General features: G+C 40.1%; 1 protein-coding gene and 1 long non-coding RNA gene across 2 annotated transcripts; one reads left to right on the top strand and one right to left on the bottom strand.

The window, feature by feature from the left end:
* Positions 1-1,039: 1,039 nt before the first annotated feature.
* Positions 1,040-94,851, bottom strand: fgf11a (fibroblast growth factor 11a). The gene is made up of 6 exons (XM_067524984.1): positions 94,442-94,851; positions 92,991-94,064; positions 51,975-52,085; positions 34,364-34,467; positions 9,607-9,805; positions 1,040-9,388 (listed from the first exon to the last, which is right to left on the bottom strand). The coding sequence occupies exons 2-6, from the start codon at positions 93,181-93,183 to the stop codon at positions 9,246-9,248; spliced, it is 750 nt and encodes a 249-aa protein (XP_067381085.1). The 5' UTR covers positions 93,184-94,064; positions 94,442-94,851; the 3' UTR covers positions 1,040-9,245.
* Positions 94,418-106,178, top strand: LOC137138078 (uncharacterized). The gene is made up of 3 exons (XR_010915883.1): positions 94,418-94,533; positions 102,449-102,623; positions 104,126-106,178. It is a non-coding gene; the product is annotated as an uncharacterized lncRNA (long non-coding RNA).
* The last annotated feature ends 15,718 nt before the right edge of the window (positions 106,179-121,896 follow it).

Below are 121,896 nucleotides of genomic sequence, written 5' to 3'. Positions count from 1 at the left end.
GTAAACATCTAGGAAGTGAGGAGTTTTAGGAGAGGAATGTTGTCCCATTCTTGTCAGATACAGGATTCTAGCTGCTCAACAGTTCTGGGCCTATGTTGCCGGATTTTCCGTTTTATGATGCGCCAAATGTGTTCAACTGGTGAAAGGTCTTGACTGCAGCCAGGCCCGGACTCCCGGACTCTTCTCCTGCAAAGCCATGCTGTTGTGGTGGTTACAGTATGTGGTTTAGCATTGTCTTGTTGAAATATGTATGGCTTTTCCTGAGAAATTGTCTGGATGTGAGCTTGTGTTGCTGTAAAACCTCTTGATGGGGCCTTTTCCAGATGTGTAAGCCGTTCACACCATTGCACGAATGTCAAGTAGATAATCATGTCTCTTTTTAATGGAGTGAGGGCCCAAAGATTACATACATCCAGTTTTGACCTTCTTGACCCTTGTGCACAAAAACCCTCCTGATTCTCTGAATCTTTTCAGAGAATTACTTTTCCAGCCTTTTGTTGCCCCTCTTTCAACTTTTTTGAGATCACATTCAAAATGAGCTAATATTTCCATGAAATGGTAAAATGTCTCAGTTTCAACATATGATATGCTCTTTGTGTTCTATTGTGAATAAAATATGGGTTGATGAGATTTGCAAATCCTTTTTTTATTCATGTCTTCCCAACGTTTTTTGGGATTGGGGTTGTAAAATGATGGTGGTTATAACATCAATAGCTAATTTGCCATATTTTTAATGGTTGTAATTTGCAAAAAAAAATATAATTTGCTAAACTACAGGGCTCAAGGCAGAATCGTAGACGATTCATGGGTTTCATTTAACCTCGATGTTAAAATACTTAGCTGTACCAGTTTATACTATGCATGATGCAATATTTTGCAAATACTACTGTAGAGCTTTCATTCTGTTAGTGATTGCACCAAGACTTAGAATGATGGTGGCAATATTTTACTTACTGTTTACATCCCCTAAAGCATTATCCAAACTGTAGTTTAGGTAGGAGCATCTTTTTTTCCAAAAGGGTTGAGATTCACTATTATATATAAAAATATTATATAATATAGACTCAAAAATGACATGAACACACGCAGATACAAAAAACCCAGGAGACCAGTGTTACAATCATACAAATATATTAGTTGGTTTTATTCAATTATATCCAATAATATGTCTCCCTTGACTTTGTGTAAGTTATTATAGAAATAAATACAGATCATATTGCAAATGCAGAGACAAGAGTTTGGGATAATAGTGTTGAGGAGGGAGCGATCAAGGGGTTAAAGGGGTCAAAGAGTAAATACTGGGTATAGACTTTTCCTTTGAAGGTGTCCAGTACATGATTGGCGCATGCATGCTTGTTGTCCCTCCCGTCTGTGATCCTCTACCTCAGGCCAAGTTTTAAGTTGCAAGTCCCACGACTCTCTGTAGTCATTCTCAGCTTATTTCTCAAGTGACTGTGGATCTGGATGGCATTTGATTGTAGTGTTAGTCCACCTCATCAGCAGTAGGGAGTGTTATTGCACCCCAACCATATTTGCATGGACGTATGTATATATAGATATATAGAGAGATATATTTTTTGCCCTGGTTGAATACAAAAATTGTCACACTGTGGCTTTGAAAGCTGGAAGACTGAAGCATTCTTTTTGCATTTGGAAGACGAGAAGGAGAGTAAGTTTATGGTGTTTCCTTAAAATCATTTCTGGAAGACTTTTTGACAATAATTCGGATCGTCCATGCAGTACAAAGACAAACCAAAGAGTCAAAAAAAATCCTTCAAGGATTTATCACAGAATCCCACACAAAGTTAATGTTTGTGTGTGTATGTGTGTGGCTGAGTGAGAGACAGATGGCAAAGGAGCAGTCCACATGCTGCTGGTGAGCCAATTAAAATCCCGTTAAGAGATCAATGGTCAGAGGTCAGTCAGTCAGTTGTTGGATTGACAGGTGAGTGCTGGAGGATTCTCATGGATCGGGAGAAAAAGCTTTGGGACCTTTATGGTGTTGACGTTTTCCTCTTTGTTTGTTTGACTTTTTTGTTGTCAGTTTTCCACATTATAGGAAACACACATGAATATGAATTTAAACTGTAAAAGACACAAATCAACAAGCACACATGAAAAGACTAGCAATGATTTATAAAAGGCATTACAATGAATACCACTAGTCACAGTTTTTCCACTGAGAAACACCAAAAACACAATCCATACTTTCCACTTAAAACCAGTTCATCATGTAAAGTCACCCTTTAAACATTGTTGCTGCACTAGCTTGTAAGAGGTGAAGTCCCCTCTATGATCCGTTTGTAAAGGTCACGACAAGTAGCCACATCTGCGCTGGCTTGCTGCAGGGTGCTGTGTGCAATGCAGATGTGTCTAAGGTTTGTGGGCGTGCCTTAAAAAAACACAGCCGGATTTATTTATTTATTTTTTTGGGGGGGAAATTTGAAGTTAATCTGTTGGTTAATGTAATACAAGGTATCAATTTAGGTGCTACAGGCTTTGCATTTTAATGTAAAAGTCATTTTAAAATGAAGCTGCTGAAGTAAAATAAAAAGGAGAGAAAAACAGTCTGTGGACGGCGTCACTCTTTTGTCGAAGCACGTGGGACTCTCTCTCTCTCTCTCTTCCTCCCTCTCTTTTTTGTGTTTTGTGCTGCATTGCAGATGTGGTGAAGGGACTCCACCTCAAAGTAATGCACACACACTTAAACAGCAGGCCAGCTCACAAAAAAAAAAGGGCAAAGTGTTAGAAAAATAAAAGCTTTAATAAAACACGCAGTTGCTTTCTGCATCAACAACAATCCCACACTTTTTTTTTCACACCCTCCCTGATAATGTGGCTGCACCTTGTTAATGGAGTTTATTGCTTTCTGCCCAAGGACTCGTGCTCATTGATTTGGCCTCTGATTTATCTTCTATTTTCCTCTCTCTCTCTCTTTCTCTCTCCCTCTCCACTGTATTCTCTCTCATCTTGGACACACATAATGAACATTCACTGATGTTCGATAACACATCACACAACAATTACACACAAAGACCAAAGCTGATGAATGTGATGTAGCAAATCGGCACACATTCTGTACTGTATGTACACACTGCACATACACACTCACACACTGACATACTGCCTCCCGGTTAAAGGGATAGTAGATAGAAAGTAAAACATCAAAGGAGGGCTGTGAGGGCACAAGTTAGCTACACTACAGCTTGTGAGTCCTTCACAACCCAACAGGACCCTCTCTGCAGTTGTAATTTGCTCAGTAAGCAGGGGCACTGACTCGGGAGAAATGGAAGAAAGGGGGTCCCCAGGGAGAGAAGAGTGCACGATGTGTGAAGCGTGCAGCTGTATCAGATATACATCATTTAACCCCCTTCGATATCCACAAACACACGCCCATATTCACACCTCTCGCATCTTTTTCATAAACTGTGAAGACATGGGGATGAGAAGCTCTCAGAGGGGCCGGTGTTTGTCATTTAGAGCTCCATCCTGACACATTTATCAGATATTTTAAAAAGCAGTAATTTCAACCACGGGTGGGAGATTCCCTAATCGGACATGCGCTCATAGCTACGCTAACACCAATGTCACTCTCTATATCACGTAATTCACACAGAATCCTTTAAAGTGAAGCCTGAAGGCCACAGAGCAGAGGAGCTGATCAAAGAAGACTCCCAGCAGAGAACTAAAGGGAGAGCATCATCACAGCAAAACACACTCTCATGGAAACCATGCAACAATAACAATTCCACCTTTGTGCAAAGTCAAACCAATAACAATGCAAAATGAGTGGGTTGCACATTTACACACTTTAAAATCATTACCTTCACTTCAAATACTATCTAATTGCAAAATATGTCTATTACAGCTTCTGCAAAAATGCAATAATTAGATTATAGATGTAGATTAGAATCTAGCAGAAAAGGGAAAAAAACAACAACATATTTATCTGCATATTTACAGTGGAAAACTAGACACATACTGATGATGGATGCAACTTAAAGTGGTTGATGGATCACTTGTGATAGATTACATTTAATTGCTGACTTCACACAGACAGTAAATGTCCCAATAGTGAACAGAGATAATATTCCATCACTCACTAGATGCCACTGTTGACTGACACTCAGTAGAATTGATATCCTGATGTCTTGGTGTTTAGAAATGATGTCTTTACAGTAATTTTAATGAAATGGCTATAGCCCCACAGAAATTCCAAAGAAATAGAATCTGTATCTAAAATGCCATCTCATGTCATCATTTCATCTTATTTGGCTTCTGCACAGACACACTTCATTTAACAATGTTACCTACATTTATGTTGAGGTTTAAAGGAGCACTCCAACACTTCAGTGTTATGTTTTCATAAAGTTGAGGGGGCTCACAGGTAACAGATTTTAGGCTAAATTTAAAGTAGCAGAGGTTGAGATCCCCTGACATATAATTGGAAATATAGGTCAACTTAAAAAAAACAAAACAAGTATATTTCCATAATGTTGTTGTTGGGTGCTACCTTGGTCTGTGTATTTGGATTGTAAAATAATAAATCAAAATCAAGAAACAGTTTTTCAACTGCCAGGGAAACATCCACTGTGGAATGAGAGTGTTTTTTTTTCCCCACAGTAATCCAGTTTTCACTCAATGTGTCTGGGCTATGTAGTGGTAAAATTGGTTTAAGGGTACACAGGCCATGTTGTGACCCTGCCCTGATTTTCAGTTCAAAAGAAAAAGTAAACATTTTCCCACATTTTAATTATCAATTCCTGTCAATAGGCACGTCAAATACATTATTACAAATAATAAAAAAACAATGTATTATTTGTTTCATATTTCAAAATAAAGATCTTTTGCCACCAAGTACACAGACCTACATGTAGCTTTCTCCTAAATACTCACTTTGTGCTTGCTGTCTTACCCTAATGTCATAATTAAGGTTTTGCTTTTTTTTAACGTGTGAATGGTTGTCTGTCTGAATATGTCTCTCTCTGGCCCTGAGATAGGCCCAAGCCTCTGACCTACATAGGATAAGCGGCGACAGATAATGGATGGATGGATGGATGGGTGTTGAGGCTGCGAATGCACATTAAGTCAATGAAAAAACACGTATAAGTGCAAATACGTGGTGGTTTACTGAGGTACAGACGTGACAGAATGAATTAAAGTGTTAAGTGCTTATCCCAGGATTTATGACTAGAATGTGAGCGATATCCGTCCATTATCTGTACCCAGTTACGTATAGGTATCCTGTTCAGGGTCATGGGTGGCTGGGGCCTCTACCAGCTCTCATACGTACCCCACCTCTCGCTCAGGACCTAGACAGGATCCTAGACAGGTCTCTAGTCTATCTCATGGGTGACACAGAGAGAGATACACAGACAGACAACCACTCACACTCGCATTCACAGCTACGGATTAGAGTCAAATTAGAGTCACCAGTTAACCTAACATTCATGCTTTAGATGTGGGAGGAAAACCATGCCTGCACAGGGAGAACATGCAAACTCGAACAACAAAAAATAAGAACAACATGCTGTTAGCGTTCGGTGACGGGCATTTGGCTCCGAGCAGTGCTGAAAGGCAACTGAGTTACTCTCTGTAAAGTCTGTGAAAGCCTCAAACACACCAGATGAACAGTGAATGGTAAATGACATTTGTCTTTAAAAACATTCAAAAATATTATGCAGTCTTTATTGCATGATGCCCAAAGTTTGTTTTCTGTCTGAAAGCTCTCTCTGAAACAGAGTTTCGGTAAATTAAAAATCCTTGGAGTGCCCCTTTAATTATTCTCGTGTACATCATTCTCACATTTACTATTGCCTGTCTCTCTGAACTTTGTTCGTCACTAGTGCCATAATCCACTTTAAAGCTATTACTTTAAAGTTTCAGCCCTTAACTTTTGTCAACAGCCTTTTGTCTCTCGATTCGAATCCTCATTACATTCCGAAAGCAACAAACATGACACATACATAAGAAAATATTGCAACATAGATTTCCCAGCCTTCAAATATTTGTTACAATATCACAGAAACCATGGTTATATGCGTGTTTGTTAAACTTCTCTCCATCTCACATTATCGCTTTATCAAGTCCCAGACACTATAAATTCCATTCTAGCAGGCAGGAGCCTCATTTAATTAAGCATTCGTGTAATTACTTTGCAAGTCAGAGTCAAACATTTTGTTCTGGATTTAGCTATCCATAAGGGGTGACTGGTCAAACACACATACCTGAAGGTCTATTTAACATTTTAATTAAGTCTTCAGTGTGACAGCGAGGTTTTAACTCTAGCTTGTATGGAGGAAATCTAAAAACAATGGGAATAATTTAAACTGTTTTTAACTGAAATTGCTTTAATTTAATTCCCTCATTTACTTGCGAGCTTTATCGAATGTCTCTGGATTTTTTCTTCCTTTCTCAGTAGAGTCGTTTCTCCAAAGGAAAGCGGAGGTAAAGTTTGCTCCATCTCTCAGGTAGCTGTTTGCTTTGCTCAGCAGCTTGCTTCAATTCCACACGAGTTATCAGCTCTTATTTACAACCACTGGTTACAGAGGAACAGGGGGATTGTGTGGAGAAGTGTGTGTGTGTATGTGTGTGTGTGTGTGTGTGTGTGTGTGTGTTCAAGGAACGCTGTCCACATTACCATAATTCCCTCTTAAATCTTGATTTGCTTTACTCCTCACCACAAATATTCCTCCCTAAGAATCTCACCTTTTCCGTTTCCTTTTTCTTTGGTTTTTCTTCACCCAATCATCAATCTAGCCTCACCTCCACCTCCTGGAAACAAAGGACTCAACTGCTTCCCAAATACAAACACTGGTTCAAAACAATTACCCACCTGACAGATTGTACCGTAAAGGTTTGCAATAAAAAAAATGACACATGGAATAGAGAAAACAAAAGTTAAGAGTGTAATTTTAAATATTAAAATTGCTATTTATTTGTTTTATGAAGGGTAATACTTCTCTGATAAAAATGTGATCAAAAACTAAAATAGTTATCTATCATACTTTTTTAGAACATCACTGTTATAGTATTTACGCATATACAGTTATCAGTTTCATCATATGACTTTGGTTTATTATTGTTCCTCCTAAAACAGAGTAATCAGACTCAGTGAATGTTTAATGATAACAGCGATTTAGCTGAACTACTATGTTGCAAGAGGTGGAAACTGATGATGTCTAGTTTAATGTGTGAAAGCAAGTAGGTCATGTGAAGCATGTTGCTGTACATATCCATGAGCAGAGACTTAAAGGTCCACTGCAGCGATGTATTATTGCATTTCCATAGAGTTAGGGAACTTCCAGGAAACATGGTCAAAATAGGAGCAGCAGAGACTCATACATCCTGACCTTTAATCCCAAGTATGAGTCTGCACATCTTGAGGACTTTTATAAATCAAAACAAAAACTGCTATAAAGTTTTATTTCACCAAGTCTAAGAGGTGCATGGGCTGGATTTAAACAATGACAAGTGTGAGGCTATAAGACCTTGAAACAACTGGGGGCTACTTTAGCCACCAATAACACACTTGAACCTGAACCCAGTTTTCAGTCAAGTGGAATCATGGGTAACAAAAGATCCCGATTTTGACAAGGGAAAAAAAAGCATAAAATAAGACATGATGACTGATTCTGCTGCATCATTTTTAAACCATTGTGACAGCAGCAAGGCTGTTTCACAACTATCTCTGATGTTTGCCAGCATTTTCTCTGTGCATTGCAGTTTTCAAAAGTTGTGTACATTACCATAAATGTGATAATCCAGAATGCTCAAATTAGCTCACTATAAAGTGTGTTTGGCAAGTTTCTGCTGTGAACAAAACATATAACTGAAATATTAATTGCATTCATTAGAATTATGTAATATGAATGTAGGACACATTTATAGTGTAGCCAGTTGTCACTTTAACCTTACATAGAACAAAACTATAGTCTTCTGTCTTGGGTTGTGTTTGGATTTTCAATCTTGTAGTACTAGTTGTGTTTTGGTAGCAAACTATGGATCCATATTTTTAAAATGTCTGGTTTGTGGATATTTCTAGAGATGAATACCGCATTGAATAAAGCAGGTTATAAAGCTTCTGTGTGGGCAAGCGACACGATCAGGCTCTGTCACTGATCATATCCTATCATCTCCCAGAGCCTGCACCCACACACTCACTGCCACATTGCCATGTGTGTGCTAATGCCTGCCATTGTGTTCAGTGTGTTACATTGTAAGGTCTTTTAATGCAGTCGTTGCTCATGGATATCAGGGCACGGAGACCTCCACGTATGTGTGTAAATGTCAGTGTAATAATGAGTGCGCGTTTGAGTGTGATCATGCGGCGGACCAGGGGAGCTCTTGGCCCCTCGTTTAAGGGTTGAAAGATTCTGATCAGCCCGAGACTCTATTAACAGAGCCCGAGAGGATGATAGGGATTTTCTTGTGCTGCTGAGTGGAAAATTGAGTGCATGTCACAAACTAATCAAATTGCGCTAAAGGTGACTAGAAAAAAAAGAGAGGAGCGTGGACACACATACACACGAACACTCATAAACAGGGCCAACAAGTATGCAGGCTATCTTGCAAAGTCGCTGACACACACAGAAGATGTGAACAGACCAGATGGCTGCAGAACAAAAGTCTGCAAGGGCCTTTGTGACTGCCTCGCATAAGCATGGCTCTGTGTCAGGCTACCATTAGGAAGGAAGCCTTTAGGGAAATAAGAACATAACCCATATGTAAAGTATGTGCTTCAGAGGGATGGGTCTGACAGCTGCAGCCGTTGTGGTGAAACCAGGAAGACTTTGCTGGGGTATTTGGTTGACTGGAAGAATGCTGATGACCGATAGAAGGCGTTTGGGATTTCCCTCCAGCTGGTTAAGCACACTGCGGCCACAGGCTTTGCAATGCTAGGTGACTGCTCACTTCTTCATGGAGTTATTGCTTTAATATCCCCGGCTGTGATAATCACAGAGGTGATAAGAAAAAGAAAACAAGAAAGTGGAGGGCTGGTGTGGATGGGGGTCTGTGACAGTAAAAGGAGGAGGGTCTCCATTGGCCAGCTCCACTCTTGCCAGGCCTGCTCCTCCTCTCTCAAGCTTTACACCAGTGCATTGTATGATGCAGAGTTCTCGTGGGGTCAGTGTTTCAGGCAGCAGGTGTGTGTGTGTGTTGGGGGGGGGGGTAGCCCTAACAATCCTGTTTAGGTGTCCGCTGGTGCCTCAATCCATCCCTCCTCCCCCCCGTGTCTCTGAGCGCTAGGAGGAAGACGTTTTAGTTTTGGATTGAGGGTCCTTCTTGCCGTTCTGGAGCACGGGCGAGTCACTGGAGGTCTTGGGCGTTTTTCTGGGTGGACTCTGCTCAGCAACATCATGTAGAGAGGGCTCCCTGTACATGGCCACTGTGCAGGGAGAGAGTCACAGAGAGTCAAATTTGACTTTGCATTAATACAATCTTAGTCTGATAATTGTGATCTTGTACCATGGTAATGGCCTAAGATGGAAACCACAACCATCTTAGTGTCAAAGTGTCAAATTAAATTAATTTAAACGTACATTATTTGACTCTCAATTGCAGTGAAGATTGGATGGTTCATCTACATGTCTTAATCTGTAGTACCTTCAATGAGTTTGGGCAGAAAGTGAGCAGCTCCCTTCGTCTTCTTGACGCGGTTCCCTTTCATGACCTGTCCGTCCCTGTTGATACCGATGTACCAGGCCCGGCCAGACTGGGTCTGTCTGTACAGGATGGACGAGTAGGTGACGTAGTAGTTCTCAAACACAGACTCCTTGAACTTACACTCTGGCGTAAAGTGTTCCTGAAACACATACAAAGAGAAAGAAGAACACACACATCAGTTCAGTTCTGTTATTTACACGTTTACTCTCCAAATGTATTTCCTCAGCTGGGAATGGGAGGAAATGTCTCCCACATTTCATAGTGACAGGGTTATTGGAGCATATGTGGCTGCATCAACCAACTGCATGCAACCACACACACTCTAACAATCTTATTCGAAAGACTGCACACACCTATTTGCTACATGGGCAAAGTGGTATGTGAGCCAGGATGTCATAACTCACCCTGTGCTGCCCATGGGGGATGGACTTTGTTGCATATTTTTGGACTTTTTGGACTTCTTGCAGTGTGGCTTTGTAACAGGAAGTACTAGAAACTACTCAGAAACAAGCATGGGCGTAATAATAGAGCTCAGCTATACGAACTTTGAACAATATCTGGAAAATCAGGTCCAGAAGCTTTTCAGGTGTTAATTGTGTTGCTTAAGTCCTGCTCTGTCCACAGATGGGCTCTCTCGAACAGTACCTGAACTGTGTACAAGGGGTCTTGCAGAATAAAGTCCGAGTAATGTCCTGGCCTTCTTACTCTGACATTTCTCACATGCATCCCCTCTGGGTAAAGTCTAGAGAAGTTCGGGGTTACCTTGCATATGTGAAAGCAGCTCTAGATACAGCACAGCCTCTCAACACTTCAGCCATTTTCCCGGTGCCCAGTTAGGCTACTGCAATGAAAATTACAATTTGGCCAAACAAGGATTTTCTCCATTAACTAACATGATAAAATAGATGTCTGTAAAACTATTGGCAGGACACCTTGAGCCCAAATAACCATATTTACCTCATATTTTATCTGTAAAAACTTGCATTAGCACCTAAAGATTTTACTTTTATCACATCATCAGAATTTAAAGTCTGCTGACACGGGGCGGCAGTGGCTCTGTCTGTAGAGTGGCTGCCCACCGACAATAGGCTCAAAGGTTTGCCTCTGGCTCACCCAAACTGCATATCAAAATCTCCCTGGGCAACACATTGAACCCGAAACCGCCCATCCCATCCCCAGCAGTGCCAGTTCCAAGCCCGGTAAAACTGGGGAGGGTTGTGTCAGCAAAGGGCATCTGGCCTAAAAATTGTGCCAAATCAACATGCGAACCGATGATCCGATGAAAACAAAAAAACAAAAAAGGGAGTGTGAGTTCACAGATTGGGCAGTAGGCGGTAAATATGTGGAAGCCAAAGAACTTTTTTTTCTTTCTCGCCAGGCAAGCAACATGTTTCCAACTATCATAATCAAAACAAACTGAGATTTTTCCTTCTTGCTAACATTTTCTTCAGTCCCTCAAATATATATCTATAAGTACAAAGTGTTGTGTGACTTGAACACTGGGGTATCCCACCTACCACCCGTGGCATCTCTTTCTCATTTCCGCTCACATATTCCCTCTCTCTAGCTCATATTCTGCCTTTCCTGTACTTCATTCCTTCCATCCCTCCGTCATTTGGTAACCTTGTTGAGGAACAAACCAATTTGCAGGATTGATTTGGAGCCTTGATGTGACAGGTAAGTTGAAAAGGCCTGAATAAGGAGTTTGCTCTCTCTCTCTCGCTCTGTCTCTCACCCACTGCCCTTCTGCTGCTCCCTGTCTTCTTTTTGTTCTCTCTCTCTGTCTTCCACTGCAGGCGCAGGGCCTTCACAGCCGCCTATATCCACTGTGCCGCACATAAACAATCTAATTACACTGAGTGTAACACCCATTCTTTAATTACATATCCATTCACTTAGGCAGCTATTCATTTCCTCACACACCCATTAACTTAGCTCTAATAGCACAGAGTGAAATCCAAAGGTCCCGGGTCTCTGGTAAGGTGTCATCAGACAGCTTTCATTAACTGTGGTTGTACTGCAATGTGATGCATCTCATCTTCTCTGCACTCTCTGTTTAGAATTAAAGTTTGCCTCGAAAAACCAGAACACACAAGCACCAATAAGACAGACATTTTCAAAGTTTAATTTGTTTAATTAAGTATTAAACAGAGTCTGCACATTAAGTAACCTTCTGCAAAGGAGACTTTTCAATTAGCAGTTACCATCCTGGGAAACCACTGTGAGGAAGCGAGAGTGCAAAGATACACAGGCTAGAGTTTTGCTGCCAGGCGAGGTCTAATTTTTTGATTAATATCAAATGCATATTATTTTCTGTTGCCATTATCATAGTTTTTCAATGCAACAGAATATAGAACAGTTCAAAGAATGATGTGATAGTTGCGGACTAAATGCCAAAAAGGAAAAGCTCAGCCAGGGATCATTTTTGATGAGAAACACATTTGGTCATGAAATGCCACTAAATAGGAATTTAGGAAATAAAAAGTATATTGGTGTTTTAAAGTAGTTTTTTGATAAATCCATATTTAAGTCTTAAATGAAATTAACTTTGCCTTCCATCATTTAAGAAAAATTAAATACTTATGCTCTTAAATGATCTGGAGTATATATTCTAACTCCAGAATTGTTGGATCTCAATTTTTCCTGCACCTTTTATAGTTTTCTTCTTTTCAAACTTTGGAATTCTGACTCCTAACCCATTGAACATTTGAGCGTGTGCCTTTGACAGCCACTGTTAGGAATGAGGAATTAGGTTCAAACATGGGCACTATTTTTGTTTTGATCTTTGTGATTAAATCGAACATCAAGATTTCAAGGAGTTGAGTTAATGTAATTATTTTGTGTGTGTGTTTGGAATTTTGTCTTTATTCTTTTGACATATACTTTTTATTTAGGAGCTCAGCACAGCAGGACACAAGCTTGCTCAAATGTACAACTTGATAGATAACAAAATAATTTTTGACAATATAAACAGAACACGGGGTGTTTTCAGTCGTGAATTAATATAAAGGAAACAAAAAAGATGATAAAGAGGCAACTGAAATAATAATAATATTGATAATAATAGTAGAAATATGTGGATGGAGCAAATTAAACAAGGCAAGGGCGTCTCAGGGAAATATATTTCATCCACTCCTTTCAGGTTTCTTCAAACTTTCTGGAGCCTTATGAGGAATGTGATTCTTTCCATTCTGAAAATTTTGTAGATAACATCATACCAGACTTCTTAGATGGTGTATCTGGTTTTAACCACTTCTTTGTAATTGCTTTTCTGGCAGCTACACTCAGTTTTCCAAATAGCTGATTTGATTTAAGATTTTTTGGTGTTGAATGTGGGAACCTGGGGAGAAGTTTGTCCCAATTGGGATTGAAGTGTACTCTAAATACAGTGACTAGTTCTGCATGGATCTTACACACAAAAGGGTTTCTTTTTGGGCAGACCCAGAGCCGATGAAAGTGACTGCCCTGAATGGCCAGATGTCACGATTCTGTTCCCTTTGTTTAGTTTGTCCCTACTTTCCCGGCTTCACATCCTGTCCACAGCTTTTACTTTGTAGCACCTTAGCCCACTTCCTGTCTTTAGTGTCGTATGCCCCTGATTAATTATACCGAATCCCCTGTCCTTTTAAACCTGCCTTTCCCCTCAGTACCCTGCCAATTCGTCTCTGTTGTTGTTTTGCGTGCTCCTGGACAGCAAGCCTCCGGATATGTTCCCTGTTTGGACTCCTGTTTGTCTGTTCTGCCTGTTCCCAGTTTTGGTTTCTGCAATTTGGGTCTAAGATTTGGTTACTTCTTGGTCACTGTTTTTCTACCTCTGTTTTACATCCCTGTAATTAGTTTTATGTTCCGATTCATAGTTTTTGGCCTTTTTTGCTTGTGTTTTCCAGTCCTCCTTGGGGAGTGATTTTCAGTAGTGTTCACCCCCCCGGCTTGATACCCTGTACTGAGATTTTCAATATTTGGTCCTAGTTTCCTCTGGAATATGACTATTAGTTTACTTTTCCCACTTTTCTTTTAAAGAAGCTGTGCTTGCTAATTATCTCTCCTGAAAGCCCTTATATAACCTTGAAATTATCTTAAGCACACTTTTTGGCTTTTTAACATAAAGGTATTTATGTGGTGTAGAAACCTAACAAAGTCACTATTAGTTAGCCCGTACAATTTTTTTTCAATGTCTGAAAATCCTTTCCCCCTCTTTAAAAGTGCAGTGAGGGGAGAGACCCTGGTTCACCCATCCTTTATAACATGCATCTGGTTTAGGGTAAAGTCCAGGTCGTAGGTTGCCTATCTCAGGGTCTTTATCTGTTCAGACCAGCCATTCTTAGCAATGCACCAACATATTAAGCTGCTCAATTGAGCTGAAATGTAGTAGTCCTTCAGGCAGGAGAGTGCGAGTCCCCCTTGTAGTTTGCTAGCTGAAGAGATTCAAATCTTATCCTCGGCTTCATCTCTTGCCATATGTACTTTGATATTAATTTGTTACTTCAGTTGGAAGAATCTGCAACAAATATAGTACCCTTGGTTGGATATTCAATTATACAGACTCAATTTGTGATTCAAAACTTAGTATTGGCAATAAATTCCAACTCTTTATCTTTTAACGTCATCCTTTATATTTTGGTCCAAAAAACTGAAATTCAATGTATATACATTTTTTTAAGGTCTTTTGGGATATTTACTCCTGGGTATTTCATATATTCCAAATCACAGTTTGATTTGATATTAGCGCTTATAGAGGAACCTTATGGGTTTGTAATTAAATCTTAAGATTTGGGTCTTTGCAATATTCAATTTGCATCCTGAGTTGCAATTAAAAGAGTCTAAGAACGACAATAATTGCCAAATGTAATTCTCAGGGTTTGACAAGTAGATTAAGATGTAATCCGCAAATAAGGAAATTTTATGTTCCTGACACAGCACTTATATTTCTCTAATATTTTTTTCCTGGATTAAGCCCTGATATCTGACCTTCCATTTTTACTGAGCTTCAGTAAATATTGCAAATAACAATGGGCTCAATGGGCAGCTTTCCCTAGTTCCTCTTTCTAAGCCAAACGAGTCTGATATGGAACCATTTTTTGTAATTCTTGCCTCTTGTACAATACTTGAGGTCTGAATACTTTTTATTTGCTTTTAAATATCAGTGCAGCATTTGACAGAATTTACTAGTACTTTACTCTTTTATTTAATTGTAGTAACCTTATGCCTTTATCTGCACCTGAGTTGTGTGGCCAAATTCCAGTTGGCAGAGAAATATGGTGTTTTAAAGGAACATATACATTTCTACATGTATACACATGTCAACATGTGTGACAACATTTGGTAAAATGTTATCACACATGTGTGATAACATTTTACCAAACAGTCAAATGCTGTTAACAACTAATTGGCTGATTCTAATAAAACAAAGATCCTTATTTCTACTTTGCTGTTTTTGTTGCGAAGGTGCAAGGTTAAAATCTCAAGCAGAAGTCTTAGAAGGTTCGCTTCTCTGGACTAGCGTGTAACAATATGTATATACATAATATATATTAGAATCTGGCCCCGGATCTAATTCAGAATTCAATTCAAGCTCAGATTTATGATTCTTGTATTTACTTTTGCAGCCCTACACCTTCAGGCATCTGTGTACATTAGAGATGTACTCCAGCTTTTACTGTTCTCTGATCAGAGTTCAATGTATGTTTCTCAGTCCAGACTTAAATCTGAGGGACACTTCATATTTGAAGGTATCCTAAACTTTGAGCCTGAGATCTCATGACACCAGACCCCTTTAGAGAGTAGCAGACATGGTAAGTTACTTAGTACACTTACCCAAGCACTGTACTTAAATACGGGTTTGATGTATTTTACTGTACTTTAAGAATTTCTATATCATTTTACATATACTCCATTGGAAATGTACTTTTCACACCACTACATTCACTTGACAGCTTGAGATAAAAAAAAGTGCTAAAAAAATATAACCAGCTAATTAAGTAACAGCCTGTCAGTAGATGAAGTAGTCCCACCTGTCCACCCAGAACATGTACTGAAGTAAAGCCTTTGTTAATGTACAGAAAGTGCTAAAACTACAGACTCTGTCATGTGTGTCAAAGAAGCTGTTTAAGCATTTCCATCACCTGAAGGACAAACTACCTTTACAGTAAAATAAAAACTGGTGCAGTTCCTCTTGTGTTCAGCAGGTGCTGCTGCAAACACACAGGCATTCTGGGTTTTTTTTCTGTCCCACTCCTGCTGCTGTTGATGCTTGACTCATATCTGCTTACCTCTCCATAACACTCAGCTTCATCCAACAAAGGCTGTTTAAGCATGACAAAAAACAATTAAGCTGCAGAACAGTCGCACAGACAGAATGTCTTCCATGTTGTTATGTGCACACTTTTTCAGGCTCTGAAATGTCCAATTATACTACATTCTCAGATTTGCAGAGAGGCAATACGATGTTACTGTTGTGTAAATTGAAGAAAATGTCTATTTTGGAAAAACAGAGACATGTTTACAAAACAGCTCTGGACTTTTGTGGCACAATATCTTAAAATTTCTTCCAGACGCAGACTGTTTTAGTAAAGACAAGATGATGTGAAGGGGTGCGCAAGTGTATGTGTGTGTTTAGTGTGTGTACATCCACTCATGCGTGTCTGCTGTTGTGACAGAGAGACATGACAGATCCCTTTTACATCAGTAGGAAGCCACCCGGTGCCAGATGACATGCATACACACACAGACAAACACACACACTTACACAACATCAACAGTGAGGGATGGACTGGTCGCCTTTCTCATCACTCACTCTCACAGACAGAAAGGAAAAAGAGAGGTAGGGAGGGAAAATGAGGGAGCAGGGGAAATGTGAGAACAAGATGAAACAAGGGAAAGAAAAACAGGCAAAGAAAAAGAGGCGTAAAAATGAAACAGCAGCTAAAGCCGTGACAGATGGAGACACAGAGACAGTACAGAATGATTATTTTCCCCTAATGACGCGCAGACCCTCATCTTATTTCCATCAGTCGACACCTAAAGACATTATTCATCCCTGTTAGCAGGGCACATCACTGCCATTAACCACTGAGCCTCCCATACACTCAGCTGGGGAGTCAATTCCATGTGGGACGTCTGTGAAATGCAATAAGCATTAGGCCAGGGAGAAAAAAGTGGATTAGGTTTTGATTGGACGTGCAGAACAGCAACACAACTGAGTGTGATAAACTAAAACACGTTCCAAGCCACAATTGGTCAACCACAGGTTAATCCTGGGGTTAAATTTAAACACGTTGTCCCAGGGGACTAATGTAATTTCATACTGTCAGTAGCACACATTTATAAACTGGGTGGTGTGTGTGTATGTGTGTACATGAGTGGGGAAATACATTCAGGTTTGTCTATATTTGGACAGAGACACAACTTTACAGTTTGGTTCTGTACATCATCACGGTGGATTTGAAATGAAACAGTCAAGATGTGGTTTAAAGTGTAGACTGTTAGCTTTAATTAAAGGGTTTGGTTAAAAATAATGGTTTAACTAGTTAGGAACTATTGCCATTTTTATTTGTAGACCCCTTTATTTTTTGCGTTTCATAAACTGTTGCACAATTGGTTGCTCAGCTGTTTTACATCCAGGTGTGTGTTATGTCCCTTTAGTTAATTTACAATTAAACAGATAAAATGTTTACAGTTGATTTCTATACAGTCTTGCATTGGTTTTTGGAACCTGTCCTTGTTGATAACCTTCAAAATGAGGTCCAAAGAACTGTCTCCGCCATACAGTAAACCATCAGAATCCGAGTATTTCCAGTGTGTACAGCACAGAGTGGACAGTAGCAAGTATGAGGTCAGCTGTTAACAATTGTAGTGGCCGAAGGATTGATACTGCTCCGGTGCCTGGTGGTTTTGACAGATAGAGAAATGTAGCACCTGCCAGAGGCGAGAAGCTGGAAGAGGTTGTGTCCATGTTGAAACAGGTCGATGGTGAATGTCTTTGCCTGCCTCCTGGTTCTCGACGTGTACAGTCCAAGTCCTGGAGAGGAAGGAAAGCACCGGTGATTCTTTCTGCAGGTCGCCCTCTCCACTGCAGTCTGTTTTAGTCCTGTTTGGTGGCTGCCCTAAACCAGACTCTGATAGAGGAGCACAGGACAGAGTCTGTGATACCAGAGTAGAACTGGATTAGCTGCTCTTATGGCTGGTCAAACTTCCTCAGTTGCTCCAGGAAGTACATCCTGTGCTGAGCCTTTATGAAGACAGAGTCAATGTTGTTTTTCCACCTAAAGTCTTGAAAGATAATTTACCCCAAGAATTTAAAGACTTCCACAAGTAACATAGGGGGGTATGACGAGGTGATGCAGTGTACGAGGGGCTCGTCCTGAAATCCATTGTCATCTCCACAGTCTTGAGAATGTTTAGCTCCAGGTTGTTCTGACTGCACCAGAGAGCCAACTGATCAACCCCCGGTCACTATGGGTCCTCATCATTATCCTGGATAAGCTGATTTGTGTCATCTGCAAACTTTAGGAGCTTGACAATCAAGTCACTGGATGTGCAGTTGTTTGTTTAGACAGAAGAACAGAAGGTAGAGGACACATCCCTGAGGCACACCAATACTGGTTTGCATGCATGTATGCATCATCACTGGGCCGAAAAAACAAAACTAATCTATTAATGTGATAATGAAAATATAAAGTGTTGACAAAGGAAGTATTTGGAAAAATGCACTATGAGCTCAGCAATTTAAAAGGCTGGAGGACCACACAAGGCAGCTGTGATGGATGACAGAAGATTCTTACCCTGGTGATGAAAAATCCCTTTACAACAATCAAGAAACACCCTCCAGGACGGAGGCGTGTCTGTGTCAAAGTTAACAATCAAGATTTTACTAGAATAAATACAAGGTGTAATAACACATTGGTAAATCTCAAAACCAGGAAGACTAAATTATCTTTAGTCAAAAATCATGTTTAAAAAAAATCTTTTCTGCAACAACATCCTGTGGTAGCTTTACCAAGAAAAGAACCCCAGAATGTGCTCATGTCTATGATTTCAGGACTTTAGTCAGTCACTGACTGTAAGGATTTGGAAGCAAATATTAAAATAGACTATCTAACTTTATTTGTCAGAATATTTCTGAGCCAAAATTGGCAGTGTATGAATAAAAGTGGCTGTGGTTCCTACGCAGTTCATCCACTATTATCAACAGTCCACAGTTTAAACATGTCTTGATTGCATCATTTAAAATAGTTCCGGCAATGTACAGAGCCAAAAGAATGAAAACTGTGTGTATACAAACCTGACTGTGGATTAGATAAGGTGAACTATCACTAAATTAAGTGATGTGTCAGTAATAACTAATAACTGAAAATGCTGTAATTGGTACCAAATACACTCTGCGATTGCTTATGGACTCAGTTCAAGCAAAAATGGGCAACTGTAAGGGAAATACCATTCCTTATGCTATATTGCTCTGGATCCAAGCCCAAGTTTAGTTTTTTTTTTTTTTTTTTGCCAATTTTAACCTTTAAAGATCAGTATAATACTTTTATTAAAATAACATAAATTGCATTTATTATTGCAAAACTTAATTTTATTTGAAAGCAAAATCATAATATTTGCCCCAGTTTGAGAACTGAGTGACAAAATTATGAACAAACAAAAGGAAGTCAATCTTCATTTGTTTGTAAAGTTGTAAAGTTTTTGAAATTGTTGACCGAGACTTCTGCTGTTTGAGCGTTGACTATGAAGTTCACATGTTTTGGGTCTCTTGTAGGGTGGTCCTGTGTTTTGTGGTCCCATCCAAACTCTTCAACCTCCTTACAAAAATGGGTTGGTCTAAGGCAAAAGCATTATGTTCACTACAACTGCTTGATGTTGCCAAACACTGTATTTTTTGGTCACTTTGCTGGTAAAAACAATCTTTGTGGTATTTTATATGAGGACATTCTCAAAACTGTGGCTCGTGATGTTTGCATATAAGGAGAGAAAAAAAAAAACATTAGTTTGCAGTTGTTATGTTTTCACACAGCAGCAGCCACAAACACAATAAACTAATAAAGTGAATTAGTCATTTAGTGCACAGTGGATTGATAAAAACTGTCTGCTGTGCCTGTAAGTAATACTACAAGGAAAATGAATTTATGGGAAGAAAAACTGAGCCTATGAACAAAACACATAACAATTTTGAACAGTTGTCAAAATAAAAATATCCTTCATGCAACTTGAAAGAAACTATTAAAATCAGCATATCCCCTCTTTGCAAACCGGAGTTCATATTTGGATAGAGATGAGACAAAAACTCAAGTTTGTTTGTAGGCTTCACATAATTCAGCTGCCTGACTGTCAAATGAAATCTTCAGCCTCTGTTTCTCTGATCTTTGCTTCCTGTCTGTTCACTTCACAATCCAATAAAACTGAAACTGTCATAAAAATGTCCTAAAGGAAAAAAAAAAAAAGAAGTTTAACACAATGGCTTGAGTAATAAAACTATATTGAATTGATCGTGAAGTGAGAAATGTTTACTTTCCCTCAAGAAGCACTTCTTTTAGCAGGGTTTTGTTAAACCGTGAGCTGACTTGGATTAATGTTGTGACATGTATTGGCCCCAAGAATAGATTCTGTTTATGATGGGATTATATATGCATGTGAATTGGTATCTGTCTCTAGGTGCCCTGAGGAAAAACTGGTAATCTGTCCAGGGTGTACTCTGCTTCTCAGCCTTTCACAGCTGGGATGGGCTCCAGAAGCAACAGATAATTGAGATGATGGATCAAAGCAATGATGTGTACAAAAACAAATTCTATGATAGGCCAGTGGTAATGTTGTGGCTCATCAGTTTTAGATAAGATCTTAACCTATGTGATAAACATTTGGTTAATAAAGCTGTAAGCTAAAATTTAAGCCATGAGAAAAACATTAAGCCATGAGAACAAAAGATCTTAACTGAGGATAAACTTAGAGAAATAAAGTGGGTCTCGAATAATGAATAATTAAATATTTACCTGCAGAGGCAAGTCTTATCAGAAAGATAAGAATCAGCATCAAAAGCTCACAAAGCAAGGTTAGCTGTGCAAAAGGTTGTTTACCAGCAAAGCTGATTTATTATTTCAGCAAACGAGGGGAAAAAACACCTTAATTGGGGGCAAACAGCTGAGGAAGTATCACAGGAGCATGCAAAAATAATTGTCTAAAGACTGAAGTAATTATCATTTTTTAATTTGAGCGTGGACAACACAGTTAGCCCCCACTGGCATTGTCTGTAGTACTTTCATCAGCAAGGCTTTTCCAAATTCTGCATCGAAACTATCACTTGGCATTTGGAGACTCTGAGAATAACCCCAACATTCAGAAGGACTTTTTCACGTCTTATAGTAGCACCAGAAGACACTTAGGTTACTATTTGAAAGCAGCATTTTCCTGATTGATTTGCAGTAAGACAATGATGTAACAGCTGCTGTGTCTAAATCAGTTGTATTAGTGCAAAAACGATAGGCAGCAGATTATTTGTATTTAGTCTAGTTTGGTAGACATCAGTAATTCTGACCAGGATTCTGATGAGTTTTCCACATATATTTGGATTTACCAAAACGCTTTAAACACATTTAGCACATTCACATAATCTTCATTTACCAACTTACATGACTTTAAAACCAATTTTTGCTGGCTTTAGTAGCTTTGGTTGCTATCTGTGCTTTGCATGCGTTAACAGTATTTATTCCTGAATAGATCAATTATTAACTTCAAGCATGGCTACAAGAAATAAAGACCCGGATGTCCTACAATTTTCTACTTATAAACTCTGGCAAAACTGAAGTCATAGTATTTGGGCTTAAAAATCTCAGAAATATTCTGTCCAACCATATCGTTACTCTAGATGGCATAAGTCTGGCCTCCAGTACTACAGCAAGGAACCTTAGAGTTACCTTTACCTCACATATAAAACAAATGTCTAGAACAGCCTTCTTCCACCTACCTAGAGCCTGCAATTAATCCAAAATAAAATTAAATCTTCTTTTCCTTTCAGCTGTCCCCTTTCAGGGATTGCCAAAGAAAATCATGTGCCTCCATCTAACCCTGTCCTCTCCATCCTCTTCTCTCACACCAACTAAATTCTTGTCCTCTCTCATTACATCCATATATCTCCTCTTTGGTCTTCCTCTAGACCTCCTGCCTGGCAGCTCCAACCTCAGCAAAATCTAGAATAGAATTGAAAACCCTGCTTCTTACATATAAAGCTTTAAACGGTTAAGTTCCTCATAGCACCATATCATCCCAGTAGACCACTTTGATCTCAGAATGCAGGCCTACTTGTGGTTCCCAGAATTTCCAAAGGTAGAATGGGAGGTAGAGCCTTTAGCAATCAAGCTCCTCTCCTGTGGAACCAGCTCCCAGTTCAGATTCGGGAAGCAGACACCCTCTCTACTTTTAAGTCTAGGCTTACAACCTTCCTCTTTAATAAAGCATATAGGTAGTTATAATTATGCTGCTATAGGCTTAGACTGCTGGGGGACCCACTCCCTAGAGCTCATGTACTCCTCTTGTCTCTCTCTGTTCTCCTCCGACCCGACAATTGTCACAGCTGTAAAACATTAACTTTGTGTCTTCTTTCTCCCGTAGTTGTCTTTCTCCTTCTTTGTGTCCCTCTGTCTGTCCCTTTCTGCGGGCGTCCCCGGCTTTGGAGCTGTGTGTTTCCAGTTTGCAGCTACTAGTCCTACCAACCTGGCCGATGTTTTGTTGTTGCTTTTTTGTTGCTCTCTTCTTTTCTCTCCACTTTCATTATTAAATAGAGTTTTTCCTCTCCCCTGTTGTCTATGTCTTACTCATTGGGGATTTGTTGGGTTTAATGTATATATCTTTATAGTTTTGACTTTATGTAAAGTGCCTTGAGATGACTTTGTTGTGAATTGGTGCTATATAAATAAAGATGAATTGAACTGAATCATACAGTCATAATGCAGTCTGTTCTGTTCTGACCAAGAAAAAAAATCCACATGGGTGAAGGTAAGTAACTACTTGTAATCAGCTAAACGGTGTGTGAGTGTGTGTGTGTGTGTGATTGTATATAGCATAAAGTATATAGCATGTACTCTACTTTCTGGTAACAATTCCACAATGCACTGCTCCCTGTTTTAAAGATGATAAAATTACCGTTGCGTGACTCAAACAGCTGTTAGTGATGACACAAGAGTAAATATTTAAAATGTCAATTGATTGCTCATTATGGAGTGAGCTACGTAGTGCACATCGTATAGGAAGTAGTGAATGACATCACATCCTGTGCATCACATCACTGGTTGCATCAACAGCAGCAGCAGTGATTTCAGATTGGACTTGAACACCCATCTCCTGTGTGAAGTCCTGTGTAAAGTGACACTATGTACAGTGTTGACTACAGCTGTTCGGTGTCTCTAAATAATAAAACCTGTTGGTAGGTTTTGGCTGCTGCTACAAACTACATACTCTGTCAAATTGTACAGGAGAACAATTTCATTTTATAAAGGTCACAGTTGTAGATCAGTTCTATGCCATAGTAGAACAGTAGAGACTGAACTCTTGTCAATCCAGCACAAAATCACTGTTCGTGTGTTATTTGTTATTAGTTTTTCAAACTAATTCTGTTTTTTTCTCTTCCCATATCCATCAAATTTGAATGATTTAAAAAACTTTTTAGTCAAAACAAAAGATATGCAAGTTATTTTAACCCCTGTAGCAGGCACATACTACGCACTGTAAAGTACGACTTTACATTGTCTGCTGGCTCAAGTCTCATATTCACCGAACTCCCAATTCTCCACCAGCACGTGGGAAATGTTTGCCTTTTATTAGCTCAATGCTTGATTGTTCTCCCCTATTGTAGTTAGTTGCCAGCTGTTTCATGCCTAACAGCAGACATTTGTGGCTGGAAACAATGCTTATGAGAGTAATTGGTCACTCAGTAAAACTATGGTCCTTAAAACGAAAACAATGAGCTGAAAAGACAAACAAATGCTCTGTAGAGCAAGATGATGATTCATCACAATGAATGCCCCCTTTCACAGGAATTTGATCCACAGTCAACATCAACACCTTGATTATAGCAGCTTTAAAGCTAAAATGTGCAACTTAAGCAACAGCACAAGACTCAAATAATCTACTCATTAAGAAAATATTCAAAAACAAACAAATGTAAAAGTTCCACAACAGCTGTCAGATTTACCCTAAGGTGGGTCTGTTTTATCAAACGCTGCATCTCACACTACTTAGTTACCTTGACCACTGTGTGTCCTGTTATTCACATACTGTATGTAGGATTGAAAAGTAAGACACCACATCCATATTAAAGTTGGAAAATGGCTCATTTCTCTTTATAGCACAATGATTTTTGAGAGAACAGGCAGTTCCTTCAGCCCACCATTAATCACAGACCTCACAACAACCCAACTGCCGTCTTGACAGATCTTTTCTCTGTCTTCTTCTGTCTGATTTTCACCTTTCGGCCTCTCACTGCTCTCGTGAACCCTCGTGGGTGTCTGAGAGTTGCTGGCCGACAGAGTTTCAGTTTTTCAGGCGGAGAGGGGCCCCTGTCTGTGCCGACGTTATGGCATTTACAGGGGCGCCCTGTGGAGAGCTGGAGCTCGACCAAGGCTGATGGGCTTTACAGCATCCAGATAGCACAACCCCACACAGCCATATGTGTGTACAGGAAACATACACAAAAGAAAAGCAAAGAGGAAAGGAGCCTTTGACACAAACACACATGCATACAAGTTGGCGGAGACACGCATTCATACACCGTGTAATGAGCACAGCTGGAGAGGTTGCAGGAGGGTGAACAAGGGGAAGAAACAGAGAGGGAGGGAGGGATGTCCTCTGCTTCTCACCTTGACTGCCAGACCCTTGCTGTGCGTTTGGGGATTTTCCAATGAACACCTCACCTCTGTATTACCATTTTCACGTCTGCTAAATTCTCCTCTGCTTTTTTTTGCCGCTTTTCCCATACTGTCTTTCTCTCAGCAGCCATTCTGTCTGTGCCTCCATTCTTCATATTTCTTCCCAATTCCTTTGCTTCCTTCCCCATGTGTGTCTGCATAGTTTGTGCTGCCACATTAATGGAGGAGGGTGTGCATCTGTATGTGTGTGTGTGTGTGGGCGGGGTCCTTTAGAGTGGGAAATCAAGATAGAGAGAGAATGTTAGAGAAAGGTAGGAGAGTCAAGGAAAGAAAACAAGAGTGCTGACTTAAAGAAAAAGACAAGCAGCTTCTAAATCAATGGATGGAAAAGAGTGGTCAGAAGAGGCAAGAGGAGATGGATGTGAGGGGCAAAGAGCACGTGTGTGTATGTGTGTGTTGGGAGGTAGCTCAGTTGCACTATGGAGAGTCTTTGATGAAGGCTTTGTTGAGTGGGCTGACTAATTGCCAGTTTCTCATCTTTAAGGTGTTTGTGTTAAATAGATAGAGGTTTTGTTATTTCTGTTTTATCATTAATATGCATAAAATATGGCCCAAACATATATGAGTCATGGTGAACTGTGCTAAGTTGAAGACTTGTAGAACAATTGTGGAAGTAATACACTAAGGAAAGTAACAATGTAGGAAAAGACTAATTATTTTTAAAATAAACAATATGTTGTCAAACTACTATTATAGTGACAGGATCGTGCGCTCTCCAAGGTACTGATATGGCTGATCAGAGCCTGTCAGAATGAGTGGGAGACTACTGCTCAGATATATCATTTCCAGATATTAAATTAAAGGTGTAGGTCCATAATTCTGAAGCAGTACACAGTCTGAAGTTTTAGTATAGGGGTGTCAGAGCCTATCCCAGCTGTCACTTAGCAAGAAGGAGGTACACCTAGGACAGGTTCACTGGTCTGTCAGTCACATAGAGAGACACGCAACCAATCATGCTCAGATACCTCATTTGTGCACAATTTAAAGTCACCAATTAACCAAACATGCATGTCCTTGGACTGTGGGAGGAAACTGGAGTAACTCCACACAGAAAGATCACAGCCAGTAGATTAAAACAGGGAACCTTCCAGCTGTGAGGTGCAATGCTAACCACTCCACCACTGGTGCTGCCCATATTAAAAATATATGAAATTGAAAAAAAGAAATTGCTATAAAGCATCAGTTGCATTAATGTGAATCTTTACAGATGCCTTTTGTCATAACATACTACCAACACTGACTTCTTCATCTGTTAGGGCTTTAAAGCTAAGAGTATTAAGTAAAGCCTTATCCCCTAAATACTCTTCACAGGTGCTGTGTAGGAAAATCAGAACTATATATCTTGACAAGGCCATCCCCACTTACGCTTTCACACACTCTTCCTCTCTGTTTGCTGTTGCAGAACATTTTGTGATGATGGATGGAGGTAACTCTCTATATCACCGAAGAGCATTCATTCCAATTAACTGTTTTTTGTGCTACGTGGCAGCACAATGCCACAGCATGAAATTTATAAAGAACAAGTCACTCACAGGAATTTGTTTACAGTAAAAAACATGTGTACTTGAAGGTTCGCTACCCTATAAATCATCATAGAAAATGTATCAACACATACACAACACACCTCTACATCACTGTCTTCTTGTGGGTTTGTGACCCTGTTCGTGGAAGTTTATGGATCCTTAGTACTGATCAGAATGCAGAATGGGGCTCCACCCTATCAGAGCATTGGGACAGCTATAACTCTTGTCAAAATGCAGCAAGGCTATTGTCTTGGCTCTGGATGTAGCTGCAGCATTTTTAGGGGGATATGATTTCCTTCCTTCCTTCTCCTTCATAATGTCCCACATCTTCCTTTACTCATCCAGCTGCCCCTCCCTTTTCCTCTCTGCCTCATATGTCCCATCCCTTCGTATCTCCCACCTTTCCTAGGTTGGTAATGTGAGCAGAGGTGTTCCCCTATTTAGCGGCTGGTGCCTCTGTGGAATCCCCTGTGCGGAGCTTTGAGTAGACCACAAACAGTGCTGAAACCAGGTTGTAGAGGGACGGAAAAAAACACGGGGGAGTAAAAGTGAAACAAGCACATTTTAGATATAATAGAATAAGACTAGGGATGAACAACAGAGTTGAAGTAATGAGATGCTACAGTTGATGGTAGCAGTCCAGTCATGGGGAAACACTTGCAGGGATCAAAGTGAAACTAGAGCCTGTAAATGTCACCAAAGTTGATTTGACACAGAAAACAACACTAATTTACAACCAAAACTGGAAGCAAAACAGTTTGATTCAAGGAGAAGAGGAAACATTACTGCACCTGCAAATGTTCTGAACAACAATGTGCAGTATATGTAAAATATCGTTACATCTTATACATTTAAAATGTTTCCTCAGACTTTTCAACACTCTACCCATCCACAATCGCATCTGTGTGTCTTATCTTTCTGTGACTGCATGAGACAAAAGGCTGAAAATGGGTTTCATTTCTGACTCCCTTCCTAACTAATGTTTCTCAGTACTGGATCACAAGTGGAGCAGTGTTCGTTTATCCTCTGAGCATAGATCCACAATGTCATCTGGCAGAATAAAGTTTTACTTTCTCCAACTTTCCCCTGTTAACTGCGAAGAGTTTGAGCTAGTCCCAGGTATTGGAGTCCGGCCCAATTATGTCTGCCTGCCTCTGTCAGATTGTTTATACCTGGTTGCACATGTGTGTTTGTGGGGATGTGGAGGTTGGCTAAATTGCACAGTGGAGTATGTGTGTGTGTGAGTACACGGTCATTTTCAACAGAATGTGTACACACACCTTCTGACCGTCCACACATCACTTCTTCCTCCCTCTCCGCTGCCATCTCTCCACCCGGGAGGCTTTTCCTGAGCACACAGCTAATAAAGTGGGCCAGGTACACGGCTGAGCCCTATTTTTATCAGAAAGCAATTTACAGGAGGTGCCCACAGGTAAGTGTGTCCCAGCTCCTCAGACAATGGAGGCATGACAAGGAGTTTCCCCCTGCCATTAACCTCTGCTGAGCTGCTCCCAAATGCCCCAGTGCTCTAGGAGCACTGCACAGTCACTGCATGGTCCTGCACAGACCCTCTGTTTATGTTCGTGTATTCATATCAATATCTCCAAAAAAATAAAAAAATGTAGGGCATTAGACATGAGATCGAGAAAGACATGTATGAACAAAGACAAATGTGCAGTGACTGGATAAATAAAGGTACTGCAGAGGTGAAGACAACAGGGAAAGGATGAAAAAGAGGAGAGTACTGTTGGGGATGTCTAAAGACAGATGGCTCCACGTAGCCCATCTGGCCTCTTTCCTCATACAGCTGGACTTTCTGGCTCGGCTATGAAGTGGTTTCTGCTTGTGTGTGTTATCACCACTGAGTAAGGGTATAGTTATTACTGATTGTTATCATTATCAGTGCACTGCAGCCAGATAACATTTTCAAAAGATTTAGGCACCTTAGTGGCTGGAACAGTGAGGACTGTATGGGAAACAATGTGGAAGACCACTGATTTACACAGGTATATCCTGTTATTTGTGAATTAAATAACACCATCCCCCAAATCACAATACTTGTGTCTACTTCCACAAGTCTTAGATTACACTGCACTCTAATCACTGGAATGGATTAACTATTATTTAAAAAGTGTACAGAGGTCCCTTGAGTTGGTAAGCGAAACAGCACTTGAACAGCACTTGAACACCCATCTCGTTAGCTCAGCGATGCAGCTAGTTAGTTTATATAACCTCAGTTAGAACAATGTTAGTATTGTCTTCTTCCTGGTTTTATAATGTGATGTGTGGTGGTTAGTTAATAATAATCTAAGCATAGTTCTTGTTCGTTGTGCCGGCTCACGGTCATTTGCTAAAATTAATAATGTTGATCATGTTGCATATTATATTGTTTCACACCAGTTGCAAAAATGAAAGAGTCACAGCTAAATATTTTGCACCTCTTGTGCAAAATATACTGTGAATACTGTGAGCTTTTAAAGGGCTGATGTATTTGGGGCTTTAACCTAAATTCCCCTTTTAATATTTTCAAATTGTGTTATTTTTATTTTGCCTTTGAATACTCTCTTTACTACTAACTGTACATTCGTCATGTCCAACTGCTTTACTTCATAATCAGTGGGTGAGTTACATCACCTTCATGTATCTTAGACTCACCTGATTATAATTAATTGCTAAGTCAGCAGTAGCATCTAAGACATCAACCAACATCACTTGATTTGTATCCTGGGAGTCAAACATTCACAGAATATACTTTAATAGAAATAGATTTATTCATTTCCATTAGATTAAAAAGGTCCTAGAAGAAAAACAGACATTAATATCAATCCAGTTTCTCCAAACAAAGACTGCAGGAGAAATGAAATTGCCAGAGCAGAGCAGTGGCTGTGAACAGGAAAGGCTTCAGGACAAGGAGGTTAAGGACAAACAGAGAGCTAGGACAAGGACAGCTGACAGGGGACAGATCGAGACAACTATTGAGGTTTATGAGGTGACAGAAAGCATAGGCAGTAGGACAGTATGGCGGAGGGGGGAAAAAAGACAAACCAACAAGAGAGGCCAACTAAGAGAGCAGGACAGACTGACAGGCGAGTACAAGCTGTACAAGTGAGACAGGAGGGGGATAACTGGGAGACAGAAGAAAGATGAGCAAAGCAGGGGTTGCTGCCCCCAGTGGAGACGTTGTGTTCACGTCTTTCCCTTCCAGCAGCTTTGTCTTCCTGTCTTTCTGTTTGTCCTCCTCTCCAGCCCGTCAGTCAAATTGTTCTGCTGACCTTTAATCCTCATGTTTGATTAGCACTGACCTTGATTATGGCTTCACATGTGTGGTATTAATTTCCAACAACAGGAGTTAATTTCTTCTTTAAAATATTTAGCTTTATGGTCCAATTTAAATCATTTTAAAGTTTGGGTCCCAGCAAATACCTCATTTTAAATCAAACTCAATTTCCTGCACACTTTTATGTAAATGCAGCACAACTGCTGGCTCGACAGTGACACCCCTCTACGCTCTTTTCGCCTCTATTACCATCTTGTTTCATCGTCCTGACACAAGAGATGGTCAGGACAAAAGGACGTTCATGCCATCATTTAGCCTGTCACTCGCCTTCACTTTTTATTTAACTTCTGCAAAATGCAGAGACCCACCAAGTGTTTTTTAACTGTTGAAGCATGTTTCTTTACACTAGATTACTTTATGGCTTTGCATTGATTTTATGTGTTTCTTTCCCCTTTGCCATTTCTTCAGGCTGCTAGAACAAGCAACAAATTATGTTACCTGGGTTATAATTAAATAGAAAGACATGCTTGTATCAAAAACGTCACCATTAACGACATTGTGTTAGACCTGCTCCGTCTACTGTACATATCAACTGTTCTGCATTTTCTTTACCTGCACACACGTAGCCTACAGCATGTATATATTAACCCTGTCTCAGCAATCCTGTGTCAAATTCTTACTTCATGGTAGTAAGTAGAGATATGACAAATAATATATAAAAAAATAGTTATGGAGAGGTGTTGAGAGACATTCACCTTTAAAGGTTTTAGAGTGAAAAGATTAAACCCTGTGTGTGACATGCTGACGTGAATGGGCACATTGGGAAGCTACAGGCTTTGACTCATTGCACTTTTTTAAAGTCTCACAGAATCTGTCTAGTAACACCAACGTTATTTTGTTTGTTGGTTTTAGTTATGATGTTGAAGTAAAATAACATCAAGCTTTTTATTGAATGAGCAAAGGGACCCTTTAATTCTCAGGGCAGCCTGGAAACAACGAACTTGAAACCAAATCCGTAGAAGCAGCTTCTCCTGACCACTGACCTTCCTGTGGCAGAGACAGGAAAAAGAGAATTTCTTTGTGACCTTGAGCAGACATTGCTCATAAGGCTGTGCCATCCTCTGCCTCACTGTTTTCTTTAAAAGCCATTCTCATGTCATGTACAAAAAAACAACATCTGAACTGCCTGCTAAGCTTGAAAAAAAAAGAACATGGCCCTGCTTGCGTGGGTTTTCTCACACAGTCAAAAAACATGCATGTTAGGTTAGTTGGTGAATCTAAAAAATTGCCCATAGGTGTGAATTTGATTGCGAATGGGTTTTTGTCTCTGTATGTCTCTCTGTGGCCCTGACATGGACTAGTGACCTGTCCAGGGTGTTCCCTGTCTCTCACCTGATGACAGCTGGGATGGGCTCCCAAATAGGATAAGCGATGACAGATAATGGATCGATGGATGATGTGGCTAAGGAAGAGCAGTAAAAAACCTTTTTTCCTTTCCTCTTTGCTGTACAACTAGGAGGTTTTCCATTTTCAAAGGAAATGTGTGTGTGTGTGTGTGTGTGTGTGTGTGCGTGTGTGTGTGTGTGTGCTTGTGTGTGTGTGTGCTTGTGTGAGGTTGCTGTGGGGAACACGCCTGCCACTGAGGCCCATAAAAGGTTAATGCTGAGTAGGCACAGGACCAGCTGAAGCCCAGCGGAGCCTTTTTCACAAAAAGAAAGGGAAACACCTCCACATCAGTAACTATTTTACAGGTCTAAACCTATTTCATTCGAGTCTCACATCTTCCTCAAATACATTTGTTAAAGCTACAGTAATGGGAAACATTTTTCTTAATTTGGAGATTTGCTTTGCTCTTCTAACCAATTAAAGGAAATTTTCAACAAATTCCGCTCGACTACTATGTTTTGGCTCATTCTTCTGTCTTGTAATTTCATCATGAGCATGGAAAGCACTGGGTAGAGTGTAGCGTGTGGTGTAACACAGCAGAGCAGGGAGAGGGAGGGCTGTGAGGACCAGACCATATTGATTTTGAGTCTCATGCGAGTGCTAGCTGGAACTACATATTCTGAACATATTTATCACAATTTATAATGTTTTGTGTTTTTAATTATTCAACATATTCCATTTATTTTCCTACAATATCCTCTTCCTATACAATATGCACTGTAAAATCGTGATTGAACCTTTTATGGTTATGTTTCAAGCCTTAACATTTAAGGATTTTATAGCTAATTTCCATATCAGACATCAAACAACATAAACATTCATTCGTATTGGTGTTTCTGTCCACATGATAAACGGTTTTCCCTCAGTTGTGTTTGCCAGTTCTTGATGAATCTGAAGAGGACTCAGTATGAAGACATGGTAATTTGACTGAGTGTTGATTAGCAGTAATAGCAAAATAGCAGTAATTGTAGAGGTTTAACAAATGTATTAACCCCATTTTTGTGACTGTTCAGTCCATACTGCAGACAAAAGAACCATCCACCAGCTAAGAGCCTTTATTATAAATTGTCCCTTATTATAAATCTGGTATGAAAACATACATACCAGTTTACACCCTCCCCTTCTCCCACAGTCTCACACCGCACCACTAAAACAAAACAAAATTTGGCAACCTTGACCTTAAAATTGCATGTTGTACTAAAACTATTTTGACACTTTTCTGCCTACTCATAATTCATTTTTTACGTTGAGGTTATTTCTTTGCTTGCTAAACTTTCCCTTACCCTTCAGAGGATGACATCCCTGCACATGCTAACACTTACATAACAGTGAGTTAAGGCAGCCCGCTGACTCTCTCTGGATCCCGAAGGCTACAAGAGATGCCTTCATCCTCTATTTCTGTTCTCTATCGTTGTCTCCGATGCCCACATTCGAAGAGAACAATGGCAGGCAGTGAGAAAAAACTCCTCCTTTGTCTTTCCTCTTTCCCTGTATCTAAAAGGGATTTTCCTTCTTCCCTTCTTTCTTATTCCCCGTGGTTCTCTCCCTTAGTGAAAATGGGTCACCTTTCTTCTGTCAGGAGACGTCTGAGTAAATATAACCTCCCTGTCCGTGTGTGTGTGTGTGTGTGTGTGTGCGTGCAAGTTTGTACGGTCTAGGGGGGGTTCTAAGCCCTGAAAAAGTCATGTGCAAGGCACCATTTTCTAGGGCTCATTAGGGGGAAAGTTTAGTTTTTTCCAGGTTAGGGCTCCATTAGGGTTAGAGTTTGGTTAAAGAGCCGATTTTTGACTTTTCAAGAAGTTGGAGGGTTAGATTAAATATTTTTGTCCCCCCCCCCCCCCAATAATCCACTATGATCTCCCTTTGCATTATGATGCCTGCTAAGGAGTCATCATAAAGTTTTCCAAGCAGAAATATGCATGTGTGAATGTTAACCATTTCCAACAAAAGCAAACCCAAAAGGTCTTCCACTGTTCCAGCTGACAGAATCCCTGGATCTCTGCCAGTGTGCACGCAGGTAATCTTTGATGGACTTTGAAGTTAGTGCAGCTATGTACTTGAAACAAGATCTCACACACTTTGCTTGTGTGCTAAGAGGAAAAAAAGCTGAAAGAAAGTTTCCCTGTGCACCGTGTGCACTCTGATCCATCCCTCTGACTCTTCATCTGTTCTTCCATCTACCCCTCAAATCTGTGGCTCGGCTCTGCCGCTCCTCTCTCCTCTGTACATCAGTGGGAGACAGCTCTCACTAAGATCTGTTTCACAAGATGTAGCGTGCAAGTGCTGCTGTGACTGAGTGTGGCAGACCATTTCATGAACAGGTGCATGCTGGCTATGCAGTTTGAGATGTCACCACTCCAGGTTTCCACTGTCAGTGTGTGAATCCAGGTTGTGCGAGCGTGTTTATTACAGTATTGTTAGACGGGCATATAAGGTGACTGATATTACACCATAATAAAAGGGTATGAGCACCAATGAAAATATGATAAGTTCTGTGTTTGTAGTAGTAGAAAACTGCATTACATTTTTTTAATGCCAGTGCTGCAAACACACTTTCATACCCAGAGACGTAGTTTACAGCAGTTTTCCTATACGTTCATTATTGTGATATAAAACTCAATAAAAGCTAAACTCACAATATCTTTACACTAGCGATTTTAACTGAGATGTGTATAGTGTATATTATCTTATTATATCCCCTGTGTTCAGACTGTACCTGTAAAACGATTAATAATTTGTTCATCAGTTGTCCTGGCAGTGTGGCAAAGCCTTAGAAATGCATTCAAATAACATTTATACAAAAACCTAATCTGTATATGATAATAACATACTATTGTTTCCAAACAATTTATTAACAACCAGTGTTATCATTATTATTTATTAGTTTTAAAGTACAAAACCTATAAACTTATAAGGACAAGTGTTAACTTCACATTTCCAGCTGATCTACAGGTAACCAGCTGACTTTTTCTAAAAAGCTTTTTCCTTTTATTTGCTTTCAGGACTAAACCACCTACTGTATAGCAGTTTTCACAAAAAACAGACTTTCTTAATGTAAACTAACATTTACTGTATTTACTGTACAAAGCCAACATTTGCATGGTTAATTATTATTTATTGTGAGCTAAGACTATGGATAATTCACCATTTATACATTGATGAATTTGTCAATTGTGTATTCTACAAAAGCCAAGCCTAGGCAAGGCACATGGTTCACCAGCCCGTTCTCATTCCCGAGGTGCCTTAGGAAGTCTGGGATGAGAACATGTTGGGTCCACAAACCTATGTTGTCATACACTACGTTGCTTCTGCTTGATTTCAAATTTAACTTTGACTTTCAGGACTTTCAGATTAAAGTTATTATAATTTATGAGTGATGGCAACACTATTCCTTTTACTGCAGCAGTGTGTGGTAATGCACAGTGTAGATTTCAGCTCTAAGAATAAATAATTAAGCACTGAGGTGGCAGTTTTTCATCCAGGATTGCTGTAATAAAGTCACAAGTCAAATCTTTGAGGCATTTAGGTGCTGACCGTACCGATGTGTAGAGGTAGCCCTCGCTGTTCATGGCAATGTACAGCCCTGTCTTGGTGCTCTGGATGGCCACTATTCTGAGCCCCACAGGAATCAAGTTGAACTGCACTGTAAAAAACAAAAAGGGGGAAGTGGTGTTAGAGCAATCATTCTTTCTCCCAAATGCTCACAGCGCCTCCTCACAGCATGAAAAGACAATAGCTTTGCAGTTGTATCCTATTTCATTCTCCCTGTTGTACGGTATATCTGTCAGAGGTAAAACGGAAAGTGTATGAAAGAGGAGACAGCATGAAAGGAGGGATTGATTAGGTGATGGTGATTTAGGGGGAACACCAGGGGTCAGACAAACCCAGCAGTGACCGCACAGAGAATTCCTCACCTCTAAAGAGAGAGAAAGAGATGAGATGAGAATGAGAGCCAGAGCTTTCCGAGTACAGTACATTACAAAGTGACATCTCCTGAGCCTGCTTTGAATCCATTCCCTCCATCCCAACACAGTAAACAGTTTCGTAATGCAGTTTGCTGAATCCCCTCCTGTGGAACCTTGGATTTCCTATGTGCATAGCTCTCCATATAAACTATCTTTAACCTGGCAAGTGGAGCAGCACTCACTGTGTGTGTGTGTGTGTGTGTGTGTGTGTGTGTGTGTGTTTAGAACTGTTATTGCAAGTGGGTGTGCCTGCATACTGTATGTGCTTGTAATTTGTTTCTGTTCATGCATACGAGTGTATATACTGCGTGCAGTATGTGTATGTACTTCTCATATGTCTTGAGTGTGTGTGTGAGTGTGTGTGTTTGTTAGCATACTATGCAAAACAGTTACTTATTATACATGGCCTAATAACCTGAGTGACAGCGGCAGCCTGTAACTGTCACTTAAATGTATAAAGTGATAAGAAAACCAAAACAGATACATATTTAAATGAATTTATTGTCATCTAGTCATTTTCATGAGTTTAAGCAGGTTTACCTGACTTTGGGCAGATCCAGGTTATCTGGGGCCCACTGTTGGATATTTTGGCGGAAAAAAGTACGTTGTCTGGTAACATTTTATCTGTATGTTCAGTATCAATGTACTCTACTCTCAAAATGTTTGGGATATTCAACTTTAAACTGAAATTTAGGGAAAATGTAAAAAGTTCATGCTACAGTGATATATCATAATTGAAGGGCATTTAAGTGGAATCAAGCAATGCTCATTTCTTTCAAAAATGTCAATGTCTCAATAACTTGTCGATTGTTAGGCGTCATCTTGGTGTCATGATATGAAAATGTGAACAGCACGATGACAGAGGACTGTTTTAAATACAAAATGTCATTAAACCATTACATTTAGTGGTCGATTATGAATCACCTTGTTAGAGAACAGCTTCTTATGACATAAGTACGTTGCGTACGTTGTGCGTTCAAAAGTTTAGAGAAGTTCACAAGTTATAGTGCATTGTAGGTGCATTCTGAAATTTGAATATCCCTAACTTTTTGTGACTAGTGCATTTGCAACTCAGCTTTTACGTTACATGTCAGCATATCCTTATTATGATCCCGGGAAGTTTAATCTCGTTGAAATTGTATGTACATGTATCATAATATGCAAATAATAAGCATAGAAATAGTGTGCGTGTGTATATATATATATATATACATATATATATATATATATATATATATATATATATACATATATATATATATATATATATATATATATATATATATATATATATATATATATATATATATATATATATATATATATATATATATATATATATATATATATACACATACATATATAAATACATATATATGGCTTTCATCTGAAGCACTTTAGAATGTTGCTTTTTATTCTCCAGTTCACACACACTGATGACAGCTGCAAGGTGCTCTTTTGACCCACCAGGAGCTACTTGGGGTTCAGTGTCTTGTCCAAGGACATTTTGACATGTAGCCAGGGGGACCAGTGTTGAGCCAGTTGACTGTTTTACCAGTGAAAATAACAGTGGGACAATCAAAAAGACAGAAACAGCCTCAAAGTTTAAAGTCCAGCTCACAGACATGGCTTATAGTACAAGAACAATACTTTTAAATGAAAAACAAGTTGGGTTTTGACATAGAATCTATACTGGCTGCTTAAATTTTGATTAAGATGCTCAGTGTGAGTCTTGTAGGACAACTTGCTTTCTAACCAAACTAGTAGATATTTACAGTGCCTACAAAAAATATCCACAATCGCTTTTTGGTTTTCTTCTTTTATGTCTTTTAAACATTAAATCATAATCAATGCAATTCTGCCTTTTTGGCATAAATTTACAAACACAAAAAAATAATAATAACTAATGTCAACAGAACATGTGACATACAAAGACACAAGTTTTAGTGGCAGCCCGTATAACAACAATCAAACTTAAACACTAAAATAAGCTCAGAAATTCTCAACTAGAGTTTGTCAGATGGCATGTGGCAGAAGTCAACTGTTAGAACATTCTTTGATCTGATGAGACCAAAATTCTGCTTTTTGCTCATCACACTAGATGCTATGGTGGACACAATTATTGAGGCAAACGTGACGCAGTCTGCATGAGAACTGTGAGTTGGGAGACAATGTTTTGGACACTATGAACCTCAGCATACAGCCAAATCTACACAGACGATTTAATTGTATTAATCTATGAGGGGAAATTGCTTTACCTTATTACAGCTGCTCTCTGCTCCAAAGAAAGATAGACAACAGAAAACTAAATAACCACATCTAGAAGACGTACCACACCAACACAAAACCACCAAAACGTCCAACATCTGTCAATAAGAACAAAGATAAATACAACAAGGTTTGCAATAAACAGCTATGGTACGCAGTGACATGAATATCACCAATAATTAGATGATATAAATGATGAGGTTGGTCAGAAGGTGGATGTGTAGATAAATGATTAAACATTTATCCTCAGAATATTTAACATACTGATTAAACATATACATCACTCCACCCCTGTGCTGGCCCCTATCCAATGACTTTCACCTATTTTACATTTAAATGACTTAAATTCTAAAGTTGAATAAATTGCCATTACTTTGTGGAAATAAATTTTTTATTTTATAAATGTATTATATTTAGTATAAAAACATGATAAAAACCATCTGCTTATATCAAGTCTTGGTCGCAGGCAAATACAACCTCACATGAACAATATATAACTTTGTCCACCGTGCAAATATTTATTTAAAAGGAACATGTGGACAACACTGAGACGTGCCTTACTGCTTCCATGGCATTGAAGAGGGGACATTGCAGCCAGCTGCTGCTAATCATCAGCTCTTGTTTACCTATAAACGTCTCTAAAAGCTGATGTTTTGGCAGTTTGTTGGTCTGGAGCATTCAGGTGTGTGGTAACACAATGCTGGGAGGGAAAGACATAAGCAATGGTCTTTGAGAAGAATTTGCTGCTGCACATCGATCTAAAGCGATTGTAAACCCATTTCCAAACAATGTGGAGTTCACTGTTCTACGGCTAGAATCATTATTTAGAAATCAGACAGAGCAATGCTTAGAGAAATTAAACAAAAAACCCAAAAGCTACTTCTCAGACCCCAGAGGCCTCACGGAGCATGTTAAATGTTTAAGTCAATGACAGCACACAGCAATGTAGCAGAAAGTCTTCATACCTGCTGTCAAGCACAATGCTGGACGGGTGATGATTTGGGCTGGTTTTAAAGCCACAGGAACTGGGCACCAGTCATTAAGTCGAGCATGAACTCCTCTGTACAACAGAGGAGAGGCAAATGTGAGGCCATCTATCTGACAGCTGAAGCTTGGTCCAAACTGGGTCACGCAAAAGGACGAGGATCTGAAGCAGACCAGTAAATCTACATCAGAATGGCTTAAAAAAAAGAATCAAGGTTTTGAAAGGACCTAGTCAAAGTGCAGACCTCAGCACAATTGAAATTTTGTGTGGACCTTTTAAAAGAGCTGTGTATTAGCGAATGCCCAAAAAAACTCAACTAAAACAGTTTTGTAAAAAAGAATTCTGAGACAGTGTTGTTAGATAAATAATGGCACAGTAAAGTTTTTTAGTTTGAGGTTGTGTTTGTCTAATACTAAGACCTGCAACGATCAGAATTGTAATGATCATAAATGTATTATGTTTTTAGACAAAATTAAAAGAGGCTTTGCTAACTTTTGCACATGTCACAGGTAAACAGAGTCTCTGTTTATGCAGAAAAGTTGTGGTAAGCTTCCCAAGAGAAATGGTCTAGGAAAGGAGGGTGTCTGCTCTCCTTCCTCTCAAAGTCAGAGCAAAGGTCAGTTTTCTTGGCCAGAATTGTGCAGCTTTGTGTGTGCTACACCTGCAAAGAGGCAGTGACAGTTAGAAACGTGCCAAGAAACGTGCCAAGACCAATATAATATCCATCAATCCATTTTCTGTAACCGCTGTTCTTGTAAAATTCTGTGAAGGACCAACACTAAGCATTGTTCTGATGTGGTTTGTTTTTTTCTTTCAAAGTGAAAACACAGTTGTCAAAATGACAGTTCTAGTAAAGAGTCTCAGGAGCCTGCTTTAGATTCATTGAGTCATTAGCTGCTATTATACAAATCAATTTCAAGTCAGACTTTCTGCCAACATAATGGATGGAAGTTAACAGATGTTATCAGATGATGGGAGAGATGGGAAATCAGTAATTGCCATGATAAGAGAAAAAAAGAGTTGCTGTTTTAATGGGATTTAAGTTTTGTCTTGTTTACTTTTATCCCGTTTATTAATACAACTTTGGCAACTTCTGTCAAGATTTATGACTACGGCTTCCAGTTAAGCTCACAAGTTTTGAATTCTACAATGAAATTTGTAAATGTGCTATATGGTGGGACCTAAGATAATAAAGGGTTTAAATTTCAGCTTTTACAACCATTGTTAGCGAGACTTATTAGTGCTATCTAGTCACATTGCAAGAAATTATATCCACTGTTTAGTAATTATAAATGAAGAAAAATACAATACAAAACCTTATCTGTATCCAAATTGAATGTGGAAATGAAAACTCCCCCTTTCTTTCTAGCTTCAGGACCCTTCTTCTATTTGCTCGATTGATCGCTGCATCTCAAAAAGTCAGTGAGAGCAAATGAACAAGATGTCACCAAAGACTACAACCAAGATGACAAATAGAGCATGAGCGTGCACGTACACACACACACACACACACACACACACACACACACTGTCGAGCACACTCTTTTCCTTCTACTCCTCCTTCTAACTCTCTGATGTATAATGGCACAATCAGAAGAAAAATACCACGTAGCATGTATCACAGTCAAAGATCGAGGCATTTGAGCTTGTTCTTTCAGGAGTCGCCACAGCTGTTTGTGCTCACAGCTCCCATTTTTATCCAGGCTCGGGGCCGGCACCATGGTGGCCCTGGAATTCGAACCTGTGTACTGTATGAATCCTCTACTTGTCTGCAAGAAAAATTAAAAGCAGTGAACCTATGAGGCTGCAGCTTACGTAATTATCCAACTTGCAGCTCAAATGACAAAACTAAAAGTGAGTGCTGAAAAGGAGGAGATTAAAGTTTGACTAATGTAACTAATGTGAAGCTGCGTACAGTGCAAAAATGAATAGTTTTGCAGGCACTAAACAAGTTTAGAAAATGGTCCTCTACGTCTTACTTTTCAAATCTCTCCCCCTTGTCCTTTGTTTCCTTCTGTGTCTCTTTCTACTTATTATTTCTTCTTCCTAAAAGGCTCCCTCTCATCCACGATCAAAATCCGCTTTACTCATCACTTGGATCAAATCATTTTCTTTCTCGCTAATAGAAGCATCCTGTCATTTTTCCTTTTCTCGGAACCCCCCACCTCTCCGTCCTTACGTTTTTCTCTGCGACTCGCAGATGAGCTGCTTGAGTGTTTTGAGGGACAGACAGAGGGTGAGGGAAAGGAACAGAGGGAAGGGAAATGAAGGGGAGGGAGAGAGGCGTTGCCAAATCAATCCCACAAGTCAATTTGAGCCTTGAGATCATTTAAACAATAAATAAACAAGGAGAAAGTAGGGATGTGATGAGGGAGAGGAGGGGACAGCAGTAACGGGACAGAGTTAAGCTGTGCAGAGGGCGTCTGCAGGCCGACACTGTGCTGCTGCTCTACAGTGTTGTATTGTCCAGCCCAGTTGGTCTCTGCTGGAATATGAAGGGGATTATATTCATCTGAGACAGCACACAGAGCTGAACTTCTGGACCATTCTTTATTTTGCTTCCTGTGTGAGTAAAGCTTGGTAGAAAAACCCTACTGATGTAACAGCAGAGAATCTGTGAATTGCCTTTCACACAAATGGAACACATTAAAAAAATATCCATAATTAAAATTTTCTAAGGTCATGCTGTGTTTCCTAAAATTAATGTGATAACTATTATACTAATTCTTGTACTGACGTGTATTCAAGTAGAAAAGTGATGCTCAGTCTTCACTAAGTTCAAATGAACTAAATGTTGTTAGCAAAAGCACTGATCATTATCAATATTGTACTGTACCAACTCATTTGCTTAGTAGGGCAACATTTGTTTAAATTACAGGGACATCTGTTTTTGAAATAATGAAACATGTCACCCATTGGAGCTGTGTGTGTGTGTGTGTGTGTGTGTGTGTGAGAGAGAGAGAGAGAGAGACTGGCATTTTTAATTAGGTTTGGACAATAAGGGAGGACTATTGCACAGAAAAACAAGCTAATCCAGGTTTATGACCGACAAATAACAAGCAGAGAAGATTTGTTTGGTTGTAATAACTGCTCTGTGGTTTTGGACAATTAATTTAGAAAGTGACCAATTGTGTCTTTTTTAAGCTGTTTAGATAATGGATTGAAAAGCATATTTATTTATCAATATTTGCATGCACAGTGACAAAATTGGTCCCAGGAAATGTAAAAAAATATTTTATTCAATTAAAATGTGACATTTTATTTTTCTTAAATTAACTAGCTTGAAGAGTGGAAAGACAGTTGGTCCTGATGACAAACCTGTGGAGGTATGGAAGTGTCTACTAGAGGTGGCAGTAGAGTTTCTGACTAGTTTGTTTAACAAGATCTTGGAGAGTGAGAGGATGTAAGAGGACTAGAGGAGCTGTGGTGTATAAGGATGTCTGCAGTAGCAAAGAAGTATGTTAGAGTGGTGCAGGACATGTATGAGAGCTGTAAGACCGTGGTGACGTGTGCTGTAGGTGTGACAGAGGAGTTCAAGGTGGAGGTGGGTCTGCATCAAGGATCAGCTCTGAGCCCCTTCTTGTTTGCTCTGCTGATGGACAGGCTGACAGATGAGGTTAGACAGGAATCTCCATGGACTATGATGTTTGCAGATGACATTGTGATTTGTAGTGAGAGCAGGGAGCAGGTGGAGGAAAATCTAGAGAGGTGGAGGTCTGTTCTGGATAACAGAGGAATGAAGCTTAGCCGCAGCAAGACAGAATACATGTGTCAATGAGAGGGACCCAGGTGGAACGGTGAGGTTACAGGGAGCAGAGGTGAAGAAGGTGCAGGACTTTAAGTACTTTGGGTCAACGGTTCAGAGCAACGGAGAGTGTGGAAAAGAGGTGAAGAGGCGAGTGGAGGCAGGTTGGAACTGGTGGAGAAAAGTGTCAGGTGTGTTGTGTGATAAAAGAGCATCAACGAGAATGAAAGGAAAGGTGTTCAAGACGGTGGTGAGACCAGAGATGTTGTTCGGCTTAGAAACAGTGGGACTGAAGAAAAGACATGAGGCAGAGCTGGAGGTAGCAGAGCTTAAGATGTTGAGGTTCTCTTTGGGAGGGACGAGGATGGACAGGATCAGGAATGAGAACATCAGAGGGACAGCTCATGTTAGATGTGTTGCAGATAAAGTCAGAGAGGCCAGATTGAGGTGGTTTGGATGTTCAGAGGAGAAACTGTGAAAATAACAGTTCTATTCTAGATTTTGCTGAGGTTGGAGCTGCCAGGCAGGAGGTCTAGAGGAAGACCAAAGAGGAGATTTATGGATGTAGTGAGAGAGGACATGAAGTTAGTTGTTGTGAGAGAAGAGGATGCAGAGGATAGGGTTAGATGGAGGCACATGACTGTGATGACCCCTAAAAGGGAACAGCTGAAAGATAAAAATCAAGTGGGATATATTTATCAAATAACATATCACCTACTCATGTGCCTTCTTAGAATTATGCAGGGTTTAGTACATATTCAATATCAGGTACAGATAGCAAAGATTTCTGTGTTGACAACTTGTGGACATTCAAGTCAACTCAAGATCACTGTATATAGTAATTACAGAACTGGACGTGTGACAGTTAAGAATAAGTTGAATGAAATAAAAACTGTGTGTATTTACATGATATTCTTGCTGATCTGTTTTGCACATTTCAAAGTAAAAAAACTGTTTTACATGTGATATTTACCTAAAATACATACAACTATCATACATCATACATGGCTTTATCCTAATATTTCAAATTGTCCCTACTGCGTTACTTGTGTAAGAATCTTAAATAACATTTTATGTACTGTGATCAATGAACTGAGTCTTGATTTAATAAAGCTGCAGAAATCGGGTTGAATTTGCATTGGGAACAAATGACAGGTCCTCTCTCCATTCACACACTGTCATTTGTGTTGTAAAAAAAAAAAATGAGCCTTAAACACTCAATAGTGGATTAAATGACTTTCAGCTGAGCTTCATGCCTGATTTCCCAGGTGGTCGATGACTCTGATGACAAGACAACTACTCTCACTCTCCTGTTATTTAACTTCTTCCTCTTCCCACAGGCTTTCCTCTCCTTAACTGATTTTGCTGGGCCTTTATCTGTCTTCTTTTTAGTCCATCTTTCTTCTCTTCTGCTCTTCCCCGGGTGTTTTCTTTTTTCACCCGTTCTTGTCATGAATTAACAACATTTTTCGTATCCCACTGTGTTTTTTCATGTCTCTTCATTCTTCTTTACTATTTGTTCCCTTTCTGTGTGTTGCCTTCTGCTGCTGTTCTCTCAGTTCTCTGAAACTAGTTTGTTCCTAACCAGAGTCCATTCATCTTTGTCCTATTTTACCCTACAGCCCTCTCTGTCTCTTCTTTAATGTATTCCCAATCTCACTTTTCCTCATTTGGTATGCTTTTCTACGCATCCTCACTCTGCCACTTCTCCACCTCTCATTTGCTCATTTCCTCACTTTCGATGATCAAGTTTTTTTTTTTCCCTCCTTGAAGGCTGCAGCTCTCACGCAGAGTGATGTTTTCATTTGTTTTTTTTTTTCTGCAAAGGATCGTTGTCGAGCACTAGGGAAAACTAGCAGACTTGTTCCAGAGCACAGACAGAGATAAGTAAAAATTTCCCTCCAACAACAGGAGATAGTAATTATTGTGCATTACAGTCAGGGTTCCAATGATGTCTTTCCAATGTACAAAATGACAATCATCAGCATTTTTCTCCACTTCTCATTTTTTTTGGCTTCCTGTCTCATTTTGGATTCTTCTGTTTTCCTCATTCCTAGGAAACAGAATTCTGAAAAAGACTAAATTCAGTGACAGCCACATCAGCAGCTCATTGTATTTCTTCCCTCCCTGCTTTCATTCATGCACTTTTAAAAACTTCCTTTAGCTCCTTTGAGGTCTGCTTCTTTCCCTGTCTCCTTAGTTACAGAACTTCGATTCTTGTTCTGAAACCTTGTTCTGTCACGTGTCTTATTGTTGCTGTTGTAGATGTTTTGTCTATCATGTTTGTTTCATTTACCCCATATTTGGGACAACAGCATCATACATATTTAATTTAGTTGGTCAGACACTTAGGTATGAATATTTTAAACTTTCTTAGTGGAGTAGCACATAATTATCCTATGGAGGCTTGACATGTCAATGGACAACCCGCAAAGAATGTTCACTTCTGTGAAATACAGTACAGAACACGCCTGCATGTCTCAGCAGGCCACGCTTTCAAGGATCCATTTCTCCCAGGGTCTGAAAAAGTTCATCAGGTCCATTTTATTGTTGAAATCTGCATTTTGTTTATACAAAAAACAGGCACATTCACACTACTCATAAAAAGTTAGGGATATTCGACTTTTGGGTGAAATGTATGTTAAATGTAAAAAGTTCATGCTACCGTGATATTATATCATGGAAGTAGGGCATTTAAGTAGAGGCATGCAATGGTAATTTCTGCATCTCAATTTATTGAAACAAAAGCTAACAGTGGTGGGTATAACAAAATGTCAACATCTCAATAACTCGTCCATTGTTAGGTGTCATGTTGGTCTCATGATGATGTGGACAGCATGATGAGAGACGACTGATTTAAATACAAATTGTCATTAAACCAGAATATTTAGTGGTTGATTCATGGATCAGACATGATCTGACCCTGATACTGACCCTTGTGGACATGTGTCTCTACCATGCAAGTATGAAAGACACACGTGAGAAAATATCTGAATGTATGAACACAATATGCAGAACACAAATGAAATTGCGCCTTAAGACACAAGTGTCGGTCATATCTCTAAATAAAAACAAATGACTTTAATTGTTTCTTATAAATACTTTGAGGCCAACTTTAACTGAAGCCCCTCCGGGTCTCAAAAAGAGGCTTTTTAGATTTGGCAGTGGCAGTGCAGAGACTGACAGCAAAGGCAAAGCTCATTCATTTTAGTTTACATGCTTTTTTTTATTATTTAAACATCAGAAATGGTTAAATAATAAACGATTATATTAACTGGACATGTTATCAGCACCATAGCTATGAGCCAGTAGCAACCGGCTCCACGTGCTAGTAAGCTCAGTAGATCATTATTATGTATTATGCACTGTTGGACTATTTGGTTTTCACAGAAAAGTATAAGCCTATTTTTAGGCTTGGGCTCAAAAACAAGATGGCAATGGTTAGAGAAAGACCTTGGTTTGGCTTAAAACACACAAGCCATTTCAAATGGGAAATGAATCATTGTCTCTTAGTTTAATACCCACATGGCCTACCTCCCTAAAAGGAATCTGTGGCTTTAAAATGACACCACCAACAATCCTGGTAGGTATTAGTCTTGATAACACTAAAGAAAAATTAGTAGGGTCTCACACAAATAGAAATCAGCAAAAGCGAATGATGTGACATGTTGACATTAAAGGCTCAGACTAAAATGTGTTGGATGTGTCAAGTGTTGGATAGTTTACAATGCATTTTGGCGCAGATATCCCTCTTTTTAAATCCCCTGACTTGTCTTTTAGCATCAGCATTTTAATTTTTCTAACTCTTTGATGTAAGTATCAGCAATATATTTTTAATGTCAACATTACTGCCTAAAAATAACATGGCTTTGATGGAAATAGAAGGCGACACTTTGAGTATCTTAAGTGACTTTTTAGTCTTTAAAACATTTTTTTCACAATGCGCTGAAGTGAAAGGAGCCCTATGGCTGCCTGGAAGTTTGAACACTATTTAAAACAGGTTAAACTCTACATCGCATACAGATGAATGGCAAAAGAAGAGTAAAGTGAAGTTAGTTGTTGACGGAGCTGATGAGAAAAGATATGTAGATAGATAGATAGATAGATAGATAGATAGATAGATAGATAGATAGATAGATAGATAGATAGATAGATAGATAGATAGATAGATAGATAGATAGATAGATAGATAGATGGGGCAGCTGTAGCTCAGTTAGTAAGACAGTTGTCCACGGACCACAGGGTCAGTGGTTCGATATGTCGAAGTGTCTGTGGGCCAGACACTGAACCCCTAACAGCCCATTCCCATCCCCAGCTGTGCAGTGCCGGTCGAAATTGGGGAGGGTTGCGTCAGGAAGGGCATCCAGCGTATAAACAGCCAAATCAACATGCAGACATGCAGGATCCGCTTTGGCGACCCTGAACTCACGGGAAGCCGAAAGGACAAAAAATTAAAAAAATCACAAAAATATATATATATAGATAGATGTACATACATCGATATATACATGCACACACCCCACATTTGTCTTTTTTCTTTACTCTCATTATTGTTCTATCAGATTTATTAGATAACAGAGTGGAAGAAATAAGTACAGGAAAGGAGACAGAAGCAGCGCAGGAGGACGGGGTGTCAGCTCCTCTGACCTCCCACCAGAGGGGGGAGACACATTGATTGAGGAGCCATCAGCAGTGTGCCAGCTGCTCCGCCTGCTCCCCATCACTCCCTCCTCTCTGTCTTTGTTTTTTCTCTTTTTCCTCTCTGTCACTTTCACCTCCCTTCCTCTCTCCTTCTCTGCCAACCCAGGGTGTCTCGCTGGCTCAGTTTTCCTTGTCATGTTCTACCGTGCCCTCATCCTCTTCTCTCTGATCCTCTTTTTTCTGTTTCTTTCCCTTTGTGGCTTTTTACTTTAGTATCCAGTCGCTCGCAGCTTTGTGACAGTTTCCTCTATCGCCTAGTTATGGAAGTCCTGGGGGAACCAAGTAGAAAAAGTGATAAAAGTATTGCAGGGCCGTACAGAAGCCACTCTTGTCACTGTTTGTTCAGCTACATTCCCTCAGGGCTTGCATAGCTCCTTCTAGCTCTTGTCCCAAAAGCAACATTTCACTTCAATGTATTGCTGCCCTGACACATTTCTGTCTAGAAAAACCATGAGCTCATGCAGCTGGTCAGGGAGAGCTAGGAATCCCACGAACAGGGGTGACAATTAGGGATTAAGGAGGTTTTTCTCCTTGCTTTCACCTGTTCCCCTGGAGGTCATTGGTTTGCTGTCACAGCAGCTCATAGATAGAAAGGAGCAGGAGGACAAGTCAGGGTTAAAGGAGTCATTGTGTCAAACCATTTGTGTGTAAACCACTTGATCGTTAACACAAGTTAATCCGATAGACGAGTGTACGGACTGACAGTCCGTCACAGCAGGGGCCTCAGATTTGAATTGCACTTTTCTTCCATATGCTGCTGGATTTGGTCTCCTTGGTGTGTGCTGCACTGGGCTGCATAATTACTGCACACAACAAAGGCAAGGTTGCAAACTTCAGGATTCTCTGTGAAGAGGAATAAGACTTTGCACTTTGTGATGCCATATCACATGAGCAGAGACATTTCTGTGGACAATGAGGCAGAAATTGTTTTAATGAACCACAGTGTGTATCTGTTACTGCTCATACTGTAATGACTTTTTGTGTTTGTGCCGAAAAGGAACATGCTGAGTCCTTTAATGTTTCCTTTTTAACACTTTAGGAGTCCACTGACATTGCACTTTAAATCTTGTGGGTTATTTCCTTGAACAAAAATCTTTAAAAATATTCTAGATTTAAATTCCAGAAACTGTGGAACAGGCCTAAAAAATCAACCAGAGACTGCTCAAACTCTAAGACATTCCTACTGATGAATTTTGAATATCCCTATTTTGTGTCAAAACTGCTCATTGACATTTCTGCCTCAAGAAACCTAAGCAGGTTAAATGGTCTCCACTTATATAGCACTTTTCTACCTATTGGCACTCAAAGCGCTTTACACTGCTTCTTATTCACCCATTCACACTCACAATCACACACACACTCATACACCGGTGGGGGAGCTGCTTTGCAGCTGGCCAACACTCACCGGGAGCAACTAAGTTGGGGTTCAGTGTCTTGCTCAAGGACACTTCGACAGGAGCTGGGGATTGAACCAACAACTGTGAGATTAGTGGACAACCGCTTTACCTTCCTGCACCACAGTCGCCCTTAGTCCTGCACCACAGTCGCCCTCAGGTTAGTCATCAACAAGTGACTAATGAATCTTCTGACTATATCAAGAACCCCTTTGTTGAAACAGTTATTGTGACTGAAAAAGCATAATCTTTTCTGGGTTGAAAAAGGATAAATAAGTCTAAAGTGAAACGGAAAGCTATCTGGATGCAGGTCAGTTTTCCTTACACAGTAAAGGTCTCTGCTTCTATAGGGAGACTACTAAAGATAAGCTGACATGCACCCACACATACCTCTGCAAAGGTACCTCACACACAGTCGTGTCTACTTATTCAATATCCTCTGCAGGCGGATTGCGCTGCTGATTGATACACAACGACTCAATGAGACCTGCATAAACAAATAAATAATCTGGGTGGAATAAAAAGTGCACAATTTACTGTAACCCTCCACGTACACACTGTCGCCTGAGAATGCAAAGAATTCCGATTGATGAAATTATAGTTGTTATAAGATGAGCCATAAAGCAAACCCACGCAAACGCTTAGCGGGGTTAGCTACCCTGACTGATGCTTAATAGCCCGACACACCAGGAGCCCTGTTACGCAATTGCATTCTTTACATCCGCCTGGAGAATGAGCTGTGCTCGCTTTTGGATGTGCCCCACGGTGTTATGTGATGAATATTTCACAGCGGACACAAGAATGTTTAAAGTTCAGCATGCAGCAGTGTTTACCTCAGTGTAGGTGTTTTTACTGTTACATAAGAGGGAAAAGGTGAGAGCAGGTCTAATCTGTTATTGAGGAGCTTTGTGGAGGTGTTGTGGGTCTAATCAAACAAGCAGATGTGATCAGAGGATTCATAACCCTAATGAATCCGTTACACATCCACATCTAGAGTAAATGAACACAAACACAATGGTGGTCATGCTTCTTTCCCATGAAAAACATTAAATCCAAGGTGATCTGACCTGGTAACACAGACTGTTCTGACATCTTCATAAACTGCTGAAAAACTAACTTTACTGAGGGAACTACAACTGAAAGTCAAAAATGTGAAAAGCTTGTAAATCCAGAATTTTGCAAACTTCATGTTTTCTACCCAAACTGGTGTTATGACCATAAAAAAATGCTGTGCTGCCACATCAGGGATATCTTGTAATACAATATTGATCTCTCAGGGAGCCTGGAGGGAGCCCAGAGCCTCTGGGGATCATGGGATATGATGTTTTTGGTCAGTAATCACCCAGGTGATGATTCCTTCCAGGGTGGGGTGTGTGTGTGTGTGTGTGTGTGTGTGTGTGCGCGCGTGTGTGGAAACTCAGTAGCAAAAGAAAACGAACAGGTTGTTGTACTAATGGGCAGAGCCTTAAGGTTTGATTCAGATCCTTCGAGGATTCGCTGCTGCCATTAAGTGGTTTTAAAATACTGCAGTTATAAGCTGAGTGAATACAGTTGCAAAATAGTGCTAAGTAAGAATGTGAGACTAGAAATTGCTATGTCTGTTGAATTAAGGTTCAGGCAGTGACTGGTTTCTACTGTATCTGTGGCATAGCAGAGTTCCAAAAGGGTGACACTGGCTGTAAAAGAAGACCGTAAGCAAGTAGGAAAAACAGATAAGAGGAAGACCTGGGAACTCTGGTTCACCACAAACTGCCTATATCTCTATTTTTCTTGCTAAAAACTTCCTCCAGCTGATGTCATCTGGAGGAAATGTTTTCACTCCTAACAACATCGTCTTGGTGCTCATGCCCCTTAGATTGTGGTCTTGTTCAACCTGCTCCTCCGAAGGTCCTTCAGAAGACATCATCTGAACTAAAATGGAGGTATTTTAATGCTGGGAAGGTAGAAAAGGGTTTTTACTATACAATGTACAAACACAGTACATACAAGTACTGCCCCAACTAAAACCATCAAAGTGAGTTGAAAATAATAGTGAGTTATTACACAATGAGTAAAACAAGGGCAGAGGTCTTAGCTAATATTTATTTTTATGGCCACTAGTGTCTCTCCGTAAAGATAAGGACACAGTTACTGTATTTCCCCCAAATAAATCCAGTCATTTAAGTCATCTTAACAAATCGGTGTTTGCATTTTAACGTTTTATTATTTATGAAATTATGAAGAAAACTATAAAAGAATGTGTTGGCTGTGATGACAGTTGTGAGTGGCAGCTTAATTAGTGTCCACAACACTGCAGCTAAAATGTGAAAATGAGAACAGATTGAGATTAATTCATCCACAGAGAAATGTCTGCGCTTAAGATGCTCACGAAGGTACAAACATCGATTGGAGGTCAGGAGGTAGGAGTCAGCATGGGCACTCTGACCAGTCTGCAGCTACCCCCGGTGGGTCAGGTGAACACCGTGGCAGCTGACATCACCGGTGTGTGTGTGTGTGTGTGTGTGTGTGTGTGTGGGTGAATGAGAAGCAACATTGTAAAGTGCATTGGATAAAAGCACTATGTAAGCAGACCATTTACCATTGAACGTCACTGCTAAAAAACATCTAAATATATCCACTTGAATATGATTTAGAGGAGAAGAAAAAGTTGTATTTATCTTTTTTTGGCCAAAGCATTGTGATATGAAATTGACAGGTTTGCCTGAAAAAGTATAAAATACAGGGATAAGACAGCTTTGTATTCACTGTTGCCAGTCAGCACATCAGGTCCGTCAGTTCAGTTCAGATATGGAATATTGTTAAAGGTATTTGGTGAGCAAAGAAAAGTTTGCATTTGGTGATAATTGGCATTTGTTGTCAAAAAACAAAAATGCATATGGTTTGTACATTTGCACCTTTTTATAGCTTTTTTCCAGAATCAAAAATCAGAATTTGTTTTATTGGTCAAGTATCATTTGCTCTCACGAGGACTTTAACTCCTACTAGAAGGTAGCTGTCGCCGAACATACAGGATTCACACTGACTAAATAACAAGAAAAGATACACACTGACACACACAAGCATGAACAAATCGTCTTCATGCTTGTAGATGTGAGTAAATGTACAGTGCATACAGTTTGTATTTGTGTACGTATTTACCTAGTAATATACATTTCTTACACATTTTTCTGTTAATGTTATAGAAATATACACGAATGACACAGTGGTTCAATGATGTTGTTGCATAAATGCATTATTTATGATAATCCATGATAATTGAAATATCCAGCTGAGTGATGGCCCTGTAGAAAGGACCTGTTTTTGGGTCTGATTTTCTGGTGTAAATTGTTCATAATTTATTTATATTGTTACCAATTCAATTTTGATCATCACTATTGGATAATTGCATTGTCTGTTTAATTTTCCAACATTAAGGATGCTCTGACCTTTTAAACACAAACAAAGAGACTACAGGCAGCAGTAGAAACTTTTGGCTCCAGTTCAGATTTGAATATTTTATATATATATTGATTTTGGCAGTATATCATGAAAATTTTCCAGAACTCACAACATCCCACTATCACTTTCCGTGCCTGATTAAAGAACATGATCTACAGCTGCCTTACACAGCTGAACACAGCTACTGAAATGCGTCAACTAGAGGTTAGACTACACGCAAACACATCCACAGACGAGTTATTTAGAGATACACGATTCTTGGAACTTAAAGGTCAGTGTGATTGTAAGCGAACCAATTAGAAACATGCGTCTGAAAAAACAGTGCCAGGAATCTGTTGTGATACATTACGTGAACAAATCCCATTTAGCTGGCGTGCACCCAGTGCACCATGCCAACTTTGCATACATTTTAAGCCTGATTGATCCTAGTGTGAATCTAACCAGAAAGCATTGTAATGTTGCTGTGTATCTGTGTGCTGTTGAGATGCTCACATCTCACATACATCACTGTCCCACCAAAAACCCCTCTTTAAAATGTCCTTTGGCCCAGAAGCAGGAAAAACTCCCAGTGGTGCATGAACAGACTGAGCCATCAAACACACTCCTTCATTAAAGTGCCTGACAACATCTCTGTGTGTTTGATTGTTCACTTACAGAAGGAGCTGCTTTCGTCCTTTGTGCCTTCCATGGTGCCATCTGGCAACATCTGCAGGTAGAAGCCGTGTCTGCAGTAGAGCCGAGTGACGATGCCCTTCAGCTGAGGCTCTGCAGAGCAAACAGAGTTTTAAATACATGTTAGCTGCCAGGAATGCGCATTTATCGACAGCATAACACACACACACACCTGCCTATACGTGTGCAGACTGACTAAACAAGGGGCAATTCTTGAAATTTACACTGTGAAATAGTCAAATAGTGAAGTGTGTGTGGCTGTGGCCTTCAGGAAGATTGATGGGTACTTGTGTGTCTGCTAAGATGAAGCATCTTTCACAAGACCGGTTCAAGGCAGGAAGGCAAGTTGTTCATTATATATATGTGTGTGTGTTTGTGTGTGTTTATGCTCATGCACAATGTTTGCTGGTGACTGCAGCACTTTCCCGTCAGACTTGATGATGTGAGAACTTTAAAGATAGAACTGTGAAAAGGTCAGCCAGTTGGGGAAGATTCAACAACACGCTAGAAGTAGGTTTGGGTAAACATTAGTGTTGGCATCTGTAGGTTACCAAAACTGTTTTTGTCTCTATTGATATCTGTTGATCTTGTGGGGATATAGATTACTGTTAAACTAAGTTTTAGCCTAGCACTATTTTCTATGAAGTTTTGGTCACTTAATTTTTCATTCATTAGTCATTATTCTCAAATTGATAAGTTGAATGAATGAACTGCTGAAAGTTCCCTCAACTTATCAATTGGTTATTAGACACTTGACTAAAATGGACCTGTGTTAACTGTAGATCTGGTTGAATCAGTTTCACGATCGATGCAGTTTTGGAACGGGCCTGGTGGCTCAATGGGTAGAGCATCGGGTTGTGATGCAGAAGGCCGCGGCCATCAAGGGGCCACCCCGGTGCCAGTCCCGAGCCCGGATGAAATTGGAGGGTTTCGGCAGGAAGGGCAACTGCCGTAAAACACTCATGTCAAATCAATTCCCCAAAAGCCCATGATCTTGATTAACAAATATGGACTAATAAACCCATTTTAATTGTGTTACTGCGATTACTTTCATTCAATCAATTCTATTCCCCAAGTAGAAATACAGTTTACTTTTAAGTATTATTTCTATAATATTTACATATTTTCCCTCTGTCTAAAACATCTGAGCTAAGAAGTGATTTCTGTAAACTTTCAGAACTACCATAAATCTGTGTGTGTAGTCTGATGAAGCCTCATGTTGGACTTGGAAACTGACGGTGCTATTTGAGCCTCTGATGAAATCCCTGGGTGTCTCGGGTGACAAGATTTAACCCTCCGCTGCCATTTGCTGCCTGCCAGGAGTGAAGTGAGTTTGGAAAGTGGGGGGCACATTTGTTTAACCTTCCCTGGGTTTTGACCCTGCTGAGGAAATGTACATCCCAAAATGTTGTACAAACTTTTACTCTTTAGGGAAGATTCATAGATTCATAAATGGAAAATGTTAGGGTAGATTGTTTTTTGTAATTAGCTGTTATTTTTTTTCTGTGGTGTAGCCACACTCAGTTTTGTAAAAAGGTAAAGTAACAAGTGAAAATGGCCTTTGTTAAACCGTTTTTTAATCCATGGCATTGGTGAAATGCTTTTTAAATGTAAATTTTTTTATTGGTGGTAAAGATGGTATAACGTGGGGTTTAATAAATAATTTCCTATTGTTTGTTTATCCCACTCTGTAATGAAAACTGCCATCATTTCCTCGACTCACTCTGGGGCATTATAGACTACAGTTTGTGTCAGTGAGCCAATCAGGCATTTTCATCCACTGCTGCTCATGAGATAAGTTGTCGAGTTGAGGCCGTGCACGCATCACAGTGGGGGCTCTTTCACTGCAAAGTGCTGAGGGAGACTAAATAGTGGATCAGAAGGAATGTCAGAATACTGAAGTGTTTCCACAATCAAGTTTTAATGAGACGTATCAAATATGGATGAGGACAGAGGAAGACAGGGGCAGCTGGCCCTGTTAGCCGTCAGTTGACAGCATGTGTGTGTGTATGTATGCGCATGTGAGAGAGAGTAATCCATCCTGGCATTCACATTCATACATTGCATTACAATTATCGCTGAAGTACACACAGAACAAAGGTGTTTTGTCAGTTCAGTTGTTCCGCGTTCTTCCTATTTTAGGACAAATGTTTTTTCTTCTGCTTCTTTTACCTGAATTGTATTTATTCTGTAATAAATTTACAACCATATCTTGCCTTAGGAATCTACTGGCCATGATAATTTCACCAACTCAATGTTAAACCACATTCTGCACATATTATAACAGCATGGCTCACTACGAAAAGAGTCTGGGTCCTAAACTGGCCTGGCTGCTGTCCAGACCTGTCACCCACTGAAAACACTTTCAAGCATTATGATATGAAAACTATGACAAAGGAGGCCCTAAACTGTGCAGAAGCTGAAAACCAAGCGAGAATGAGGAAATATTTTGCTTTTAAAATTAAAACTGTAGAAAGTGATGCAACACAGTGGTAAACCTGCCCCTGCCGGTCTCAATTCAAACTGTGCCAAACAATTTTCTCATTTTAAACATTTGATATGTTGTCAGATCAATGAATTCTTTTTAAATTGACATTTTACACTACATTCCACATTTTCTGGAATTTGGGTTTGCAATTAAACGATGGTTATTCCCATGGTGAGCCTTGTTATCACGACAGACACAGCTAACACATCTTTCTGCAAGCTTTTGAAATGAAGCTCATTAGACTTTAGGTTAAGCCGTGATTTCTGTAAATTAGTCAAAGAAATACCACTGTGTAATCCCCTCTTTCATGCTGACAAGCGTGACACAACATGTTTGGGAGCTTTTTATCAGAGGTTCAAGCCTCAGCACTAAAACTGAATCTCTGAAACAACGATTAAAAAAAAATAAAAGCTCATCCATCCATTACTGGATGACTGGACATGGAAGGTCAAACACAGAGTGTGGTAATCTGTAACATTCTCAGTGTTAATCCCAAATTAAGCCTCAGGCCACACAGCAGGCCATGTGCTGCTCAACACATCCGTCACAGTGCGGAGCAGAGCAAATGTGCAAGGAGGTAGCAGATGTTGGTCTTTACTGTGCCTCTTCGTCTGCACAGCTCTGTTTGATTAGACAGTGTCCTGATCCAAAATATTGAGCGGACATGAAGATTATTATCTACAGTATTTGATGAATGGTGGTAAAACAATACTTTCAAAGTTAGGGGTGCTCAAGAGACAAACTAAAAGCAGTTTTTTTTCTATTTCGTGGTCCCAAGTTGAAATTTTGGTGACAACTAATAGGACGTTTGATGGTCACCAAAGACAGATCCCCTCCAGACGGCCTATGATCTTAAATCATCAAGCTTGGAATTGGGACCTACAGTAACACACTCTTGGGCCCAAACCAATGTTTTTTTTGTTTTTTGTTTTTGTCGATAGTGTGAATAAAGCGGTGACATGCGTAATACATATAAAAAACTAAAACAAGACATTAGCAAATTAATGCCATAATTTACAGCTCTCAAACATTCTGAGCAGCAATGAGGATCCTGCTGGGAGAACTAATCATTCTGTATTTAAGTAAACATGCATTAAGATCGAGTTGTGGTTAAATAAAAAAAATAATAAAACATTAACTTGTATTAATGTCTAGATTTAAGAACAAAGATGCATTCAGTCCAACTCAAGTCTCAGTCCAGAGACATTGGTCCCTCATAAATTTCTGGACATTTAAAAAACTTAAAAACAAAGGAATCTCGACTAAAATAAACCTAATGCTATTTTCTAGTATCTTTAGTTTTTGGAAAGTACCCATATCTTTTTTCCACATACACAGCAATTGTGGCTGCATAAAGTCTTGCTTTGGGGCTTTTATGCAGTTGTGGGCCCCTTCAATCATTCACCCTCCCTTTCAACCAGCAGTCCCGTTTAAGGGGTTTGACAGAGGGGAAATCACTGATCCTGGGTTGAGGGTAAAACATAGGGCTGGAGTCTGAATCTAGCTGTAGGGTTTAATTGAAGGAGGCTTTGATAAGTCATATGGACACTTTGGGATTAAAACTGCCAATTTGACTATTTTAATGCTTTTTTTCCCCTCAAATTTACAGCTACAGTTTCCCTCAGAGTTTTAATCTTGGCAGTGTAGAAAAGCCTTTGAAAGAGCATTAAGGCCATGGAACTGAAACAAATTCATACTTGTGGGGACTGAAAATGCATGATTACATTAGAACGTATCCTGCATGGGAATATTAGAGCATAAGACAAAAAAAAACCAAAGGATCAGTTATCAGAGTGCATCATGTCCCAAGAGAACATGGGTTTGTGTGTGTTTATGCATGAGGAGGATTCGTGCTCATAATCCCACAGACATTCAAAACCAATTATGGAGTGATCTTAATAAAGACCAGGATTAATTTGACTTATTAAGAATTTTAACCGTTAAAGTCACCCTGAACTCTCCGGCTGCCTGACGTCTCAAGTCAGATGACAACTGGGCAGAAGCAAGTGTTATTTTCACCCCCATTACACACTGCAATTCTTAATGTGTGTGTGTGTACGTTGATCACCTCCAACAGAATGAGCTTGGCTGAAGAAGTTGACGTAGTCTGCCAAGGGCAATGTCTGTCATTACACACAGACAGACACACACAAACTTTCCCTGTGTCCAACGCTGTCTTTTTTCTCTCAAGTGTCCTCTCACCATTTAAAATAGAGCCTATAAATAACAAACACATAGAACTATTGCAGGGGACACAATTAATGCCCAGTGCCAACAATCAGAACCAATAATGACAGGACTGTCCACTTTACGGTGGACAGATATGTAGTAAAAAACATACTGAAGCTAACACACTGCAGTGAATTTGTGGTTCTAAAGAAACATTCAATAATAATAATAATAATAGCTTTATTTATAGAGAATTTATAAAACAAAGTACAACATGATGTACATTAAAAGGAAAATAATTATAATTAAATACATAAAATCATAACTGTTAACATGGTTGTATGTTCAGTCATTTAATATGTTTGAAAATCAATATAAGTTGCTATGATGAGTCAAATTCTGTTTAAGTTCAGTTTTACTAATGACAACATGTTGTGCTGTGTGAAAAAAAGTCTTTCCTTTCTTATAAAACACTTGCAGAGCCATTTTTAACTATTCAATATGACTGTATAAAAGGTTGCTCTGTAGTCATACTTCTGGTCAAATAATTCAAAAGTACCTTCATTTTTCTTATTTCTTGGCAGTTTAGAAAGCAATTAATGGTCATCCAGCCTTGTCAAACTAGTTTTCATGATAAACATGAGAGTGATTTGCAGTAATACATCAAATAGTCATATATTTTAATGCCTCACTGGTTTGTGATTTTTTAAAATGTACATATTTACCCTGCAAGTCAACAAAAGCTTGATCAGTGGTGGGGATAAATTTTTATATAGAGAATAAAAAGCAGTGGGCCTAATATTGATCCCCGACGATCAACCTTATGTGAACATGAATAAAATACCAATTATTCTTCCATTTGACTCTCTGAAAAAAGAAATTCTACCCCTTTTTGTAATTAGATTTTTTTCTAGATTTTACGGAGAATGCAGCACAACACAAACCAATTCTGGTTTATTAGGCCATTTTATTGTCATTTCCTACAGAAGGGCCCCATGTCAATCTGTAGTTTAAAGAGCTTTATTGTTAATTGAACATTCATATTATACTTAAATGCATTTTCCCCAAGAACCGTCAGCATCAATAAAAATACAGTTCAAATATAGTAGTTCTGGTGCATCTGGAATTTCTGTGGAGGTCATAGGGTGCATAATAAACAGGCGATGACAGACGATGGCTGAGGGTTCCTCTCTTTATTTTTCCCTTTCTTTGCTCCACTCATTCCCTCTTTCTAACCTTTGTTTTGGTCTTTTTCTCCGTCTTTCCTATTTTATCCCTATCTCATCCCAAATAGTGCCTTAGTCAGCAGTGGAAGTCCTTACTTTTGCTCTTCTGAAATACTGAAACACGATAAAGAAGTGAGGCCGCAATAAACAGATAAGGAAGAATATGTGTTTGAGCAGAGCATTAATGAACCATCGCTTAACGGCAACAGAAAGTCCTCTGATTGACTGACGTGTAATTCATCACAGGAGGATGAGACAGAGAACAGGGGGTGAAAAAAAGAGGGGATGAGATGAAGGCGAGAGGGGAGTGATGATTGTGCCTCTGTGCATTTATACTGAGGTAGAGTTTTTCTCCCCAGTAATCAGTTCATTTTAGCAGCTCTGGGATACACTGACGACCTGTTATTGATGTTTCAGCGAGCGTGTGCTGTAATTCATATATTTTTCTGGCAATTAAGCCTGTCAAAGCATTTGAAGCTGATGGCACGGCGACAGTAGCTGATTATTATACTTCCATCTGTTTGTCGGGACATCATCTTAAATGGCCTCCGTTCAGTCTATGTCAGCACCATTGCAGTCAAACTCCAGGGAGCACAGATTTGCTACGTCACTAATGAATTATGGTCATTGTAGTTTGTGCTTGGCAACTTTAAAGCCTGAAACCGTAATCAGAGAGAATCAGCAGCTTTACGCATCACAAAACACAAAATCAATCCACAAATACAGCAGACGGACTAGTGATATAGAGGAAACAATTCTCTACTAAAATACTTTCAGTCATTTTTAACTGTAAACTATGAATACTACCAATACCCTGAACACCTTAGTGTTACAACGCGTACTACAGATGTAAAATTCCCAAACGTTGCATCAGTTGTCAAAACAGTGACCATGACATAATTACCACAAACAGCTGGCCTTAAAGCAGCACATAGTCTTTGTGGCAAACATGTCATGAAACATCTAGGTGTTTCAGATATGGAACAAACATAGCATGGATTTCAAAAAAGTGATGCACCTGTGATGATATAAGTAAGTTACTTTCAAGGTACCTTATTGTGCAAAATCAATTTGTGTACGTGTGTGTAGACATGTACAAAATGTGTGACACCCACCCACCCTTATACTTTTCTGCTTTTTTACGTCTTTGTGGAAAGGTGTCCTAAGCAGGCTATTTAGAATCCTCTTCTTTTGTGAGGTCACAAAGGGAGTGATCTCCATAGTCCCTTCCCTAGCAATACAGTAGCCCCCTACAGAGGCTACTTGTTCTTGGAAGAACAACATTTATGTAGTGAATTCCTTTATAATCTACAGAGAATTAGATAAGAAGCAGCAAGAACACAGCAACACAACTTTATCAAGTGCTGTATAGATGAAAGGTCATGTTAATTTCAGTCGGCTGTCTTACATGTTCCAATATAAAAAAACAAGTACGGTTAAAGTAAACGTTGGATTTAGTAAGTAAAGTCTGACTGTACTCTCAAATGGAAGTACACTGTTACTTTACCACTGATTTGAAGTCAAAATCGTATGTTGACCTCTATAAGCTCAATGCTGAAATGACCACGTTAAAATTAAAAATGCAACAAAATGACAAAATATTCCATGGAAAGTCAAACTTTAAATTGCTTCTGTTCTTTAAGCTATCAAGCAGCACTGAAGAGGCATTTTATAACATAAAACTTTCTTTCACTGGCTGACAGGTGGAAACATGAATATCATAAAATTAACCTTTCAAGTAATTACTCCAACCGGTCCAAGCAACAGAACAGCAGTAATTTATTGATGCATACAGTTAGGAAAAAAAAAAGTCCTTCTAGTTTGTACCTGCACAGCTCCCACTGCTTAATACAAAGTGTGTGCATGTATTCAGCTGTGTTGTACTCTGGTACCGTTGCCTAAATATCAACCTTTATTTCAGAACATCTCAGTTTTTTCATTAGCCTGCGGTCAAAGGTCATTTTAGTGTAATTTTCTTTTATCATATTCAGCACTGCTGCCACATTCCTGCATGCCACACCTCTGAACAATGGTCCCAGAAACACTTCTCACTTTTCTCCAGTGTTAATAAGCTTGTTACTCCCCATTGATTCTAATATCGTCTTTCCCACCACTAGCATGAGAGCCTCAAGCTATTAATACACGGACATATGGATTTTACAACTGCTAGTATTTCATCTCCCAGCATTTATTGCATCCAGTGGTAAACGCTCGATGGCAGCCACAAAACCAATAACACATCCTGTATCGAAATGGGAACAAGTAGAGTATGATATGTAGATTTCTTTTCATATCACGCTGAACTCTTTCATTGTTTTGAAAAGCTCACAAATATTGATTGTTGATCCAAGATGAGAAAGCCCTGCATAGTTTTATATTTTTACATTTCTTTATCCACACAGTGCACAGCTAAATTGCAAGAAATTGGGGGCTTGCAGTGGCACCAGTTGACAATGAATAATGGGGATAAAGGCGGGGAGAGCCTATATGGTAATTGCCATATTTACAAGGACCATCAATCATCTCCAGAAGCCTCATTCCTTATAGGCTAGAGAGAGAGAGGGGGGTGGGACACCTGCAAACAAACTGCCTTTCCTTCTTTCTTATTCGATCAGCTCTCCTTCTCTTACTCTGACGGCATTCTTATGAAATCAATAGTGATGAAAGTGACAAAGTGAAACCTTGCTAAAAGTTTAAAGGGTTAGGGTGGATCATATAGGGAGGATCTTATGAATTACACAGCAACAAGAAAAACTTGCCCATGGGCTTGACAGTATCGTGAGTGGCCGAGGAGAGGCAGCCACAGAACAGTGGACACATTTCTCGGGCCTGTGCCTGGCTAAAGTGGAGGAGAAAAATAACTGCTTAGTAAAGGAAGATCAAGTTGACATTTGGGAAAATCTAATTCCGATGTGTCAGACTCTTTATTCCAGAAAAAAGATCAATGCCACCGCACTAACAGCAGCAGAAAGGCTATAAAGCTGAGCAGAGAAGAGCCAGTGCCTCTATGTTTATATCATTGTGAAGGCTCTGTAAAAATACTATTATTTTTCAATTACATTGTGATTATTTTATAAACCTGTAGCCTATATGATCAATTAGTAGCCACGAGAAAACATGATAAATGTTGACACTATTAACTCTATCGCAAGACAAAATGCTAATATGAACAGTTCTGCAAAACCCATCTATTCATCCATTATCTGTACCCACTTATCCTGTTTAGGGTCACGGCAGGGCTGGAGCCTTTCCCAGGTGTCGTTGAGCGAGGGGTGGGGTACACCCTGGACAGGTCTCCAGTCTATCTCAGGACCAACACAGACAGACAACCATTTACAGCTACTCACACCTACAGGCAATTTAGAGTCACCAATTAACCTAACATGCATGTCTTTGGACTGTGGAAGGAAATTGCAGTACCGGGAGCAAACACAGGGAGAACATGCGAACTCCACACAATAAGTAAGTGGTGGAGTAGTGTCGACTCTGGGGTTCAATGTCTTGCCTAGGGACACTTCAACATGTTGCCAGAAGGGCTGGCCGTCCCAGACGACTGCTCTACCATCTGAGCTACACCACCCAACAATCATACAACTGACAGCTTAATCACATTATTATTTAATATTAGTAATTCCACCAAAATAAAAAACATTTTTAAAAAATTCAATAAAAATATTTTAAAAACCTTCACCAACATGCTTTTAATACCTAAATCTTACAATAGGTATAGTTCTGCATGTGAAGCCCATTTTTCTGTGTCAAAGTGTTAAATGTTACGCACATTCGCTATAAACAAATTTTTATGAAACATGTTGCACTAAATTCTGGTTGATACTGGGATGAATACAGTAATTACAATAATAACTCATTCACTAGTGGCAAAGTAGCCACACCTGGACAAACATACATTGATCAATGAACACGATTGGATAAAAATGTTCATGTTGGGAACAAAAACCCATTTGAACAAAAATTCACAAAATACACACCAGGGAGAGAGAAATGTTTTGGATTAATTAGATAAGCAACGGGTGAACTTTTTTCAGTCTGTGCTCTAAAGCTTAATGATTTAAAGCCCAAATGAATGACTGATGATTAAGTCAGAGAGAGAAGGCAGGAGACAGAAACAAAAGCAGCTGTCTCAGAAAATGAGTGAGAGAGTTTATGGAGAAGACGATAAGGAAAAGGGATAAAGAACGGGATAAAAAGGGGATGAGAAGAAGAGAAGAGAGACAAAGGCAGTGGGCATAAATCAAGAAAGGAGCAAAGACGAAGGGGGGGTGACGGCACTTCAGCATAGAAAATGAAATGATCCCCTTGGGGGCTCTTGTGTTTGTAATAGGCAAACAGACAAAGATGTGAAAACCAAGAGTGAGAAGGAGCAAAGGAATGCCTGAGAGAGAGATGGAGAAGTACCCGGTGAGACAGGCCTAAGCAGGATCAGAGAGGAAAAAGTGGGTAAGAGAACAAACCAGGGAAAAAAATTAAACAGCGTGAGATTAGAGGCAGAGACAGAAACAAGGGACGGACAGAGCAAGCGTCAAAGAGAAAATGTAAGAGAGACGGGAAGAGAAAAGGAAACGAGAGAGACACCGGGCTAGAACAAATATTTTATAAAGCGCCAAAGCGAAATCTCATGTCCTTACATGTCCTGTTCAAGCACTTAAACAACTTATACTTAAATCCTGTCCAACATACTGTAACATTGCCAACTAGTTGCATTTTCCGCCTTTGTTCCTGACAGACTGTTTGTTGAACACAGTGTTTCCTAAATATTACAGCCAAAGTGCTAAATATGATAAAGCTTTACTTCAAAAAGGATTCTAATTCTAAAAGCACAAGCTGGAGCAGGTTCTGGAAAGATTTATCTTGTAATAAAGTGAAGTCCTGGTATGGCTGACAGCTTACCTGGGGTAACTGGCTAAGGCACATTACTAACCTGTGCCCCAGGGCTCCAGCAGCCCTGAAGGTCTGCACTGAAATCAGAAAAGCACTAACAACTCTCACGACACGATTCCTGTGTCAGGTGATCTCGAGGTCTTACTGTATATTCAAGAGGGTTCCTATGTCATCTAGTCTAATGTATCCTTAGGGACTACGCAGCATCGTTAATGGGGGCCCTTGGCCTGGCCTGAGACTCCTTGATTTATGGAAGCCTCCTCTGTTTTTGGACAGAAGCATTCTGTCAAAGGCCGGTAATCTCAGGGTGGTTTACAATTGGTTAAGTTGCTGAACATTGGAGTTTTTACTCTAGCACATAAAACCTGTACACAAAACAGAAGGGATGTGGGTTTATTGGGGTCAAGCAGCCCATTTTTCCATAGCTGCATGATCCAGTCCTATTTCTAGGAATTATGTGCATATTCAACAAATCTGCGTCTAACTATTGTCATCCAGTGCCTGGATCCAATGAAATATTGTGCCTGATGTGTAGCCCGGTTGTTTTGAACTGGGCTGGTGGATGCACATGTAAACTTTCTCTGAGCTTGAACATAATTCAGGCATTTTAATGTTTTCTAAATGTCATCATCCAGAGTTTTGCATGATTCAGTATGGTTGTTCTTGTCTCACCTTAGGGCTTCACTTCTAAAAGATTAATGAAAGACACTCAATGAGTTAGAGAAACAGGAACATAACAGCAACTGGCCCCATCTTAATGTACAATAAGACTTTAATTTATTGAATGTGAACGAACGCAAAGATGGAAGCTTGTTCCAGTGTTTTATCTTGACTTTGAAAAGTTTATTTTACCAGAACATTGCAGAGTCCTGATCGAAGGAGAAAGAGACAGAGATAGAGAACAGTGTGAGTCAGCCAGTGCAGAGGTTTTCAGTATCCCAGGATCCCTCTTTACTGATGTTAATTACACTAACGATCAGCGGGCAGACCCCTCCCACCCGGTACAGAGCCAGTCCAAGACTCGATACCACCTGAGGGGGCGGAAGGAAGGGCAAAGAGACATGAAGGAGGAAGAAGAACAGGACAGGATTAGGAAGGAGTGAAAGGAAAAAAATGGATCAGATGAGTTTGGACAGAAGGAGGAGAAATGATGATTGATGAATGGAAGTAGTGTGGAAAGACAGCACTGGGTAAAGAAAGGAAAATACAAGGACAGAAGAGGAAAAAAAGGAAGGTGGAAGAAAGTCGAGGAGAGATAAGAAGGAAGAATTAGAAGGAGAAACAGCAAGAAAGGGTGGGGAGGAGACAAAGGTGAAAAAAGTGGACCTAAAAAGGAGGTAGGGAGGACAGCAAAGGAGGAGCATTGTGGGTAAAATGTAAGAGGGAGGAAGGAGGATAGAGATAAACTGTGTAAAAACATTTGCAAAGGGGGGTGGGTGGGGTGAAAGCAAGCGAGTGAATCAGCAAGAGACGAAGCATTGGAGGGCAATCACAGAGGGAGAGAGAATGGTGGGAGGCGAGTAGATAGATCAATCACCAAAGGCCCTGGCGTTGTAACAGTGAAAAAAGTCAGTGGCCAGGAACCAAACTTTCCACCCACACACGTTTTCTCTCTTCATCTCCAGCGTCTCTCTGGAAATACCTCGCCTCCTTTTTATTGTCTGCGTATTCGCGGTTTATTGCTTTCTTCCACCTCTGTTAACAGCAACTTCCATCTTTCAGCTTTTTAACACAGTACTATATTTCGGCTCTTTCTGATAAGTGCTGACCCACGCAGAGATAAATAGGAATATTCCCTTAAGCACTGTTAAAGGCAAATACAAGCCAACTTCCTGAAGCTCTTTAGATGACACTTAAAGAATATTACACCATAAATCACAGCATCGCACAAGTGGAAGGAAGAAATATCACACATGAAAATGTGAAAGTAATACCAAATTGGCTAAAATCTAAAAGCTTACAACTCTGTGTAGAAGGGGCAACAACTTTAGGGTCTCGCCGTCATCAGCACTTTATTTTGTATCACTAATTACAGTACATGTCTGCTGTAAATGGACATAGAAAGTGGCTGATAGGAATGAACTGTAAACAATCAAACCTTAAACCTCAATGCCAGTTTTCCCTTACGCTCTTACACAACCTGCAGAAGCATTTATTGAAACCCACATTGCCTGGTGCACCAAAATGTCAGCAACCGTGTCCACGTCTTGTAGCGTATAGTAAGGTTACGTTTAGGAAAAATGCAGTGGGTACATTTAAAATCACTGCTAACTTAATGTTAACCAACTAGTATTGCATTTAGCATCATGGACATAAGGTGATGTCGTGTACTTTACCAGCTCATCCTCATTCCTGAGGCGTCTCAAAGCGCCGCTTTTGTCCCGTCTCCTTGCATTACATGCTGACGCTTAGGGTACATGAGAGTTTCATTGTAGTTCAATGGACACTTACCCTGAAGCGTTTCTGCCTAACCATAAGCGATATTGTCATTTCACATAACTTAATCCTGAAGTTTTTGTTTATATATAAAATTGTTCACATGGTGTCAGATGGTGGCGCTTCTGGAGCAATCGATAGCACCCGCCAAGTGTATCTGTAGTGGAAATATTAGGAGCCGGTGTTCCCATGGCGTCAAATAGTGGTGTTCCAACGGTCATAAAAAGAGGTGTAATTTGAGGAAGCACCATTATCTGACACTGTAAGAACATGTTGACCTGTGCGTTATATATCAAATCACCAACCCTGTATTTTATTTACATCTAAATTGCAATTGACTTCATTGCAATTTCCAATGAAGTCAAACTGTAAGCACAAGTCAGGAAGCACTTGAAATTGTTAAATCTGGGCTAAAACTGAAGGTGGACAGTGAAAAACCAACCCAAATCTGATCAATTATTAATAAAAAAAGGGCCTAGTAGGCAGCTCCGAAGGTTGTTGTATAAAAGAACATGTCATCGACATGTTATTCATTCTGATTGGAAATCAAATAAGTGAGCAAAATGGTCTGACTCAACGGTGGGATCACAGAGCAGGGGAAGATGTTTTAATATGGGGATCACAGCAGAATCTCTCCTACAAGGCCCTCACTGTGTTGCACTGTTGATGACATAAAAAGTGACAGAAATAGATGTGTCATGAATAAAAAGAGACCTTGAGACCTTCACACAGCAGGTCAATTTCTTGCTATTCAAACATACTAATTCTAAAAGCTAGAAGCTACAGCATTTATTGTTAAAAAGACCTGGCTTTAGGCTGTCTTCCTAATAAGTGAGGAGTTACCCTAAGAGGCCGTATTATACATTTTCATGATTGTGTTCTTGTGCCTGTCCGTTGTGATGATGAGTGTCTACATAACAAAATGCCAAAGTTCCAAAATGTAAGCCGAGCGTATGTAGCGGAAATATTTCAAAAGCTCCATCTTGTGTCTGCTTTGTTGCGAGACTTTCTAGTGGATTTGATTGACTTTCTGTGGACCCAACTGCCATTAGTCCAGACAAAGACCTCCACCCACAGCGTACGTTTGTCAACTGTATTTTTCACTGCTCTGTGGGCTTCCACAGGATGGACAACAGGAACACAGTGGACCAAGGGTGATATAATATATAAATCTGACATTTTACATAATTTGGCCCTATTAAATTCTGGTGTGACCAAGTCAGAACTGTATGCTGGTGAAGGAGGCTGCATTTGATCAAATATTGCATAAATACCTGGGTTAAAACATTTGCCTGGTTTCATATTGTAGCCGCAGCCCATAAAGCTGGTGTAGGTGACAAAAGACACATCAGTATGAAGATGCTCAATGGCAGAAGGATGAGGTCTTTTAATACTTCTCACAATAAAACTGTCGGGTTCAGGGTGTTTTCAGCCTGAACATAAAGCAAATCTTTTTATTGCATCGTTTTGCACAAACTGGACCACAGGGTTGTTTTTGCAATTGTTTGCAATTGGTGTTTCAATTTTGAGATTATTGCAACAATAAGCACAAACAAAACAGCTCCTTGGACACAATTAAATATCATCAGGTTTGTTTTATGGATTTCCATTGTTTATATTTATGTCCTGTATGTGTGCAGCTACAATTCTCTGTCCATAAGAACAACTATAGACCCAACTATACCTACAAACCTCGGTACTCATTACAGTCAGTCTGTTAGCCACGAGAGTGCAAACACAATTTTTGAAAGTGAAATGTAGTGCATTAAGGATGTGTGTCCCTGCTTTAGCATGTGAATTTGAGCCTCTTGGCCTTCCATATGTAAGCCAACACAACAGATGCATAAGTATGTGTACCTTGGGGTGTATGTCTGACACGAGAGCTGCATGTTTAAGTATCCACCAGAGAATACCCACATGTGTTTCTGTGTGTGTGTGTGTGTGTGTGTATGTGTGTGTGTGTGTTCTTGGCTGTGGCTCTGACAGAGATGGATGAGGCAGAGCCAGTCCTGCAAGGGACTGGTGTGCTTTTGCGTCAGTGACCTCTGACCCCAGCAAGGCCGACAGCGGCGGTCACACTCTCCCACCGTGCATTAGTTAATGACCATTTGCTTTGTCTCCGCAAAAACACATACACACACACACACACACACTCAGGTGGGTTTTTCGTCCTGAAGAAGAGACATTTGGTATGTTTGTGTGTCTGTGCACTGGAGCAGATGGGAAATAAGCTGGAGGGAAGGTTGAACTGACAAAGACTGAATTTAAATAACCCAGAAGGGCTTTGCACAATTCTGCACTCGGATCGCATCCATATGCAGAACTGATCGAAGAAGGAACAAATCAATTATCGCTGATCACAGGAGGACAAATCATTTTGCTTTAACATTAACAATCAGAAATGTAGGAAATAACACATATGGTTTTAAACATCAGGGTTTTATTGTAAAAGATATTGTAGTTTCTTATTCTTATAGTCTTCAAATATAATTGTGTCCATTTTAGTTTTTTTATATAATAAATATTATGATGTGCATAGTTACTCCATTAGAGCATAACGTATATTCATTCGCAGCTTAAAATAGTCCCCAACAAATGTCCCATTTTCTCCCGTTTTTTGACATTTTTGCTAATAACTACAGAACCCACATGTTTAAGGAAAGTATTGGGCCATTTGTGAGAATGAAAATTTACATATGACCTGTTTTATGTATTGAAATTTATCTTCAGTTGGCCTTGAGACTGAGTTGCACAGGCAGTACGTTTTGAGAGACCTTTAGATTAGATTCACTGACAGTAGAACATAACAAAAATCAGCAGCCTGAGGCTTTAGAAGGTCTGTACTTACATTACAGACCTTCCAAGTAAATAAGTTGTTTGGTTTATCAGTTATTGTGAAACCTGTAGAAATGCTAGATAGTTTTACTATGTGACGTTAGGTTGTTTTACTGTTATATTTAGCAGGGAGGGGGAGTGTATGAGGAGAAAAAGCTGTTCCCACTGAAGACATTAACCTTTAGTAATTGGACAGAAGGAATAATGCATTCACTGGGAACTGGTTTTTGTTGGATAAGTGTTTCATTCATTTTGACTCTAGAACAGAGATGACGTAAAGTTGTGCACAACTCTTCCTCTGTGAACGTTTGTTTTACACGGCCGAATTTTTCCTGCATCTGGTCTCAATCCTCTTCAACCTCCTCATTCTTTTAAAAAACCTGGTTCATTCATCCGCGGCCTCTCACTCAGCCCCTCCCGTTCCTTGTTCTATTTTGCCTCCACTTCTTTCTGACCAACACAACTCCAATCACTCACTCACCTGCAACTCATCCAGTGCAATCAGCTTTAGCATATAAGCCCCCAGCCATCACGCACCCATTGCCAGATTGTTGCAGAACTGTCAGGGGTTCCTTTTGTGCAGTTTTTCCTCTCTAACCTCTTCTCTAGGTTACCTATTTCCCGGTGGCTGTATCATGGAGAAGGATTAGAAGCTTGTGTGCTATATTAGGATCATTTCAAGTTTCTCTGCATCACAAACGTGGCTCACTTTTACTCAGGCTAGGTCACCAAGGTAACTTGTGTTGCTGCTCTGAAGCAGGTTAACTTCAGAGTTACTTTGTCCTAAATGTTTCTCTCTTCCCACACTCTCCTCTCACCTCTCACCTCCTTTCCTCCTCTTCTCTCTTTCTTTTTGTACAATGCTGAGCCAGCACTTTTGCCTCCTTCATCCCTCTCTCCAGCAAATATTCTCACTCGCAGTCTCTCTTGCTCCCGTTCCCTTTTTTTTTTTTTTTCTAAGCCGCAGCAGTGTAACATGGAGCACAATGATAATCAGGCTCTCCCACTGTTTTTACACCTCCTTCTGACAGTGTAACACAAGTGCAAACACAAAGAAGAGATAGAAAAGTCCATCTTATAAGTGTCAAGACTCCCAAATGAGACTGCGCCTTAAATACCATTGTGAGATTCACGTCTTTTTGTCTGGGAGATTTTCCCACTTGATGGCTCTGCTCCCCCACAGCTAGAGTTTAACTTAAAAACATTTTATGAGAGTGCATCTTTTTGATGGAGATATCACTGATGACTGCTTCAAAGCACTTTGGGTCGTGGTTTAAAGCAGTGCTGGTTCCTGGAATTCTCCTTCCTGTAGGGCGTGATTAACACAGTGGAACCAAAACATGATGGAGAAACTACTGTATATCGGTATTTGGTTCCTTTCCAGCTTTTTTCTCAAGTTCCTAGAAAATTCAGTTATCAAAGTGCTGATGACTACACTAATGTTTTGTGTTTCTCCTGGACCTGACAAAAACATCTAATTGCTAAGTAATTTAATATGAAGCATTTTTGGAACAGTGTAGATAATTAAATTAGCTCAGAGTTAGCAGCACACGCACATTTTTTACAATATCCCTTCGTCCCAAACTTCCTTTCAGCTCACTATTAATGATTTGAAGTGATTTTAAACTTCAGTTGGGCTTTTGGATACCACCGTAAAAGTCATGTTGTTTTTAAAGCACCGGTGAGCATTGTTTCTAATGCACATATCTCCGAATGGTTTAATGATGTCAACGAAGCTCCTCATTTGCTCCTCAACTATTCATACTTTGTGTTCTACTTGGAACTAATCTGGTTTTACTTAATCCTACTGTATTGTAACCCTAGCAGTAATGTTAGCAAGAAATTTGTCATTTCAGCAGAAGATGAAGATGGTTAGCCACTGGTCCACACAGTTGCCCCAGAAACAGTACTACATTTTTAAAAAAGTTGAAAACTTCCGGCTGAGATTAGAAGTCAATCATCTTGTGAGCACTCTCTCTTCGCTCAACAGGTTCCTGAAACTTTGAAGCCATGCACATCCAAATGCGCTCCCAACAGAAACCACTAATAATTAATTTGGTTTTGTTATTACAGTGCCAGTTTGCCAAAATGTAAAACAAATTCATGTTTGACACTAAAGAAAAGTAGCAATCAAACCTCAGTTGTTCCTTTTAAATACATTATTGCTTCTCACAGTTTGACACACATCTAAACTGGCTGCTGGCAAACTTCAGTCCAACAGTTCACTCAGGTAAATCCAAGACAGCAGTAATTGTACATCTCGTTTCAGTGACTGTTAGAAAGACTGCAGCAAAAACATGATTAGCTCTCAATGACTTGAATCTAAACTGACCATGCAATAAATGCTTTTTTATTTCGTGACATTAAAAGATTCGCCTGGGGTGTGCCTGGGGGTTCTGTCCTCGAATAGGTCGACACAGGACTCATGAAGTGTGCTCATGAATAAGGACATAAGACTATTGTGTGTGTGTGTATGTGTGTGTGTCCTGCAGCAGTAGTGTTGCATCTTGTCATTAGATTCTGCATGACAGTACTAATTAGGCACTAAGAGACAGACAAGCCACAGTACCAGAATTATTTTACACCCTCCACACACACAGAAACACACACACACATGCACAAACACACTACCTGACTCAAGGGATACTACATCGTCAGGACAGGAAACACTGGGTGTTGTGGCAGCCTACGGAGCACTATGGGACCAGCATGCTGTGCATTACCACAGGCAACAGCTACACCAGGAGTCTGTTGCAATGTGCTGGTGTTTGCTCCCAAATCTCTCGCCATCATTCACTCTCTCTCTCTCTCTTTAGTCTTTCCTTTTCTCTCTCTCTCTCCAACCTGCGTCTCTCACTGTATAATCATATCCTTTACACCATAGGCTCCCAATCTAATCTCATGCATCGGTAGTCTTTAATTAAACTGATTTGCAGAGACTCTCTCCTCCAGTCTGTCCTCAATTCATTCATGCCCCATACTAAAATACATGCGCACACGCACACACACTTGTGCAGTACATCCTCATTTTCCTATGTTCTTGTTGGCAGCTCTGCAATCACCCGAAATGCCATGCAGTTCACAAAATGTTACTCCTAATTATTTCCTGATGTCATTGAAGCAGCTGCTCCCCGTCCAATACAATCGCTCTGTTATTGGTGACATCAAACAGTGACGACTCGACAATAAACCTCCAACCAGAATGGCCTGAAATGACACCCCAGAGTGGGTGGAGAAGTGAAATTGTCACTAGCTGTTGAGGGTGAAGTTCATTTGTCAGCTAAAAGTGAACTGAGTGGGGTTAGGAGTTATCCTCCTCACAGAGCTGGGGGGTTCATTTTTTCAACCTGCTGCAGCTAATCTTAACAAACAAGACAAAACACATGCTCCGTGTGTACTGCAGCTCCTGTACCTCAAAGTCTAATTTGCGGCACAGAGATAACAGAAAACATGAAGCCACAGTTTGGTCCATTCTTGCTCTTTCTCTCTTTTTAATTCCGCTTTGTTCAGCTGCTTATCTACCTCCTCCTCTTTCTCTCACCGCTCCTGGCCACGTTCTGAGGAATTCAATTTTTCCCCCAGCTAGTAAAGTGCCCTATAATTATACAAGCTGCTTTATTGAGCTGGACAGGGATAATTCCCTTTATGCGAACAGAGATGGGCATCCCCTTAAAACTCCGCCAGGTAACCCCATCATTTCTGGCTGTGGTCTCCTCTTACAGTACATCTGTCCATCTGTTTGTCTTTCATTTCTTTTTTCCCAGTCATCCCTTTGGTACATCTCTTTTCTTTCAGCAGCTCAGCTCATGTATCTCCATTACACGGCTGCAAAGCAGGGCTGCCCACGAGGCTACAAAACCCTGGGTTAAAGCACACAGAGCTAGAATTGGGTTATTGGAAGTTTGTTGCAACATCCAACAATGTTAAAGTAACTGAGTACGGTACTGATAAACTGAAACATGTTCTGGTTTTCGTGTGGATGGTTTGCTGTGTCGTTCAGGTGCACAGCAATATTTAGCCAAGAATTAAATAAAATTTGGTCATTTTTTACGAATGAAAAAAATACATGCACACACTTCATTGCTTCTGTGAATGTAGTGAAGTCTGACAATCAGAGATTCACCATCAGTGTGTCTCTACAGCAAACGCTCAGCCAGTTAGACACAGGCCACTGCATGCATCCAACAGGAATCAGAGATGTATGACCAAAAGCATAAAAAATATCCCTATACTGTATTTATGCATTTGGAAATTATTGTAAAATTGGTAATGCTGCTGTCAAAAATGCAAAGACAGACAATGCAGTTGCTTTACTTTGATTGGTAGCAGTCTAATTTGTTTACTCTCACTTAAGTCATATAAGTTATATATAATATTTTATAAGGCATTAACACTTTCACAACCTATTAAGTTTATGTTTCCGTGTTCAGTCAACTCAACTGAACCTACAGGTCGTTCTGATTAACTAACATTAAATGTAATCAAATTTGTGCTATAATACTTACAGCCTTGAGTTTAATTGTATCTTCCAAATATACTTACAAAGTATACAAATACATAAATAAAACTACTAGAAACATCACTTAAAGAATGTGTAAAGTGTTAAATACTGCAGAATTTTAATTATCATACACAGGATGTAGAAGAACAACCCTAATGGGCTGTGAGTCTGGGTGGGAATTCTCTTTTCTCCCACTCCTCCCTATAGGGACAGCAGCGGTCAAGGAGAGCATGTTTCCGCCTTTCTAAAACAAACTCAAGGATACTTCAGTGGAGCACATGCTTCAGAACAGCTTTATTGGTTCATACTAAAGATCTTTTTCTAAAATCTTCAAGAGCCAGACTGTTTAGCAGAGACTAAACTGCTGTTTAAAGAGGAGTGTGCAAAGAATCTGGCAGCCGATTTGCCGATTCAGGCCAATGCGTAAAACCATAATGACTATTGTCAGGTGGATCATTACTGTCATGCAACAGGGAGGCTGAACATGACTAATTGCTTCCCCTAAGGTTACTTACTGTGTTGGTACATATGATGTATTCTAAAGGGGTGAGGAGGGAGGGCAAGATCGAGAGGCATGTTTTCAATAAGCTGACCAGTTTTCCCGTGCCACCTAACTTTCTTTTAATCTGTCTAACTTCTCTGTCTTCTTTAACTGGAGGGACAGTGGGGTGAGCAGGATGCAACAGTGGTTGAGTGGTTGTGGGAGCACAATTACTTTTTTTTTTCTTTTAATAGTTAAGTCAAAGTCTCTTTAGCAAACATTTGGTTTATTTGGTAAAGCAAGAACCCGGTGTACGAAAAAAAAAAAAGACTTTTATTGTGGTTGTTACAAGCTTAAACAATACCTAAGCTAAAATAATAGTAATGAGCAAAACTACTATTGATTAACTGTTATAAACTAGTCTTAAGCTGAATCTTTTAAATTGATCTGAGCATAGCTGTCAGCTAATGAGGCAGCATTCTGTTTGGGCCCTCAAATATATAGCAGACATCTTTTTAATGTACAGCAGCAGCCTAAAATGGCTAAAATTGCTGTGCATGTTGCAGTGTTTTTATAAGCTTCAAAATTGCAAGGTCATGCAAAATTCATGGGGGACTGGTTAAATTAATTGCAGTGATCACGAGAATGTGAATTCCTGCAGGGACTGGGTATTATAGCAAACACTTATCAAACTGCACAGCCACACTTTAGGGCTGAAGTGGTGGAAGCCTTCATTTTTTTATTTGTCACTTAACAACAAAAAAGACTGTCTATACACATGATGTTTGTGTTAAATAAAATCTCGTACAGGTACTTTCACCTGTTCTCACCTTTCAGTTATAGGTATATTACTTTAGTACTGTAGGCTAAGATATCTTGGCTCTAACAGCTAGAGACCAAATCCAAATTCAGGCTTTACATTTGTAGCTGTTGGAAAGCAGACAATATTCCCATGTCATTCTACATTAATGGGTTCAAGTTGACAAGCGTATAATCACTACAAATGCTGACTTTTAAATATTCTTTATGTGACAGCAGCAAGCATGATTTGGTGGTTAGCCACTCACGCAACATGTTATCACTGGTCCTACATTATATTGTAATAGTGCTTCATTTGATTTTAGCCTCAGTTAGTGTTTCAAAAACTAAAGCCAATTGTAATCAACTTGCTACCTGTGCCTTACAATACAAGCAGGACAGGAATATATTGATATGGAAGCCAAAAATGGCCCTAAATGTAGGTGTAGTTCTTATGCCACGTATGATAAAAGGATAATTATATACTAATCTTGGAATCACAAAGATCATATTCTCAATGAGAGGATTTTTTTTTTTTAATTCAAATAAGATCAGCGGTTTTCAGCTTGTCCCTTCATGGATCACCACAGCGAAACATGTTCCACGCGTTTATTTGGCATAAGTCTGGATGCCCGTCCTGCCGAAGCCCTCTCATATTTATCCTCGGGACTGTGACCAAGGTCGCCCTTGATGGCTGGGTGGCACCACACCTGGTGGGATGGGATTTGATCCTGTGGCCTTCTGCATCCCAACCTGATGCTCTACCCACTGACCCACCAGGCCCCCTTTATTTCTCAAAATTCAAATACATTTCCTGAAAACTCAAATAGCCTATATTCACTTTTGAACTATAGAAAAATCACATTTTTATTACATTTTGAAAGATACAGCTTCCCTATATACAAACCCCTTCAAACACAATGTTTGTTATGTTTTATTATGTTTGTTTATGTGCAGCAGGAAGACTAGAAGGCATAATTCCCCCTTCACTAGCTGGAAACAAGCAGGAATTTACCAAACGTGCTGAATATGAAAAAGAGAATTATACTGAAATGACCTTTGTCCACAGGCTGATAAAGAACGTGAGATGTTCTGAAGTAGAGGTGGATTTTTAGGTAACAATCATGGACCTGTTTTTAACACCAAGAACAGCAGCTGTAAATTACTGCTGCTCTGTTGCCTTGTAGATTAATTACTTGAAAAATTCTTTTTATGATATTCATTTGTTGACACCTGTCAGCCGGCACAGAAAACAAGCTGTCAGCCAGTTGAAGGAGAGTTTTGTGTTGTTATATGCCTCTTCAATTCTGCTGGTTTTGTGGTTATTGTCTTTTTTTTTACTTAACTTGGTTACTTAAGTCAGTAACCATACAGATCTTGTCTATCGCAAGCTCATTGGAAAAGTGACTATTTACCTATTCACACATCAAGTCCATGTGACTTTCCTGCAGGAGTACTGCAGTGCCCCTTTTCACTAAATCCAGGTGTCTACTTTAATCTTAGGTATCAGGGAACAACTCAAACTATGAATGCAGGCAGTACATGTACAACAACAGGGACAAATTTGCTTGCATGAAGTGGTTACACAAAGTGGATCCCTTATATGAATCACTGTGTTTGTGGACATGATTAATTTAAAATGATTTCTATAATTTTGATGAGGTCGGGGTGACGTTCCTCTAATTTCATGGGAGCCACAGAATTCCTTACTATGCATCATTGCGATGCGAGGCCAGAAACTGCAAAAGCCACCAAACCCTTCAAAGGGGGACACGCACTGCAGCGGCGTCTTTCTTCATTTTTAGAGGGAGCTGTCCAGACAGAGTCCTCCTGACATTTCGGTCGTCTACACGAGTGGCAATGACCTGGAACTCGTGTCTGCAAAGGAACTTTTATTTAAAACGAAAAGGGAACTGATGCATTTCCATGAAGAGTTTCTCTCTGTGATAATAGCATATTCCTGCATCAATGAGCGGAGAGTGTGGGCAAATGGGTGGCCAGGGAAGATCAACTTTGACAGAGAGACTGCTGCTTATGAGAAACATTGTTAAACAATGCATATCTGCTAGATAGAGTACACTTCACCAAGTAAGACAACGGGAACTGTAAAGCCCTACAGGAACAACTCACTGACATGCAAGTTAACCGTGCATGTTTACTAGGAATGAGAATGCGCGTGTTTGCCTATAAGGACCAGACACTTAGTAACAAAGTACACATACTCAAGTACTGTACTAGAGTACTATTTTGCGGTACATGTACTTTTAATGGAGTATTTTTATTTGAAGCTACTATTATATTTACTCAACTACAGCTCAGAGGAAAATATTGTACTTCACTACTTACTAGTTACTTGTTGCATATGAAGATTCTTACTATAAAGTCCAATCAACTAAAAAATTATAAGCGATGTGACCTGTCAGTATCTAAGTTGGTTAAACTCTCTTTACACTTTACCAGATTTGCCCTTTTTGTTTGAGACCAAGTCTGTGGTTTTTATTGTAACATTGCCACAATTTCCATCTTCAAGAGTTTGCAAAACAAATCTGGATGAGACCTTTATGTTATCAACAGCATCAGTACTATTAAAAATACACTGTTATCTTAGAAGGGTACGTGTTCTTTTGTATTGTAAGTAAGCTATAAGGCATGTACATGTAGGAAAGAATTTGAAGTGGTACTTTTAATTGGAGTAGAGTACTGTTAATTGAGTTTTGTACTCCTACCACCTCTGTTAGGGACACAGTTCTTCACTGCAAACGTGAACTAATAGAAAGAATGCAATTGCTTAATTTAATATATTTGGAAGCTCGATACTCGAAGAAATGCAGATACTGCACTCTTAACTCTATCACTCCATAGTACGCAAGGAGAATGTTCTTCGGGCAAAGAAAAGTACTTTTGTTTTTTGAACAATTACAATAGCAGTGCAAAAACATCCCGCTGTCTGGATGTATAGATTCATACAAACCCTATACACAGTCATTGTCAGTGGACAACCTCCAGGCTGTACATCATGTTGACATTACAAATTAGAGTCTGGCCACTGCTGCTTCAGGCTTGCAGAAAGCTGTTGCTTGAGTGCCCAAGGCCAGAAGTATAACCTGTGAGCATTCTTAAATTGAATGCCAGTCATTTTTAAATGGCATCCATTAAACAAACTGGAATGTCAGTGTTATAGCCGCTAACATGAGATTTTGGTTTGACATAGCAAATTTCTGAACAATTTTCCAGTCCACAAAAGCTGAAAGTAGTTTTAATTTTGAACCATTACAATTAACAACATTCTTCTCTGCTGTTAGTGCTTTCCAGCGCCCTGACCAACATGTTCTCATCCCACAGAGTTAGATAATGATGCTTCCTAAGGAGTCAAATTGTGCCGCTTTTGAAAGTCCTTTTGTGTATCGTATTGATGCCACAGGCACCTTTACAAACACTCCAGGAGCCTCACATCTTACTCACTGTGCTCTACTTACTGAAACACACTGTGATCAGCAGATTTGTTATTAGGTTAAATGAACCTAAGCATCAGAAAATCAGCAATGAATCAGATGCAGTATGTGTAAGGCAATACAACGCGAGAGCATTTCCACAATCCCAGTAGTAACCAAACATACGTGGGGGCCTGGTGCCTCAATGGGTAGAGCATCAGGTTGAGATGCAGAGGGTCATAAGATCGAATCCCACTTCACCAGATACAACCCCCACCTTGGTGTCAGTCCCGAGCCCAGATAAAATGGGAGGGTTACAGCAGGAAGGACACGCGGTGTAAAAAACACATGCCGCATCAACGTGCGGAACACGTTCCGCTGAGGCGACCCCTGAAGGGACAAGCCGAAAGCCGTTAATCTTTCATGGAGTAATGTGTTTGTGTGCTGTGTTTACCACACTAAAGAAGGACAAAGACAAACAGGGAGTGCAATGTGTGGATGGAGGAAGCGCGGAGCAGTACTGTCTGAATGCAGAGTTAACCCAGTTTAGCATAATGGCTGTGACCCCCAGTGAAAGCTGTAGAGACCCTAGCTGCAGCGCTCACATTGTGACTTACCTTTGCAATGTGTTAGAATGTTTCCAGTTGAGAAAAGACACAGCAAAACACCAGAATTCATTGTGTGTGGCTCCGACTATGGGCTTTTCAATGTTGTTGGTCTTACTGAGATTAGGAACAACTCAGCATGCTCAAGTCTTTTCTATGCAATTATTAATAACTGTGATGCCATTGAGAAAAACTAGCTTTAACAAACAGATGATCACCGTTTGGGTTTATGGTTTCACTTGGGGCTTTCAACCTCTTGGAATCTTTTCCTTATTTCATGACTACAGTATATGTTAAAGCAATTATTACATAATGCATGCGGTATGTGTGTGAGCGTGTCGGTTTAAACGAGTCAGTGAGTGTGTGTGTGTGTGTTTGTGCATGCATTGACTAATGCAGAGATACTGTCATTGAGGGTACAAGGGCATTGCTAAAAGCCCTCCTTATGCAAATGGGGCAGAGATGACAGTGTGTGTGTGTCACAGCCATATCAACATATCTCCTGATGATGGCTTATCTCAGCCAGCAGAGACGCCTGATATGGTACACAAGACGCACACACACACACACACACACACACACACACACACACACACACACACACACACACACACACACTCACAGAACACACCAACATGGACATTATTACACATGATCTCTCTCAGTCGCTCTGTTCTATAGAGCGCTCATTAACAAATGTATTAATGGCCTCTTCATTATGTCTGCTTATCTTCTCCTAAAGCACTGCCACATCCCCCTACACTCACACACACATGCACGCACGCAGCCACACACACATACACACACACACACGCACACACACAGCAAATGAGGTTGTTCATATGAAATTGTTCTCATACATCTATATGTGCATTACTTCCTGCCCTTGCATTTTACTTTCTATTTTTTCTTTGTTTGTTTAGCAGTTACCTGTCTCCCTCCATCTTTCACCACGTCCTTCTTTAAGCTATTCTATCGCTCCCTGCTGCTTCTGAGACCTCTTGCCTCCCTCCTTGCTTTAACCCACCTACCTTTATCTTGCTATCACACCATCTCTTCCTCACAATTTTAGAGCTGCTTTTAGTTCTGGCTTCCTCTTCCTTATCTGTCTCTCTCTCTCTCTCTCTCTCTCTCTCTAAGATATATCTCTGGGGTTACCTCCTTCCTTACCTCATTACCTCCTTCCCTTCCTAGGTCTCTTTTTTTCATTCATCAATCAAGTACAGCATGTGAAAATCTGACATATGATTTTGTATTGAAACATTCAGATAGCACATTGTAGATAATTTGGGGGAAAAACGTACACTTTGCCGCTGATTGTGCTTTCTCCACACTCACATATGCCTTAATATCACAGCAGTTTGAAATTACTGTAAGGACCTCCAAAATTCTCTTGTTCAGCAAGAGCTCACAAAACGTCTATACTCCAGAGGCTCCCACTTTGGAAAACAGACACATGTATTGTCCAGACATGGAAAGCTGCAACCAAAATAGACTTTGATCTCCCCAACTCCTACCTATAAAAGCATATTTAGAAGACTACATCACAGATAGTAAACATGCACAGAATAGAAGAACGGGAAAGTCCCTCCATCAGCCGGATTATCACATCAATGTAAGATGATTTAACTGGCATCATTTACATCAATTCTCCTCCTTCATCTCTTGTTGTGTCGTGTTTCTTTGTTACCTAAAGCTAAAGGTGAAACTTCAGTCGGTCCTTGTTTTGTCTAATCAAACCATCTCCTAATTCACTTCTAGTGAGTGGGTGGTGGTGCTTCACCTCACAACACTTGAAAAAGTGATATGTGAATTATTTATAAATGCACACTAGTTTGTGACTAAAGAAACTATGCTTATTTTTCTTGTGGCGTTCTTGTAATGTGGATGAACTTTCCCTAGACTCGACGAGACTTTTGTGTAATAATGATGAACAATGTTCTGAAAGCATGAAGAAATAATAGAAACATCTTTATTCATTTAAATGGAACCAGTCCAGCAGCACAGTGGGGTCCCAGTGCAAAAAGCTCCCGCAGAGTTATCTGGCACAGATAACGCACTCAACGTCTTTTGGACTTTGAATTCCTGGTGCATTACTTTTTAGTGTTAATCACACTGTTTACGCCACAGTCAGTGATCTCTGAGTGACCATCCCTTTGGTAGAAGTTAGTCCTCCTCTTATCAGTTAATCAAACTTTGTTCCAGAACTTTTGTAGCTCATCTTTGTACTTGTAATGTAATTGCGACCTGACTATAGCTTCACCCCTGCTCTGTGCAGTTTGTTGGAGATTTTACTATTTTTTTTCAACAAGTTCTCATTCCCAAGGTGTCAAAAAGCACCGCTTTGTCAGGTCCCTTAGAGTACTCAGAGTACCCATTAAAGGTTAAAGGTCCCCGACGCTTGGACCTTTTAAGTGTAGTACAATGGAGACCTCAATGACAGAGCTGATTTCTCTGGACATTGTCTTGAGTTCATCTGTAAAAGAGGCTATTGTTGCTGTTTTGGCGACAAAAGGGAAACTTACCCAATCTTTAATAGACTTAATGCTATGGTTAATCAGTGTATATTGCTGAGACCAAATTGGTCAAAAAGGCCATTATAGAAACAATTCAAAGATACCATCTTGTCACAAAGTCAAGAGCAGTCCAACTGCTGGCTGAGGTCAGGCCCTGTATGGTGTGAACAGACTTTAGCGGCAGCTTGGGCACTGATAAAACATTAAAGGGCATCACACAAACCAATGTTTTTTATATATATAAATCTGCATTTGACTTTTCAGCTTACACTTCAGCTCTCTGCAGCCAGCTTGTTCTCTGTCAGATTCAATATAAGTACCGAGAAGCTCTGCATCTCATCATTGGCCCATTTCCATCTTCTAGCAAGGATATGTGTGATATCTTTGGACAGAAACTGATGATGTCTGTGTGTCAGATGACAGTTTACAGGATTGCACTCTGTGTCTTTGTGTTAGAATCAGATCTGCACTGAGACGTGTTGAAATGGTGAACCTCTGACATAATTTATGATAAGACTTGACTGAATAACTCATACCATCTTGTTTCATTACGAGGATTTCATGCTTCTGGTCATCTCAGGATGTCCTTAAATGGATTACATGAAACACACTTAACTGACAAATATGGAGAAAGAGTCTCACTAGATCCTATTCATCCTCAAGATGAAAGTTCTCATAATTGACACAGAGTCAGATAAATAATTTTCATCCATTTTTGTCAAAATTTGAAGCTCACAGTTTCATGCTGGATACATTATGTGAATCGCCAAAGCAATAGGAAGCTAAAGGGCAGAGAGAGGGAAAAAGAGGGAGAATTTGAGACGTTGTAAGCCCCTTACAACTCTTAGGCCTTATAAGACAGACACTCGGATGTTTACAATCATTATTTTTAAAACTATTTCAGCTTTATTAGGCATTTTGTAGTGGTATGTGATGGGAGAGTTGTGTTCAGGTGCTGACTTTCACAAAGGTCAAACAGATTTACACCCATGAAGGTTATTGGTATCATGACTCATTTCTACACAACACCTATCAATCCTATTTTATTGTAACATGCAAAGATGGATGTATGCAAAGTCTTTTCCAACTCAGCTGCTGAAGCTTGTAACTCTTGGTGACCTTCCTCACTAGACCCCTTCCTGCACGGTCACTTAGTTTTGAGGACGGCCTGCCCTTGGAAGGTTTACCCATGTGCCATGTTGCGTCCAATTCCTTGTGATGGATTTAACTGTATTCTAAGAGATTTAAAAATGTTATTCTATCATCTTCTGATTTCTGCTTTTTGAAAATCTTTTCAATTGCTTAGACTGTTCTTACAACTTAAGGGTGTAGGTTTTAGCCCAACACGTTCAAATTGTGCTGCTTTGGGGATCAAATTGACACCACAGCTACCCCTTGATGTTACTTTTGGACACTCCAGCAGCTCCAATATTTGACGCCCTGGGAAAAATGATGTCCAGTATCAACACTGCAGGTTCATTTTGGCGTCAGTAGTGGATGCTACTGGAAAAGGCTTTATATACACAAAGGTTAAGATCAAAAACTTGAAGGAAAGCTTAAGTTACGAGATAAAGAACATAAAAAAATGCTACAAACAGAGACAGCAGCTCACATGTGCATGTATATTACAACCAGTTAAAATGTATTGACTGCACTTTTACACTGTATTTTAAACGAGGTTAATACCTATACTAACACTACTTTTCGATTTTCTTTTTTTTTTACTACTTTACTTTGCAGATAACTGTCCAAATTGACAGTTTCCGTGATTCAATATTGTTAAAAACAAAATGTTAAAGTGCCCTTATAGCTGACTGATCATAGGATATGCTGTGTAACTAGTGTATTAGGTTTGACTTCAGCTGAGGATTTTTGCTGCATGTCATACCCGGTCCCTCATACCAGGTTTCTTGTCCACTTCATCATTATGTAAAGCAAAAAAGGCCAAATACCAACATAAACAAACTAAAGGTGGAAACCTTTGAATTATAAGCATTGTACATGATCAGAAAGGTGATTCTCAACAGTGGAGTGAAAATCTGCCTGTCTCAGAAATTGGGGAGACATGATATTGTTTGAATATGACATTTCTGACATTTCAGTCATACATTCATGTTGCACTTGACTGTTTTTTATAAAACATTGTGTCGAAAAAGAAAAAGTTCAAAGTAATTCAATTTATTGTTAATATAACATTGTCATTGGCGCAGCTGTCTTTAGTAATTCTTTTAATAATAAAGATCAGTAGCTTTCGGCTTGTGCCTTTAGGGGTTGCCACAGCGGAATGTGTTCCACACGTCTATTTGGCATTTGGAGTTTTTGCACCGGATTCAAACGTTCTATTGGATAATAAGAGACTAAAACAATCTGGGGGAAATAATTGTAGATTTCCGCAGCGCCATATATTAAACTTGATATTGAAGTTGCTCTAATTGAGTCATTATTTCATGATAGAATCACTTGGTTAAGGGCAAATCATATAGTAAAATAGGTTTGACAACAAAATCTAAAAAAAATCATTTTTCACTTGACTAATAAGACGTTAAGAAGTAATGCAAGACTTAATGAATGGCTAAGAGCACTTTCTATCTCGGTCCGTCTCAATCTTCATCTCCATCCCTCTCTCCAGAATGGGAATTTAATTGCATGATGGATAATTTAATGGCAGAGGAAAAGCCCGAGTTTTAGAGGAATGTCTTTTCTCATCTGCATGCAAAATCCCCTCCAAGAGTGCAGCAGACACTTCTGAAATAAATGTAGGGTGTGTTTCTAATTTATATAACTCCGTGTTTTCTGAGGTACAGGGAGTGTTGCACTCTGGCTTGTGTCCAGCTTTACAGATCAATGACATATTAAAGTGAAGGATGTGTCACACACCTGTGCTTGTATACCACAGGGGAGCCACATGCAGTAAGACAGGGTGCTGCAATCAGCAAGGTGCCCCACACACATGCATCTGAATTCTCCTTTTCAAAAATACAAAAATGCCAAACCCTTACACAGAGAATACATGTAGGCCTATGTGCTGTAGATCCTGACTTGGCAGCTACACTTTATAAGTTCACACCTTGGTGTTGATAAAGTCACCGCACTCACACAGTGAGTGTGAGAGAGTGCACCGACTACAAATGTTAATGGCAAGTCTGTTTGTGTGATTTGCCACATTGCTCTTCGAAACAATTCAGCCGTGTTTGCATTTGTATACACACATTGTGTTGCATGTAAATTATGTGATTATTTCTACATGGTTGAGAAACGTGCCTCTGCTGCCAATAGAGGCAGGCAAGTTATATTATTCAGCCTTATTCAGCCATGGACTGACATGTAACAACACAGCAAATACAGGATGCATGTTTAGGGGCTGCTTGCAAGAGGGACAGAAGGGTATGTGGGAGAAAGACTGGAAAAGAAATAATGGATGAGAGGTGGTGAAAAAGTCCCCTTTCAGAAACGCACTACTTTCCAACAAACTTCACAAACTCCACATGCTAGACTTTCGGCTTTACGTCTGTGCCCGTCTGTTTGAGCACCACAGCCTTTCTTGTAAAAGTTGTGACAGCAAACTTACTATCGTCAAACCTTGCAAGGTTTAAGTCATTTTCAACATAAGTCTGAACTGCGTGGTGTTAAATTAACAGATACATATTGATATAGTCGACTAGTGGAACATTATGTTTTGTCTCAATGTATCGAAGCTCACAAACATTGATTTTTAAGTTTACATGCACATTTGGAGAAGGTGGTTTATTTTGTGCTGTGTTTAAACTTCTTGTTCAGCATCGTCTTGCTGAAATATGCAAGGTCTTCCCTGAAATAGATGTTGTGTAGATGGGAGCATATCTCGCTGTAAAACCTCTATGTACCTTCTAGATGTGTAACCCGTTCACACCTTAGGCACCACTGCAGTCCTATAACATCTGAGATGCAGGTTTTTGAACCTGTAGGACACGGTGCCCATGCTTTCCAAAAATAATTACAAATTTTTCCTCAGACCTTTCTAAATGAGCTTTGCACAGACTGCACAGTGAACTGTGTTCACAGACTGTGATTTCTGGAAGTGTTCCTGAGACGATGCAGTGATGCCCAGCAAAGAAGAGTTTTTAATGCAGTGCTGCCTGAGGGCCGGAAGATCACACGCATCCAATTTTGAGCTTTGGCCTTGGTCCCGTGTGCATCTTTAGATGATGTTAGTTCAAAGTTTTACAACTTAACATTGAGGAACATTTTTCTGAAATTGTTCCACAATTTTTAGAAGCGGTTTGTTGCCGATTGGTGAACCTCTGCACATCTTCACATTCTCTGCCTCTCTGAAATGCTCCTTTTATACCCACTCATGTTACTGACCTGTGGCATATTAAGCTAATTAGTTTTCAAATGCTCCTCCATTTGTTTTTTTCTTATTTCAATAATGACTTTTACTTTTGTTGCCCCTGTTCCAACTTTTTTGAGCTGTGTTGCTGCCATCAAATGTAAAATGAGCTAATTTTCCCCATGAAATGGTAAAATGTCTCAGTTTAACATCTGATATGTTGTATATATTTTATTGTGAATAAAACGTGGGTTGATAAGATGCATTCTGTTTTTATTTACATGCAAACCGTTTTTGCATATGTACAAATACTCTTTATACTATGAAAGTTTTCCTAAAATTAGGTATTTACAAAAATCTCAATATATTTACCCTGATTACAGTATTGCAATATATTACAATGTATTGAATCAAAACCTCTGCATCGTATCATATCCTTAATAGGCACTGAAAGAAAAATACAGGTTTTGAAATATTTTCATTGCAAAGTCAAATCATTTACTAGAGGAAAGAGTAAACTACAATGAAACCTATTTTGGATCTCATAATTATTTTAGATAATGACACACATGGCGTAAATAGTTACAACTGAAGGAAGAAAAACAATTCAGAGCCCCTGCCTACACAAGAAGAACCTGTACTCAGTATGAAATTATAACCTCAGGAGTTAATTGGGTCATTGTGCTGAAAATGCAAAGAACAGCAGTCTGTTAATGTTTTTAGTTCGAGGATTAAAGTAAAAGACCCATCATAATGATGCCTGCACGTAAAGTTTGCTAAAGTAAATGGTTTAATTACTCCAGTCTTGCCTTTTACAGTCTGTACCTTAAGGGGGTTTGTCAGACTGGTGTGTTGTGTTAATGTGTTGTTGTTAATGACTTTTAATGTTGTAGTATCCATTGTTTATTTGGAGTGGATTATATGCCAGAACACAACTTTTCTTGGTCAAACTCAAGCCAAGGACTAAAACTAAACCTGAAACACATGTTTGTACATATAATATATATAAAACACATACTGCGGCACCTTTCATCATGGTCACGTTTGTGTCTGAATGAAGAAGGTAGCTATGTTACACATCCCATAGCTGAAAAGGGCTAAAGAGAGACTGATAAGTAAAACATAGCACTATACATGAGTGTATTTGTTAAAAGATCATTTTAATATACAATAGTTGATATAATGTGTTGTGTTGGTTTCTTCCAACAAAAACACTTAGATCTGTCAGATCAGACAAAATAAACATGTGTTCTCAAATTCCCACAGAAATGCATACCCTAATATCATTTTTACTTTTAAAAATCTGCATTCTTTCTTAAAAATCTAATGGGGGTCACAGGTCATAAAGAGGGTCACAGCATATATTAGCCTGAAAAAAGAACCTATCTATTAATGCAAGTACAATTTCTAACGTAACAATTCTGAAAACTTATGATTTTCAAGTGAAAGCTTACGCAGACACTTGTGTCCAATTTATAGCCATGTATACAAGGTTCAGGAGGAGTAAGAGAAATTGGCTTCATTAAAGAAAATAAATTGAACATAATCAGTGTTTAATGATGTTTTTTATAAAGGTAATATTTACTTTTTACATTCAAGCTGTTTTGGGAAAATATGTTTCCAGCCCTTAAACCGAAACCTGAAGCTGATTTTCTGTGATAGAATGCATAAAGCATATATCAGTGATCCACTAAACAAGGCTGGCAGCTTTATACTTATTAAAACTAGCCAACCATCCAGTTTTACAGCAGCCAGAAGCTAATGATCTTCAATTACTCTCCTTACTGTAGGCTAAAGACAAACAGCTCTGCAATGCTATATTTTATCTCAATGTATAAAAGAATAAACTTGTTATTTATTCAGTTACACTTTAATTTTACAGAGAGACAAACCAAGTCTGTGCCGTGCTCAGATCTGTTGTTCCAGAGCACCTGTCAGATAATCCTTTGCTGCCACAGTCTCTGTGATCCAAGTAAATTAACACGTAATGAGATACAGACGCAAGCAGGAAAGCATGCACACACAGACTTTTCCCATAAGGCCAGTTTATTCTAGCGCATCGCTCGACAGCACACACACACACATAACTCTTGTGTGATGTACTGTATGCAAGTGTGTGTATGCATGTGTGGGAGAGAGAGAGTGAACAGTAAACACACACACACAGACATAGAAAGGTTGAATAAAAGTGACATATGATTTAAAGAGTGGTCTTCCGGTCAGGGACACTGTGGTCAGGCTGAGAGAGAGATCATGCTGCCGATGCATGACCAGGATGTGTGTGCTTGTGTGTTTGTGTACATGTCTTTGTATTGTTGTGTGGACACATTTTGCTACCTGTGTTTCCCCAAATGTGTGTGTCTGGGATGTGAGTGTGCGTCCTAATCCTGACTGTGTGTCTCCCAAACTGACAAGTCCATGTGACACACACGTCCCAGTCAGCTCTGCAAACAAACCATGCGTCAAATTGACCGCTTTTAAAATGCTAATGCAGCCTTCACTGTCCCTCTGTGTGTTAACATTGCGATAAAAACTACATTGATTAAAGGGACAGTGAGCAGTTTCTGTGGGGTTTTGTGACATTGAGGAACCCAAGGTTGGGTTGGGAGTGGGGTGGGTGGGTGGGGGTGGGGGTGCAAGATGCTGACTCGGCGCTCACTGGTCATTTGTTACAGGGACTTCGAAGACTGTTAATCTCTGCAGACTGGAAACTGATGCAAAATAGGACGTTGAGTGCCGGTGTAGATAATCATGAGCACATTTTCATGCATGATTCACTGTGTGTGTGCGTGCGTGTGTGTGTGGGGGGGGGGGGGGTGTAAAATCACAGCCCAAGGTCATTTGAAGAGCAAACTTTCGTGATCTTAAACCCTTCGTCCACCTCACCCGTCTCTCGTTACACTTTGGTGTTCTCGGTGCCGTGCTGTGCCGTGCCATGCCAACAATGTGCCATACTGAGCCCAAGCAGCTCACCTCATTCCTACGAGGGCACCAACATTAACGCTCGCTACACTTCCACACACTCCACACTCACACCTCTGATACTTATTTCCTGTTACACACATAAGCCCAACGTCTGACAACAAATGCTCATCTAAAACAGGAACTACACACATACTGTATTCACACTCACACACAGGGCACATCCGCCAGAAAATGTTCTATTTTGTCTGATAATGATGATTGATGCCCATCCAAAACTGCTGCACAGCAAAACAAATGGTGGTCGGCTCCATAAATCAATTGGTTGGGAGGAGAGGAACTGAAAGCCCACATTGATCATCGCACAGGCCAAATGTTAGCATCTCCAAATCGTTTATTCCGGGCACCATTTCACACACAACATCTGCCACACTGGCAGAGACAGAGGGCGGAACCTGTTACAAAACAACAGAGGCCATCAGCTGCTGGTAATTCATGGTGTACGGCACATGTGCAATGTGTCTTTTCTGGTGATAGATGGGTCCAATATATCACAAAAAGTTTGGTCGTTTGTGAGCACTTCCAGACAGCGAAGTCGATTTTGATGCTACATGTCACAAAGATTATTTCCATGAGTATATTAGCAAAGAGTGTTCCAAGCCCCAAAAAACATCTCAGAAATCATCCCTTGCTCCCACCAAAGCACAACAGCGAAATGAGGGCGATTTTACATAAGGTAATTGCTGAAAACCCAAACTAACAATAACTGAACAATTAGAGTTTCATAATTCAGACACGAATTGCACCCTCTTGTGAACCATTAACAATAGAACCAGAGTTACGTAACGTGGCAGCACAACACCTACAGCGTCTCTGCCACTGTAGCGTCGAGTGATTAACTGGCCCAAACCCAATATGATTTGACACGGTGGGAAAACACAGCAAGTGAAGAGAGACAGGCAAACACAAACATACAGAGAGAGAGAGAGAGAGAGAGAGAGAGAGAGACAGTTATAAGAAAGCCAGATGTCCTTGAAAAGAGAGTGTAAGTTTAAGGTATAGAGGAGATGGGGACAGGGCAATTAAGGCTGGGGGAGAAAGGGAAGGGAGGAGGAGAGTGAGAAAAAGCTCATAAAAGAAGGGAAGGTAAAAAGGGATGTGTGTGTGTGTGTGTGTGTGTGTGTGTGTAGTCCTTGCCGGTGTCGCCCATACAGCGTGTGGTCTATGAAGCAGTAAATCACCCACTTCAATGCGTGCTCTCCAAACTCTGCCACACATTATTGATAAATCAGTGTGTGTTAATGAGGAAAGTTGATGTGGCCCGATAAGTCACGGCACAACAATGAGCCTAACATACACAAACACACACACACTCACACACACACACACACACACACACAAGTTCTGGACGAGGTGCATGTGCTGACTCCTGCCAGACTGTCATTTGTCATTTGTCTCCAACACAAATGCGCACATATTTTGTCGCTCTCTCAAAAACACACACACAGACGCATACAGTCTATATACATAAACAAATCTGCAGTAGCTGGCTGAACACTTAGCCCCTGTGCTGCATCAACAACTCGGAGTGTTATTCTATCCTGTTAACAGAAGAGAGGAGGGCTTCCACAGCAGCTCCAGCAGATAGTCAGAGGACAACACCAGCTATTTTGGTTTCACTTTGAAATCCAATATGCGGCTTAACATCTTCATTAGATCATATCATTTCCACACACACACACACACAGAGACACGGACAAATACACAGACATAACCATGGTGAAATTATCTCTCTCCTACACTCTCCACCTACAGTAAATTATCACGAAATCTTATCGTTTGTTTGTTTGTGTTGACTTACTGCGAATGTGCGTGGGTGTGTTTTCTCTCTCTGTTTATGCGCACGCTTAAGTGTGTGCTTATTGATATAGTTACTTTTGTACAGTATATCTATAGTGTGTGTGTGTGTGTGTGTGTGTGTAGGTGCTTAAGCTGGTTTGCTTGTGAGCAAGTGCAATTTTGTGCAGGGCAAACTGACCTTGTTATTAGCTGAGTGGGCTGTAAGTGTTGGGGCATCATTAGTATGAGTTAGGTGAGGGTTAGAGGGTGTGTGTGTGTGTGTGTGGTGGTGAAGGATGGTGATAGAGTGGGGAAAGATCAGGCTTGAACATTTAAGAGAGGAGGTGAGACTCTATGAGTCTGGGTCCAGCTTGGACAATCACACACATGCACACACACACACACACACACCTGCACACACAACAGCCATCACTTAGAAACAGATAGCCAGCAAGTGTTAAGACGCACACTTATTATGCCACAAACTGAATCATAAATATTCAGTCACATTCCAGTGATGCACCAGCAGACAATATAGGATAACATCCACACACACAGCTTATTGTTGGTGCTCGTAGACTCATGCTGGACTGCAAACCCACCAACCCAATTTTTAAATCTGGGGCATAGGACCTCATGTGTGCTGATACAGGTTTAGTCATATTAAGGAATTTAATGAAATGTAAATGTTTTTTTTCTTCGTGTTTTGCCGCTAAAGGGCCTGTGCAGGCTCAGGGAGGAAACAGAGCAAAGGTGTAAGAAAGTGATGAAAGTGAGACATCGTTAGGCCTCCAGGGTGGAAACATGGTGATAATGCTTTTGCAAGCATCCTATCGGAAACAACAATGTAATGAAGCAGTTTTAAATGCCCACTGGCTTGAAGCAGGTTCATTTACTGTGTCTCACTGTATACAGTAGCTGATTTTTGTATGTGTTTCAGAGGAGGGAGCATCTTTTTATTCTCTGTACTAAAATAAAAATTCAGATGGTTGTAAATGGGTCATTTTAGACAAAAAATGAAATATGAAGCTTTAATCAAAATGTTTAATTTAAGCCAAATATTACTACTTTAAAGTTACACTAGTAACAACTTGGCACAACCTGCTGGCTGAGGGTAGAATATGGATCAGACTATTTTGTAGTGACTGACCAAAACTGACCTTGACAAAAATTATTTATTTTCCGTCTGATTTTGTAGTGGTTTATGGTTCCCATATGTCCGTCATACTTGATTCTGAGGATGACCTACGGGTCAAATTGTCAGTCTCCTCTGACCATAAGTCTACATGAAGCACATATTTGAATGCTGCAGCCATTTTATGTATTGTTTGGTGGTTTAAAAAGTGCAGTTAGCATGTGCCTATTTAGCCTAAAGCTTCACCTAGGTGACTGAACCTTACCCACACCTGTTTTCTAAAACCTAGTGAAACCTTTGTGGAGTGAGGGATCCCATCTAGTTTACTACCTAAGGGTGAGGTTTCTGGCACTGCTGACTGTTTACGTGTTTTCACCTCTAGCAAACAATTACATTCTTGGGTGTATCCATGTAGTATACACACATTGTAGAGGTTATTTGACTCTAATTCTAAAATATTTAATACTCTCTTCAAGTTATATTTGGTTGGAATTTTAATGTGAAAGCATCAGGTACAGTAGTTCATCAGATATTATTTCTTGTTCTTATTTCTCGTTTTGAGAATTTGAGGATCTGTGCCTTAGAAAAACCATCAGAAACCAACAGAAGGTAATTAGCGATAATGGAAGTAAATAGGCCCCGTCAGAAAACAACAGGAAATACAACCAAAGGAAGTAACCAAAATTCGAGACAATGAAAGGGACTGTAAGCCAAAAGGTGTAGAATAAGCCAACACAAGCCGAATGATGCCAGTAGACATAATGTTGGCCAGTTGGAGGCAAAATGGAAACAAGCTGTAAGCAGGCCACTCCAAGGTCCAGCCGGGAGGAGTAGGAAAAAGAGGAGGTGGATGCAATAGCAGAAGAATATTCTGGTCATTTGTTCCTGTCCAGAGGTCACATGTGGCCTCGGGCTGAAGCTATGAGAAGGTCACACTCGCACATGTTGAGAATACCCACTCACAAACAACAGCTAGCACACACATGGCTAAGGGTCAGCAGTGTCCTCCATAACACTCCAAACACACACATACACACACATGTAGAGAGTCGTTTAGAGAATGATGAAGATGTACACTGCAACACATGGTACTTAACAAAGACCCCTGTAAATCACAGGCTGAAACAGTGAAGCTGCTAACGTGTCTTTAACCATGGCCTCCACTGCACCTCGTCTCTACGATTACCATAATAAATCTGTGTGTGACGCACTGAAGCTGGTACGATGAAAATGGTTTGAAACAATGGGCATTGCACATGTGTGGCCTTTTCTTTAAGAGCTGGCACTGCCACGACCTGTCCAACATATTTCACTACCGTAATTACAATATAGAGCAGCCACCTCCGGCATATGCCGAGGTTCCCCATGTAATTATAATGGTGAACTTAGCAGCCTGAGCTAATAAATATCATAGAATACACACAAATACACTTGGATTGGCTCACATAGTGTACTGCACATGGAAGTGCAGGAGGGAGAACATACAACCACTGGTGAGGTGAAGACAAGGTAATTCTGAGGACACACATGAAGAAAGACAAATACTGTTGGATAGAAACGCACAGGATCAACCTGGCATATAAGTCGTTTTAGTAATGTAAAACAAAATGTGTTTTTTAATATAAATTTAATCTAACACCAAAAAAGTTTTAAAAGATACTGATCAAAATTTAAATTTAAAAAAGAAAGTTTATTTGATTAAAAAACGATTTTCATAAAATCTACAAAACCTCTGAAGAACTATATTACAACATAGAAAAAAAAAACACACCCACCAACAAAACTAGTGTTATCATATCTGTCTCATTTAGCATCAATGAATCATTTTGCAATTCCATTTAACATTCAAACACAAAAGGCAAATTAGGCCACAGTGTGTTTCACTTGCCTGGAGGGAAATGAGAGGAAAATAATGGCCCCCAGAATCAAAAATGTGGGGCCTCTTAACATCTTGTGTAACTCTAAATCACTACATGCATAGGTTGTGTTTCGTTACAGACCACCAGCTCGTGTTTGGCAGTGTCGACATGCACCTCAGCAAAGTCATTGCCACAGTAACAACCCAGCATTCATCATGCGTCTGGTCAGTGGTACAGATGTGTTTTTGTATTAAGCTGGAATTTCCTGTACAGCCATAAATACAGGACATGTTGTTTACAGTTACCAGAAAGATGGGCTGGGTTGTTTCCCAGATTCAGATTAAGTCCTCAACTAGAAATTACAGGCTGTGGATTTTTTCCATTGAGGCTTTAGTGTTGAGGATTAATCTGTAGTTTGGCAAGTCAACCATCAAAATCCATTTATGCAGTACAGGCCGAAAATAGAGCGAAAAAGAAGAGAAGATGAGCAGGATGTAGGGAGGAAGGAAAACTCAATATTACAAAAAAGGAAGGCCTGTGAGAACTCACCTGGTCTCTTTTCCATTTTTCTCCCTCGACTGCCACATAGTCGAACCTTCGATATTAATATGAGGATCTGCTTCTGGCAGAGCGACTTGTTGCTCTTCGGGCACGGCTTGCGCTTGCTGGCAATCTGCCGGTTTGCCTGGGGGTCCTTGACCTCCCTGCGCTGGCGAATGAGAGAGCTGGCGAGAGCGGCCATCTTCCCAGCGCTGACCCTGCCGCCGCCTCACCAGCCTCTGGCGGCTCAGTGGCGCCCAGGTGTTGGGGGGTACCGTGGGCCACCCCCCTGCCCGCTCACCCAGGGTGATGGAGCACAGCTGAGGGAGGGGTGCAGAGTGAAGGAAGGGGTTTCTGAGAATGGACTGAGGCAGAGGCAGAAAAAGGAAAGCAAGGGAGGAAGAAAGGGGAGGTGGAGGAGTAAAGGGTGGATCCCTCAAAGGCCCTCCTTAAAAAGGCAACTGGCACTCACTAATGATTGGACTTAGGAGAGTTTGCCTATAAATGTCCTTCTCGTTGTTTTTTTGCTTGGGAGTGAGGTTCAGGTAAAGCCTGTGTTCCACTGTTGAGAAAAGTCATGTTGTTATCCATTCAGCACCCGTGCAGTGCAGCCAGAGTTCCCTGATGCCTCTGTCCCAGCCTGCGTGTACCCCTACCCCCCTTCTGGAGGTCCAGGGAAGTTGGACTCAATCCTGTCTGAAGGCTGTTCATCAAACCAGACCCAGACAAAAATCACATTTAGACTTCTTGACCCGCTTAGTCCTGCAGATCAGAAGTCAGATCTGAATCAATGGGACAAAAGGGAAAAAATCCCAAATTCAAACTCCAAAATCACAAACGGGACACTGCTGGGATACACTGCAGCTCCTGTTCTTCTGGTCCCTCACTCTTACAATTTTTCCATCCAAACCAATGTCAGAACAAGAGAAGTAGAAGAAAGAGGGACCATCCGACCTGAGGTATCAGCTCCACAAGATGGGACGAGGATGAGAGGACGTGGACGGACGATGCTGGACGAAGTGCGGCTTGTTTCCTTGTTGTCTTTCAAGCTCTCCTGGCATCACCCATGGATTTACCCGCACCCTGAGAGAAAAAGGGAAACAGAGAGAGGCTTGATACATCCTGCATTTCCCAGGGATAGAGGTGACATTCATGAACGAGAGAATGTGGGGATAAGAGAGACAGACAGGGACACAAAGAGAAAGAGAAGAGAGGGAGGGAGGGAGTGCAGTGAGTCTATCTATCCCCTCTTTCAGTTCGGGCACTCCAACTCTCTGAGCAGCGCGCTACACCACAGCAGAGCGCAGCGCCGTGTCCTTCAGCCACACATGCCGCCTCGCAGTTGGGAGAACGAAGGATGAATGAGCAGAGGGAGACAGGGAGGGAGGAAGAGGTGGGGTGACAGGAGGGGAGGGGAGGGGAAGGGAGAGGGGGATGCTGGCAGGAAGCCCATGCCTTACGGTGGGTGCTGGATTCCCAGTCCTCGTGCAAGAGTCTCCCAGTGATGGTGACAAGTAGTCCGGTCTGGTTCTGCTGAGTCCAGCTGCACAGTGTAAGTCTGTGGGTGTCTGTGTGTGTGTGTGAGTGAGAAAGAGAGAGAGAGAGAGAGAGAAACCTGGAAAAGTGTGTGTCTCTCAGGCAGGGTACCTCTCATCCTCAGCGCACATGTGAGAGGGAGTGTGTACGTGTGTGTGGCAGAAGCAATAAGTGAGGGGTTGTGAGAGTGTGTGACTGAGGCAGAGTGTGTGTGTGAATGTGTGTGTGTGCAAATCTCTAGCTTGTCCCTGTTCACAGTGCATTACAGAGCGGTCGCTGGCAGCGTGCTCCTCATGCTCTCTGTCGCTCGCTCCATCCCTCCCTGTGTCTCTCTTTCTCACACGTCTCTCTCCGCTCTGTCAAGTCAATTTCCCTAAACCCTCCCCCTTGCTCTTCTTTCTCCCTCCCTGTTCTCCTCCCCTCTGTCCCTCACAACTCTCCTCTGATGTCTGTGATTTGAAGCCCACTCCTTCCCTATCGCCACCAATTCCACTCTTCACCTCTCTCATGCCACGTTGGTTCCAGGCTGAGCCAGGCTGGGTCACAAAAAAAATCACGTCTGATGTGATGTTGGCTTAAAGAAATCCAGTAAGTGAGGTCGTCTGTGTGGTTCTGACGCTGTGGAAGCGATGTGACACAGTTTGAGTCAGTCTGGACTCTGCACTGTCACTGTCGGCACATTTAGTAGCACGATCACACAAACACACCTTATCACATATAATGCACACACAGTACACAATCAAGTTTTTGTGAATTCCCTTCAGGAAGAAGCTACAAAATAAAAACATGGATTTTATCATGAACTTACCAGAATAGTGCCAACAAAAATTTTCAAATCAGATACTTACCTCATTGCATAAAGCAGTCAGACGCAGCCATCAGCTGCCCAACAGAAGAAGCACAGTAGCTTTCCAGTTGAAGCCCCCTTCTTATCTAACTGACAAACGTGGACCAACATTGTCCTCCACCTGAGCTCGTTGAATAAGTCACCAAAGAAGCTTTCAGTGGCAGAAGGAGCACAACTCCAGCATATTCTAAAACATGTGGATGTGGTTAAGCAGCCTGCCAGGTGGGGGAGACAATAGTTTTTCTTACTTATAAAAAAAAAAAATGATTTGATGTTTGAACAGTAAAGAGGTTTCCTTTTTTTTTATCATTAGCAGCATTGACCTTTTGATGAACAGCCATGAGGTCTCTGAACAGATACAACTTCTCTGAGATTTCAGAAAACAGTAACATGTCTCAGCATCCACTGGACTGCACAAAATGTTATACTGAATTATTAGCTTAACGTGGTTCAGCTTCAAATGTATTTGTTGCTAATTGGTAATAGTCCTCTACAATTTTCCATGTTAACATGATACAACCCCAATTCCAAAGAAGTTGGGACGATGTCGGATTTGCAAATGTCATCAACCCATATTGTATTGACAGTAGAACATAAACAACATAACAGATGTTGAGACATTTTACCATTTCATGGAAAACATGGGCTCGTTTTGAATTTAATGGCAGCAACACATCTCAAAAAAGTTGGAAGAGGGGCAACAGAAGGGTAGGAAAAGTAATTGCTGCAAATCAAAAACAAAGAGCTGAGCTAAACATGCAGCTCTCTTGTAGTCAGTTCCTCAGCTCCCGCTACCGTGTCACGTCTGCTCACTTCAGTAGCTGAGCTGAACAGCATCTCTTGCCACAAACCCTTTGCGTTGCATTGTTCCCTTGACAACTGCACAACAAACTTAAAAGGTTAACTACAAAGGCAACTATCAAAGCCTTATGATGTCACTAATGACATCATCAGCACACAGAAACATAACACAACACACAATACAGTACAGTTCACAATACACAATACATATTACATAAAACTAAACTAAAACTGAGGAAACCTGTAGTTGGCTTCTACATTTTCTTAATCCTGTAAAGCTCATCAACAGGGATGCAGTGGCTGGGGGCAGGACAGGAGCACAGGCACGTTCGCAAAACTAAGAGATCACTCCTCTCAAAGTAAGCTAAATAGAAAAAGTAAATGTATTAAGCCCAGTTAGAATCCACTTGGTCAGAAGGTGGCTAATGCACAGGCAGTACTCTGCTGCAAGCCACCTTAGATCCTTCCAACACACAGTTGTTACAGTTGAGATCCAGCTCAAAGCTCACTGCTTTGCACCTTCCTGCTTATCAGTAGAAAGGAAAACGTTGGAGGAGAATCAGGGGGTCAAGAAAACACAACTTATCTTGGAAAACAACCACATTTTTTTAAACATAGTAACACGTTACTAATATTATGTTGTATTTAATATTACTTAGTAATAGTATGTATGTTTCCTCCCACAGTCCAAAAACATGCATGTTAGGTTTGGTGAGTTGGTAATTCAAGTCCGCAAGTGTGAATGGTTGTCTGTCTGCATATGTCTCTGTGTGGCCCTGACACAGACTGGCCACCTGTCCGGTGACATCAAAGTAAGATCAACATCCAAATTACCAAAGAACCTCAGGAACCCGAGCCACTCATTGCAAAAAGCAACAGCAGCATCACATTTAGCGTACAGTTTCATTTTCTGAGTATGCTGGTGCCACTCTGTGATCTAAGTGGACATCTGAATACCCTCTATTGCCCTCTGCTCCAACTCTGGTCTGTATAAAGGAATTTATTAATGCCCAGGCTGAATAACACTGATAGCATGGAAAGATTTTCATCAGCTTGTGACCAAAGATAAAGAAACAGTAAAAGTACACAAGTGAAGCAAATGAAACCAGAAGTACCCATTGTGTCTCCCATCTTTTTAGCTCACTCGCCTCACTTGCTCCATGTTTCTGTGAGAGTTCTTGTTTGTCAAAATAATCCACTGTTAGGGTGCTAGGTGCTTGTTAAGTGTAATAAGTGACTCCTACAATAACAGGACTGGTAAAGAATAATCAATGAGTTGAAGGTGATCTCAATGATAAATTGCCAAGGCTTTAGAGAAAGAAAAGGACGATTCCCCTCCTGTTTGTGATAAAAGGCTTAAATTAAACTATGATGACAGCAGAGCAACTGTGCCTCAGCCCCCGGAGCAGTGAAGTTCCCCTGAGAAGGCAAATGTGAAATGATCGTGGGATCCTGTGATTGTAGGCCTCCCTGCTACTGGTCTCTCCCTCTCCTGTTCTGCTGGCCTTGCATGGAGCAAGAAGAGAAAATCCTGCAGGATTTCCCCAACACACAGTGACACACACACACATACACACACACACTCAGTCACCGGTCACTGCAGTTTTCTAGCTGTTAAATAACACAATTATCTCTCTCACACCACGTCCTCTCACTGCATGATTTTTTTTTTCCCCAAGCCCCACCCAAGGGCATCCCTCACCCCTCCTCCACCAAGGCAACCACCTCTTCTCATTTTGGAAGTTATCCCACAATCTCCAATTCCAGCTCTTAAATCACAGCCTGGGCTAGCGCAGAGGCAAGCGGAAAATGGAAATGGGTGTAAATAAACAGACTGGTGGATTAGAATGAAGACATAACTCGGCATAAAGGAGCCAAGACACCGTACAGAGGGTGTCAGGCCCTCTGGGGGGGTGGGGGAGAACAGAGCATCGAAGGAGACAGACGAGAACGCTGGCCAAGACAAGGAGACAAAGAGGGACAGAGAGGACCAGAAAGATATGTACTGAGTCATTTGTGTGTGTGTACGTTTCCATGTCCTGTATGTGTATGTGTCCGTGCACATGTGTGTCTGCGCCAGTGTCATCCATGGGTGACTGGACATCAGTCTCTTTTCTGATCGACTCAGTTTCCATTGGAAAATGCCACAGAGGGTGACACCATGACCGGTCCCCATCAGCCACAGGGCAGCCACAGTATTGTTTTCCATCTTGCCCACGCTTTCCCTTCTCTCCATCCCTCCGTCTGTCTCTCTCCACACGGCTCTCCTCACCCCGACAGGCTGGCCCAGTTCTGTCTTCATGTCTCTTCAAGTTTAAGTCTTCTTAGAAAGTTCTTTGTTAGTCTAGTTGCTGGTTTAGGGAGAGTGTTAACACAATGTTGGTGTCTGTGTTCACACTGTTCACATTATCAACAAGTTCCCATGGGTTTGTTGATATTTGGTGGATTTCACATTTTTTTTTAGGGATTTCAGCCTTGTCAGCAGCCTTGTGAGGATGTGGTGTTGAATCAGCATGATGCCCATGAATACTCGTCTTAGATTAGTGCAACTACAGGGTCAGAGATCACGTGCCAAATACTGTGCAATGTCACTACTGCTGGTGCATCTCCCAATATTTATAATTGGCATTATGCAACACTGAAACAGTACGAAATGAGCAAGCTGGAGGCAAAAGTGTGTGTGAGCAGGTCCATCACTATGGAGCCCATGTGAAGCCACTCACCTAATAACACTGTGATGCTATGATGTGCAACAGAAATAAACGGGAATCTACAAAACTCTTTATCCAAATCTTTTTACTGATACTGACATTGAAAAAAATACACAATATAATGTCTCTCGTCCTATTTAGTCTTTTGTGTGTTTGTCAGTTTATCTTTGTCTTGCTTCAGCTAAGTGGTCTTTGGCTTAACTATCTCTCCCCATGCAACCCCTTTTTTTTCTGTGACTCTGTAGCGATGACTGCTCCTTTTTTGCTTTAAAGTCTAATCTCAGGTTCATTATGTAAAGGTGTGTTGCCTCATTTGTTATTTCTAGCTCCAAAAACCTTAAATTAAGGCTTTTCTCCTCCTTTCTCTCCCCCTATTTCCTCCATGATTTTTTCTGTCAACATTAATGATAGCTCACGTATTTCAACCATTTATACATATGTAAATTATAAAAAAAAAAAAAAACACTATGGTGCTTTGACAGTTGCAATATAGCTGCAGTAACGTGAATTATTGAACTATTTTGTGAAAAAAATCTAACAAAGAAAGGTTGCAAGCAATGTGTGTATAATGGGAAATTTACAAATGTAGATGGTTGCATCTCTAGTGGGAGCATCCTTGAGCACATCGATAGGGAAACTGTTATTTTAATAAATGGAAAGATCAAAGCAGCTGTGATCAATACTTTTAATCAAATGATGATGTAAAAAAAATGCAGCGCAATTTAAAAGGCGTGACTCATTGTGATGAATCACATGGAAATCATTACCTAAATCTATGGGTTACTCCAGTTTAGGAGTTTATATGAAGCACCAGTTCAACGTTTACCATAGCTGTCTATCCCACATCACATCGCCAAATCTCACTGCTGTAGAAAACGTCTCTTAGCAGTCGGTAGAGACCAAAAATAGCTACAGAAAATCAACCATGTTACGTTACTGGCTTCATTAAGCTGTTCGTTTAAGCTTATCGACACACTAGGTTTCTGCCTGGTCTCGTCCATTCAAAGTATTTTCTTGAAAATGTGATGTGAGGAGCAGGTACACCCCCTTCTGGGAGGGGGGTATTGGGAAGGCCCCACACAGACACAGAGAGAAGATAGGACAGGGAATGGTAGGAAGCTAATAGTGGTTCTTTCAAATTTAACAAGATAATCTAGAGGATTGCACACTAATGGCCACTGCTATTATCTTCCCTGACAACTGTTTTATAGTCATTTCAGTCCCTAAAATCAGGTCTATGTTAGAGTCAGGTTAGTAAGAGGCCAGAGAATTTAGTCTAAAAGACACTAAATTCAAAATGACAACAAGTATATTTACTCGCAATATGAATACTATATAATAAATCAATAAACATTTATGTAATTATACGTACGTTCCAAACGATTGGTGATGTTGTAGTGCCCCTTTAACTATCACTGTGAGGTGCAGACAATCTGCACAGACTGCAGAGACAAAAAGAAGAAATCCATTAAAAAAAACAGTGACGCTGGGGAGGTAAGTGTGGCAAGGACTGGTGATTCATGCTGAAAATGCACAACAATCACGAAGTGTGTGGTCTTTATCACATTCCACTGCATACAGAAATAACCATGCTCATGCAGTGTAGATGGAGACCAACATATACTGGAGCTCAGCATTTGTTATGTTGACATCACAAATTGCATAGTGGGAGCTGAGGGCGCTAATACATTACGACTATATTTTTCAGCCTACATCTTGCTGGGACTTGGTGTCACAGATAAATACAGTCAATAAAGATAGAATACACACACACACGTATCTATAAAACCAACAAACGGACCAACATCAAAGCTGATACACAAGTTTGAAAAGTGCTTGTTAATCATTTGTGCATTACAAGCTTTGGTAAACTATGATGTGGTGTTGGTGTCTGTGTGTGTGTGTGTGTGTGTGTGTGTGTGTGTGTGTGTGTGTATCTCGCTCCATCTGTGCGTTACCCCCCACTCACCTCTAAATCCCGAGACACAGCTGTGCGTTACACACTGGTAAATTATGTCTTGAGTAGGGCTGTGCTGCTACTAGTAATGCAGTAATGCTCAGTCCCTCTGCGTCAGTCAGGGCCTGTTAACCGGCAGCACGTTAATATAAACAGGCCCCAAACTGGGATTGATATGTAGTGTTTATCTGTGGGGGACTTTAATGAACACATCCTGCAGGTGTCAGCCATTTTGGTCCCCATAGATGTTGCAAATAAGGCCCTTGATGACAGTAAGTGAACCTGGGACAGGATACTAATGTGTGTTGACCGTGTTTTACATTGTATATTCTGGTGATGTTTGTCCTACAAAGCAACACAAATGTGATTACAAAGAACTACAAAGATGCAAAAATCATTGCATTCTAAATTCAGTGCAATTTTTTTTTATTGCGTAAGCCATTCAGTGTAATTTCTTACGCTCTGTATAATGCTTGTTTGGGGCATTGATGGAGTCCACCATTCTCTATTTAGAAGCAGCCACATTTACCAGTATGTCTTTGTCACCACAGGGAATAATAACAATGATTATTCCTAAAGATCCATCTACACTTGGCATTTGTTTTTCTGGCACTTAGCATTTAATTGTGACTGACTGTTAAAGCATTTGCTTTGTTTTAAAACAGATAAATCAGCTGCACTCTACTGTTCTATTAACCTGCTGTTGCTACTGTACAAATGTCTCCAAATTAATCTTGGAAATTGTTCCAAATTGTTTAAGTTATAAGTTAGTATTTGTTCAAGTATTTTTTTGTCTATCGCAGTGTTTGAAGTGGGCCGGTACTCACTGTATGGAGTAATGGCTTTCCATTCGCAGTCTGGCATAACAGGACATTTTTTTGCATGCAAGGACATCTCACAACATTCTGGACAGACATGCCCAACAAAAACTCCCAAAATGATTTTAAAGACAAGGAATTGTTCAAAACCTGTGATGATAAGGGATCTTGCATTTAGTTCTTTCCTTGATTAGTCTATCAAAAGACAAACTCTTTGGGACACGTAATCCATGTACTCTTTAAAACAATGCATATAGAATTGGCCCCACTTTCTTTCTGCCATGTTAAAGTTGATAAAACAATGAATGTAATGATATGTAATTATAATAAGCAGTGCTTCAACCATTTCCAGACCTTGAAATTGAGCTTTTTGTCTTTGTAATTTGGTGCCAAGCACAGCACGCACAGCTCATACAGCAGGAGAAGAATTTATCTCATGCTGGCCTTTGCTTTTCCATCACTAGCGAGAAAGATTAGTTAACTCCATTTTCTGATTTACTGATACAGCCAATCATAGAAATGTGCAAGCAGGCAGCCAGAGGTCCAAACACACCCAGCCAAACATTTAGTCCCTGTTTTCCAAAACCCCGGCAGCCAGGCAGATGCAGCAGGATCCACAGAGCCAAGCTTTATTCTTACCCCAAAATAAATTTCGTGCCACATTAGTGGTGGTCGAGAATTTATAAAAATGGTGGAGGGAGGTCTCTAGGTTAAGTTTTACTACTGATTATAAAAGTGAAAATTGGAAATTTGTCACTTTTCAATTATTCATACCATTTGTTTCCTCTAATTTGCAGCTGTACAACAAAAGGAAACGCTGTTGTCTGAACATGTGGTGATACTGTGAGAGCAGCAGAGCTTTCCTCTCGCTTCTCTGTCGGCACAACAAGACAAGTAACAAGACAGAAGAGCACATTAATGATTCAGTGAACAAAGTGAGGGCCACAGACCAGAACCAAAATGACACTTAATGTGAGTATAGATGATGTTAACTTCAATACAGTCATATTAGAGTTGCATAAATGTGTTATTTACCTTGTGCCTAACTAACCTGAAAAAATTTAACTTGCTTTCCCTGTTTTTCTTCTTCACCAACAATGTTTGAATGTCTCAGGCACGAAACAGTTTCAACAATAACATTCAAATGTCTGTATTTGTGTCTCTGGACAAACACACATTTATTTTGCCTTAGGTCAACATGCTGTACTATTAGGGGGTTCAAGCTTTGGCAGGACTCGTCATAAATTTTGCACTAACTCTCTGTCACCATTCATTTAACCAAAGCCAGACCTTGATCTGTTTCTGTGACCTTGTGTATTTATTGAGAGAAGAAGATGTAATGATGCGTGGTCAAGGTTGCTATTCCTGCCTTGGACAGTAGTTACTTAGCAAGCCAATCACCTATCAGGGTTGTGAAAGAGTGCATATGATGGGATGAAGACTGACTTCTCTAAAGTGCTGAATGCTGCCAATGAATGTTTATCTATGTAATCTGGCCCTTCAGGCAGCAGACAGAAATGAATGGGACAAAAAGGCCACAATGCAGGATTTTCCTACTTTAGCTTGCTAAGGAGTGAACTTCCACTGTGAGAAGTGTTGCTATATGATGACCAATTCACACAAGGAAATAGCAGTTATGCTTACATTTACCCGCTTCAGATGACAGGTTGTTGGCCACGTTTTAGAGCCTCAAAAAATAGAGTCCTGTTACAGCGTTAAAAATATGTCCATTTACAACTAAACTGCAAACGTGATTACATTTTTTGTAGGGAACATAATTATTACATTTCGATGCACATGCACTACAGCATTACCTCTAGCATTAGTACAGCTTGGTTACAAATATATTTAAAGCTACAGTGTGCAACTTTAGTACGCTGCAAAACTCATCTCTATGTTTTTGTCTGCTACATTTTTTCATCTCTAACTCAGTGTTTCTGTTGCATTACGCTGCAGTAATTGATAGTTGTTTTTTTTATTGCACCCATTAGTATAAAACGTTTTGTGCTAATTGGAAAAGTGCATAAAACAGCTGGACAGAAAGTACATTACATAATGTTTTAGTAATCACCTTTTTTTGCTTTATTACAGTGTCGTGTAGAAATTCACACTCAAGCTTGAGCTGTCTTGAAAAATACACACTTAAGAAAAAAGAGGCTAAAATTACCTGAAGAATCAAGCCAATTAATGCGGGATCCCAAAAGTCGCTATTACAACAAAGAATGAAAGTGATTCAGTTCAAAAGCCTCTCTGGCAATCTATTAAACTATTTACGGATGAAGAAACAGCACTTTCCTCTCATTTACTGTGTGTGTGTGTGTGTGTGTGTGTGCGAGCGTGCATGTCTGTGTGTACTCATGTTGCTGAGTATACAAGTATGTCCAACAAGGTTGAGCTTGAACAGCAGTTGTTCCATCTGTGAACCAGTCACTTTCTTTTACAGTCTCACTGTCTGAATATGTGTCCATTTGCAGGCATAAGCATGAATATTCATGTGAGCACAACGACAAACGAGAAGGATTCATTGAAGTTTTGTTGAGGAGACAGGACACGACAACAAAGAAGCAACACAGATTTGAAATAAATAAAGAAAAGAAGAGAGAAAAAGGGAGACAAGAGGAGATCCTAACATTATGTCCAGAGACAGAAATGCTGATGAAGGAAAGAAGACATGAGGGGAAATGAAAAGAGGAGAGAAAACAAAAAAGAAAGAGAAGGGGAAGTTGACAAGGGACAAAGCCTTAGACCCACTCAAACCGACGGAAGAGATGAGAGGAAGACTAGCAGCTCTAAATACTTTAAGAGCAACAGTGGAATGAGGAAGACACAGAGGGAAGCAGAGAACTGACCCGTTGTCGAGGAAATCACACAGTCTCTGTGCAGCACAGGACTCAGCTCTGTGGCCTCCAGCAGCCTCACAGCCTTCATTCTGTTCATTAGGAAGTTTCCTTACTTCCTCTGGGAGCTGCTGAAGAAGTGGGGCGAACACTTTATCACTGGTTCAACTTTTTTTTAAAAAACATTTTCATTGTACCACTGCATGACTAAGATTTTGCAAATGAGCTCTGTTTTAAATTGTCTGGTTTCCTGCATACAGTGGTATTACCAGCATTTTGTGTGTTGGTGTGGTTCGCTCAGGCTTTTTCTCCGGAGTGATTAGGTGGGTGATGTACAGCATAGTGATGCCACGTATCACTGATATCCAGAGTGATATGCGGGTCAACAAACGATTTGAATATGCTTTCCCTTTTTGGTAGAGCCGGACCATATATTGGTGCAGTACCACAATTAATTTCACTTGTTGATAAAGCTTCAGTAGGAAAGATAATTCAGGTTTATAGTGATCTAGAAATGTGGTGGGAAATCTGATTAGACAAAAAACAAACAATATTACTGGCTAGGAGATGTGCCAGAGGTTCATTTGCCATTACTCTCTTTGGGGTTAGCATTGCATAAGATATGTTTATTCTACTATGACAGTGCCAGTTGCATGCTGGGTATTTCTTTCTGTTTTTGTGTGGAGGAATTAGACAGTAGTTTTGCTAAAGTGTGCATGATTCATTACTTTGCTTTTGTGCCATCTCCAAGACTCCCATGTGAAGTTACTGTGACTGATTAGGTAGATACATGGCCTGTAAGGGCATTGTACATGTCTGACTTATGTGTGGCTGTGGGGACGTACAGTTAGTAAACAGTATCTCACGTAGATCTTAAGTACATGTTACATTTTAGTTGATATTAACCAAATGGCAGTCTTTGTTTTAAGCAGTATATTTACTTTATTTGAGGTGGTTGAAATTCACCTGTTTTCCTTTTGCAAGCCTGCTCTGTCCTTTCTATTATGTATGTTGGTAATACACTATTTTTATTTATTAAAACTGCAAGAACCCCAGTAATATCTGTCCTGTGGCATATTAGGACAAAATTGAATCAAGATGTTGGTCTATAAACTATGATAAATGCTTACAATGTGCCGGCACCACTCTCTGGTTGTCACTAAGTCCTAATGACAACGGCAAACAATGACAATAGTAACAAGGTGATGGTTGGCTTTGCCACCGTGTACGTTAAATGTGCTATTATTGCGTAGTTTTCATTAATCACAGAATTTAATGAAACCATTTTATTGTCAATGGGATATGTTTTTCAAGTATGTGACATTTTAAATTTGACCTTGATTAGAACTGTTTAACTGGACTTTGACTTCGCAATCCCATGTTGTGTGACAAGTTCTACGGTCATCGGAACTTTTAATAATAGATATAAGTGTCAGAGGTTTGTCCACTGTTAAACAGTACAATGACATTCTCAAGGGCAGTGCAGAAGCCCTTTTTATGCGAGATAAGGCTGGTTCATGTTTACTTCTCCACAGTCTCTTACCAGCCAGACTGTCAGTTCAGCACTAAAATATTTCCCTCCCTGTCTTTTCCTGACACTCATCAAGTTTATGGAGTCCCGGGCTATTTCCCCTTTACAAGACACAATACAATTGAGGTCAAATTGAAAAAAAAAGAAGCAACAAACCCACCATTCAGTAGACCCTAACATGATTATAACACCATGTTTAAAATCTTAAAAGAAGCTATTTTTTTTATGTAATTGCATACATATACGTGTTGCAATGGAATTTGTCTTCTGCATTGAACCCATTCCCCTGGAAGAACAGTGGTGAGATAGGTGACATCTACCTATTGAGCCACCAGGCTTTTCAGGGGGTTGCAACGTTTTTTTAAGGGGTCATCAGTGTAGTTAGGCTTCACACAAAGAACACATATTCCCAAAATAAAAGCATTGTTTCAGAAACATTGAAAAAATTGCAGATTCTTGCTGCGGAAATGAAACTGGTTTTATGAGACTATCATCCTTTTTATTTCCAATGGCTCAGTGTAATTAACAGTCTGCAATGGCCAGCATTAATTAAAAAAGGTGGAATAAAACAGAAAGAAATTAAATTGTGCCCACCTGGGAAATCCACCTTAAGCAGTTTTTTTATACACCGCTCCACCAGTAGACAGCTCCAACACATATCAGCACATAGACACACACAAAGAAACACACTCTATAAGATCAAATTAAATTGGTTTAAGCAATTGTTCACAGAGGAGCTCCCATCAAGGCCCGGTTCAGTGGTGATGTATTAACTGGAGCCCCCAGAACTGAAGCTGACACTTTAAACTGGTGGAATTTTGAAAACGAAGCAGCTTTAAATGTAACCAGTCAAACCAAATCAGTTTCTGAATGTGTCTTCATTACTGATGCTTGATTACATTTAGCTTTTGGCACGTTTACCCTGGTGCTAGTGGACTGCTTATAAAGGCCCTCACATCTGTTTGCTTTTTAATCGTTCTCACCGTCGTTTGGAAGTGGAGCTCAGCGTGGAGCTCAACAAGAAAATGCTCTGGAGAAGGTCACGACCACAGCAGCTTGGACACACTGTTGCAGCAGCAGAGCTCAGCGTTTGGATGCATCAAATGGAAAACCCCCCCACTAAAGCACTAAAGCTGCGAGCCGGTGCCGCCTGGCAGACAGCGACAACTGGCGCTGAGGCAGGCGAGCCCCATAGGCTGGCACTGCTGCAGCTATAGAGCCGTTGTGTGATATCACAGTGAAACAGAGTGAGATTAGCCTGCCATGATCCACAGAGAGGAAACAAGGGATGGAAAAAGAGAGTGAGGGATGGAGATAGAGCTGTAGAGGGGGTTTTTGTTTTTGGAGAGTAAGATCCTCCAAAGCAGACAGTGAGAAAATGATCATTTTCCTTCATAGTTAGAATTTCATACACAATTGGGCTTTGGTTAAATCCCTGTATTGCCATTATTACAGTTGATTGGATGATATCGACTATATCCGTGCAACACACACACACAGACACACACAGTAAATTTCAGTATTTTGACTCTTTCTCAAACATGTCTTAGCGTCTTTTTGTCTTGTCCTTTGTCTTCTTCTTTGCTGCTGACTTAGCCTTTTCATCTACGTAACCTCACACCTGGACTACCTTTATAAATCATACATGCCTCTCAGTTGAGCCTATGGGTAAATTAGTGAAGCAGCTCATCGTCATGTTCTGATCCCATCAAATATGACATCTCCTAGTGTGGAACCTCCTTTTTTTTCTTCTCTCCTTCCTGTCTCTGTTCCCATGATTTCCTGGGTGGTTCAGTGGATGCCAGCCTCTCACATGAGCACAGGCATCAGAGTTGCGTTTGATGGTTTTAGCTTTGTGTGTGTTTAAAAAGGAGTGTTTTACATTGTATTATATTCACGTTATTTTCTATATGAAGACAGCATGACATTAAGTTTGGACTGTGAGGACTTGTTAAATTGGATTAGTCAGTGATTTGTCAGATACAAATCTGGGCTGTTATACGAGGAACGTGCACTGTGTAGGTCTTACACTGAGGCAAAGAGAAGCTTGGAAAATTTGCAATAAGCAGTTTATTGGCTGGTTACAGGTTCTTGGTACAAAGCGTTCCAGCTTTTTTAAATGCTACCTGTTTAAAACTTCCAATGATGGCTGTGATATTTCATATTAAAAGTTGACTGAGGTGAAGGTGAGGTCATTGGTTCCATTTTTGGCTTTGGGGCCAGTTCTGGTAGGGGGCCTGTTCAGTTCATTTTACAGAAACATACAACTCAGACTAAACTTTAACTTTAACTGGGGAAAGACTGAATGTTGTTTTGAAAAGTTCACAGTTCCAAATCAAAGTCAGGGACAAACCCTGTCCATCTATTCACTTGTTCTATCCAACACACCAACATTTTGCTAATGACTCTACTAATTACTTACATCACGCCAACATTATGATCCTTTTCGAATTTGACAATCAGGTCAAACATAGGACGATGACATTAGTAATGACTCGCAGTGAAGTTGAAGGCTATATTAATCTATGTCAGATCAGTGTTATGTCAAATATTATTTTTATATTATTTATGTTATTATTCAAAATTAAGAATAATAAAAAGGCAATTTAAATAATAATATCAAAGGGTTGTTAGATTTGCATATAATTGTAATTTGGTTACAAAGTAAGTTATTTTTCTTTTAAAATTGGAAATACTAGACTTCCATAAGTGTTGGTTTATGAAGGAGAACTTTGTGCATTAGAGTAACTAACTGCGTCATGGACTAGTGTCCTCTGGAGGGAGTGTAATATTATAAATGTTTATGCTATTTCCAGTGGATCCCTGGAGACCAGAGTGACTCCTCTCAAACCATCAGTTTGTGGTTTCAAAGAGATGCACCAAAGGATGAAAAGAGGCTCTTCAGGTTTAATGTGGTCTAATAAAAACATCATCAGGCAAAAGCTGTTACATCATGCACCTCTGCTGAGTCGCAGCATGCTGCCTGGTGGAATGACAGTAGGAGTCAAGGGGAAAGGGGGGCTGGGGGTTCTGTGGTGGTTAAAGGCATAATAAATGGTAGTAGATGCAGTGTGGCTGTGACCTCTGTCAATCTGCTGCTTGTTAGAAATGACGATTACTAGATGGGAGTCACACCATCGCCCTCAGTTGATTTAGGTGAACGCTCAGTTATTTACTCCACTTTGTGTGTGTGTGAGTGTGTGTGTGTGTGTGTGTACACAATTATAAACCTGCTACCTATAGACCAATGGGTTAAACAGTACTGTGCACCTTGTGCACATAACCTTCATTTGGACATTTTCCAACAGTCGTTGTTTACACACAGATACACATTTCCATCTATTCTGAGGACATTAGAACTGCATGGATATCTGTGGGACGTACCCTAACTATAATAACTACTTCCTGTATCTAATCTTTGCCCCATCATAAAAACTATGCATAAAGTCAAACCAAGTCTTCACTCTAAAATTGATTCATTAACATTATGGGGACAGATTTGTTGTCCCAGAATAAAAGGTGACACCCCACAGTGTGACTGTGCAAAAAGATTTATGTCTCCACCGCATGAGTAACACACGCACGCACACACACACACACACATCCAATATAAAACAAATGTTTAACCTTCAATGAGAGGTTTACCAGAAGGGTGATGAAAATATTCAATATTTGCAATAAATCACAACCATCCAACTCTTTTAAGAGACAACAAATCACTAAAAAACTCTACAGTATCACAATACTAATCTAATCAAATGAGTCCAGCTTTGCTGTATAGGCTAGTCAATAAAAATCCAAATAATCGGTTTAGAAACAATTTTTCCGTCACTGTGGTGTGGAAAGTTTACTTAAATACATTTCTGTTGGAGGTGCGGTGCAGCAGAAATCTGACCAGTATCTGTGACTGTAATTCATCTTCAGCTAGTTGTTGATACGGTCACGTGTATGAACCACAGGTCGTCATGTAGCATCACATTTCTTCTTCTAAATAACATGTCTAATATTGTACATCATTTTTGTAAGTTTTCAATATAATAAATGCAAATGTTATAAAAAAGAGAAGGTATCTGCTGTACACAGTGCTGTATTTACTTTTTGTAATTGTTTCTCCTAAAATCTAAAATTATCCCTAAAATTAGCATAAGCAGTGGGAGGTAGGCAGAAGAAAATATGAATCATCTGCAATATCATAAGAATACGCACGAAAAATTCAGATTCACCACTTTATCACATTAATTCATTTAGTCACATGATGGCTGTTCTTGCCGAAAGGTGGTTATAATCATGTGGGTTTTTTAAGTAAACTCTGCTGATGAATGAGTTTCTATTTTGCATCTCATTCTCTTCTAAGTCACAGAATGAATCCTGATTACTGTGCGCACATGGTACAATGAGTGTAGGAGTAAAACACAAAGTGATTAAGACAGATATTTTGACAATAGTGATTTTTAGCTGTGTTTTTTTTTTTTTTTTTAGCAAGAATAGGAAATTTTAAAAAGTTGGTTGCGCCTGCCAACTGGCAGCAGTGTGAATGTTGACAACATACTATAGCTCCTTTACATACGGTAGTAATCTTTCAGTACGCAGTTCAAAGTGTGATACACATTCAGTTTAATTTCCTTCTGCAGGTTATTCAAGGTGGGTGGAGCAGAAAAGATGAAAGGTTTCTTCCCCAATTCTGTCAGACAGGGGATAAGTGTCTAGTGATCCCAGATTATTATTACTAAATTGACAACAATAGACCAGGAGTTTATTTAATATGGATTTATAATAATGCTGTACTGTATTAATGACTCAGCCACTGCCATGGTGCTTTAAAGCTTTTAAGTCTGTAACTTCAAACCATCATACTGAGACAGGTAAGAAAGTGGCAGTAACCAGCCATTTCCTTGCTTCTCATTCAGCCATTCACACACACTCACACACCGATGGTGGTTGCTGCCATGCAAGAGAAACTTGGGGTTCAGTCCCTGGTTCGCAGGGTCAGTGGTTCGATCACCGTTCCGAGCTACGTGTTGATTATTACTCCATTAGTAACAGGCAGACAGCTTAAGCTTAGCCCATTAACTTTCACGCCTTGAGTCCTACAGTAGATAGAAAACCAACCTACTCCTTGGGTACCCTAAACTACATTCATGACCACTTTATTAGGTACACCTCTTCAGCTCCACAACCATCTCTAAGGTTTACAGGGAATAGTGTGAAAAACTGTAAATATCAAGTAAGCAGCAGTTCTTTGATGCCAGAGGAGAATGAACAGACTAGTTCAAGCTGATAGAAAGAAAAAGTAACTCAAATAACCAGTTGTTAAGCCAAGTCTGCAGAATAGCAAGACAGAAAACCTTGAAGATTACATCAGTTGCCACTACTATTGGCTCAAATTGGGAAACTGACTCTACATTTTGCAAGCCCTTATCTAAATTGGACAACAGAAGTTTGGAAAAGCGTTGCCTGATCTCGTTTTCTGCTGGTAGGGTTAGAATTTGATGTAAACAACATCAGTGTCTCATCCACAATCTTTCAGGAGTGTTTCTAGCACTGTGATATGTATCGAAGAATTAAAGCAGTTCTAAAGGCAAATGTGGGTCTAGCTCATTACTACAGTGGCTGGTGAGTCTATATTAAGTAGACTATGCTGGTATGACATGCTACACAGTATCAAAAAAGGTTATTGTCATTATTATCGTTATGGAGAAGTTCTTTTAACCTTAAAGAAGTATTTGTTTTAACCCAAATCACAGTCTTTTCCTTAATGTACAAGATTTATTTTTTTGTCTAATTTTTACCAGCAGTGTAACTGTTCCTCCATCTCAGCCATGTGGTGATCGTTGTTACCACTGCTGCCAGTCTTACATTGATATAAAGATGACAGGAAATGTCCAAGCACAGAAATGTGCTGATGAGGAAGATAATGCCACCGTCAAAACATTTGTTTGGTTTTAAAGATTTATACTGTGTGATTTGGTTGGAAAACAGAAACTGTGTTTACATTAAAAGCATTTGTTTTTAGTTTGTTCCTTCCTCTCCTTCCTTTTTACTTCCTGTTTGATTAATTAGACAAAGATATTTATACTGTTGTCAGGACCATGAACCTTGCTTGGGGACTGGAGACAAACATAGTCTTCAAAAGTGGTAATAAAGTCTTAACAGAGCAACGTAGAGGTGGCATTAAATGTTTGAGAATCGCTACCATTTGTTTTTTTTTTCCTTACAACTCCTTCCTGGGTAAAGAGATGCACAAAATACGCTGTCACAAAACGCTGCTGTGATTACAGCATGGAATAATTGCTGGATTCTGTGAACATCCCTCCACTCTCCAAAACAAATCCATTTATAAACAGTGTTCAGGGAGAAAAAAGCTAAAATGTGTGTGCCTTGAGGATTTAGCTCTCATTAAATATTGATGAGCTTTTTTTCTTCTGGTTCTTCCCCATTTTTTTATTCACTCTTTTCTTCACTGACACCGAGACAGACACATACACACACTGACCAGCTGCTACATTTGGTACAAAGGTAAAAATAAAATGTATGGCTGATGAACACTCAAATCAAGCAGATTATTTTCCATTTTCAGTATAATGACTCTCACTTGGATTCATTTGCAATTACTTAATGATAAATATCCTGGAGAGCCTATTCATTTTGGGTTCTTCGGGTGGTGAGCCGCAGCTGTAGTGAGCGCTGAGGAATGAGGAACATCTGTTTTACATGAAGAGACTTAATGTCTCCCTGGGTGCTTGGAGATCGCAGGGTGGCATCTGCAGCCTTAGACTGGTTTCAAGTCAGGGACAGTGTGCTGCGAAAGCAAAATGCTGATCGCGACTCTGCTTTGGGAAAGAAATTGACAAGCTGCCTTTGTCAATGTTTTTTATGTTAGCGAGTGATTACTGGCAATGTACATTGTGAAAGGTATCACTTTATTTGATCAAAAGGTGATAAGAATAGAAGATGAAAAAATATCTTGAGGACAAGGACACACATGGACGTCTGCTGTCCAAGTGGACAGACATCTAACACCATAAACACAGTGGATCGACAGCTATGGAAACAGTGTTTTGGCTGAACATGTGGGTCATTTGTTTGCATTTATGGAGAATCTAGTGAGCAGAGCTGCTGCAGCCCTATATGTTGATGTTCCGCTTAGCTCTGTAGCATCAGCAGCTAAGTTCTTTGAACTCAAGCAGATACATCACATAAGAACACATTACTCTTCTTCTTTAAGCTTGGTCCGCATGTGGACTTGGCACATTTCTACCCCAAATGTCCTTCCTGATGCAATCCTCCCCAATTTTTACCAGGCTTGGGATGTTATGGGCAGTTATGCACTGCACAGCTGGGGTAGGCAGTTTGGGGTTTAATGTCTTGCCCGGAGACACTTCGACATGTGACTGGGTAGATCCAGCCGCAAACCTCTGGGAGGACACTCTACCGACTGAGCAACTGCTGCCCCTAAATTAGAACTTTTTAATAATCTCTGAAAACAGAAGATGGATAACATTTTTATTATTTTTACAGCCTTTGGAAATAAGTGTAACGACAGCGATAAATCATTTGTTGGCTGAACTGATGAGGTACATTGAGATGATTCTCAAAGTCTATAGCTGTGTCAATGTTGACTGTATAGTTTCATGGTGAATTAGTCCGTATTCAGCTACATTTTCTTGGCATTAAGACTGATTGATGTTGATTGGCCAGGACCTCTGTCCCAATTAGAGGGAGCAAGACCTCCTGAAAGAGCTGAGCAAAGGCAAAAGACTGGTCCCCTGGTACCAAAGGTGGTGGAGACTGCTCTTATGTTCCTCTCAGAGAAACCTGAAGGGGAGAACAAGAGGGAAGCTGTCGGTTTTAAGAAACTGCTGACTAACTTATCAGCTCCCTGCTTCTATCAGGCTGGATCAGTTTCTGTGACTCTGAAAACCATCTGGAAGGTTCAAGAAGTTTTTATTTCCTTCCATCATTCCATCCATGTCAAGACATGTACCACAAAGTGCAGAGTTTGCCAGGTTCGCCTTCATCTCATCAACTCAGAAGAGCTTTAACGGTGACTTTTGGAAAATAGGGGGACTTTTTGAGAAAGGACGAGAACGGACAGTCACTGCCACACATCTGCAGGAGAAGTCTCTCTCATCTCCAGAGGTTGCTGCCCCAGAGGAGACACAAGAAAAAACATCTGGCTTGTCCGGATGTCTACCTGAATGAAAAGGGTGCCAACAAACACCTGGCTGCCACAGACTGGAGTTTAGTACTACAACAGGAGGAAGTTAGGGCACCTGAGAAAGAAGAATCCCTGGTTGAGGACAGTGATGCTAAGGAAGATAAGCAGCATAGTGAGGGAGCTTTAGAATCGGGCAGAATTCTAATAAAATACAGAAAACAAACATCTTTTAAAATGTTCTCTTTTTCAGTGAGCATTTAATTTCCATCCGCATACGGCATATATACAAAAATTCCGCTGACTGTACTAGACAGTAGATGCATTCATGTTTAATATTTTCATAATTTGAATATATTTTGGCTCCTTACTTCAGTCAGCTAAACACTATGCATTGCCATGAGGTTTGGATTCATAAGACAATGTGTGTGTGTGCGTGTGTGTGTGTGCTACAGTGAAGGATTTTAATATTTTAACCAAATAAAAAAGATATAAATTACTGTAAGAGTATTTGCTGTTATCACTAGAAGATGGCTTTTGCTTCCGCTAAGCTGAGCCAAACTCATCTGTGCCTCCCTGACCAGGCTATGCATGCATAAGTAACCATACTGCTGATACTGGGCTGGAAGGCACAAAGCGGGCTCACCCAATCTAGGCCAGAGCGCTTATCGTCCCTGTTTGGTTTGCTCCTTTGGTTACTATGTGAAGTTCTAAGCTTTGCACAGCCCACTCCTCAAAAAAATAAAAAGTGTTGCCTTGTGATAGCTTTGTTTTTTAAAAGCCTTGATGTATAGTTTGAATAAAATACAGAAAAATAATGGGATGTTTGATGGATGCTCTATCTGTATTTTTCTCATCGTTGAACATAATAATGCCCGAAAATATTTCATAAAGAAAAAATGTTGTTATGAGAATTTGATGGGCATCGGCTGTATTACATTTCTGCCCTTGGAAAAACTGCCCGTCATTTATTGTGCCAGAAGTAAGCAGCACATAAAATACATGCAGTACAATTAGTTAATTCCTCAGCTGGGTTTCTTCACTTATTAATAAGGCCTTTGTGCTGAAGATGGATGAATAACTGTTGCTGGTCTGTATTTGGTATGTGGTAATACCCATTCACATTGATAGAATTACGACCAAGCATGTGATTCAGAAAGTTCAAATAAAGTAGAATCGTGTGCTTGAAGGCCTATTCATAAAGATATGAACCCACTCAGCACAACTGTTTCAAAAACTGTGGATTTTCAAACTCTGGAAAGCTCAGAATTTATTTTGACGATGATGTTTACTGGTAAAAAATATTGAACATTACATTCAATAATACTTTTGTCTTTTACTATAGTCCTCAGTCTGGAACCAGCCCTAGTAATATTTATTGAACGAGTGAGATACAGCTAAGTATAAAGGAGGAGTCATTTGATGTAGTTATTTGACAAATACCAGTTTGTTCATTGGCCGTGACTGAAGTTTCAGGTGGTTGGCTTGCAAGTTTACTGTGATGACAATTTCCATGTTTTTTCTTTTTTTTATAGCTTCATTTGTGTTCAATTATTAATGGCACAGTGAAAAAAAGGCTATATGTTGTTGTTAGTATGAGGTTATATTTGCCTAATACACAGACATAAAAAAAAAAAAACTGTTAAAAAAAACTGTTAAAATAATAATTATTATTATTTTATTAGATATAGTCGTGATGCACAAGAAAGATCGCCCCTCTTGTCCTTGTGCTCCTAATACAGTATGTTCCATTGGATAAGAATGGATTGCAGAGGTTAGAGTGACTGATGAGGAAATCAAATACAACCTTGATCTTTGTTTCAATCCCAACAGGAACATGGTACCAATAGGAGCTAACAGCAAAATATTTCTACTTAAAAAATGAGCATGTAGCTGATATCCACGTAAGATATGTCTTTGATAATAATGAAGAACGCAGTGGCTACAGCATTATAGCGCCATAGTGTTAAAGCAGTGTGTGCGCGTGTGTTTATGTCCGTGTGTCCAAGGTCTGTAGTGATTGATGTCCCTTCAAAGGCCTCTGGGCTTTGGGGACCACAGACATGACCTCTGCAGGGGTGAGTGGCTCAGCAGCCCTGCTACGACTGACTGCCTACCTGGAGGAAGACTCTACATACCTCCTGTGACTTTCTCCTTCATGGAAAACACATGGGACACTTGTGCATGGAGGTGTCCTCGTGTGTCTTTGTGTGTGTGCGCCCATCACCCCTCCACTATATGTGACCACAAAGTGCAGAGTGCCGCATGCAGTCAGGCTCACCTTCATCTCAGCACGTTTTAGGAGCTTCTCCAGCAACTTCTAAAGAAAAGGGGACTTCTCGAGAGGAGAGGAGCTGGAATGGGGGACTCAAACATCACTGCTACCCCTCTGCATCAGGAACTTTAACTTCTTTAGAATCAGGCAGAATTCTAATAAAACCTCACAAACCTCTTTCAAAATGTTCTCTTTGTCAGTGAGCATTTAATTTCCATACACATATGGCATATGTAACTAAAATTCTGCTGACTGTACTAGACAGTGGATGCATTCATGTTTAATATTTTCATAATTTTAATCCATTTTGGCTTCAAATTCAGTCAGCTTAACACTATGTATTGCCATGAGGTTTGGAGACATGAGACTCTGCGTGCATGCGTGTTACAGTGAGGGTCTAAGTAATATTCCTAAAAGTATGGATGCTCACAGTTGTTTATTTGAGCTTGAGCAGAATAGCTATAGAAAGATCTAGGATTAGGTCTAAAAATCTAGAAATCAGTTCACATTTTTTACTCCTGGATCTCTTGTGATTAGGTCTATTGGTTTAATGGGTTTTTGATTAAATGTCTTAGACAAGGTTTGTAGTTAACACAAGGCCACAACTTTTTCATGTGTTGGTCTTTAACAACAAAATGTGTATGCATCATAAACCTTTGTCACAGAGCTTATTCACCTCAATATTTCCAAATGTTAATAGAAAAAAACATTGATGCTAACCTCTGGGTTTGAATGCAAAAAAACATCATCCCTACAGCACTGTGTTTATTTTATTGATCCCCATGATCCACCACTGATGATGCCATGCAGGTTTCATATTGAGGCTGTTAATAGACAGTCTAACCTGTTTAAAACAAGGAAGCAGATAGAAACAATAAAATCTGTTAAAAAAGGCTCCATCAGACAAAGTTTGACCAACATCCGGGTTCAGCTTTACTGGACTCACTGGTGTACATATACAACCTCACTGCACAAAAAAGGTTTTGAATTTCAAATAACATACTTGAGATAATCCAAAATATTGCTTTGATTACTACTTTCAGTTAGTTATATGGACTATAAAGAGTTACAGTATATGAATATGGGCTTGGCCGGCTCTGGGTATATCGATTTTCTTTGCATGATGCATCCAATCACATGGCAGCTGCTGCCTGTATGCACAGAGCTCATTTCAGAGATGGGGCAGCCTGTTAGTAGTGATGGGAACTCTGGCTCTTTGTATTGAGCCACATCATTTGGCTTGGCTCGGCAATAAGCTGGCTCCTTCAGATCCCAAACGGCCGTTCGTTTGCTACAACATCTGGCTTTTATACTGTATTTTAGCTAAATGTAGCTTTGATTCCAATACTGAATTGTATCTGTGCACATATCATTAAATTTGTCATTATATTTGTATTAAACCTTATAATTTATGATTTCTGATTACATTAAATAAAACATCCAACCCAGACAGTACACACACATAATATTTATCTTGTTATACTGCAAACGCTATACACAGCTCGTTTGGTCTTTTAACTACAATCAGAATTTTACTGTGATGTCCACATTAAATAAAATTTTAAAAAATAATGAACTTTCCATGACACAAACATGATTGTTCCCCCTTTACCTTGTTAACCAGATGTTTTGCTTCATGCAGAGGTGCTCTGCAGGGAAGGCAGGCAACTGCTTGGGGCCCCAGGCCAGTTGGGGGCCCTGAGGGCTGACAATATTCAAGCTATGTACTGTGACTGTGTGTAATGTTTGCAATGACACTACCTGTCGCAGACCTTCCTAAGGGGACCCCGACTCTCACTCCTTTGCAAGTAGCACATGATTCAGGGTAAACAAACAGGTCTAATGAAACAAGGAAAACTAGCAGGTATCATTCTAGGGGCGAAAAAATAATAGAAAAACAGGAAGAGGAGAAAAAATATATATTTAATTGATAATAATAATTAAATATAAATACTAAATAGCATTAGCTAAATGCTGCTAGTGTTGCTGTAATTGTGGTGAATAACAGAACTTCCACTGGCATCACATTGTTTCACATAGTTAACTTCACTAACTAAGTTAGCAGAGCAGCCTAATGTGTCCAGCTGTAAGAGTTGGGAAACCAAAAGTCGACTTGTGATACGTACAAATAATCAGCTAACTCAGGCAAAACTTTTTTGCAGTAAACTGATGAAAGCTGTGTCCGACTAAACTAAGTGTCAAGCTATGAATGATAAGGTATGAAATTTAGATGCCAAGTGTACTATAAATCACCACTGGATGTAATCGCACCCGACTGGTCACACAGCAGGTCCATCAACACAACATTAGTTATCTAGTGGACAGAGTAGCTTGTGACAGGGCAGTGGGGTTATTCTGCTGCGTAGTATTAATTTACAAAAAAATAAAAAATAAAACCACAAAAGGAGGCAGCTAACAGACGGGAGCCAGCTCCAGTTGTTCAGGTAAGTGAGCTGGTCAGTTACCTGTTAGTTGTTTGTGACATGGAAAAACGTACATCAGATAATTCATTGATCCATATTTGTGACATAGCAAAGGGGCCTCACAACAATAGAGTAGTTTATGGGAGTCTGATATCTAGCTTCCTGTTGTTAAATTCAAATTTCATAAGTTGATCTGTCTACTGTTTATGGTTTTGTCATTGTCCACCTCAGAAATGCTACAATTGATATTTAGCTCTGATTTAACTGTAACTGATAGATAGTAGCACCACAGTATTTCTTTGATTTTTTTCTTGCCATTGTCTCTACCTCATGTTATTCTCTGGCAGCTCCCTCTTGGCACTGGACGGTAGGTGTTGAGCTGTGACAAATGACTTAACAAGTGATTTGGTAAAATAGTTAAATGATGGGGTGATCGATCCCCTCATTGACCTGGAAGCGGTGAACACTAAAGCGCTATATGTCTTGAGATCAGGACATAGAATGCAACCTCGTGTTTAGTGAAGAATTTCTTATTGAAGTGTGTGTTTAGAGATCAGCGCGACATATTACTGAAATTTACTGAGTAACGGAGCTTTTAGAGGAAATTAGATATTAGATAACAGTCATTTTGTGGGATTGTGTTTATGTACTGTATTAACATGTAATGTTGTTCAAAGTGTTATTTGGGGTAAAAACGTAATAAAAATCATCTGATCATAGTGGTGTTATGCAAATTCAACTAATATATAACTAACAACAACATATTACTTTTTTCACTGTGCAAATATTTATTCAACAAAAACAAGCCAAAAAGAAAAAAGAACATGTGGACAACACTGAGAAGTGACTTACTGCTTCCATGGGACTGAAGAGGGGAAATTGCAGCCAGCTGCTGCCGATCATCAGCTCTTGATTACCTGATCTTCAGCAGGTCTGCAGACGTCTATAAAAGCTGAAGTTTTGGTCAGTTTGTTGGTCTGGAGCTTCAGGGAAAGACATAAGCAGTGGTTTTTGCAGCACATCAATCTGAAATATCAAGCTATTTCCAAAGAATTTGGGGTTCAACGTGAGAAAGGTCAACAGTGACAAAGATTATTTACAAGTGGAAAGCATTTGAAAAGAGTTGACAATATTCCCAGTGGAGGTCCCAACAAACTCACCCCAAGGTCAGAGAAATACAAAAAAAACTCAAGAGCTACGTCTCAGAGCCTACAGGCCTCACTGAGCATGTTAAAGGTTAAGCCCATGACAGCTGTATTAGAAGAAGACTGAACAATTAAGGTTTGTTCAGAAAGTTTGGCAGTCTGTCTAAAAAGGACATGAAATGTCTCTCATCGGTCTTATGGACAGATAAGACCAAAGAGGAGTTATTTAGCAAAAAACCAAATGCAGCATTTCAGCAGAAATAACTCAAACCCACTGTTGGGCACAATGATGGAGGGGTAATGATTTGGGCTTGTTTTAAAGTCACATGACCTGGACACCTTGCAGTCATTGAATCATTGAATCGACTACAAACTCCTCTATACCAGAGTATAGTATTCTATAGTACATTTTGAGGCCATCTGTCTGACAGCTAAAGCTTGGTTAAAATTGGGTCATGTAACTGTCAAATGATCTAAAGCACACTGGTAAATCTACATCCAAGTAGCTGAAAAACAAAATAAAGGTTTTGGACTGGCCTAGTCAAAGTCCAGACCTCAATCCAATTGAAATGCAGTTTTTGGTCCTCAAGCAGGCAAGCAATTTACACTAGTCTAGTTTTGGGAAAGTGTTTGTTCCTCACATATGGCTCTGCAGGCTGCAAGTCAAAGGAAACTGCAAATCCAAACATGGGATTTGAAATTAGATCCAAAGCTGTTTTCAGTGTGCACACCCTAATTCCAAATACCTCGATCACTCTCTTGCCTAACTTATCGACATTTTGACACATTTAATGACCCTGGAGTGCTTTCAGAAATATTCATTCAACAGTAGGAATGGACAGTGTTAAGAACCTGTTCAGATTTCGTGACCAATTAATGCAGAAAACCAGGAAAAATCAGGAAATTGCAAACAGTCCCATGAAATTGTTTCCAAATCCTTTAAATGTAATTACTCCTGCTATTCCTGACAATATGGCACTGTTGTCATTTGACCGATGAACGCTGTTATTGTGTGATGTCCATGGTGAGTCATGGGTCACGCTTTGCCTACCATCAGCTTATCCAACTAGGAACCAAGGGTGGAGTTTCATTATGCAAGACTTACAAACCTTTCATCCAAGTTTCAGACTAATGCCACGAAAAGCGGCTACATGCTCCCACAGTATTACACATTGTGGGTTTTCAGTCGACCTCAGTAACATTAAGTCCCTTTTGACAGTACATATCATTGAAATCTCCACAGTCAATTATAAATATATAGAACTGGGCCTTTTAAGTCCATTACGTTTTGAAATACTATAGTATGCTGTATATCACTGAGACTGCTGCTGTGGGGTTTTAGGAAATTTAATCTGCCTACTGAGGGCAAAGGGTAACACTGCTGAACAATTAATGATCACTTTTAAACCACATTAACTAGTACACACGAAAACATGCAATCAACCCTGATCCCGTTTCTCAGTCACTTTTTTCATGTTCATGTTGTTCCAGCCTGAGCAGCTAGACCCCTAGTCTTTCCCTCCCAACACCAGCCACTGTCAAATTCCCTTAATAACTCCATGCTAGTTTCTTCTTACACGCTGTTCCCTCCTGTCTCTGACTGCCACTCCTGCCTCCTCCCACTTTCATTGACAGAATGTGAGGTAGACATCACATGATTGGTCCCCCCCCACCACACACACTCCACAGTTCATTTCTGCAGGTGTCTCTCCCCATTCTGTTTCATTCACTGTGCACTGCCGAGCACGATGACTCATCCTATGGTGCAAAAGACATGAATCGCTCCCTGTTTTCATCACAGCTCTTGGTTCTCCAGCTCCCCCCTCCAGTCCCCGCTCAGCGTAGAGCTATGAGGCACTGAGCCGTAGCTACAGCCCCG

This window comes from Channa argus, chromosome 12 (genome assembly GCF_033026475.1).
Source record: "Channa argus isolate prfri chromosome 12, Channa argus male v1.0, whole genome shotgun sequence".
Classification (NCBI taxonomy): Eukaryota; Metazoa; Chordata; class Actinopteri; order Anabantiformes; family Channidae; genus Channa; species Channa argus.
Note: the sequence above shows the minus strand (reverse complement) of the source record. Positions and strands in the feature narration are given on the sequence as shown.

What these genes read in the sequence shown, in the direction of transcription:
- fgf11a (XM_067524984.1), bottom strand. Translation starts at nt 93,183, where the DNA reads ATGGCCGCTCTCGCCAGCTCTCTCATTCGCCAGCGCAGGGAGGTCAAG. An exon ending in AAAAATGGAAAAGAGACCAG is followed by an intron (nt 52,086 to 92,990) that starts GTGAGTTCTCAC and finishes TTTGCTCTGCAG; the next exon opens with AGCCTCAGCTGAAGGGCATC. An exon ending in GGACGAAAGCAGCTCCTTCT is followed by an intron (nt 34,468 to 51,974) that starts GTAAGTGAACAA and finishes TGTTTTTTACAG; the next exon opens with TGCAGTTCAACTTGATTCCT.